General features: G+C 40.1%; 3 protein-coding genes across 8 annotated transcripts; all 3 read right to left on the bottom strand.

Moving 5' to 3' along the window:
- Positions 1-14894: 14894 nt before the first annotated feature.
- tent5c (terminal nucleotidyltransferase 5C) lies at positions 14895-32551 on the bottom strand. 3 transcript variants are annotated; one of them, XM_057852944.1, is made up of 3 exons: positions 32370-32551; positions 22841-22928; positions 14895-18335 (listed from the first exon to the last, which is right to left on the bottom strand). In XM_057852944.1, the coding sequence occupies exon 3, from the start codon at positions 18314-18316 to the stop codon at positions 17165-17167; it is 1152 nt and encodes a 383-aa protein (XP_057708927.1). In that variant the 5' UTR covers positions 18317-18335; positions 22841-22928; positions 32370-32551; the 3' UTR covers positions 14895-17164. The 3 variants fall into 3 exon arrangements, with proteins under 3 accessions (XP_057708927.1, XP_057708926.1, XP_057708928.1); XM_057852943.1 differs by lacking the exon at positions 22841-22928 and having other exon boundaries at positions 32370-32546; XM_057852945.1 differs by lacking the exons at positions 22841-22928; positions 32370-32551 and adding an exon at positions 21255-21709.
- A 13899-nt stretch (positions 32552-46450) lies between these two features.
- Positions 46451-118284, bottom strand: man1a2 (mannosidase, alpha, class 1A, member 2). 4 transcript variants are annotated; one of them, XM_057852262.1, is made up of 14 exons: positions 117989-118284; positions 95074-95601; positions 88169-88430; positions 82208-82304; positions 77597-77715; positions 72363-72443; positions 62385-62479; positions 62147-62270; positions 60190-60283; positions 58658-58773; positions 57016-57235; positions 50792-50964; positions 50424-50539; positions 46451-48246 (listed from the first exon to the last, which is right to left on the bottom strand). In XM_057852262.1, the coding sequence occupies exons 2-14, from the start codon at positions 95385-95387 to the stop codon at positions 48111-48113; spliced, it is 1947 nt and encodes a 648-aa protein (XP_057708245.1). In that variant the 5' UTR covers positions 95388-95601; positions 117989-118284; the 3' UTR covers positions 46451-48110. The 4 variants fall into 4 exon arrangements, with proteins under 4 accessions (XP_057708245.1, XP_057708246.1, XP_057708244.1 ...); XM_057852263.1 differs by having other exon boundaries at positions 95074-95530; XM_057852261.1 differs by lacking the exon at positions 117989-118284 and adding an exon at positions 99776-100151.
- Positions 118285-118980: 696 nt separating this feature from the next.
- Positions 118981-139044, bottom strand: trim45 (tripartite motif containing 45). Its single transcript, XM_057852266.1, has 9 exons — positions 138883-139044; positions 138269-138774; positions 134970-135258; positions 134763-134908; positions 131123-131439; positions 130615-130744; positions 128230-128344; positions 127500-127626; positions 118981-120383 (listed from the first exon to the last, which is right to left on the bottom strand). The coding sequence occupies exons 2-9, from the start codon at positions 138763-138765 to the stop codon at positions 120229-120231; spliced, it is 1776 nt and encodes a 591-aa protein (XP_057708249.1). The 5' UTR covers positions 138766-138774; positions 138883-139044; the 3' UTR covers positions 118981-120228.
- Between the last annotated feature and the right edge of the window lie 3054 nt (positions 139045-142098).

Raw genomic sequence — 142098 nt, 5'->3', positions numbered from 1 at the left:
ACTGAAAAAGTAGCTCTTGCACTCCTCTTTAAAAGAAACGGCTGTATTGTAAGCCAAAAAAATGGTTGTGTTTGATGTTTGATAGAACAATATGTCTATATGCTGCCATAGCAGATTCATGGCGCATTAAGCCCCCAAACTATTTTTAATTTGTCCGTTTTACCCTGGAAACCCCCGTTTACAGACGTCGCGCAACCGCTTTTGTTTCAACCCAGCCATAAAACAAAGGTAATTAATAGGGTTGTTCTGATATGTTTTTTTTTGCTCCCGATCTGATCCCGATCGTTTTAGTTTGAGTATCTGCCAATCCAGATATTTCCCGATCCGATTGCTTTTTTTTGCTCCGGATTCAATTCCAATCATTCCCGAAAATTTTTCCCGATCATATACATTTTGGTAATGCATTAAGAAAAAAATGAATAAAACTCGGACGAATATATACATTCAACATACAGTACATAAGTACTGTATTTGTTTATTATGACAATAAATCCTCAAGATAGCATTTACATTATTAACATTCTTTCTGTGAGAGGGATCCACGGATAGAAAGACTTGTAATTCTTAAAGGAGAAATGTGACTTTGTATATTGTGACTAAATATTGCCATCTAGTGTATTTGTTGAGCTTTCAGTAAATGATACTGTAGCCATGCCCAAATGCATGATGGGAAGTGAAACCATGACTGTGCGTAGTGCTACCAATTGATATATCTTCTCTGCATTGGGAAATAACATAGGGTGTTAAGAAAAAGATAAATTACTACCTTGCTTCCCCACATTGCTTCCCGCGATATTTCTAATGGTAGGGAGAGGGATTGTAAGGCTTTAGCCAATTAACAAAAGGCTCCAAAAGGCTGCCAAAATTCACTCTACTCATTTTACGCTGCCTTTTAGCTCTCTATATAAGTAAAATGGCGCCATAACAGATTGAGCGCGACAATGCGTGAGTGGGTCGTGCAGCGCATGCATTAATTGCATTAAATATTTTAATGTGATACTTTTTTTTTTAATTAATTACCGCCGTTATTGGGATAAACTTTATAACCCTACCTTAAGCCTAAACTAATGACTCTGGATGAGTGTAACATATTATGTCTGTAATGTTAAATACAATTAGAAAACGATTTAATTAAAAAATATATATATTTTAAAAAGGCATGTCCGATATTTTTTTGCCGATTCCGATACTTTGAAAATGACGTGATCGGACCCGATCGTTCGGCATGATCGGGACATCTCTAGTAATTAATTATATTTATTATTTCAAATGTCTGTCATTTTTAGCTTAGAATCATTAATTGATGTCTAATATTTTGTTTCATTAAAAGAAACGACTTAAAAAATTATTCACTCACATATATTTTAAACTTTTAAACAAATTACGTCACAATGAAAAAAATGGTGTCTGTAAAAAAAAGTCATGGATATCTACCTCAACTATTGCTTAATTGTATGTTTTTTTGTTACTGTCGCACTTTCTCCGATATGTTAGATGATAAATAATCGAGCCAAACGAATAAAAAAATGGGGAAAAAAAAAAACATTTAAAAAATGTTTATATGAAAAAGAAAATCTCGACCAAGTCTGCGATTTCTGCATCGCGACCCTTGTTATATTACCGTGTTTCACCCATAAAATCCCCCAAAAAATCCAGCTGTGGCCATTCACAGCTGTGTCTTGACACTCAGTGATGCATGCTACATGGAGTTTTTGGATCGAAACAATGTAAGTACGCGAAAATATCTTGTTAAAGTCATGGGGTCTTTAATTCTGCTCTCGTGTGCTCTCACCTCCAAATAGGGTTTTGCTGTTTAAACATTTTTTTAAATGCCGTCCAGTTCCAAATTTTTCTGGCCCCAGAAAATCGACATTTTAAGCTTTCCAATGATGTATCACACATGCATATCGGACAATTTTGAAAGTTGGCCAAATTGGGAGTCTCAGAACTGAACTTCAAGTCACCTGAGTGTTTTCCGCATTGTCCAATTTGTTTTTACATATAAAATTACATTACTTTAAAATATTTATTTCGTGGGTTTTGCCAACAGTAACAGTGACATAGGGAAACCACTATGACGCAAACAGAAAATATGCCAAAGAATAGACTGTGACATTTGGTTACCGGGGAAGCGGATCCTTCATCGACCGCGTCTTGCAAGCTCCTCCACCAAAGGAGGCTGAGAAAGTTGCAAACCCCGAACTGGGCCACAGCTGGTGTGTGTTTGTTCTACACTGAAACTTCATGGCGCTTCTGCAAGTTTCAGGACTTCTGAAACTCAGGAAATGAAAAACAAGTGTCAGCAAGTTGATATTCTGGTTAGAGAAAAATGTAAATGAGCACAGCGTTTAGTTTATTAACACAGCGAATGACAACATCATGAAAAGAGGATTTTATGAAAGAGCTCGTAAAAATTATAATCGTCAACAAATAGAGAATTTTTTTTTAATTTCAATTTTATAATCAAATTTTAACAATCCAGGTTAAGTATAGCACTTACCCGAAAATGCTCAAGAATGCTATTAAACCAATTTGAAGAGACACATGAATTTGTTTTAAGGAAAAATTGTCCCAATTTTTTTTTTTTTTTTCAATTGATAGTACCCAATGATAGTCGGGGAAACGCCCCATCACTGATGGAACACCTCAAAAAATTAAACAGAAATACAAGGATTGGAGCTTTAATGTATTTAAAACACATAGTACTGTGATTCATTTTCAAAAATGAACACATTTTAATCAAAGTTTGCATTCAAAAGCAAAACTGTTCTGAAAAAAATCTATCCTAATTCCAATATAGCACTTTAGGTTTAGGTCTGTTCAATTTTAGTCTGGAAGATTCTTCTAATTCCTTTCCTCCTGCTTTGTAATGAAATGCGGTTCAATTCAGTTTTCCTAAATCAACAACATTCAAATGAGTGTCTGTGATTGTTAAGTAATAGACAGAAAGCTTTTCTTACTTAGTATATGGTTAGGGTGTACATTCTTCCAAATGACAACTTGAATGTATATGTACCGTATTTTTCGGACTATAAGTCACACCTGAGTATAAGTCGCAATAGACATAAAATGCCCAATGAAGAGGAAAAAAACATATATAAGTCGCACCTGAGTATAAGTCGCATTTTTAGGGGAAATTTACTTGATAAAATCCAGCACATAGAACAGATATTTCTTGAAAGGCAATTTAAAATAAAAATACAATATAGAACGACATGCTGAAGAAGTGTACAGTATGATAATGTTACATGATGCATGAACAACAAAATGCGAACGTGACCGGTATGTTAACGTAACATAGGTATTAAGAGTTATTCAGATAACTATAGAATAAAGAACACGCTAACAAGTTTACCAAACCATCAGTGTCACTCCAAAACACCAAAATAACAAGTGAAATGATGTAATAATGTGTTAATAATTTCACACATAAGTCGCTCCTGAGTGTATGTCGCACCCACAGCCAAACTATGAAAAAAACTGCGACTTAAAGTCCGAAAAATACGGTATAGAGTCATGTGAAAAAATAGGACCCCCAATGGAAGCCTGTTTTCTAACATATTTGGTCATGTGGATTTTTAATACCAATTCTAACAATCTGTGACTTCCGGCAACACTCTCGAGTTGAGAAAGAGGGTGCTGTGACATTTACGGAGGAAGGAGTCCTCTTCACTATACAGCCGTACTGTTGTAAGAGAAGAACTAAGGATTCAGCTGATTTTGCGGATTAATACTTGTATTTTTCGCATCGTGCCAGCCAAACGGCTGCAGAAAAATCTTGCTGTAAGAGGGAGAGGCGTGTTCGCCTTTTTTGGGTTTCAAAGGGTTCCTATTCACCGGTGGATATTGGCCAAAACAAGCCCTACTACTGTGGGACCATCGGACTTACCAGGAAGTGAATGAACATCGTGTTTTGTATTACGTCAAATTCTGGGATCATTTTAAAATGTAGGTGGCTTGCATTTTGTGACATGCTCCTTGTGCTTTTTTCCCCTCTTGATTCAAGTGCCCGGTGTTCTGTCAAATTTTCCGACCGATCAGAAATTGCAACTTTGCGTTAAAAATAGCCGTGATTACAAAGTCAACAGTACAAACTCATTCATTCATTCATTTTCCATGCCGCTTTTTCCTCACGAGGGTCGCGGAAGTGCTGGAGCCTATCCCAGCTAACTACGGGCAGAGGGCAGGGTACACCCTGAACTGGTTGCCAACCCGTCGCAGGGCACAATGAGACAAACAACCATTCACGCACACACTCATACCTATGGAAAATTTAGAGTGTTCAATCAGCCTACCATGCATGTTTTTGGGATGTGGGAGGAAACCGGAGTTCCCGGAGGAAACCCACTCAGGCACGGGGAGAACATGCAAACTGCACACAGGAAGGCCGGAGCCCGGGATTGAACCCTTGATCTCAGAACTGTGAGGCAGATGTGCTAACCAGTCAGTCACCTGGATCATGCATTGGCATGTCATTGTCATTGATTGGCAGCGGCATTGTCCAGCTGCTTCCCCGGCGAGCTCCGCTGTCCATTGTAGCTAGGAACTAGCTGTAAATTACTCTCCGCCGGGCGGTTTGCCAATCGGCAATGACAATCGACAACCCAGTCGTCATGTGAAATTATCCGGGCTAGTTGTGTGTGGTTTTCTGCTTCAAAGACTTTGAAACATCACTCGGTTTAGGTTAGCATGTCAGCTAGCTGTCACGCCTCTTGGTTTGTTTACATTCTCCGAAGCCGGGGAAGGGAAATGACATAAGCCCGATTTGGGTGGCATAAAATATCGTTCAGGAGGTGCGAAAGTAAAGGTGAAGTCGACAGTTTTGACCATTACGGAGTAATTTTGCCATGTCGTCTTGAATAAATGCATTTTTATTATTTCATATTCCATTTAGCACAAGACTGTTATTTGTCATGACCATGCATTTATTTAGCTATTGGGGGAAATTACTTGGATAAAAAGAATATCCTGTAAAAATATTGGAGTAGAGAGACTGAAACAATGACATTTTGCGGCTCTCTTTGTCGTGTTTTCCTCGTTGCGAATTATTCCCCCTCAATGGGCTGCATACTTAATCAGATGAAATCGTGACTCCGCTGACGTCATCCATCTGTTGGGGACGCTAGAGCCCTATAATGGTAGGCGTGGCTAACCAGCAGATTAAAAGACTAATTGTTGTATATAGTCGAATTGTCTCAAAATATGATTCTAATTCACATAATAATTCTATTTAAGACTTTTTTTCTCGTATCGTACGCACTTTAAATAAATGCAATTTCTGTTGACGAATAAATAAGGACAACCCCACATTCAATCCCAAATGGCTAAAATCACACACAAGTGTATCTCATCAGGTGCACATGATTAAAACATCATTACCCAGTGTTTTGAAGGAGGCTTGCTTTATTTAAACCTCACATTTAGTTTGCAGTGCCCCTGACTGTTGAAGTGAGAGAAAACACCATGGTGAGATCAAAGGAACTGTCTGAGGTCTTCAGAAAGAAGATTGCAGACACTTATGAGTCTGGTAAGGGATTTCAAAGGATCTCAAAACGATATAAAATCAGCTGTCCAGAAAATAGTCTACAAGTGGAGGACATTCAAAACAACTGCCAACATGCCCAGGTTTGGCCGTCCAAGCAAATTCACCCCGAGAGCAGACCACAAGATGCTAAAAGAAGTCTCCGAAAACTCGAAAATGTCATCACGGGACCTACAGCAGGCTCTTGCTACTGTTGATGTGAAAGCGCATGCCTCTACAATCAGAAAGAAACTTCACAAGTTTAACCTTCATGGGAGGTGTGCAAGGAGGAAACCTTTGCTCTCCAAGAAGAACATGAAGGCCAGACTCAAGTTTGCCAGAGTGAATGTAGACAAAGACCAGGACTTCTGGAATAATGTTCTTTGGACAGATTAATCTAAAATTAAATTATTTGGACACAAGAACAGATAACATGAGGCATTCCAGGAAAAAAAAACTCATATCAACTTTAAAGCACGGAGGTGGAAGTATCATAGTTTGGGGACGCCTTGTTGCAGCAGGACCTGTCCAGCTCACCATCATAGAATCCACCATGAATTCTATCGTGTATCAGAGGGTGCTTGAGGAACATGTGAGATCATCTGTGGAGTTTTGCCCCATTTAGTAAGCAGTATAAGTGCTGGCTTTTTACACTTTTATTTACAGAACACTCGCATGTCTTGAATTCACCAACTATGTAAATTCACGGTTGCCACTTGAAAGGTGTCCTTACAAGTATTTTTGCCTGTCAACACACAAAACAGTGAGCCTGACTTGATCTACCTACTACAGGGAAGATAATATCTAATATTCATTTAATACAAAACATAGCCGCATCAGAGGGTTCAAAGAGCCTCATGTGGCTCATGAGCCACAGATTGCTGAGCCCTGGCTTAGTAGTAGCAGCCTTTGCTCTACAGCAGTGACGTTGTGGTTGCATTTTCAAACACACCCTGGACAAAACTCCACCAGCTGCCAATGCTGCCGTTTCCAGGGTTTGGGGACTTGAGCACCAGTGCGACCAGTGAAAATATGTAATATTCATAATTGCCCAAAAAATACAAAATAAGTTCTAAAACTAGAAATGTGCAAAATGAACATTTCACAAGTAGAAAATTCCGAAATTCCTATCATATATATATTTTTTAATTCATTCATCTTCTGAATTGCTTATCCTCACGAGTGTCGCAGGTTTTTCTGTAGCCTATCCCAGCTAACAACAGGCAGGAGGCAGGGTTTACCCTGAACTTGTTGCCAACCATTCATGCACACCAAGGGCGTAGGTTTGGTCTCAACATTGGTACGGACGATATAACAGCATAACCTGCATTTACACTTTTTGCTGGGGTCGGGACATTAAAAAGACCAGACAGATTGGGGGTCAGGCCTACATTTCTCACGAATATGAGACTAATCAATTGATAGGCTAAATGATTGAAGGGAAAAGGTACTGTTCTCGCACACACCATATAATTGATTGCATTAGTATAACACATTCATTTAACTATAGTTTAGGCAGACTCCACTCAGTGGCCTTGAACACAGTAGAGTGAATCACCTTATCGGCGCTCATGAGGGGGAAAAGGAAAAATGGTACCGTTTCTCGTAGGCACCGTCTAACTGTTTGCATTACTCGAACGCACGTAATATAATCAATCAGGAAATAGTATCATCTCTCATATTCACTGTAGGACTGCACTACTCTAACACACCTAATGTAAAATAAATAGCACACCATAGTTTAAAGAAACAGAATAGATACACAACGCCATCTTATCACAGAAGCCCAAAACGTGTGGGCCACGAGCAAGATTGACGCACCAACTCTGGCAATCAGTCCTCCCGACAAACGAACACGGACAAAGACCAGCGCACCTGGTGCTGCGTCACCAGTAGGTAGATGGCGAGATAGTGTAAAGCACTTTGAGCGCCTTGAAAGGTGGAAAAGCGCTATATAAGTATAACACCATTTACCATTTGTCCTAAAACAAGTAGTGCCAGCCCGGATAACAAAGTTGATAGCAGGCGCTTGTGACGTCAAGACCAGCATCGGTCGCTGTGGCAACCACATCCCATCCATGCACGAACCTAAACAGCCCGAAACAGGCCAGAGAGGGATGATCCCAAAGCAACGCCTGGACACACCTTCGGCCGGCCCACGGACTTAAAAAACACTGGACACTGATATAAGACAGATTTTGCTGCTCGGAAACATGTAGCCTTGTTTTGGATCCAGAATTGTCCCTCCGTCGTCTGTTTTTGCCTTGTTTTTGACCATTGTCGACGAATAAATTGTCAACCTGCTTTCGGCGAGTCTTTTTCAAACTTTTGGAACATGGAGTCAGTACAAAGGGTTAATATCAGAGATAAACACGCCAAGTTCTGCCTTCCCGGTTGGCGCGCGCGGAGGCAGCATCGGCAGAGCGGCCCTTTGTTCAGCTGTCGCTGTTTCAGTGCGGCTTGTCTGGGGAGGCGAATTTCAACATGATCAATGGAAAATAAATCTCTATTGACTAATACTAAATTTCATGTGTATTGGATTAGGTGATACACAGTTCAATTCAAATCTTTGTTTTCAAAAACTACAAAAACATTTTTGAAAACTGAGAGAGGTGAGGAGCATAATAACAAAATGCTGCCTCACCCTGCTTGGTTCTTGTTCTTGGAATATGCAGAAGACCCGTTCCAGACGACCTTAGGGGTCTAGATGTCTCATAGGAATCTAACAAGTCAAGCATGTATTTTGGTCCAAGGCCATTAAGTGTTTTGTAGACAAGCAGTAGTATTTTATAGTCTATCCTTTTACTCACTGGAAGCCAGTGTAGTGATTTCAAAACCGGTGTAATGTGGTCCAGCTTCCTTGTATTTGTGAGGACTCTGGCTGCAGCATTCTGTACTAGCTGCAGCTTCCTGACTGATTTTTTATCAAGACCTGTAAATATACCGTTGCAATAGTTCAATCTGCTGAAAATGAATGCATGCATAAGTTTTTCCATGTCTTGTTGAGTCAGAAGCCCCCTAATTCTGGTTATATTTTTTAGGTGGTATCAAGCGGATTTAGTGACGGACTTTAGATGGCTATCAAATTTTAGGTCTCAATAATTACGCCAAGGTTTCTGACTTAATTTGTAGCTGTAAGTGACATTGTGCTAAGTTGCCTGCTTATCTTTGACCTTTCCTTTTTTTGGCCCAAAAATGATCACCTCTGTCTTCTCCACATTTAACTGGAGAAAATTCTGGCACATCCATTCATTGATTTGATGAATGCATTTACTCAGGGAGACTAAGGGACTATAATCATGTGGGGACACAGAAATGTACAGTTGTGTGTCATCTGCATAGCCGTGATAGGAGATGTCATACTGTTCCATTATCTGAGCTAACGGAAGCATATAGATGTTAAATAAGAGTGGTCCAAGAATTGACCCTTGAGGGACTCCACACATGAATTTGGTCCGTTCTGATTGATACTTTCCGACTGACACAAAGAAATCCCTATCATGTAAATAAGATGTGAACCACTGAAGAATAGTGTCAGTAAGCCCTACCCACTGTTCCAATCTGCTGAGTAGTATGTTGTGATCAACCGTGTCGAATGCGGCGCTGAGATCCAATAGTAACAGAACAGATGATTTGCCTGCATCGGTATTACGACGAATATCATTTAGGACTTTGATAAGCACGGTCTCGGTGCTGTGTTGTGGCCGAAATCCAGACTGAAATGAGTTAAAAAGATTGTTTTGCATCATAAAAGTCTGGATCTGTTCGAACACAACCCTTTCGATAATTTTCCCCAGGAATGTCAGATTTGATATTGGCCTGTAATTGCTCATGGTTGAGGCATCCAGATTAAGTTTTTTTTAGGAGAGGTTTTATTACTGCAGTTTTTAAAGTCTGTGGAAACTCTCCTGTTTGGAGAGAAGTATTTATAATCGGAAGTATGTCTGGGGCTATGCAATGAAAAAAAGTTTTGAAAAAGTTTGAACGAAGGATGTCAAGGCAGCATGTTGTGGGCTTTAATTTTGACACAATTTCTGTTAAAGTGGCATAGTCCAAGAGGCTAAACCAGGGGTCCCCAAACTACGGCCCGCGGGCCGGATACGGCCCGCAGCCACATTTGGTCCGGCCCCCTGAACAAAAAAAAAAAAAAAATTGTAAAAAAAAAAAAAAAAAAAAAAAAAAATTTTTTTTTTTTTTTCAATAGAGTTATTTATGTCCTGGCTTTTTTCTGTGAAGAACTGAGCAATGGTTATTTGGTTATTATCTATTTAATTAATACAGTATTATTATATTATATTATATTATATTACATGATATTATATTATATTATATTATATTCAGGGGTGCACATAAGTGGTCCGCACATGCGTACTGGACGTAGACAAACGCGCTGGCCCTCAACGGCTTCCATACGCTTTTGCGTACCGATGGCTGACCACTCTATTTGCGGCGGACACGAGAAAATAACTTCTCAAAATGTCGATGAGGCAGGCCACACTGAGTAATTACTTCCGTGTTCCCCCACCCCCGTCAAAAGACAGACAGACGACAGAGACGTCACCGGAGCTACCGAAAAAAAGGACTTTTGCTGAAAAGTGGCTACAGGAGGTACCATGGCTAGAAGCGAATGATGCTCGCACGGAAATGCGGTACAAAATGTGCCGTGAGAATCCCAATGTCGCCGATTAGAGCAACGCATTTTATGGAGGGTCAAAGAATTTCAGCCATCCAAACTTTGAAAAGCACGAAAAAAACAGAGCGCATGTGGCAATTAAGCAAACTATCGATGTCAAACAGGACCCCACTCGCCCTATGGACATGTGGCGGAATAGGGCGGAATAAAGGTAATGAACAGCGACATGCACTGACAAACGTGTTTTTGCTCGCATTTTACAAAGCTAAACATGCACGTTCAATGAGGTCTTATGAGGAGGACATCCCACTTTTAAAAAGGCTTGGAGTTAATGTGGGAGCCGCATAATGCCCTTTATTTTGAATTGGTGCTTTTATGTTTATTTCTTTACATTTCACTTCAAAGTAATGGCAATTTTGTTGTGCCAGTTGATGTTAATCAAGCATTAACTGTTAATATAATTAATCAAAGTTAATTGGCTCTAGGCGGCACGGTGGCTGAGTGGTTAGCACGTCTGCCTCACAGTTCTGAGATCAAGGGTTCAATCCCGGGCTTCGGCCTTCCTGTGTGGAGTTTGCATGTTCTCCCCGTGCCTGCGTGGGTTTCCTCCGGGAACTCCGGTTTCCTCCCACATCCCAAAAACATGCATGGTAGGCTGATTGAACACTCTAAATTGTCCATAGGTGTGAGTGTGTGCGTGAATGGTTGTGTGTCTCCTTGTGCCCTGCGATTGGCTGGCAACCAATTCAGGGTGTCCCCTGCCTACTGCCCGAAGTTAGCTGGGATAGGCTCCAGCACCTTCGCGACCCTCGTGAGGAATAAGCGGCATGGAAAATTGATGAATGAATAATTGGCTCTAAGTAAAGCTTGTCATAAATTTATCGCATCAGGTGGGTCGGCTCTCAAGCTCAATGAGGACCAAGTCACATCTCCAGGTCCTCCTCTGAGAACCTGGGCAAAAAAATTATGTGCACCCCTGATTATATTATATTATATTATATTATATTAAGGGCTGTCAAAGTTATCGCGTTAACGGGCGGTAATTAATTTTTTTCATTAATCACGTTAAAATATTTGACGCAATTAACGCATATGCCCCGCTCAAACAGATTAAAATGACAGCAGTGTCATGTCCACTTGTTACTTGTGTTTTTTGTCTCCCTCTGCTGGCGCTTGGGTGCGACTGATTTTATGCACCATGAGCATTGTGTAATTCTTGACATCAACAATGGTGAGCTACTAGTTAATTTTTTTGATTGAAAATTTTACCAATTTTATTAAAACGAAAACATTAAGAGGGGTTTTAACATAAAATTTCTATAATTTGTACTAAAATCTATCTTTTAAGAACTACAAGTCTTTCTATCCAGGGATTGCTTGACAGAATATTAATGTTAATGCCATCTTGTTGATTTATTGTTATAATAAACAAATACAGTACTTATGTACAGTATGTTGAATGTATATATCCGTCTTGTGTCTTATCTTTCCATTCCAACAATAATTTACAGAAAAATAAGGCATATTTTAGAGATGTTTGAATTGCGATTAAATCGATTAATTTTTAAGCTGTGATTAACTCGCTTAAAAATTTTAATCGTTTGACAGCCCTAATTATATTATATTATATTATATTATACTATATTATATTATATCATTTTTATTTTATTTACTTTGGTTCCGTGAAGAATCCAGAAAGGGTTATTTGATTGTGGCTTTCTGAAAAACAATACATTTTTACATTTAGGCACTCCTGCAATCGTCACACTTTTTCTGTTACAAACTGACCCCGGCCCCTCATCAGAGAAGAGAAGGGTTATGTGGCCCTCACAGGAAAAAGTTTGGGGACCCCTGGGCTAAACTGTCTAAGAATGTATCCAAAATATTTAAAAGCTCTCTAGCACATCCTTCTTCAGGATTATCAACATGAATGTTAAAGTCACCCACTAAAACAACACAATCAAAGTCCATGCAGACAGAAGACAGTATTTTGGTAAACTCATCAAAAAACATTGTGTTATACTTTGGTTGTCTGTAAATTGTTACCATGGCAGCTCTGCAAGGGCTTTTTAGCTGAATGACAATATATTCAAATGAATCAAACTGACCACCTGAAATATTCGTGCATTGAAAACTGTCCCTGATCAGACTGGCAACCCCACCTCCTTTCTTATGGGTTCTTGGCGCACTAAAGAAATTGAAGTTTGTGGGAGTTGCCTCAATCAGAACTGTAGAGCTATTATCTTGATCTAACCAAGTTTCTGTTAGGAGCATCATGTCAAGGTTATGTTTGCTGATAAAATCATTAAGTCAGATTTGCCAGCTAAAGATCTGATATTTAGCAGAGCCAATTGCAGATTCCAGACTGGATTCACTGGTGAGTTTTGGGAATGACATACTATGCTTAACAGGTTGGCAGAGTTGATTGAACGTTTTTTATTTCGCGCCAATCTAGCCCTTTTTTTGTTGTTTATCACCACTGGGATTGTTGAGCATACAGACTGTACTCCATAGGGCCCCGGCTTTTGCTGGGACAGAACAGTCTTTGTAATGTTGTCACAGCCTGGACCTGGTGCGTATCATATTGGTGTCACCAACATGGCTTCCTCGATAGAAGGATAATACCGTGTAGTTCCAGAGTTGTAGTGCTTTGGCTTTGCCCTGAGAGAATTCCAGGGGAGGCTGGTTGGTTTGTTGCCATCTTCCCCTGGCACCTGTCAGGTGAGACAGGTACAGGGTGGAAGCGAAGACATGAACTTGAGGAGATTAAGAGACTGCCCCAGAAACTCCAGTTTACAGACACCGTGCAACCGCTTTTGTTTCAACCCAGCCATAAAAAAAAATTATATTATTCGAAATGTCTATAATTTTTAGCTTTGAATCATTAATTGATGTTTAATATTCAGTTTTAAAAAATGAATGAATAAACGACTTAATAAAATTATTCACTTGCGTGTATTAAACTTTTGAACAAATTACGTCACAATGAAAAAAGTGTTTGTAAATAGGTCACGGATATCTACCTCATAACTATCACTTAATTTTTGTTACTGCCGCATTTTCCCCGATATTTTAGATGATAATCGATCCAAACATAGAAAAATTGGGGGGGGGGGGGGGGGGGGGGATCATTCAATAACATCAAAAAGGGTAAATATTTGAAAAAGAAAATCTCGACCACTCCTTGATGTCTGCTATTTCTGCATTGCGACCCTTGTTATATTACCATGTTTCACCCATAGAATCCCCGAAAAAAAAAAAGTTTTTTGATCGAAACAAGTGAAGTACGCGATAATATCTCATTAAAAGCATGGTTTCCTTATTTGTGCTCTCACCTCGAGTTAGGGTTTAGGGCAGGGGTGTCCAAACTTTTTGCAAAGGGGGCCAGATTTGGTGTGGTAAAAATGTGGGGTGGCACGTCCTTGGCTGACGCCCTTTACGTAAAACAGTATATTTAAGCAAATTATAGCAAGCCATTCTGTGTGTCACATTTGTTTTATTATTTTTTTTAATTAATAATTTCAACAATCTCGAAACTAGCCTTTGTGGCGTTCTCTTTTGACTCTCAGGCTCTTGCGAAATACTGCTGCTGTGAAATTAAACTAGCTTCAAGTTTGCCTCAATTTCTCGCTGCCTATCTTCCCCATCATCTTGTTGTACATGTCAGAGTGTCTTGTTTGGTATCATCGCCTCACATTGAACTTTTTAAAAACAGCTACGGTCTCTTTGCAAATGAGGCAGACCGAGTTGCGTATTTTAGTGAAGAAATAGTCCAATTTCCACCTATCCTTGAAGCGTCGGCCGTCGTAGTCAACTTTTTTTTTCTTGTCGCCATTTTAGAAAATTGGAAGGTTGACATTGGGTAATGTTTAGAGTGCTGCTGCCTTTTAGCGGGTAAATGAGGAGCAGCATTTAGTGTGTAAGTCTGTGCGGGCCAGACGTAATTGATTTTATGACAGAGGCTGGGGGCCGGATGAAATTTGACTGCGGGCCGCAGTTGGGCCCAGGGCCGGACTTTGGACATATCTGGTTTAGGGTTTTTAAAAAAAAAAAAAAAAATTTTAATGCCCTCCTTTTCAAAATTTTTCCTTCCCCAGACAATTGAGATTTTAAGCTTTCCAATGATGTATCACACCTGCATACAGGACAATTTTGAAATTTGGCCAAATGGGGGGTCTCAGAGCAAAACTTCAAGTTCTCCGCCATATATACCTGAATGCATTACATAATGCAAATAACGTTACTTAAAAGTTGGTGGGGACAATTTGAGCATCATGAAAAGTTGGTAGTTATGTCCCTACCATCCCCATGCAAACCTACACCTTTGATGCACACAACCACACTTACAATTTGGCGTGTTCAATCAGCCTACCATGCATGTTTTAGGGATGTGGCAGAAGTGTACCCAGAGAGAACATGCAAACTCCACACAGAAAGGCCGGAGCAGGTATTAAACTAAAAATCTAAAAACTGTCTAGCGGACGTGCCAACTGTTGTCACTGTGCCTGTACTTTTACTGTTAATGATTACCAGTATAATTTGGCACTTCTGAAGAGTTGGCAATGACAAAACGAATGACACTGGCAATGTACAGTACTTGATTGGTTATAAGAGATTCAAACAACCTAAAGATTTTGTCAATTACAGGGCCGGCATTAGTTTTACAATGTCTGTGAACATCCAATTTGTGAACCTTTAGTAAAAGTAAAAATGTAAAAATAATAAAAGCGGAGACAGATGTTGCGTTCAATATCTTTTATTCATCATTTTCTCTTCAAACACATTTTCCTGCTACATGTGAACATTTCCAAAAATGAAAAAGTCAACTGAGGTCTAAGTGCTGACAAATAGGAAAAAAAAACAAAAAAAAGAACTCAGTCATCGTAGTTACCACGGCGACAAAAAGCTTTTTCTCTTTCCAAAAATGTTAAGTGCGACTTTGACATTTCATGTAAATGTCAATCAGCATTCCCTCACTCACACATTTTCTTTCAGGCATCAACCTGATGCTGCAAAAATTACATTTTTTTTTCTTGAGAACGTTCTCATGGCACGAGGCCACTGAGCATCCGCCACCACCACTACTTTGTGAGCTCAACAAGACTTCTTAAGGGCGCCACCTGCGCCAAAACGCACAACGGAAGCGCCAAAAATCTAACACTGACGAGTTAACAGCAGAAAGGAGCCCTGAAAAGCAAACAAACAAAAAGGCACTTCACCCTCATGTGAAGGTTGTTTATCCCTGGTGACGGGCTGACATACAGACACCGTCAGAGGCAACTAGCGCAAATACAAACACAGGCCGCGTGCTTTCTTATCCCCGTCCCCCTCTTCTTGGCATCTTTATAAACAAATAATAATCATTGCCAAAACACTAATGATAAGGCACGACCTATTGATCTGAACTTTGACACAAGCCAAACAAGGCCTTGTTGCTCACAGCTCCCCAAACAACACTCATTTTGAAGACCGTGAAGCATTCTGCCAATAACGGCTACCTGAACGACGCCGCAAACAAGTCTTTCCTAGTTGGGAGGGGGCTTGAAAATTATTCATGCTCCCTCTCCCCCCAAAAAACAAAAACAAAAAGGGGGCGGGGAAGTTCAATCCCTGAGCAAGCGCTTGTTAGCCTATTTACATTCCTAAGCGACAAAATGTGACTGACCCCTCAGGGTGCAAAGGTGCACAGAAAGGGAAGGGGTGACTAAGAACAGAAGAAAATAAAATAAAAATAAACTCCAAAAAGTGACCAGAACTTTCCCCAAACAGGGGGATTAGCTTTTAGGGTCCAAACAGAAATGACAACTTGATTCTTCCGAAAGCATAAATGTGAAATTAAACAGTCAAATTTAAAAGCCCACTCAAAAGAAAACAAAAATTAGGGGTCTGGAGCAGGCGTGGGCGGCATGAGACTGCGCATGTTATGGGGCAGCACACCCGGGCCACCCACGTCCCGGACTCCAGATAAGAGGTGCTGCCGGTTATCTGGTGCAAACACTGCAGAAGCGGCAGCATACAGGAAAAGGCGAGTGATTCCAAGAAAAGGCCGGGGGCCTGTAAGGGGGACAGTTGCGCGTTGGTGCTGGGTGGGTGGGTCATGGCCACTTGCGTAATAAAGCAACAAACACCATGTTTGACACTGCCTCACAATGCTAATAATAGTAATCGCATGATGTCATTAAGCACACCTGGTATCTTTACATCCACTACCGCATATGGGGTTCGTGTGGTGGGCAACCCCTCCCCCTTGGGAAGAATGAATGAGGCTAATTATAGAAGCATGATCTGGTTGCAGGGCGACTGCGAGGGCTCACCACGTGCTTGGACTTCCTAAGGAGGCACAAGCAAAGACCGATGTTGGACAAAAATCAGCCCAGGCACTTTGTGGTCAAAAACCTGCCTGGTAGCCCTGCAGATGCCATTGCCTCGGCACAATTAGCAGTTTTTCCGACATGCCTTAAAAATGTGGCTAAATTGGCTTGCCCCCGCTTTAAAAATTGGCACGTGGTCACGTGAACATGTTCAAGTCCTTCAGGACCGGCCCGGACGAACCCACTCCCACAACTTTCTCTGATTATACTGGAATCAGTTTTTTTACAGGCACTTTTGGCAGTCCTTAAGAGTTAAAGTCCAAACTAAATTAAAAGAAAATTGACTCCTCGAAACATACCAGAACCACTTTCTCTTTTTGGCCACCAGTTTTACTTTCCTATAGATACCTTTTTTTTTTTTTTTTAAATACATTTTCCCCACGTTTTAATTTTTTTTTTTGTAATTCCAGTAAGGAGGGAGAAAAACCAAATTCAAATTTTAAAGCTTATTGTCCAACAGCCCTTAATTGCCCTTTAACTCTTTGATGGTGGGCAGAAAGAAAGCAAGTGGAGATAACACTTAAAAATATCAGATTGTTGCATCGGAAGAAAAGGAACAAGAAAGGTTTCCTCCAAAACTCTTCAAAAGTTGTGACCTTCCGTTTATTGCGTGTGCCCCTCGGACCTCCCTTCACTCAGTCAGTTGCACGGCAGCCACGTGGGAATATTCTGGTTCGCCACGTAGTAGTTGCTGAAGTTGTGATCGCGCACGTAAGGCGCCGGCTGATAATAGCAGGTGACGCAGGAGGCATCAGGTATGGCGTTCTGCTCGGCAAGTACGCGGAAGGCCATGAGCGAGATGAGGTGCAGCGTCTGGCGCCGCTCGTGGCCCATGAGGCAAACTGTGCTCTCGTTGACCACACGGCGCAAGATCATGAGGTAATCGTACTTGCTGGCCTCCTCGCCCACGAAGTGGCTCTGGAGGTACGCCTCTACTTTGCGCTGCTGCTCGCCGATGTCCGGGAAGTCGATGAAGAATCGTGAGCACATGTAGCGCTCCAGTCCCCTGAACTCTTCTTCGCTGGCGGGCCGAAAGTCACGCACCAGAAGGTTGCAGTACTTGAGCAGACCGCCGCCGCGGATCTCCTCCGGCCGCTTGGTGGCGATAAGCTTGTCACGCAGGTGGCCCAGCGCCACGTGGAAGTCTCCATAGACGCTCTCGCCGCTCACTGCCGGGTGGCGCTCGGGTGACATTGACGCAGCAGCGTCCGCTTCATAAAAAGCCAACACGGAGTCCAGGATGATCTGGAAGGAGTCCACGCTGAACTCAAACTGCCGGCGGATGGAGTCGACAAACTTGAGCTCCACGTTGCGGCCGTTGTTATTGGACAGAGAGATGAGGCTCCAGCGGTCCTGCTCCGTATTGACCTTGACCAGCTTCTGCACGTAAGCCTCTTTCAAAGTCACGGGTGTGATTTTCTCTTTATTGACACCCTCAGGCAGGAAGTCCAGCAGGGTACCCAGCACCACGTCGCGGATCAGTCGAAATTCTGACTCGTGTGGAAGGTCCACCCTGAAGATGACGTCAAGGTCCTTGTAGCTCCAGCCCAGGTCCTGCACCAGCACGTGGCTTGCCGTCGAGCCGTTCAGGCGTACGTCTTTTACACGGATGCCACTCAGGGCTAGGCTGGAGCGCACCCGAGCCACAATGTCCTTCAAGCGCACCTCCAACGTAGGGAAGTTGCCACGACCGTGGACGGGCACCACCTCACTTAAGACTTCGTCCAGGCGGCTCACTTGCTCCCATGACAGAAGGCTTACTGCGTCGCTCGTTGCCTCTTTGGTGTCCATCTTCTCTCGCTTATTTTAGCTGAGGACGAAAGAGACAAATGAGTCACATGATACAAACCGAAGTAGAAATATTAAAATTAATTAAAGCAACACTAGGAAACTTCAGTTTTGGGGGATTTTAGTGACGCAGGTGGACAAAAGCAGTGGGGTTTTGCCTTAAGGAAGACCGTTTCCCAAGAGGACCCGCACAGTGTCATAAAATCCTGATCTCCCTGTCAGTAATGAGGTAATGAGTCCGGTCGTGGCTAAACGATGGCATATGACAATGTTCAAAATAAGAAATGTTTGATTTTGTACCCCCCCATACACACACACTGGAATTCGTCAGCGCTGAGTTCGAGGGAGGGAGGGTCACACCAGCGGGTGAAAATCGGTGTTCTGCCAATATGTCTACACCGGCGAGACATCCTACAAGAGAATTTGGCACCCAAAGTATTACCGTGCGCGTTCAACTTGTTTTGTTTCGCTGCATACAATCAGAACGTACTAAAAATTGCCTGAAGAAAATACTTGAACGTAGTACTATCAAATAAGTGGTTTAAATACGCTAGGTGACTAATGTGGTCAATAGAGCAATACTCCGCTTGAAAGCTACCACAAGAAAACACAATGCTTAAAGGTATGACATCGAAATACTACATGCAAAAACTTTTTAGTAGGGCTGTCAAACGATTAAAATTTTTAATCGAGTTAATTACAGCTTAAAAATTAATTAATCGTAATTAATCGCAATTCAAACCATCTCTAAAATATGCCATATTTTTATGTAAATTATTGTTGGAATGGAAAGATAAGACACACGACGGATATATACATACAACATACTGTACATAAGTACTGTATTTGTTTATTGTAACAATAAATCCACAAATGGCATTAACATTCTTTCTGTTAAAGTGATCCACTAATAGAAAGACTTGTAGTTCTTAAACGATAAATGTTATAGTTACAAGTTATAGTAATTTTATATTAAAACCCCTCTTCATGTTTTCGTTTTAATAAAATTTGTAAAATTTTCAATCAAAAGTAGAGTTAATAATAAGAAGAATAAAAATAACAATAATAAAAATAGAGTGACCAAAGTTTTACCTGTATTTTGCATAGCTATTTTGATATGGAATGCCAGTTCATTTTGCATTGTTGAATAGGGCCTCATTACTATAGACTGAAGTGCTTTTCTTTTTGTGAATTTTTTTTTTTTTTTTTTTTTTTTTTTTTTGGAGGGATAGGAATATTATTTTTGTTGTGCTTTCACTAAACGATACTTACATTGGGGAGAGCAAGTATTTGAAACACTGCCAATGGGTTTTCCCATTGGCAGTGTATCAAATACTTGTTCTCCCCACTGTATGTTTGTTGTGAATATGCGAGATGGTCATTCACCCAAGCGCCAGCAGAGGGCGGCAAAACTCCATAACAACAAGTGAGCTTTTCACTGAACAGTCATTTAAATCTGTCTGAGCGGGACATCTGCGTTAATTGCGTCAAATATTTTAACGTGATTAATTTAAAAAATTAATTAACGCCCGTTAACGCGATAATTTTGACAGCCCTACTTTTTAGGCAATGGAAAGGTAATAAAAGACTCAATAAAAACCAAAATGGTAAGTATTCCCCACTTTTAACAGATGTGCGCGTAAGCGCATTGGGCATTGTTTAGATGTCTCGCTGCGTAGCAAGGAATTGCAGAAGACTTGTTTGTGCCAATGTTTATTCTTGAGTATCCTTTTAGCCTGGTAGCCTCCCTTTTTTGTCTCCTCGGACCAGGCCCGGATCTAGGTTTACCCACCAGGGTGGGCACCAAGAAAACTTGAGGGGGCACCCCCAATGCAGGCTTTTTTTACCCTCTCCGGGCTTGGGACCGGCGCAAGTAGGACACAGGCTTGTGTCCCGTTGAGGCTGCATTAATTTTTTGGGGTTCTGTTTTTTGTTTTTTTTCATTCATCTATTTATTCTCGCACTCGGCATGATGTCACAATGACGTCATCTTGCATAGCAACGTGTCGCCATTTTGAGATGGAGGCACGCACAGGTAAACTTCCGTAGACAAACGTTGTCTGAAATTCATATATTTCAGCTGTGTTTTGCATCTTTTTTTCATAAAAACGTCTTAAACATGACTTATTATTATCACGAGTCACTGCCGAAAGACGCGAGGAGGCGATACGACTTAAAATTAGTGTGTATTGGCCTGCAAATCTGCCCATACAAAGTCGCAGCTGATAGCTGGATAAACGATCCAAAGGAATTGCCTGCAGTGGAGTGGACGAACTTTACTCATTGTCTGCGTAGTCCAGCTCTTTTTCTCGCGTTCGGGAACTCATGGGTACTACATTGCGACAAATGGCTATTTGTAAACCACATAGCATGACAGGTTTTAACGATTTTTGCGATTTTTTGATAAAACATGAACGCAACTCTCTCGTCGATAAAAAACGATGGCACCTGCCTCGACCTTTTGTTTCCTTGTTATGACGTCTCCGCCCCATTCGGCTGTTTCCAGAACACTTTCGAAAATGTTGGTCATTTTCGATCTATTTTCGATAATTGCTCATTAATGTGATCGATTTTTTTGTTAACTTTATCAATATGTTATCTTGGCACATAACGGTCCTATTAATGTCTCACACCCCCTTTTCGTTTTCATACCCTTTAAAACTCAAAAGGGTGAAACAAAAGAAAACAGACAAAACAACTCAATCAAAATATGCACAACAAATGAAATCGCATATGTACTGCCCTATCTGTAGCAAACTGCGTATGAAAATATGAATAAACAATTAGCAGAGCGCCCGAGACGCCATTTTGCCGACCTTCTAATTCGTGGGTAATTAGCATATCACAAATTTCATGCTAATTGAATCCGTCTCACTTTTTTGCACTGAAGTACACACAGTTCACATATTTATGGTTTTAAACACATTTAAACAATACATACCGGCGATGACTGACTGCGGCCGTCGTCGTGTGGTTCTCTACCGAACAAGTCACTTCCGTGTTGCAGTTTCTTTCAAATAAAGTGCGCATGAGATGCAGTAAATTATGGCGTCCACTAGATGATGCCAATTAGACGTAAAAGCAATTAAAAATCATGTATTCAATCACAAAACCCATCAATCTTTTATGCATAACAGAACACCGACATTTTGATTGGGTGGGCACGACTCACGTCTGGGTGGGCCGTGCCCACCCCGGCCCTCCCCATACATCCGGCCCCGCCTCGGACAAAACTTCGGCATCGCTTTTGCTGATCTGCCATCTTTGCAGAATTCGTATGAAAGCGTTCGCATCGACTTCCATCTTTATAACGAATGGGGAGAAGGGGAAGTAACGTGTACAGTAAAGCAGTCAGCAAATTTGTAGTTTTTTGGGTGGCAGGAACCTCAAAGTTAATTAAGTGCCGGTGGAAGGGATACAGACCCCCCCCCCCCCCCCCCCTTTAAGATATAAAAGGTGTTATTCTACTTGTTGTCAGTCAACATATCACAAATGTTTCCAAAATTTTTTTTATAAAACGTTGACAAGTTACCTAGTGTTGTTTTAAGATCACAATATTCTGTAATCTCACTTTGTTGTGATTTATTACAATTTATCAAAAAATTAAAGAGATTGACTTTCGTCAGACAAAAGCTCGTTATTTTGTGTAAAATCTTCAGGATTTATGTGGGAGAGATTTCCACAGATTCCGCAAACATGTTCCTCAGCCAAGCCCTATTGTGATTTTACAAAGTGTGTCATCTTGACACCACAGTTCCTCTCAAAGATGAATTATCTCCAGATGATACCCCAATAATCTTTGGTTGACATTTCTTCGCTAACACCGCAACAACTTAATCAGCTACATTCTCAAATCCTGGTTATTTTTCTGACAACGAGCATCACAGTCCAACAGCATCAATTGGCAGGCAATTTGTGAGAAGGTACTCCAATCATGTACTACCACAATGCACAAATTACTTGAATTTCTCCAACAAACGAAAGGTTACCTGCTGCTGGAAGTACATCGAACTTTGCCCTCCTTTTTCTTTTAAAAATCAGGGGACTGTGAAAAAGGGGACAATTGTGGCCATAAAAGAACTAGAAATTGAACTTATTGCATGTATTTTAACCCCTTGTAGGGCAAGTGACTATTTTAGTCATAAAAAAAAAAAACATGACAACCCTATGAAGTAACGATGTCCCGATCGCACATTTTTGCACCAGAGTCAATCATCTGATTAAGAGAATCTGCCGATACAAAGTCCCGATCAGATAAAGTATTTTATTTAAAAAAAAAAAAAAAAAGTCACACCGTGCTGCCTTCTTAATGTGATTTTTAAACAAGAATAGCATATAGTAGTAGAATAGTAGTAGTCGTCCTTATTAAATGCTTCATTGACTGAATCCACTGAAATCCACTCATTGACACAATGAGTTGCCACAGCACACTACCGCTAGTGTTTAACAAGCGAAACGATGATTGAAACATTTGGGACTTTGATCACAAATCTACCAAGCTTCTCTGGCAAGATCAAAGCTACAAACCTGTCAATTATCGTTAACTTTAAGTACCAAACAAGCTGGCCAGTTTGGCTGCACTGCTTAGCAGGAGGGAGGGTGAAAGGCTGTGGAGCTGTATGAAAATAAAGCACAAAAACAATTAATCTTATAAATATATTAAAAACCCGATCCTTTTCACTCCATACCGATCATCTGAAAAACGGCGCGATCGACCCGATTCCTGATCACGTGATCGGATTGGGACATCCCTTCTATAAAGAGCTGGCATCTGCATATGTGGCCAACACATTTTGTGTCATGTAGGCAATAATATTAATAATTTTCTACACAGTATGTGTGTCCTCCATGATCCGAAATGTGATGTCCTCATATGTGGGTGCCAGGTTTCAATCATACGTTATCCATTTTTTGTTAGCAATTTTTGATTTTTATATAATTTAATACAATTTTTATGAAAAATAAAATGAAATTTAAAATGTTACTAAAAACAAATTCCCCAACAATACTCAAGGCTAGGTCCATACCGCAGGTCTTAAAGCATGAATCAGATTTTTTCGCGTTTTTCTGACTCGAGTGAGGCATTACCTTGACGGTCTGAACATAATAAGCTTCATAGAAGTGGATCATTTCAAATCCTATCTGGGTCACTTTCGTATGTGGTTTAGATCTGATCTGGCCCAAATTTTTCAAGAATGTGACGGCGGTCTGAACTGTCAAATGTCCCGAATCGGAAATACGCAAAGAGCGGGAGAAAAAGGCCGCTATGGTAGCAGTGCAATTGTTCATTAGCGTTAGCGCTTGGTTTGAACATTGCTTTTGGGGAAGGGCAGGGCTTGACAACAGCCATAAAAAAATAAAATGGGTTGAGGATAAGCCTGAGAATGCTTGGTTTTCTCTCTGCTCCAAATGAGCAATATTTCAAGATTGCTTACACGGCCACGAGTCGGGCAAACTGTCCGTATGAGTGTGTGCACGTCACGTGTAGTCATTTGTTTTGATGCTCTTGCGCATGCGGGTCAGTTTGCTCAGCGCATCTCAGACTGCAAATTAGTGCGCATGTGCGATACTTGAATGAGCTCAATGGACAAAAGCAGTCTGAACGGGCACGCCAAAAAAAACATTACAATAAATCTGAATTGTGCATTAAGACCTGCAGTTTGAACTTGGCCTAAAATTATTATTTTTTTTTTTTAATTTACCAACCTCCCAGTAAAAATGGAATGTACATCTGGTCAGTTAAATGAGTGCCCTATAAAGGGTTAAGTACAATGTAAGTGACACAATAACATGCATTTTAACTCCAAAAAGCCAAAAGATGAGCCGTTTTCAAGATTGCAGTGCTTTTGTCATGAACTAGAAATTTAGGACTATAAATTAGAAAAAACAAACCAAAAAAAAAAAACCATTAAAACAAAGTGGTGGGACCAGAAGTAGATAAATACAATTCATACATAGTACATATCACCCTAGTGTCAAGATCTTCATTATGAGGAGGACTGACAATTCAGCACTCATTCTTTCTGCATGTTCAAAGAAACTCTTCAGAGCAGGCGCATTCCCCCTCCTCACCACACAAATTCAGTCAGATTGAGCAATTTATTCCTCAAGAAAAGGCTACTTGTAGGCAGAATAGTAGTCATCTTAGAATGTGATCGCCAAAAGGCTCAAGTCTAGGCTTTATCAGGTATTGCAAAAAAATCCTAGGCTAACTGGTGTCAAAGACAGTCGGTCATCAGCTCACGATGTTTTGTGATCGTCACGCCACTTTTATACATTCAAGAAAGATACCTTGATTTATGACGCGCATGGTTAAAACAAACTGGATGCAATTAACTAGTTTGCGCAGCAGCATTAGTATACTGTAAGTTATCATCGAGCTCTTGACCCTACTAATGTGCAAGCCAACCAGAAACTCATAAATTAAATTGTTCTCATTTCTATAAAGAGTTTTTTGGGGATTTGATCATTTCATATGATTCCCTTTAGGGCACATGTGTTAAACCGATTCCAGAAAGTGCCAAGTGGGTGCAGGTTTGCTTTCCAACCAATGAAGAGGACACCTTTTCACCAATTAGATCTTTTACATGTGTAATCAGTTAAACTTTGTCAGGTGCTGCTTGTTTCAGCAGGAAGTTCATTGGTTAAACTCTGTGTTGTATCGGTTGGAACAAAATCCAGCACCCACTTGGCCCTTTCTGGAATCGATTTGACACCTGTGCTTTAGGGCATAACCTTTATTGCTGAAACTGCTAAGACATGTATTTTGCAATTTACGCATAGTGCAAGAACAATCTCATCTAAATTTACTCACAAATTTCCTTGCGTTGATTTCAAGTAATTTAAATAAAGCCAATACACTTGCAGAAAGGTATGTCCTATTCTATTACATTAACACATGGATACTAGGGGTGGGAACCTCTTGTTATCTTACGATAAGATATGCGATACAAAGCTCACGACAACGATGATCTCACGATATGACGATACAACAATTATTGATTCATTGGTCAGAAAAACCTTCTAGGATAGCCTACAAAACTATTAAACAGAAAAACGTGCATTCTTCGTCCTTCTGCTGCAGGTTTATGACTAGTAGATGTCCAATCCATTTGAACTGAGAGGGTGGCAGTGCATAAACCCTTCCAACCTCAAACAGGTCCCCTTCCACTTCTATGGCTGTCAGTGGCAGCCAGTGCCAGGCAACGAGGTAATTCTGGGCCATTCCCTGTTGATCACTTCCTGTTGATTTTGGGGCATTTTGTGGGTCACTTCCTGTTGACTCAGTCACAGAACAGGAAGTGACCCGGCAATGAATAGGCAGTGACTCAAACTCACCAGGAAGTGACCTGTAAATGCCCCGAAAATCGGAAAGAGTGACTGTGAATGCTCTGGTTTCCAAACGTTTGTTTGCCCTTCCCGGTCTTGATGGATTGAGCGTCGTTAATGTCAGCCATAGAGTTAAGTGAGACACTATTATGGTGAAAGACCTGGTAGCAACTTGTTGGTTCCTCATTTTTTCCCAAACATTGACACCTTTTTAAAACACTATCTCGATTCTTGGGATGAGCGTATCGATAACCTTTTGAGTAGGAAAGTATCACGATGTATCACGATTTTGATATTTTGTCACACCCCTAATGGATACACAATGCAGACTTAAAGAGCACTGTATTTTCCCCACTGTAAGGCACATCGGACTAGAAGCCGCACGTTCAATGAATGGCCCATTTTAAAAATTTTCATATATAGGGCGCACCGCATTATAAGGCACAGTAGTAGTGATTGGGGTTGCGTTATACATCTAAATGGTGCTGCGCTAGAGGAAATGATTAACAAATATTGATCCATGTATAAGGCGCATCGGATTATAAACCGCACTGTCTACTTTTGAGAAAATTTAAGGCTTTTCGGTGCGCCTTATATTGCTGAAAATATGGTGCTTACTCATTCTGTCCGCGACTGTCACAGATTGATGAACATTTACCCATTCGCTGCCACACTTTCCAGTTCAAATGGAATCTACTAGTGACAATTTAAATATACACCAGGATCAAAAAAGCCACATGATTATCGTCGTCAATAGCATTTAAATAATTCATGTCAATTAAAAAAAATGAGCAGAAGATCATTATCGTATATTTTCATTACATCATAAAAAGTCACTGTATCATGGCATATTGTTATCGTGATACAAGAAGCAGTGAAAAGATTTTTTACCACTTCGCCCAACAATAATTAGTGGTGGAACAAAACTATTTGAGCCAGGAAATCGGATTCCATGTAAAAGGTGTGAATTAATTTGTACCAAGGCTTATGTAACAGTAAGGCTGAACTGGCGGACTGCCCAATCTGAAAGTTATGAATCGATTATAACTGCTGAGAACTTTATTTCCTCCTTCGTCACCTGCTCTTATAACTAACTCACCCTGCAGTACCGGAGATTGCCACTGGAGGTAGGCTTCAAAACAGCAATCTTCCATAGGATGGCATTTAACCACCCGATTTCACTATCAAAATAAAGCCTGATACAAACTGAATTTGGACCGTAAGGTGACACAGTTGCTTTACGACATTTATAAGTAAGTGGGATTTTTTTCTTTGCTCTACAATCGTTCAAAAAAAAAAAAAAAAAAAAAAAAAAAAAAAAAAAAACGTGGAAGTCACGCAGTCTGCTCGTGAATTTATTTACCAATGTTCACAATTTCTTGAAGCTGACTGAAGTTTCAAACAAGCAATCACCAGGGTTGCCAGATTGGGAAAAGTCTAACCTACTCACACCGTAAAACCTGCCCAATTCAATAAAAAAAACAGCCCAAATTACAACCTTCCATTCAAGATGTTTCCTTTGTATAACTTTTTTTGTATTCTAATCAGAGAAAAATAAAAATAAGTACAGTAGGGGACATATTATAGTGGAATCATTACCGTTTCACCAATCAATATCATGGGAGGTGTATGTATGTTCAAATGATTGTATTACTTTCCTTTCAAAAAAACAATAATTAACCACATATTTATTCATTATTAAAATGGCAAAAACACCTTTAACATAGAAATCAGTGTCGAACTACTACTTTGACAATTCCAAATTACATTCTGGGAAAAAAATTTTTTATCGAGGCGTGTGTTAAAGGGAGGGGAAAAAAATCCACCTGTCAAGACGAAACTATTCGAAACCCCAGAATGAGCAACAAAACAAACTAACAAAAATATACAATGCATCTAATGCAATTTAATGTTATGTCATTTTTGGAATGGCGTACCGCACAAATGCTATTTTTCGACCGTGACGTCGCCATCGTGATGCATTAGTGGGACATTATAGACACACCCTCGCATACAAACCATTTTTTTCTGATTGATTTCTCCGGTAATCTTTCAAAAAAGAACATGCCAATCAAACACTGCTGCTATGGAACTAGTAGAAACTACTCTAGACATCACAACATATGAAGGATGTTTTCCTCATACGTTTCCCGAAACCAAAAACTCTTGAGGAAAAAATGTGAGGAATGGATCATCTTGCGCAGACGTCCGAAAGACCAGTTTAACGCTATCAAGGTGAAGCCATTCACTTTTCATATGCAGTAACCATTTTGTTGGGGGTCATGGTCCTTAAGAAGATTAAGTAGTAAGCCATTTTGATATTTTTACTTATTTTTTAGCGTAGCGTTTTGCCATGCTGCTACTGTCTGACAATGAATGACCTGAAAAAAATTAAAATGGTACCTGACTGCCACCTTTTCTGTTGTAAAAAAATCTACTTTAGTAAGGTTGAAGTGTAAAGAAATTATAGAATTAAGATTTGTTATTAATGAAAAAATTAAAAGTGTTCGTTGGCTGTCACTGAGTAGCATTTGCGATCGCCACGCAAAAATAGCAATGTAAATTGCCCCCAAGAACGGTTAGAGTAGTGCTGCAGCTATCAAATATTTTAGTAATCGAGTAATCGACTGAAAATTCTATCGAATAATCGAGTAATCGGATAAAATATATATATATATATATATATATATATATTTTTTTTAGGTAAAGAGCAATTATAAACATACATGAGAAAAAAAAGACATTTAATCCAATATTTAACCATTTTCAGTCAAACAATGTGTTTATTTTCGATGTACATTGTTGAAAACAGCCAAAAATTGCATCTCAGATGTGACTAGAAAAAAATTCACTGCTTTCACTCAAAAAACTTCTGGATCTTATAAAAAACTAAAAATAAAAAAAAATACAAAAAACATTTCTTACCTAAAAATGTATTTACGCTTGATAACACACATCACTTGAAAGCTACGTGTTTTTCCCACGTGTTTCAATTAAATTTCCATTTGTCTCAAGCTATTTTTAAGTTCTAGTTAAGTTTTAAGTTAGTCTAAACTGTAAGTGCTTATAGGATTTTGAGTTTTTGCAGTGTTCAAAATAAAAATATGATAACCTGCTGTATTGGAGCACATTAGGGACCAGTGCTACTTGGTGTTTTATTCAGCAATGACTACTGAGCTAAAACTGACAGTTAGCTTTATTATGTTTTAATTTTACACCCTCATCACTCTACAGCGCTGTGTTTTTACAGATTAAATAAAGCCTGTATGTAAGCTACGTTAGCCACGCATCGACAGTGGTCATAATCAATAGAAACCTAGCCCTACGAAGGGCTAACATTACGTGACCGAGTGACAATAACGTTATATTTATTAGCGCTGAGAAATCTACTGCTTAAAGATGGCGGCTGTTTACTAACGCTGCCCAGACGCGGCAGAGTCTGTCATTTCGCATCTAGTCCTAAATGCATGCGATATCTATGAGACGCATCAGCCACTACCTGCTATCACACTAGCATCATGCGGGCATAGTTTTTAGCAACGTCGGCGTAGTTTGTAGCGGCTGTAGTAAGTTTTTTTTTTTTTTTTTTTTTTATTGCTTCTTCCTCTAGGCACGTGATGTCAGCGCGTTGTCCCACATTAAAGTGCCTGTGACACGAAAAAGCATGTTTATTTCATAATACACGCGGTATTTTATGCTCCTGAATGATATGGACCGCTTGGATGTGTGTGGAAGCGATCGCTATATTTATTTAGTTTTTTGAATCCCGCGCCAGGAAAATGAGTGACTTCCGGCTTCGGTCTTGCATTGAGGAGGAGGGCGCTGTGACGTGTACGGTAGAAGACGTCCTCTTCACTATACAGCGTACTGTTGTGTATGGGGACGAATGATTCAGCTGATTTTGCGGATTAATACGTTTATTTTTCGCATCACGCCAGCCAAATGGCTGCAGAAAAATCATTCTGTATGAGGGAGAGGCGTATGCGCCTTTTTGGAGTTTCAAAAGGTTCCCATTCACCGTGGATATTTACTGTGGGACCATTGGACTTACGAGGAAGTGAGTAAACATCTTGTTTTGTATTATGTCAAATACGAATACAGCGATTACAAAGTAAACACTACAAACTTCCTTTAAATGAAGGACTACTTACGTTTGATCATTGATAGGCATGTAAAAAGCTGTCCTAATGGTCATTAGCAGCAGCCCGTTAGCTGCACAACAACTCCAGCCACCCTCCTCCGGGGAACAAACTGTAAATTGCTCTTCGCCGGGCGGTTTGCCGATCCGCGACGACAATAGACAACCGGGTCGTCATGTCAAATAATCCAGGATAGTTATGTGTGATTTTCCGCTTTGAAGACTTTGAAACATCACTCGGTTCGGGTTAGCATGTCGGCTAGCTGTCACGCCTTCTGGTTTGTTTACATTCTCCGAAGCCGGGGAAGGGAAATGACATATGTCCGATTTAGGTGTCATAAAATATAGTTCGGGAGGTGCGACAGTAAAGGTGAAGTCGACAGTTTTGACCATTATGGAGTAATTTTGCCATGTCGTCCTGAATAAATGCATTTTTATTATTTCATATTCCATTCAGCACAAGACTGTTATTTGTCATGACCATGCCATTTATTTAGCAATTGGCGAAAATACTTGGATAAAAAGAATATCCTGTAAAAATATTGAAGTAAAGAGACAGAAACAATGACATTTTGCCGCTCTCTTCGTCGCGTTTTCCTCATTGTGAATAGTTCCCCCTCGACGGGCTGACTGGTCCTTCTCAAGCCATTTATATAGCTATTGGGGAAAAATACTTGGATAAAAAGAATATTCTGTAAAAATATTGAAGTAAAGAGACAGAAACAATGACATTTTGCTGCTCTCTTCGTCGCGTTTTCCTTGTTGTGAATAGTTCTCCCTCGACGGGCTGACTGGTCCTTCTCAAGCCATTTATATTGCTATTGGGGAAAAATACTTGGATAAAAAGAATATCCTGTAAAAATATTGGAGTAGAGAGACTGAAACTGACATTTGGCGGCTTTCTTCGTCGCGTTTTCCTCGTTCTGAATAATTCCCCCTCAATGGGCTGAATAGTCAAATCGATTAGCCCAGTCTACCGCTGAAGTCATCCACCTGTTGGGGACGCTAAAGCCCTATAATGGTAGGCGTGGCTAACTGGCAGATTAAAAGGCTAATTTCTCGTCATCTGTGCTTTGCTAAATTGTTGTATATAGTCGAATCGTCTCAAAATATGATTCTAATTCACATAATAATGCCATTTAAGACTTTTTTTCTCGTGTCGTATGCTCTTTAAAAGTAGTCCGGGCAAAACGTGATGCTTAGAACTGGCAAAATTAAACGATTCTTCGAGGTGAACAAAATTACTCGGATAAGTTTTTAAACTCTAGTTACTAGAGTTGCTCGAGTATTCGTTTCAGCTCTAGGTTAGAGACTTAAAAAAAACAGGATATAATATATAAGACAGACGGCATATGGTGGTAAAGGATAGATTGTTGAAACAGGAGAATGTCATTGTCAGTGGTGTAAGGCAATCCACACAAGAAAAAGGTGTTGATTAAAAAAAAAAAAAGCTCTAACTCTGGATCAGGTCGGCTGGTCGGTTTTCCTGTCTTTTTCGGCCCTTGAATCTCAAGCCATCTATTTAACTGAACATTTGTATGTTTGTCCACATCTTTACCCGTGAATTTGACACCAGGGACATCATTTTCAGACAGAATTGGTAGGTTTAGCTCAGTAAACATCTTGCTCGTACACCATTTCCATTCATTTACTATTGGGGACAGACGGGAGGTTGACCCGCCTAGCCACAATTGCTTACGTCATGAAATATTAATGAGCAAAAGTGACGTGTTGCTTGCGGAATACGCCATTACGGTTTTTTTGTTGTTGTTGCCAAACTTGACTGTGTACCTACACATTACATGCAGTTCACATCTCACGCGTTGTGAGGCGCTAAAATGCCGGTTCGGTAGTCTCAATACGTTATAATAAGAGCGAAGATGCTGCTGTTAGCAAGCAAAGTAGTACCAGTGTCAACGAGACAATATAAAATTAATACGCATTGACAGCCAGTATGGTGTGTTGTGCTGTGTACCTAATGAAGTGTTCTCTGAGTGTCAGCAGCCATTTTGCTGGCAAGTCAATTCAACCCAACCAAAATGAATCTGATGCGTTTGAATGGAAGCCAGTGAGAGCAGTGTAAATCCCAAGTGTAAATGGGGTTTGACAAAGTTTGCTTACTAGTACAGCATCACCCGCGTACACACAGAGTGCGTGAGGCTTCCAGAACAGCTCAGGCGCTCCAGCCTTTATGTCACTTTTCCAGAGTCTTCCTTAAAAAACACACATTCACGCGTGCGCGTGCACAACCGCATCCAAATTTATCCGAATGAACAGGAGAATAATAAGGTATAGTCAGGAGCCTAAAAAGCTTAGCCCCACACCGCGCTAAAAAGTGTTTAAAAGTGCGCGACGTCAACAAGCCAGTTAGCTAGTTATCGAGTTAGTTGTCAAGTTAGCTCGCCCATATGGCGACACACCGCTGCGGACATCTGACACAGCTGTTTAGCATCAATCCACTAGACAGCGGAATGAAAAGTTATATTCACGCTAAGCTTTCCAAACGTTTGGTTTTGATGACGAGTCGTGTTGTTTTCATTTAACTAAACTAAAATTAACTTTAAGACAAGAGATAAGAAAAATACGTACGTTTCCAATAGAGTTCCCCGCAGGCATTCAGAGTGTGTGGGGAGGTGTAAAAATGGGCAGAAGATGTTACATGTCCTTCGTGCACACGCAGAAGCCAACATTAGTCCACGCGGGCTGGGACACGGACACGCGCGGAGACTCGAAAAGTTCGCTCTAAAAAGCTTCCTCCCAGCTGCTCTAAGTGCAGCGCTTTTATTGAATCGTAGCACGACAGAAGGGAGCTGTAAGCCTCCGCGTCATGACAGAGTCCCACTCGGGCATCCCCCTTTTTATTATCAAATGACCTTTAACCACACCGTCACTCGATCTGGCTCTTGGATTAAATAATAAATGTGTATAAAATTTATAACAACATTATTTTAGCGACAGATGACAGTGTTGGGTTGATTGTATCAATACGCCGAGCGAGCGTGCTGATTGGTCGCTCGTGTTTTGCGTTGCCAGGTGACCGGAGCAGAATTTCCAACTTCACATAGGAGCTGTGTGCTGGCTTTTCTTGTCCTAATTTAATTAGATTAAAGAGGAAGACGCACATTTATCATGTCCATTTTAAGCGGAAATCATTTTGCTCAATAAAAGGAATAATAATAATAATTTTCAATTGAATGAATGAATGAATGAATTTGATTTTATCGATGTGTAATAGTGGTGAAAAATGTAAATAGAGCCAGTATTTTTAGGAAGTGACCATCTGACATGGGAGCGGACATTTTATCAATGCAGGTGCTATTTCAGCCAATCAAATGAGAGTATCCCAAATGTCACTCCCTTCCTCATTATGTCATTAATACCCATTATTACATGCACCTCAGCAAGTTTATTAGTGAGCAGTGTTGTTAAACTTTAGAGAAGTAATTAGTTACAGTTAGAAATTACTTCTCCCAAAATGTAATTGAGTTAGTAACTCAGTTACCACATTGTAAGATTAGTTACTCAGCAAAGTAACTGACGTTACTTTTCATGTTCAAAACGCTATTGTATTATACATTCTATAACATTGACATTTACATTACAGTTTGAATTAAACTGATTTTTTTCATTAAAAAAAAACATAGGTCACAATTTTTACATGAAAAAAAAAATCACCTATCTAAGAGAGTAATGGTATACAAACTTTCAACTTTTAACCTTTTGTTTTTCCTGTTGTGCTGAACCCGCACTGATCTGTGACCCCCGGACCAAGGTACATAGTGAACCGTGATTTGTGTGTATCGTGACACCCTCAACACACACACATATATTATATATATATATATATAATCACCGGCCACTTTATTAGGTACACCTGTCCAACTGCTTGTTAACACTTAATTTCTAATCAGCCAATCACATGGCGGCAACTCAGTGCATTTAGGCATGTAGACATGGTTTAAGACAATCTCCTGCAGTTCAAACCGAGCATCAGTATTGGGAAGAAAGGTGATTTGAGTGACTTTGAACGTGGCATGGTTGTTGGTGCCAGAAGGGCTGGTCTGAGTATTTCAGAAACTGCTGATCTCCTGGGATTTTACCACCTATGAAGAATGGAGGTGGAAGTGTCATGGTTTGGGGATGCTTTGCTATAGCAGGACCTGGCCAACTCACCATCATAGAATCCACCATGAATTCTAACGCGTATCAGAGAGAACTTGAGGAACATATAAAATCATCTGTGAAAAAAATTAAAGCTGAAGCGTAACAGCGTTGCAAAGATGGGAAAAGTAATTAATTAGATTACTCATTACAAAAACAAATAATAATAACGCCGTCAGAAACGCTGTTATACTCTAACGCCGTTATTAACAACACTGTTAGTGATTATGTGCCTTTGGTATCACTTACATTTCAAAATGGCTGTGTCATTTTTTTGTTTTAAAACATAATTTTCTCCAATATTAGATGCCTAAGAAATTTGCAGTTTGCATATTTTAATATGTTGAGCAACTGTCTTTGATGTGTTTTTTTTTTTCATTTATACTAAGGGTTGTCTTGGACTTTAACTACATTGTGATATTTTTGTTGAGATTTTCTACAAAAGGGAGAAGTTAACCTTAGAGCATGTTTGTTTGGGAAGGCTTGATTAAAGCTTTATCTGGTACTTCTGCCAATCATAGTAACCTCAAAAGAGCTACATTAATCAGATTGTAACAAGGGTTGGCATAAAACATTGCATTAAGTAACTAAAAAATGATTCTGTGCTAAAACAACAAGAATGTTATCAGGAATTGTTTTGCTCAGGAAAATGAAATGGTGATTCATTTTCAATAATATTGATCAACTTCGGAACAATCTGTATATAACTGCCTCTGGAACGCTTCTTTTTCATACTGTGTTGCACAACTTTTCAAGGCAGTCGCTGCAATGAAACAATTTTTGTAACCAATTGAAACTCTCTTTTGTTATTTTGGCTCACTTCATGATCAAACTGCTCCAGGTGTGTCAGCTTGAAGGGTGCACACTCGCAGTCAATTCTCTTACGTTTGGCTATTCTTTGTTTTTTTTTTAGCTGTGTGTTGCGGGTTATTTTTGGTATTTTGCGACAAGGCCAATGAATTGTGACTGTGACCAATCTTTCTGACTATGGGCAGTCCACATCTCACTAGAATACCTTGATGGTCTAAATTCTGTATTTTACTCCGCACAGATTCAAGACACCGTTTGCTAGATGTAGCAATGCAACCCGAGAACATTACAGAAGTCCTCTATGTTTCACTGTAGGAACATACATTTCTGTGACCACTCTTGGTTGAACAAAGGAGTGTTTAAACCTTTGAAAATTGTTTTAAGCAAGTGGCAAGGTCTTAAGCTAGGGTTAGGTGATCAAATTAAGGCTTCCAAGCAGCGTCAGACTTTCAGATAAGTGTTCCAAAACAGGCTTTGGGTTTAAGATTAAGGTTTTAAATCAGGGTTAAGGCTTGTAACAAACCTCCGTAAGTTGACCCCCATCAGGCACAAATTTATAGAAATATTCTGTCATTCATTTGTGCTAGGTTTGTGCTGACAAAATTTGTTTGTGATGTTATCAATTTGGAGGTATTAACGATTCTTTTATAGGTCAATCTCAGGTCAACCAGGCCACCATTCTGAATATAAATAGCTAAATTTGGTGTCAATCGTTTGTGCTACGTTTGTGCTGGTATCGTTTTTGAGATATTGAGATAATAATTTCGAGTGATGACGTCAATCGCAGCACCTCCATCGCGGCTGACTGATGCGGGGGGGGGGTGCAACGTCACGGAGGTTTCAAACTAGGGTTTTCAGACATGATAAAGAGTTCAGTAAGGGTTTTAAGTTCATGTTTCAAGCCATATTTCGTTTTTTTTTCATCAGATAAAATGGAAAGATGATAAAACAAGTACAAATACAAAAGGACATTTCAACTGCTGGATGTGGCTGAAAATGCAACTTTCTTTTTCTTTTGATGCTAAATTGAATGTTCCTGTAAAGTTCCTGTCATTCGTCATTGATGTTGTCATTGCGACCTAAGCATGAGGTAACAATACACATATGCAAGTCAGGTACGTGTTGTAGAATGTGGGTGTCAATATGAGTCACAATGAAAGAACACCCTCCTCTTCTTGGTCCAGTGACATGAAACTAGAACTCAAAGTATGAATATGTGTGGGTTGGAGAAGATGGTACTACCTGAGGGGTTCAACAAAACTAGTGAGTCAACAAAGGAGGAAGCTAACGAGCAGAAAGGGAATTCCCTATACTGTATGTAGTGAAGGCGATTGTTTCTGTCATCTTTGCTAGTGGAGTAATAACACTCACTGATCATTTTACCACATACACTGCTGGCCAAAAGTATTGGCACCCCTGCAACTCTGTCAGATACTGCTCAATTTCTCCCAGAAAATGATTGCAATTACAAATGCTTTGGTGGTAATATCCTCATTTATTTTGCTTGCAATGAAAAAACACAAAAGAGAACGATAAAAAAAAAAATCAAATCATTATCACTTTACACAAAATTCCAAAGATGGGCCGGACAAAAGTATTGGCACCCTCAGCCTAATATTTTTTAGCAGAACCTTTAGACAAAATAACTGCGAACAACCGCTTCCGGTATCCCTCTTATTATTAGTATTATTATTCTTTCAACGCTCTGCTGGAATTTTAGACCATTCTTTGGCCAACTGCTCCAGGTCTCTGAGATTTAATGGCTGCCTTCTCCAAATTGCTATTTTCAGATCTCTTCACAGGTGTTCTATGGGATTCAGGTCTGGACTCATTGCTGGCTACTTTAGAAGTCTCCAGTGCTTCCTCTCCAACCATTTTCTAGATCTTTTTGAAGAGTGCTTTGGGTCATTGCCCTGCTGGAAGACCCAATACTTCTTAGTGAGACCCAGCTTTCTCACATCGGGCCCTACATTTTAATGCAAAATTTGTTGGTAGTCTTCAGACTTCATAATGCCATGCACACGGTCAAGCAGTCCAATGCCAGAGGTTTGCAAAGCAACCCGAAAACATCAGGGAAACCCCGCCATGTTTGACTGTGGGGACGGTGTTCTTTTCTTCTAAGGCCTCATTTTTTCCCCTTAAACTCTATGTTGATGGATTTTCCCAAAAAGCCCTACTTTTGTCTCATCTGACCAGAGAATATTCTTCCAAAACGTTTTTAGCTTTCCCAGGTAAGTTTTGGCAAACTCCGGCCTGGCTTTTTTATGCCTACCTGGGTATCCTACCATAGAGTCCCTTTTCAGTCAGACGCCGACGGATAGTACGGGTTGACCCAGCTTGAACTTGTTTGGATTATAGTCAAGGTTTTTGATCCACCATCCGCACATCTTTTGTTGAAATCTCTCGTCCACTTTTCTTTTCCGTCCACAACTAGGGAGGTAGCCACAGTGCCATAGGCTTTACACTTATTGATGACACAGCGCACGGTAGACACAGGAACATTCAGGTCTTTGGATATGGACTTGTAGTCTTGAGATGCTTCCTCATAATTTTGCTTCTCAAGTCATTAAGATAGTTCTTTGGTCATCTTTATTTTCTCCATGCTCAATGTGGTACACACAAGGACACAGGACGGAGGTTGAGTCAACTTTAATCCATTTTAACTGGCTGCAAGGGTGATTTAGTTGTTGCCACCACCTGTTATCTGCCACAGGTAAGTGACAGGTGCAGTTAATTACACAAATTAGATAAGCATCACATGATTTATCAAAGGGTGCCAATACTTTTGTCTGGCCCATTTTTGGAGTTTTGTGTAAAATGATAATGATTTCCCCCCCCCATTCTCTTTTGTTTTTTCATCACAAGCAAAATAAATGAAGATATTACTACTAAATCATTTGTAATTGCAATCGTTTTCTGGTAGAAAAGGATTATTATCTGACAGAATTGCAGGGTTGCTAAAACTTATGGCCAGCAGTGTAGTTGTCAATTACAGCAAAACACAAATAGCATGACATAGGGTGGCCACACACTGCAAGATTAACTGCACATTGAATTCGGTAGAAATAATACATAATAATTATCATATTAGATTCTCTTACCAGATAATACTGTATAAATATGCACACGTGAAAGGATTACAAAAAAACACTAAATTATATCCAGACTGAGTGAGGCCAAACATGATAAAGAATTTACATTTTTTTTGTTGTTTTAGGTCCCACAGCTGTTTTTAACATTCTTCTGTGCAGAATCCAAAACGCATCAAAATGTTAACTTAACACATGTGCTTGCTGTTTAAAAAAAAAAAAAAAAAAAAAAAAAAAAAAGAAAAGAAAAATATATTAAAAAACATTTTTAAAAATGTCATACAAAAATAAATCTAAATTCTAAAAAACCTATGCTGTGTCCTGCCATGTGTGTTACTCTGGCCACCTCATCCACATTACAAGCAATGTTTCCTGTCCTTGTACTCCCTGTCCCACCTCTTCTGCCTCTGACGCTGTTTAAAACGTTGGCATTCATTGTTCCCAAATAGAAGCGCTCACCTGTTGCCCTCTTATGCTAAAGCTCTGACTGGTAATTGCAAAACTGTGTGACTGGTGTTTGCTCATGCGATGAGTCAGTGTGCTGTAATAGAGCAAGTCAGTTTAGAATTTTGAAAGAGCGAGGTCAATGTAAAAACATGAAAACTGGACCATAAACACAAATGGTGTAGTGTTTTGGGAAAAAAAAAAAAAAAAAAGTGTTTTAAATCTGCTATTTGACTGTAAAACAGAAATTGTGTCTGTCGCTTAGCAGAATTGATTCAAAAGCTTGATGCATGAGTTGCATATGGTCATTGTGTCTTAAGTACCACCAATAGTGAAAGTGGTTTGGATTTCTTGCTGGAACTCCCTGACTTAAAGGTCACCACGGACTTAGAATTGTATTTATTTATTTATTTATTTATTTGGGGGGGGGGGGGGGGGTGAAACCTCCTCAAACCACAGATATGCATTAACACATGCACATGAATTAAGCTATTGCATTACACTACTGTAACAAGGCATACATGGAAACCTAAATTTAATTCAAAATCGTATTTTTTTCAATGACGTGCAAAATAACAGTAAACAAAAACACCACACAGTAAACCCAACCTCCATCCCTTAAGTTTTATTTTCCCTCATTTCCTCAGATCTAAATGCAAAACCTCAATTTTTCAATTTTAACTACTTAAGTACATACTGTAGGATGTACAGTATATTAAGATTGAAGAGAATGTATTTGTTGACTTATATATTACTATTAAAAAAAAGGAACATACATTAACAAAAATAAGTACAAATAACTTATTTTTCACAGTCAAATGGCATCTATTTTGAAGATAACACAAACATTGACTTTTTCTTTTATATTATAAGGAAATGAATAATCGTCTAACATGGGTAAATGAACAAAAATAAGTCCAAAGTGCACATTAACTATATTGCCAAATGCATAACATCCGAGACAAGCATTTCTGGACCGAATTGCAGTTTAAAAAAATGGTTTAAAACTCTATTGTGTTCAATCTCACTTTCTTTATATGTATTTTTCCAAGAGTACTGCATATGATGCTTTATGTATTTTTTATGGTACAAATTAGAGAACACACATACAAATTAATTTTAAAATGTTTAAAAAAAAAAATGTTAAAAATGTATTATGTTTAAGGACCACATAAAGCTTTCAAATTTAAAAAATCATATCAAATCACAACATGAAAGATGTTCTTACAGTATACCCCCATCAGAGCAAATAAAACAAGTCTCTTCAACTTTTTCCTTTCTATCAAAGATCTGATCAGTTTTCTGTTGCATTGCCCTTTTCTTTTATTTCATTAATTCAACAAGCTTATTATTTTTGTTTTGTTGTTGTGCCAGAAACATGTGAATTTGAACCAATCAGAGCTAACTATCCATGCTGATCACATGTCAGTATGTCAGCCACTTGAACGGACAACTGGAGTCCAAGCAGGGTGGTTTGCTTTGCTCACATCGGCGCGAGTCAACCGTCTTGTCGGACTCAGATAAACACACTGGGAGAACTCCGTAGAATAAATAAATGATAAATATCGGTGGAAACTGATGACGCTACACAAGCACTTTATTAGTCTTGCACTTGTGCATGTAAATCTCACGTTATTAGATTGTTTTCTTCTTGGAGATGCGTGTTTGACAGCCCTGCAGTGTTTTGTTTTGTTTTTATAACATGGAGGTTTGACAGTTGCCATGATATTTTCGGAATCAAAGATCCGTTCCGCCCCAGAATTTCATTCCGGAACGGTGTTCCAAACCTACTGGACGACCCATGACCTCTGAGGGAGACCCAGCTTTCTCATACTGGGGCCTAAATTATGCTGCAAAATTTGTTCGTAGTCTTCAGACTTCATAATGCCATGCACACTCTCAAGCATTCCAGTGCCAGAGGCAGTAAAGCAACCCCAAAACATCAGGAACCCTCCGCCATGTTTGACTGCGGGGACAGTGTTCTTTTCTTTGAAGGCCTTGTTTCTTTTCCGCTGTAAAATCTATGTTAATTCCTTCTGACCAGAGAACATTCTTCCACAACGTGTTTGGCTTTCTCAGGTAAGTTTCGGTAAACTCCAGGCAAGCTTTTTTTATGTCTCTTGGTCAGAAGTAAGCTCTTCTTGGGTATCCTACAATTCATTCACACGCCATTGTAACATCGGACTGCGGGACAGCTTGAACTAGGTTTGGTTGTTAGTTGAGGTTTTTTATCCACCATCCGCACAACCTTTCGTTGAAATCTCTCATCAATTTTTCCTTACCGTCCACATCTAGGGAGGTGAGCCACAGTGTCATGGGCTTTACACTTATTGATGACACTGCACACAGTAGAGATAGACTTGTAGCCTTGACATTGCCCATGCTTCCTCACAATTTTGCTTCTGAAGTCCTTAGACAGTTCTTTGGTCCTCTTTATTTTCGCCATGCCAAATGTGGTTCACACAAGGACACAGGACAGAGGTTGAGTCATCTTTAATCCATTTTAACTGGCTGCAAATGTGATTTAGTTATTGCCACCACCTGTTATGTGCCACAGGTAAGTACCGAATGCTGTTAATTACACAAATTACAGAAGCATCACATGATTTTTCAAAGGGTGCCAATACTTTTGTCCAACCCATTTTTTTTGTTTTCTGTAAAATGATAATGATTTAATTTTTTTCCCCTATTCTCTTTTGTGTTTTCAGTGCAAGCTAAAACAACGAAGATATTACTACCGAAGCATTTGTAATTGCAATCATTTTCTGGAAGAAATTGAGCATTATCTGACAGAACCGCGGGGGTGCCAATACTTTTGGCCAGCACTGTATGAACATATTTAAAAGAAACGTTAAAAAAATACAAAGCAATTTTTTGACAATATTGTTGCTGAAACATTTCAGACATTCTAATGAAAATCAACAACTGCCCAAGAGCTGAGGGCAGAGCCCCTGATTCTAAGGAGCGACATCAAATAACTAAATTCTTTGTGTACAGTCATAATTTTTTTTTTAGTTTTTAAAGCCTTTTTTTCACTATAGTGTATTGTAAAACAGTGGTGACCCCCCCCACACACACCCATTTGTATAAGTGTAGGCTGCCCCCTAATTCGTATAACAGTGTAGGCTGCTGTTGCTTCTGAAATACATGCAGTCGGAACAAAAAAGTATGTGAACCCTTTTTAGAATGTCTTAAATTTCTGCATAAATTGTGGTCCGATCTTCATTTAAATCTCAAGAATGTATAAAGTTCACTTTAGATGACTACCACACACCAAAATGTACCATATTTTTCCAGACTATTTTTCCCCTCTGTGGTTTACAGTCTAGTAGTTTACTGTATATGTGTATTTTTGTAGGCTAACTAACTGTATATGTTTTACCGTGAATATCCCTGCAGTTTATAATGCAGTTTTACATATGAACAAATACGGTTTTCGGTATGAGAGGCCATTGTTACAAAATTACAGTACATTTTCATATATCTTGATAAAAACAATATGATAGGAAAGAGAGAAAACTAAGTAAACCCTTGCATTTCATAACTGGTTGACCCTCCTTTAGCTGGGAGTTGCAGATCAGACTTCAAAAGAGCTATTCACACCACACGTTCTAGGAATTTTGCTGAACTGCATCATTGACTGATTTGCAACCACAGGAAAAATTTGGTTGAGCTTATTGCCACTAAAGGAGAATCGAGACAAGGATTCATGTTTCTCCTTCCAACCTGGTGAATGTTTACTTACAATTATAAAAAAACAATCTTTTTATGATCTTACGTGGACTGTTTATTTTCTCAAATGGGATGGCCTGACCACATATACGAACATTTTATGCAAGCAATTAAAACATTATCCAAATCGTAATTCTTTCAACAGAGTTTGATAACTTTGCTAAAAATTTTTTTTTGATTATTTGCATTTTTTTTTATACAGGTGCTATAAAGTTTGGGTAGACTGAGGCATATGTTTCCCAAATTATTAGGATTGTTGATAGTATATGAACAGTGTTTACACATATTGAAAGTACATGAATGTATTTTAATAGTTTGACTGAATTTGTTGTATTTCCATTACTCATGGAAATAATTTAAAATGCAATATCAAAGGTCACATCTGATGTTTGTTCCAGGGTAGCAGAACCCGGCTCCATTAACACATTAAACACACACGTACGCGTGCAAACATAAAGTAATCCATTAATGGTCTCGCTGTGATCTTATCTGTTCTCGATGACTCAGTCAGGCCACCAAGAGCTCACAACTTTCTATGACATCACATCCTTTGTGTTTATCCATTTTTGGGTCGGGGCAGCTTCCTGGTGGCCTGCTAGTGGGTTTATAATGCGGGTTCACATATGGGGTGCCGACAGTTGTATCCAAGCCTGGATACTTACCGTCCATGAGTTTTGTAGGAGAAATGATCCTCTGGTGCACGGATATAGCAATTGTGGGAAAATCCGCCTAGTAACACACCTGTTGGCTGGCTTCCGACATCACAGGAGTGCATTTTCCCGGTTGATTGATTGGTGTATTGGCAGGTGTCCGGAAGCCTCTGCATTCTCTATTAAAGTTACAATTAACTCGGAAAACACATGCATTAAAATTGATGTTGAAACCAATTTCTCAAGACTTTTGTGCCAATTTTTCTGTACTTTTCAAAATTTGCATTGTAATCATAAGGGTCATATTTGGAGATAAACAGATATGGGTTTTTCAGGACCGATAGAGATTATTTGTAGTTACAGGGGCCACTACCAGATTTTTGGAGCAGATATTTAATTGCAGTAAAAGTTTCAAAATTTGAGTAAAAAATTGAACAATGCAAACACTGAACTTCATTGAAATGCCTAAAGCATGTTTATTAATCACACAAACAGAAAATAATAGCTACTAATAGGGGCTGGCGTGGCTCAGTGGTAGTCGGTCCCCAACCCAGAGGTTGTGGGTTCGATTCTTCGCCGACGACCTCTTCTAAGTATCCTTGAGCAAGATACGAAACCCCACGTTGGCCCTGTGTCACCGGTAGCTACAGTGCCTTGCAAAAGTATTCGGCCCCCTTGAATCTTGCAACCTTTCGCCACATTTCAGGCTTCAAACATAAAGATATGAAATTTAATTTTTTTGTCAAGAATCAACAACAAGTGGGACACAGTCGTGAAGTGGAACAATATTTATTGGATAATTTAAACTTTTTTAACAAATAAAAAACTGAAAAGTGAGGCGTGCAATATTATTCGGCCCCTTTAGTGCAGTGCAGCAAACTCACTCCAGAAGTTCAGTGAGGATCTCTGAATGATCCAATGTTGTCCTAAATGACCGATGATAAATAGAATCCACCTGTGTGTAATCAAGTCTCCGTATAAATGCACCTGCTCTGTGATAGTCTCAGGGTTCTGTTTAAAGTGCAGAGAGCATTATGAAAGCCAAGGAACACACCAGGCAGGTCCGAGATACTGTTGTGGAGAAGTTTAAAGCCGGATTTGGATACAAAAAGATTTCCCAAGCTTTAAACATCTCAAGGAGCACTGTGCAAGCCATCATATTGAAATGGAAGGAGCGTCAGACCACTGCAAATCTACCAAGACCCGGCCGTCCTTCCAAACTTTCTTCTCAAACAAGGAGAAAACTGATCAGAGATGCAGCCAAGAGGCCCATGATCACTCTGGATGAACTGCAGAGATCTACAGCTGAGGTGGGAGAGTCTGTCCATAGGACAACAATCAGTCGTACACTGCACAAATCTGGCCTTTATGGAAGAGTGGCAAGAAGAAAGCCATTTCTCAAAGATATCCATAAAAAGTCTCGTTTAAAGTTTGCCACAAGCCACCTGGGAGACACACCAAACATGTGGAAGAAGGTGCTCTGGTCAGATGAAACCAAAATTGAACTTTCTGGCCACAATGCAAAACGATATGTTTGGCGTAAAAGCAACACAGCTCATCACCCTGAACACACCATCCCCACTGTCAAACATGGTGGTGGCAGCATCATGGTTTGGGCCTGCTTTTCTTCAGCAGGGACAGGGAAGATGGTTAAAATTGACGGGAAGATGGATGCAGCCAAATACAGGAACATTCTGGAAGAAAACCTGTTGGTATCTGCACAAGACCTGAGACTGGGACGGAGATTTATCTTCCAACAGGACAATGATCCAAAACATAAAGCCAAATCTACAATGGAATGGTTCAAAAATAAACGTATCCAGGTGTTAGAATGGCCAAGTCAAAGTCCAGACCTGAATCCAATCGAGAATCTGTGGAAAGAGCTGAAGACTGCTGTTCACAAACACTCTCCATCCAACCTCACTGAGCTCGAGCTGTTTTGCAAGGAAGAATGGGCAAGAATGTCAGTCTCTCGATGTGCAAAACTGATAGAAACATACCCCAAGCGACTTGCAGCTGTAATTGGAGCAAAAGGTGGCGCTACAAAGTATTAACGCAAGGGGGCCGAATAATATTGCACGCCCCACTTTTCAGTTTTTTATTTGTTAAAAAAGTTTAAATTATCCAATAAATGTTGTTCCACTTCACGATTGTGTCCCACTTGTTGTTGATTCTTGACAAAAAATTAAAATTTTTTATCTTTATGTTTGAAGCCTGAAATGTGGCGAAAGGTTGCAAGGTTCAAGGGGGCCGAATACTTTTGCAGGGCACTGTAGACAAGGATATCGTGTGAAGCGCATTGAGGGCCTTAAAAAAGGTGGAAAGACACAATAGAAGTGTAACTTTTTACCATTACCGAACCAATCAGAGGACAGGGTGAATACTACTGCAAGAGAGAGAGGAGCGGCTGCATCTGAGCCGAAATAACCCAGTTTTAGATGGATTTTTTCATATCGGCCACTCGGATTTAAAAAAAAAAAAAAAAAAGCCAATACCGATATGTGTCAAATGTCCAAATATCGGCGACCATAATCGTTCTCTAGTCATAATTTTTCAAAGAAGCATATGTATTTCATTAGTTTTTGCAGTGCAATGCAGAAAAGTTTCCCTTTCGAGTTATTGCTCGTTAATGTTGATTTTTAAATGTGTAAGGATAAAAGTATTGTACAGTATTGTGGTGGGGGCTTCATTTGAACATATTTACTTTTTTGTTACTTATAGGGCAGAAACTGCAAATGAAACCATTTTAGCTTTGTGTGGCATGCTACTTATATTGCATGACAACCTACTAACAGTTTATTTGACATACTATTTTATTACCTCAAGCATAGGCGGTGATTTAGAGGGGCATAAATCCCCCCCCCCCCCCCCCCAATCCGGTGGCCGAAAATGTCATTGCATGTAATTGACTTTCCAATACTGTATATGAATTTAAAATTAAGACTTTGCCGGTAAAATGTTGTCAATAAAAGTTGTACAGCAATAAAACAAAAATGAACCAAAAATACATATAATGGGTGAAAATTATTTTTCAAACAGATCATCTGACTAGCACCTTACAGACTGTCATTTGCTTTGCTAAGCCCCACCCCAAACCCCCCCCCCCCAAAAAAAACACCGAAGGACAGAAGAGGCAAGATGGATATATGTAATTTTTTCAAACCTAAGCTTTCAAAAGCGACAACAACTACTGAGAGAACCAAGAATTGGACATGTGGACCATGAAACGCCGGAGAGCACCGCCAAAATAATGAGCGGAGTTTCAGTTTGCCCCACTAAAGACGCTTATTGTACAACAGAACCACCACCGGGCGTACCATATTCAATGGACGACGAGCTTGGCCAAAACCATAGCTGCCCTATGCAGCCCGATTTATAATTCCCCCTCAAAAATGATGGGAAACAAAAAAATGCTAATTTTCAACCTATTATAAATTTTCCTGGCTGCAATATTCAGTCAAAAAGGATGCAGCGTCTACTTCTCCACTAGGTAAGATAGAAAAACACACACACAGAGCTGGGATATCTGTATGTCCGAGCATGGGCTAAGCTAACATCCAAGCATATATCTTGGTAAATTAATATGGCTGACCCTGCTGACAAATAGAGTTTCACATTGTTTTTTGTACAGAAATCAAATCCTATTAGCTTAAGATAAAAATGTGACGTACACCATAAAAGGCAAATTTCACTTTAATTTACAGTAAAAGCATTTAACTTTGTAAGGCAAGATTAAATGCAAACCAATTTACCAAAACTTATGTTCATATCATGAAAACAAATGAAGTCGCTTGTCACTTTTAGCAACAACTTTATTGAATTTTGTGTCAGAATTTTACATATTTACAGATAGCTTTTCTTTGAAGTAAAAATACACAAGAGAATACAGTCGCTCAATGGATGACTCGCTGCACCCATGGTTGATGGCATTCGATGAACAAAGCGGGACAACAGTGACATAATCAAAATACTGTCGGAATACGTATACGTCCTCTGCCCCAAACTGATGCACTTATCCAAATTAACTCAGTGTAAAATAGTTTACCTTAAATAAGAATAATTTAACAACCGTACTTTGTTCACGATCCCAATTAAATAAATCATAGCGCCACTGTCTAACGGAGAAACCTTTCTCCAAATGCTTTTTTTCCCCCCATCCTAAATGCAAAGAAACAAATTTTCAGATAAAACTAAAACCTCAGAACATCTGGGGTTATATGCTTTTCATTGAAAAGCGATGATGTTTTGCAATTTTTTCTTTTTTTCTTCTCCATAAAGAGTCAATACGGCTCAATTTTTCGGCATTGAAAAGTCACATTCGGAAAACTCCATTACAACTGTGACAACTTCATCATTTCAATCCTGTGATAATCCGTTTCACATCAGTTTGAGACATTTTAGCAGGAAAAAAATATGTCAATATAAAAGAAAATGATAACGGCACAACTGTGTCACTTAAGGCTTAATAGAGAACTCAAAATAAAAGAAAAAGTAATGGTTAAGTGCAAGTCAAGGCTCATCTGCACAACAAGAACTGAGTTTCATTGAAACTCAGTTATGACTGATTTTGAAACTTGTCTTTTCATTTTGCCAAAGGAACTTATCTGCCAACTAAGAATGAACGATATCATTTGTCGGCAAATCAAGACAAATGAAAAAAAAAAAAAAATTATATTGTGATCGTTGTTGTCAGTCAATTAGGTTACTAAGAAGATTAGACAAGTGCGAAGTCTTGATTAGGTAAAGTTGTCAACTTTTGCAGCAGTGTTTTTGGCTTATTGTAATTGGACTGTGGGAGATATACTAAAATTAATTTAATTTCAAAAGAAATGGAAGCTGCGAGAAGGAGTCGGGAAGATGGCGGTACAGCAAAGCTGTGAACAAGTCAACTCAAACAACTTCATACAAGATTCGGGAAAAGACGAGGAAATCAGACCACAGCACAAAAATAGATTTACTTCATTTCAGAACGCCAATGATAGTGTGAAAAAAAAAAACGAAGGCAACGGCCAATGAGTCAGATGATGATTCTGCTCATCCTCTTCCTCAAAAAAGGTTTTGCGATGAAGCACACAAAGGACGGAGAAGCGGACATGAAATTGAAAAAATGGGGGTGGTGGGACTAAAAGCAGCATCCAATCATAGTGTAGCAGCAGTGTTTTGTTGGGGGGGCTGGGGGGGGGCAGTCCACTCTGAAGGATCCATACCTACCCTGCCAAAAAAAAAAACAAAAAAAAAACGATGGCCACCAAGATCGTGGCGCGAAAAGAAGTTTCCGTTCAACTGGTGCGTCCCCATTAAAGATAAAGATTTGAACAAAAACTAAATGGTCCACTCCAGAGCACCAGAGTTTTCAGGGAGTCCTCAACTCCGATATGGTCCACGCCTGAAGAACCTTATAAAAGTCAGTCCAGTGTTTGTTGCTGGGGTCCATTGTAGCTCATTCACTGCTTTGCTGGCTCACTGCCCGGCAGGGTGATGTTGCCCAAGTGGAGCACAGGAAGCGGGTGGGCTTCTGTGTTGAAAACCCAATTTTCTAATGGCATCAAGTCGTCGCTGGAGAACAGCAAGTACAAATACCTGATCGAGATGAGGAGGGGGAAAAAAAACAAACACCACAAGCGTGGATTTATAAGAGTGAGTCAATATACAATAAACATCAGTGACAATTAACCTTGTCACCATTGCCGCATTCATGAACAATGACGACAGGGAAAATATTTTGTCGATGAACCATTTTTTTCATGACAATGACGAACTAAAAACATGGCTTGGGAGACCTAGAAATAACGAGACGAATGCCAGTTTTCGTCTGACGAGACGACAACGACACGAAAATGAGTTTATGTCACATATTTGCATTGTAGCAATGTTTGGGTCATGTCACTCATGTGAGATGTGCTGCGCCTCTCCCTCACTGTCCTCGCCGGAGTTTAGGATGTGTTTTAAGCTAGGCTATGTTTCATCTTGCTTGTTTGGAAACACAAGTTAAAATTTGTTTTCTTATCTTGGCAAGACAGAATATGCAATGTCACTTTAACCTGTAAAGGTCTGCTGAGTGATGATCACACACTAAATGTAACTTGTCATGTTAGCATAGCATTCACGTTAGCATTGGCATCAACTTTAACGCTAGGTCAAGTTTATTTATTTTTTTCTTTCCATAGCGTTCATAACTACTATGTGGGTTTAATTGAAAATAATGTAGTGTTACCTCTACTTACAACCATCTCTACATAAAAAATTTTCATAAGACACGCCTCAACGGGAAAATATTGTCTTGTTACAAAAGAAATTTGAGGATATGAAAGGAAAACAGTATGGCTGGTACTCGCAGCTCCCAGAGTTTATTGAACATAACATACTTATAGCTGCTCTGCCATTGGCTATTGTCTAGCTTTCCTGGCATCCAATTGGCTAAGAGGGGCCTCTACTGTATGTATCACATTCTTGGTTTTTTTACATTATGCACAACTGTTTTTATGTTTATTGTGCTATAATCTAATTGCAACATGTATTTGTTACATGTTTTGATGCATTTTTATGCATTATAAAAGATTTATGTCTGAATTTGGTGGTGGGGGAGGGGGGGCTTCGAACAGATTAGGACATTTACATCGAAAACGCATCTCTACTTACAGAATTTTCCCGTTACGAAACTACTACCAGAACCAACTAATTACGTAAGTAGAGGTACAACTGTACTGTTTTCCTGTTTAGTGTGTATTATCATCACGAAGTTGGCGTTGTCCTTGTAGATGCTACAACATGTGCGTGTCTGTTTAGGTTTAATCAAAATTATTGGAAAGCTTTATTTTTAAACTAAAACTTTTGATTTTTACAGACAAAAATATTTTGAGTAACGAAATTTGTATGAGATTTTGTCGACTAAAGCTAGACGAAGACGAACATAAAATATGATTCATTATTTACTAATTATTTTCATCCAAATTTTTTCCCAGAGGTGCAATGGACAGAATATTTAATGAGGCAAGAAGTGAAATGACCCATTCAATGAAGCTCCGCCTTATTTAGCTAGCATATATACAGTAGATGCTAGTGCTCGGCGCACGGTCCGACAATATTGCTGCACAAGAAACAACAAGAAACAACTTTTCTCATTTTAAGGAGGAAGGCCAGATTAAAGAAGGTGCGAAAAGGGCTTTACTTGCTTCGGAGAAAGTGTGGCGAGTTTAATGTCATTGCTCCTAATAGCATACCCAATGGAAGAACATATCAAATGTACATTGGCAAGAGTGGACATATGAACGTAGCATCACACACCTCTGTGCAGTGGAGCAAAAAATATCGATCCAAAATCCAAATTGCACGATTGAGAAAATATTTGGACAATGGGCCAAATAACTAATAGCAAACAACCAATCAAATGATGACAATTTACTTAGGTGTCATATCATGCCCAACTATTAACACCTTTGGACAATTTAAGGGTTACGATTAGGAAATTACTAAGAAATATTTATTTCATATCATTAAGGATATATTTGCATGCACACTGCTATTTTTGAGAACAAAGGTATTTACATTTTGCCAGTTTGTCCAACTTCAAACTCTTGTTTGAATACAGACTGAAAAAAAATCCAGTTAATTACTTGGCTGTCTACATGTTCTAATTTGTTTTCTACTACTTGGTTTAGGTTTTCTTTTGTTGTTTATGTGTCCCAAACATTAAATAAAAAAAAGGCATGATGTTCGACGATACAGTTGGCGGGCCCTCAACAATTCTATGAGCTTACTTGAGCGTTTCTGCCAGAAAGAAGCTCTGCTGCACGTCGTCATAGGTCGGGTTAGATGAGTACACGTCCTTTATGCCTGAGAAGCCGCCACTCACCCTGCAGTACTTGTCAATTGCCTGTAAGGGGCAGCAAAGGACGACTTTCCTCCATTAGAAACAATTTCCATACGTTTATTTCCTTATTTTTTCAGCTGAAAAATCTAAATGTATTTAAAGTTACGTACATTCCCCGTGGCATAGTGCAAAAATGGATCAATTATGAAATTAATTACTGTGTAACTACTTTCTTATTACATAATCATTATAATAGTATAGTAGCATGTGGAGAGAGCTATAGTTATTATGATTATTATTTTTATTGCATGATACCTGTGCTGCTTCCCAGCCCCACTGACGGTACTTGGGGTCATGGGTGAACCGCCACATGTACCAGTAGGTCTCGATGACCTCGGGCCGCAGGATGTAGTACTTTTCATTCTGCCGCACGGCCACCGCCTCCAGGCCGCTATCGAACTTGAATGCTTCAGGGCCCAGCTTCACCACTGGATGGGAAAACATGTTACATGTGAAGGTCTAAATTCAACAAACATAGACTAAGGAATTACAAGGAAGAGTGATTAAAGGTTTGATGTATCGATTTTTTTATCAATTTCCTACTGCACAAACCACGGCTAATGGCAAGTTGTTTTAACAAGAATTAAAACAAAACCAAAAAATACTATGCTTTGTAAACCTAAGACTCTTCCAGTCTTAAAATTTGTTCATTACTATACTAGTACTATACTTGCTTAAATTACCTCAATAACTGTACCGCGGCAAAAATGTTAATTGAAAAAAAACAATAAACAAACAAAAAAAAACTATAACTAAAATGAAATACATCCACAACTTCTACTTTTTATTTACATTACAGGAATTAAAAATATTAGCATGCTTCTGGAAAGTAAAAAAAAAAAAAAACAACTTGGGAATTTTTTTAAAGCTTAAAATATGCACACAAGATTAAAGTGCCTGTGACACAAAAAGGCATGTTTATTTCATATAACACACGGTATTTTATGCTCCTGAATGAAATGGACAGCTTGGATGTGTGTGGAAGCGATGGATATATTTATTCCGTTTTTTGAATCCCGAGCTAGGGATATGAGAGACACCGTTTCAGCCACGGTCTGGATTGAGGAAGAAGGCGAATGTCAGCAGACTAATCATTTTCACAATATAGCCATTACTAACATATGCAGAAGGATTGCGGATTTATTTGATTTTGTGGATTAATTTGTTTATTTTTTGCGTCATGCCACACCAATGTGCTGCAGGCTTTTGTTGCTATACCAGAGAGAGTGGTGTGAGGCTTTTTAGATTTCCAAAAGATCCTGTTCACCGCGAATTATGGGCAAAACAAATCTGACAATCAAGAGACCAATGGACGGATGACTAAGTGATTAAACTACCTGTTTTTTGTTATGTCAAATACTGGGATCATGGCAAATGTTTTAATAAGGAGGTGCATTTTGTGGGTGACAACGCTCCCTGTGCACTGAGAAGGCCACTCTGCAGACGACCGAGGGCTTGTCGCAGACCAATGTCGCCGGCCAATAAAGACGTCCCCGCCTATAGAGCGCTATCCTCGGCTTGGGCCCGGGGAGCCCCCCGCTCTCGTCTTCGGTTCTCGATTGTGTCGAGACTTTGACCGCCCTCGGCCCTCTTCACGTGCCCGCCTAAAGAGAGCTATACTCGGCTTGGGCTAGGGCAGCCACGCGCTCCGACATCGGCCGGATTGTCCACCGAGAATGCGCCATTTTCAGTGTTCATTCTCCTCTGTGTCCCCAATGACGAGCACTGTCTGCCTGCCGAGGCCGCAGCAGAAAGACAAGCTCAGACTTGATCGCCGCCGAGGGCTGGCCGATCGGTGAAGACAATCAACCCCGCCGCCGTGTGTGGCATGAGTTGGGGTAGTTTTGTGTGATTTTTTTTGTTTTTGAAAGGCAAGGAAAAGACTTGGAAAAGCCACTTTTTTTGGTTAGCATGTCGCCTTGCCCTCACGCCTCCTGTTTTGTTTACGCTCTTTCACTCCAGTGGCATAAAATACCGTTCGGGAGGTTTAAGAAGTCGGCAGTTTTGACCATTATGCAGTAATGTAGCCCTGTCGTACTGAATAAATGCATTTTTAATATTTCATATTCCATTTAGCACAAGACTGTGACTTTGTCAGGTAGGCTGTATTGGCTGAGCGAAATTGTGTTGGTTCGTTCCACTCAAATGGATCTATATGAACTCTGCTATATAATATACATACGTTGCTAATTAGTACCCCAAAAAAGTTCTACTCACGGTTTCCAGTCAGTTTTTAGTAATTAGCGTTTTCGTGTCGATCTTTTTTTTTGCCCGTGGCGCAGTGATATTAATACGGCGGAGTCGGATCTTCAGTGTGTGAAGCTATTTTAGGTCACGTGCACCAATAGGAGACGCGTAATGTTGCTATGGGTTTCTAAAATAAACAACATGGCGGGGACCGTGTCAAGCTACGACACGAGCGAAGATGAACAAAAGATAAGAAAACCGCATTCGAAATTTAGTCAAAAGGCATCGAAACGATGCTATATGCATCTCTCATCTGTCCAAGGGTGAAAAAAGGCAGGAATTGGGCCAAAACTTGCAGAGCCTGCGTGGTTGTGTCAGACAATGGCTTTCTCTCCAGGCTCTGTCGAAGGATCTAGCTGAAAATGCGTCGACTGGGATTTTTAATGACATTGACTACAGGTAAGCCACACGCACGCATTTACTACAAGGTTAATTGTTATTAACTTAAGCTCACAAAATTCTTATTTAAACTAGTGTTGTACCGATACCATTTTTTGGCCCAGATATCAATACCACTTTGTTTTAAAATTTATATAGTTTATAGAAAGCGAATCCAGTAGAACGTTTTATTGCATACCTGTTATGGGTGACAAGAACATCAAGCTGTAGTCATAAAAAGCCCTGATACTGATGTGGTAGTGATTGCTGTAAGTCTACAGAAAGATTTACAGTGCAGGTTGCATTTTTTTCACAGGAGGAGGCAACAGAACGAGGACTGACGTCTCTGTCTCCGCAGCTCTTGGCAATAGAGTGTGTTCAGCACTCATTGGCATCCATACATTCAGAGGTTGTGACTCTGCTTGTGCCTTTCATGGCAAAGGCAAAAAAATGGTTTTCTGTATCATATCATAAAAAAAGAATACCTGACTGGGCTTGCAAAGCTGGGCAGCAGTTATAAACTTGACCTACAAACATTTAACACGTTGTGTAAATACGTGTGCCACCTGTATGGCCAGTCATCTGCCCAAAATGATGCCAGATGCCGATCTTTCTGTATGGCCGCGTCAGTCTTGCCAGAACATTCTATTCCCCCAACAAATGATGCTCTGTACCAACATTGCTGGACAGCAAACTATCAAGCAGCAATTATGAAACATTGTCTGACAGGTAAAATGTATACCCCTTCACCCATTGGGAATGGGTGGGACATTGAGGATGGGCAGTTGGCAGTGACATGGATGACAAAAATCCTGCCCCTGATTCTGTTTTGCAAGTAGTCAACTGTAACCAATTGTGACACGGGAAGATGTTCTTGTATGTCTGCAAAACTACTGATTTATGTAGGTGCCAAGCGTGCGAGAATGTTTCCAAAGAAACAGAAGACACTCGGGTGGGATGATGACTTTGATGAAAGCGATTTTGAGGAGTAATATTGTCAAGTATAGTTTTAGTATTTTTTATTTCTCTTTTTATTTTTATTTACTGTTTTGTAATATCTGTATGTTTAATAATGTGTATTTTCATAACATGAGACACTACCATGTTTAAAAAAAAAAAAATTGTACCATACTTGTGAATGATTCAAACCTTTTGTGTATATACAGTGTGATTCAAAAAGACTGTGCCAAAATCACGTTCCACTGCGTTAATTGCATGTTTTATTTGATCTTTCATGTCATCAATATTTGCTAGAAGTGGTGGAACATACACTTAGTGTATAACAAACGTTATGTGCCATAAAGATGGATAATGAACTTTGTCTTTAACATACCAACACGTCCAGCAAGTACTGAGGATGTGAAATATCGAACAACAGTTGCAATCAAGACAATGGACTGAGACATGCATACGTTTGAGGGGAATTCTCATCGTGGCTTGATTTTGTCCGTGCTGCTGGCGGTGCTCACATTTGAGCACTTGTGAAACATGAAATAAAACTTTGAAGTTAATCTTCAACACATATATGTCCATCACATCTTTTGCAATGTTTTTCATTTTTAAGTATCACCTGATGATTTTGGCACATTATTCTTTAATCATCTTGTAATTTTTTATTTTTTGTCTTATTCCAATTTTGCCATGATTCAGATTTAGGAGGGTGTGGTAGCAATTTGGCTGATTTTCAGCCATTTATGATCATGGTGTGCATTTTTTTATTTTATATATTTCATTGCACAGTAGGTTGTGATATTTTTAATTTATGACACATAAGCTAAATTCAATATATATTTCATTGTGCTGGGTGCAAATCATTAACGTTGAAGTGTTTTCTTCAAGAAATTAGCTACATTTCTCATTCTGAATTCACTTATGTGTAGACTAAGGCACCAATACTTGTTTCAAATGTTTGGTAGATGTGTTTATGACATTTGATAAAAAATTTGTGTTGCCAGAATTAATATACCACTTAAAACAAGCAAAAACAACAACAATTAATCTGTATTTTTGTGTATTCACATCAAGATACATTTCTGACTGGTGACCAAGTTAGGAGGGTATTGGCTTAAAAAAAATGCATTGAACGCATAGATCCAGCGTAGTGGAGTGAAATCCATTTCCTAAGCACTTTTTCCATGGTCCCAATAAAGCCATATGTCCACAAGCTTGTCCATTTGCAGCACTTCCTGGTCAACTCTAATCTTTTGACAGACGACGGTCTCACAGAAGAAGTTGTAGCTGTCAGTGAAGGGTGTTTCAGTTCTGAAAAACACGCATACACACATAAACCATGTGTGAATTGTTTCATCCATATCATAGTTACATAATCTTCCAATCAAAATTATCTAGGCTTGTCTATTCTGCCATTTTCTTCCTGAATAAAATTATCAAATAGGTTTTTGGAACTACAGTTAAACAAAATAAATACTATGTTGTTTGGCAATCTAAACTTTTTGCTCAAAGTTAACAATCTAACATCACAATGACCGCTACAGCCTAGAATTCACATTGCAAGTCTTAACTTCATATGTGATCTGACCAGAAGCCCCCCAACTTCCATGATTATTCACAACAAAAGGCGTGTGTGTGGCTTACCTGTAGTCAATGTCATTAAAAATCCATGTCGAGGCAATGTTTAAACATTTTCAGCATGATCCTTCGACGGACCCTGGAGAGAAAGCCATTGTCTGACGTAGCCACGAAGGCCTAGCAGGTTTTTGCCACCGTTTTGGCCAAATTCCTGCCTTTTTCGCCCTTGGACAGATGAAAGATGCATATAGCATCGTTTCGATGCCTTTTGACTAAATTTCGAATGCGGTTTTCATATTTTTTGTTCATCTTCGCTCGTGTCGTAGCTTGACACGGTCGCTGCCATGTTGTTTGTTTTAGAAACGCATAGCAACATTACGCGTCTCCTATTGGTGCACGTGACCTAAAATAGCTTCACACACTGAAGACACGACTCCGCCGTATTAATATCACGGCGCCACGGGGGGAAAAAAGACCGACACGAAAGCACTAATTACTAAAAAATGACTGGAAACCGTGAGTAGAACTTTTTTGGGGTACTAATTAGCAACGCATGTATATTATAGAGTTCATGTAGATCCACTTCAGTGGAACGAAATCCATTTTCTAAGCACTTTTTCCATGGTGCCAATACAGCTTAAGGGCCATACAATTTATTTAGCAATTAGGGAAAAATACTTGGATAAAAAGAATATCCTGTAAAACTATTGGAGTAGAGAGATCAAAACAATTATGACATTTTGCTGCTCTCTGTCGCATTTTCCTCGTTCTGAATCCTCCCCATTGGGCTGATTTCCAAATCAGCTGAAATCGTTACTCTGCCGATGTCATTATCCAGATGGAGGCGCTACAGCACTATAATGACAGGCGGGGCTAAACGGCAGATTGAAAGACTCATTTCTCGTCATCTGCGCTTTGCCAAATTGTTGTATACCATCCAATCATGTCAAAATATGATTTTTTAATTGCATAATAATGCTATTTAAGATGTATTTATCGTGTCACAGGCACTTGAAACCCAACTCAACTCACACCAATATCTCAATACATTAGCATTAGCCTAGCATAAAAGCACAATGGTGTATTCTTTTATTTTACTGTTTAATTTCTCCCATTGCAAACAACACATTTGAAATGTTAAGACAAGCAAAGGTCTTCTGTTATTTGCTAATGATTCAATGTTGCATAGCTGGGGGGGGGGGGGGGGGGGAGTGTGTTGAACTCTAACTTCTCTGAAAACAGAAAAGTAATTGAGGATTTATATACACGCTATAAACCATCATACTGTCGCAGTAGTGCATTCACACCCTCTGGGCATCACTCACCTGTCCTATCGTAAGACTCGTGGCAGGTGTGCGCAATCTCAGCGCCCAGCTGCAGCCAGTGTCCCGCTTTGTCATCGGGCGAGCCATCTGCACCCAGTGCGAACATGCCGCCGGCAAAGCACGCCAGATGGCCCATCTTTCTCTCTAGGTGGCCGTTTTTCCATTCACCAATAAAAGTCAGACCACCGTTGGACTTGCGTATCAGGTGACGCTCGATGGCCTGCAGGAGGCAGGCATTTGGAATTTATCCTTGCAATTCCAAACTGAGAACTATCTCTAATATTTTGATTTTCTCATGTAGATAAATCAGGCACTAAACAGGAGTAAACAGATCTAAGAACGATGAAGTCCAGTTTACACCTCGGTATATTGTTTAATCAATTAAATGGATTAAAACCGATTAATAAATTAGTTGTTAACCAATTTGATAATCAATTTTTGCCTGTAGCTGTTAGCAGTCCCTTTTGGGTCCTTGTTTGTGTGTAATGTTAGGCTACGCACATACGTCAGTGATTAGAGCAATAATGAGAGGTCACTGCTATTCTCAGGTTGGGTTGCTGAATCAACAACATTACAAAGTGTCGAGAATTACAGATTGCTGTTCGTGTTGTCCAGTGTGCCTATGTCAGAAGTGAGTAAATGAAGCCAATGGTATTGTTTGTATTCTTTGTTGATGAGACGTTACTACTTAGCATGTAGCACTAAGGTAGTTAGCGATTATGCTAAGCGGTGTCTTAAGTGTCCATTTGTAGTGTGTTTTGGAGAAGCAAATTAGCACTTGAGTTATTGTTGGATATGTGGTAGTAAAGTTGTCTAATTTCTATTTATAAAGAAACTACGCACATAAACCCATTCATATAACAACTTAAGAGTCTCCTTTCAATACAAACTCCCATTCAAACTGTAAATTGTCATACAAGAGATTGTGCTTTGGAATTGGATTTGGATTGTATTTATGAACAACTGTTTGATAAAGAAAACTGATTCATTACAGTCAGCCTCTATTATCTTCCAAACAATATTCAAAAAGCAAATGTCAATATCAAACATTTTTATAGTGTGGAAAATTGTAACTGTGTAAGGGTTTATTATTAGAAATAGCAATTAAACTTCACACTGTGTACTTAACTGCCAGCATTTTTTTTAAGACAACCCCCGTTGGGTTGGTGCACAATTGACTGATCTTTCAAAGCTCATAGAATATTGTGTATTTTGTTTGACTGTTCGGTAGAAAAATCGAAGCTGCCAAATTAAAGAATAGATTTTTATTTCACAAGGAAAATAATTCTACCATTTTCTACTCTTTAGTAATCGTCAGTTAAATAAAAAAAAAAAGGTGCATTTTATGAATTTTAGGTTCTCTTAAATAGATTAAAAAAAAGCTTCTTGTGAAATAGTACATCAATCTGAATAGTGACCGATATATTTTTTTCCCCCATTTAATAAGTACACATTTATGACATAATTCACTATGCAAACTACCACAAAAAATTTGGAATCTAAAAGGTATATGTTTTGGTTACTGACTAATTAATGATGTGGCATTAGACTACATAGATACTCTGTGATAGCAGACGCTACAGTAATGAACCAAAGGTGAGAGTCCATTTGAGGGAATGTGAACGTGGTATGCGAATTGTACCTCAATGGCATCATCGTATGTCTTGCGAGCTTCCATGTCAGTTCTGTCTGACATTAGCCATGCCTTCAACAAGTACTCATAAAAGCTGTCCCCAAGCCCGCCAACCGAAGTGTGATCTGTAAACAGCAAAAAAATACTCTGAAGGATTGGATTTGTATATGGCTTTCAAATAGGGATGCCAAGATTAGTTCACTCTTCACAACGTTGACGATCAGAATTTTCAACAATCAATTCAATTGGTGGGCGGCATGGCACCTTAGTGGTTGGCACGTCTGCCTCACAGTTCTGAGGTCAATGGCCCATTGCCCAACTTAGTGTGTGGAGGTCGCATTTTTTCCCCGTGCCGGCGTGGGGTTTCTCCGGGTACTCTGGTTTCCTCCCACATGCTAAAAACATGCATGATAGGCTGATTGGATACTCCAAATTCTCTTCTTAATGTGAAAGGTTGTTTTTCGAGATGTGCCTTGCGATTGGCTGAAAACAAGTTCTGGGTGTACCCCGCTTCCTGCCCATAGTTAGCTGGGATAGGCTCCAGATGAACACTCGTGAGAATAAGTGCTACGGAATATGAATTCATTAATTTAATATGTGACATCTATTTATTCAGTGTTGTTTTTGGGAGCCCTTTAAAATTTCATCTTTAGTCTTTTGGACGGTAGCACTTATTAGTTTAAGTCATATTTTAGTCATCTCAAAATGTCTCTGTCTAGTTTTTGTTGACAAAAACGCAAGTCTAATTTCGTCTAGTTTTAGTCTACGTTTAATAAAAATGTTTTTGTCTCTAAAATTGAAAAATTTTAATCCAAAAATAAACGTTTCCAACAACTACTATTGACAGACGAGCACATATTGTAGCGTCTACAAAGACAACACCAACTTGGTGATAATACACACTCAGCAGGAAAACAGGAGATTAATTTCAATCAATTATACCTACTTAGACACCACGAACTGTATGTAAAAAACAGTTCCAAGAGTTTAGGAGGACGCTCGCCATTAGCATGAACGGGAATGCTATGCTAATGCCACGAGTTACATTTAATGTGTGATGGTCACTCAGCACAGACCTTAAAGCCTAAAGCAACATTGCTTATTCTCCCTGGCTAGGATAAGAAAACAAGATGACACACTGGTGAGTCGGGGGCGCAGCACATCACATGAGTGACACAAACAGACGCTGCCTTGATGCAGGTTAACTACACATGACATGACACATTGTGAATGTGACGGAAACTATTGTGCATTTTTGTTGCATTCTCGTCTCGTCAGACCAAAACTAGCATTCATCTCGTTATGTTTTAGTCTCCCAAACCACGTTTTTTACTCGTTATCGTCTTGTCATCATGAGAACCACTGATTTCTATGCTTGTCTTTTCTCTCATAACTAACTCCTCTTCAAGTCAATTGCCAGACAACTTTGTGAATTTTTCTGACAACAGATTTTACTACTGTATATCCATTTTTGCACTTCCCCCGATTACACACCCACAAACAAAAGCAGAACATGTTAATACATGTAAAGTGGTACTCACGTTGGCCCCAGCGACCTGTACGAGGGTTCAGGTAGTTTGGATAAAGCCCGTTCGGTCGATCCATTTTGGCTAGGAGCTTTCTGATGTGCATTACCTGCAAATACGTAAATTAAGATACCGTATATAATATTACACATTTATTTCATGGCAGTTCTTAACTTATTTAGCTTTATTTATTTACTGAAAACTCATCTGGAATATTTAAATTGCATTCATCTTCACATATGACACGCATGACAACTTAATTGGATTTTTTTTTTTTTTTTTTACATTATCCCAAAAATATTCTTGAAAATGAAAGTAGGTGTCTTTGAAATCCTGATGCATTATCACAAACATGATAAATCGAATTTCCACATACAGTGCCCTCCATAATTATTGGATTTATAATAATTGTGTTTTTTAGCTTCTAATACTTTTTTTTCTAAATAATATGGAACCTTAATAGGGAAAAATCCAACCTTCAATACAAGTGCATTTATTTAGTGGGGTAAAAATCCAACATAAAGAAATAATTATTTGACATCAAATAATGTTTGTCACAATGATTAGCACCCCTGGTGTTAATACTTTGTACAACCCCCTTTTGCCAACAAAACAGCACCTAATCTTCTCCTATAATGTTTCACAAGATGGGAAAAGACAGAAAGAGGGATCTTCAGCCATTCCTCTTTGCAGAATCTCTCTAAATCATCCAGAGACCTGGACCTCCTCTGTACTCTCCTCTTCAGCTCACGCCACAGGTTTTCAATGGGGTTGAGGTCTTGCTGAAAGACCCAGTGACGACCCATCTTCAGCTTTCGGGCAGAGGGCAACAGATTTTGATTTAAAATGTCCTGGTATTTCAAAGCATTCATGATGCCATGCACCCTAACAAGGTTCCCAGGGCCTTTGGAAGCGAAACAGCCCCACAGCATCATTGACCCACCCCCATACTTCACAGCGGGTATGAGGTGCTGTCTACACACCAACAAGCCGTTTGGGAGGCATGCACGGAGAAAACCTTTCCTCACTCACAATCATAAACGCAAACGTCTGGAGTTCGCCGAGCGGTATTGGGGCTTCAACTGAGACCGTGTGCTTTGGTCAGATGAGACCAAGATTGAGCTTTTTGGCAACAAACACTAAGTGGGTGTGGCGTGCCACGAAAGATGCACACGCTGAAAAGCACCTCATACCCACTGTGAAGTATGGGGGTGGGTCAGTGATGCTGTGGGGCTGTTTCGCTTCCAAAGGCCCAAGACATTTTAAATCAAAATCTGTTGCCCTCTGCCCGAAAGCTGAAGATGGGTCGTCACTGGGTCTTTCAGCAAGACAATGACCCTAAACATATGGCCAAATCTACACAGAAATGATTCACCAGACACAAAATCAAGCTCCTCCCATGGCCATCTCAGTCCCCACACCTCAACCCCATTGAAAATCTGTGGGGTGAGCTGAAGAGGAGAGTACAAAGGAGAGGACCCAGGTCTCTTGATGATTTAGTGAGATTCTGCAAAGAGGAATGGCTGAAGATCCCTCTTTCTGTCTTTTCCCATCCTGTGAAACATTATAGGAGAAGATCAGGTGCTGTTTTGTTGACAAAAGGGGGTTGTACAAAGTATTAACACCAGGGGTGCTAATAATTGTGACACACATTATTTGATGTCAAATAATTATTTCTTTATGTGAGATTTTTTCCCCACTGAATAAATGCACTTGTATTGAAGGTTGGATTTTTCTCTTTTTTTCCATTAAGGTCCCACATTATTTAGGAAAAAAAAATATTAGAAGCTAAAAAACACATAATTATTATAAATCCAATAATTATGGAGTGCACTGTACACTGTACTCATAAGGGAAAAAAAAAAGGACAATAGACAAAATCCATTCCAATAAACTGGCCTGTCAGTGGGAAAAAAAAAAAAACTTCTTTACGGGCATATTGCTTTAATAATCTTACACAGCAAAGCGTTACCTTGTGATAGTAGACAGGATTTCCTGTCAGGTAAGTTAGGTGAACAAACTCCATGTGCAGGGTTCCGAACTCCGCCAGGATGCTGCTGCCTGCCGATGCCCAACCCCAATTACGACCAACACCACTGAGGGGGAAAATGCGGACAGATTAAACCTATTCCCAAGACTTCACCTGCCACACTGCTTTGTGAAGGAAATGTTAGCGGCACCTTTGAAATGACCAAACAATTATTACTCACCTCTTAAGATTGACCATTGCCCACGGGATGCCTGTGGGTGTGTTGAAGGCCGGGAGCAGCTTTTCTGCAAGCTGCACTGCCTTTAACTTGAACATCTAAAGGAGCCAAAAATGGATTAACATCATCAAATGAATTTTAACCATTCCGCTCAGATTTTACTTAGTTTTACAAGGTCAGGTTTGAGGATATATTTAAAGCTCTTTAAAGGTCAGATTTATTCAATTTTCAAATAATAGTACAATGGTACCTCGACATACGATCGTATCGACATATGATCCTATCGACATCCAACGTAAAATTTGATTCGTCATTTGTCTCAACATATGGCGACATGCTCCATAATAGGATGATTTATGACAGCGTCGCAGGTTCATTGTTTTCCTGCAACACGGATACATGGCTAGACAACATGGCTCACCAGTCCCCCCCACCAACCTACACACCAACTGTCTCCTCCCTCCGTTCGCCAATAAGTTAAAGTCACAATAAAAACGCCTTTGTTATTTTTTTTTTCATTATTTGTTTTACCTGTCTTATTGAGAGCATTTGTTAAATTAGACAGAAAACGGCTCACCGTATCCACATATACCTGCTGTCTCCTCCCACCTCTGTTCGCCAGTTTCTATGAGGTGACAATGAAAACGATTTTCTTTTTATTATTATTATTATTATTCCAATTTGCATTTATAATTCATTTGTTTTGCAATGTGTAATTGCTATTAGAAATTGTACCTGCAGTATTTACATATTAAGGATTTAACGTAGATTTGGGGCTGTGGAACGAATTAATCAAATTATAATGTATGTGAAAATCCTGCTCGACATACAACATACGACATCCACCTATTTCGATTTTCCGAACCAGGTCCTGGAACAAATTAAATTTGTATGTAGAGGTACCACTGTACCGCATAATTTGGTAAATTACTTACTCTAGTTGTTTTTTTTTTTAAATGAAATTAATTAAAAAAATTTTTTTTTCTTTTTTTTAAATGGTGGGGGAAGGGAGAAATACAAACTTCAGAACCATGCTAATAATTAAACAAAATATGATTTGTGTTTGTCAGAGCAAATTATCCAAAATCATCCCAGAGTAAATAAAAGTAATATAATTCATCTGCTCCAGATTTAAATCACAGTACTGTAATTAGAAAACGTAACATATTCAAAACTGGTTAGCATGAACTTAGATGCATATTTTACCCAGTTCAAAAATACAAAAGGAGGTCAATTCAGGGTGTTTATTAACATGTTATTTTTAAATAATGTAAAATAACAATGAACCTATTAACAATAACAACAATTAACCATATTACCTGCGATTGGCTGTGGACCAGTTCAGAGTGGACACACAGTACAGTACATGGCCTGGGAACTGCCAGGTCGCTCTCACCTAAACCTAAAACCCCATTTTGATGTTAAAGCCCATGTGATACAACATGGGATTTTTTTACGTTCCATCTGTGATGCCCCGACTGTGTTCAATTGTGAATGGCTGCAGGTAGGAGGCTAACCAAGTTCACTAGTTACAAGACCCTGCGAACACTGACTGTCAGTTCAGTCATGTACAGTACATCATCACTTATTGTGTGGCTGACCTGATGGAGACAGCCTAAACCAAAGGAAAACATCCCTTAGAAAAAAGAGAAACTATTGCAAAGACAAGGCCAAACTGCACCAAAGAAGGTGAACCTTCTTGGCAGATGAGATGACCACAATACGCAGCACACAAGCATTTAGGTATTATACCAAAAGGATTAAGAGTAGACCATGCAAAAGTTCTTTGGTGAAGGAGGCCCTCCGAGAGCTATCAGGAGAATTGGGATTAAAATGCTCGTTGTATTGGTGTTGTAAATGTGTGTTATCTTCATGCCACTTCTAATGCATTTATTGCTTGCCATTTAATGACTGTGTCCTGAGTGGGGGGACGTTCCAAATAATATTCCAATAATAACAATATTTGGAGTTGAAAGAGAAAATGTTTGAATTTGAGTTACAACTGTCTGATCTTGTCAATGTGGAACAAATTAGTACATGAAGACTTGACTGCATGCGCCTTTGCTCCTCCAGACAATCATTACTACTTGTTAGCAAAGCATATCACGCCCCCCCACCCCCCAAGAGGAAGACCGAAAATAGAGCAGAGCTGAATTTCTTCTTTTTTGATAGCAGGCTGATCCAAATGTAGGGCAGCTCTCCGAGAGCATAATGTGCCAGCCGTTCCTGAATGTGTTGACTTATTCATGGTGAGACCATGTATCCACAATCCCTTATCCCACTTGGATGTATTCTCCTATAAGCGGTTGATAAAAGAATTCGGGGGAATTGGGGGGGCCTTAAAACGTTTGTTTTTATTCAGTCTGGTTAACACCAGTTACATTGTAAATACCAATTGGCACCATGTGTCAGGACCCTACCCTAATGCCAGCTACTTCCTTTCATGTTCAGTCAACACACAATGCATTGAGTGCACCCTCATGAACAAGTACCTAATTTTCCAAGTTTTCACAATACAAGCATCGTCACCGTAGAAAATTAATCATTATGCGAGAAAATTTTCACTACACTAGCGAAATACACAAAAGCTGCTCTCTCACTTGGCGTGTCAAACTACCCCGACTTCCCGCCAGGTGGCATGCGATGTCTCTCTCTCGCATCGACTCCCCAAGTGTTTCGGCGTACCTGTAGTCGACATGTGAGCCTCTCACATCAAAAGAATATTCCAACTGTCTACCTGTCGCTCATCCTCGTTGGATCCGAATTATCTGTGCTTACAAGTGATTACAATACAAATGTTGAGGCGCAGGCGACGCAGAAGACGGTTGCGGTAGAAGCCAGCAAGCTGCGTTGTCCAGCGTTTTGTCAGATTTCTTTGCCATGTCCTACTTCCCAAACTGCGTTAGCAGCCTCGGTAAACACGTTATCATAAAAGCACCAAGGCACTCTCAATCAGTGATGATGTATCAAGTGTGTTAACTGTCTTGTTGAAAATTAAACATCAAAACAACTCTTTTGACACCAAACCTGTGCTTTATTCTTCATGTACTTCAAGTGTGACATGTAAATAAGGGACAGACTCACAGCAAACATATGTACACAATAAATAATGAAGTGCACCAACCAAGAATAAGACAAAGTGATGAAAAGCTGGCAGTTTTTGGCCGACTGGGCCCCCGCTTCGGGTGGCCATTCGCTTCCGAACACACACATACTTGTCTCTGTGGTTCTTCCATTTTTTCATGCAATCGCTGACCTTGCCATTTGGCAATCTTTATTATGTCTTGATGAGACTTAGTCTTCGATGATACTCCCGTCAGCTTAGTCCATTTTTGTGTGTAGCAAAGCAATGTTTGAAAATGGCGGTCATTTTGCGCTGAACTGGAAACAAGAGTTTAAGCGGACCAATCACAGTCCATTTGCGCCACGTCGCCATGAGATGACGCCGCACAAGTCAAGATTTTCTTGAAGTGCACGAAAGACTACGGCGGAGGGTCGTAAATCGAGCCTGCCTTGACGGCGCAGGTCTGCCTCAGAAGCAAAGCTGGGCCTTAACAGTAGCTCATTAATTTGACACCAGATGGCAGCACTTTCACATCATATTGAAAACGACCTTTCCCGAAGTTTGCGTCAGTGGCCACAATTTTGCATCCGCAATGTCTCTGCTGGGATAATCAATTTTCCTCACAATTACATCGACAAAATGGCATCACAACAACTAGGCAGGGGTACAAGAGGGTGTAGAACACCAGTACAAGACCGTCCAGTCCTTAGGAGGCAAGTAGAAGCAGTGAATTAAGCAGTCTGAGAAAGAGGATATGATCAACAATGACATCCTCTCCAAGAAGGAAATAAAATGAAAAAATAAAAGCCACTTATCATGAACATATCAAAGAGCCAGTCAAATTAGAAAATATTTGAGCTCTCCAGACCTACCTTGAGTGACTCTCACTGCTGAATCAATAACATCTTGTATTGTTACCTACGTAAACAATGGCAAAAAATGTGTTTTGCCTGTTTGTAAGCTGCGAAAATCCATGAGAAACCTAAAACACATATTACATTATTATATTTACTTTTATATGATACTCATGTGTAAATTTGAAAATACAGTGTGAGAATGGCTATTCGTAAACAATAGAATTTATAGTATTTCACCCCCCCCTTTTCAGATTAATCCTTTGCCAGAGCTCAAAGGGTTGAAAGGGCAAGAAGTAGAGCCAGAGGCATGAACAAACCCCTGCCAGATGTAAAAGATGAAGTTTCATTTCATTGAAATGAAAAGAAAATGTTATTTTTCAAGTTTCATGACAATAATGTTTATTGTTTACAAACTATTGTCAAAAAGTGCCATTTTGGAATATAAATTACTCCATGCTCATTTGCTCAACCTAGATGTTGTGCAATATGTCAAATTAAAGCTAAGACGTTCAATATTTATGATCAGTTGTCAAAACCTTACTGAGATTTATAGTTTATCAGTTATCAAGCAATATGTGTGATTTTCCATATTTGGCATTTGAAATTATTCAACTTTAGCTGGTTACACACTTTCAAAAATGTAAAAAGTTTGGGGGGAAAAAAACACATAATCCTTTGATGATTTGGGGGGAAAAAAGAGGTGCAACAACGCATGTTTGAACTATTATTTAGTTTCTAAATAATCATAGAAAAATCAACCCCTAATTTCACCCAAAAAATGCTCAGAGTATATAGGGTTAAACCAAAGATGTATTTTTCTTCTGGTTAAGCTATTGTTTCCCTTAATTTTACGGTGTAACAGGCATGAAAATGGGTCAGGGGTTAAAAAGGTGAGAAAGGTGTGGAGGAAATATGTTCCGGCATTCTGCCAAAATGTCCGCCGTCGGCAAAACGTCCTACATGTGGCGAATTTGACCATTTTAATTTTTCACATAAGGCTTAATATTCGAGTTAACGGTGGTTTAATTAGTTGAAGGAGTTGATTTCAACCACCATTGACTCGTGCTAGCTTAGCCACTCCGGAGCCCTGAAACAAACAAATAACTGTCAAACTGCACAGAATTTGTTCAAATCATTTCCAACGACTAATTAAACCCCGGCTAACTCAAAGATTAAGCCTAATGTAAAAAATTCTGAACTTCCCCTTTAATATGGCCCTTAAAATGTTGTCTATAAAAGTTTTAGAGCAGTAAAACAAACAACACAAATGAATAAAATGAACAGGAATCCTTCAAAGTATTTCATAATGGGTCCAAATTATTTTTCGAACAGATCATGTGACTATAGAACCTTAGGGACAGCCGTTTGCATTGCTTAGCCAAAACTACAGCTGAGGAGGCAAGATGGATATTTAGAATTTCTTTAAACCTAAGCTTTCAAAACCCTCAACAACAACTGAGCTTGAACCGAGGATTGAGCACGAGCAGTATCAAAAAGTCCTGGCTGTCGTGTTACCTGTTGTGCTGTAATTCCAAGTGGTGCTTGAATTGGATGCTTATAGCGGTGGACAGTCTTTTTGAGCCAGCGCAAAGTTTGCAGCGCACGGAGATATTTTTGTTATCTTTACTGGACAAAAATGTGAAGTAATGGCTGTGTTTCCAGTGTGCAAATGCAGCTGTTTGTAGTATATCTCCTGCCTATTTCATTGCATCCTGGCGAGGTAGCAAGGCTATGTTGTTTTGGCCGCAAACTCCCAGCGCTCACGCATCATGGTAATACACGTGACCCTTTTTGTTCCATCCCCGATTAAAAAATGTGACATGTGATGTCACTCCCATGACTACAGTATTCTTCATTCTACACACATTATGGGGCAATAACAAAATAGTAACGCACAGGCATAAAAAAAAAGTAAAAGTAATTTTACTCAGATTACTGATTTAGATAAATGAACGCATTAGATTGTTCTTTACTGAAAGAAAGTAATCAGATTAGTTACGCATTACGATACCGCGTTATTGACAACACTGCTTTTATATTACCGTTAAATACACAAGCTTGACGCTACCTTAACGGGAGCTATTTTTTCACCGGACGCTCCGGCAGTGTTCAACGCAAGCTGCAACGAACGGCAGTAACTTTGTCATACCACAAAATATGAAAACGAAAACCATTACTCACTAAATTCAATATGCTGGCAAATGCATTCATCTAAAAACAATTGGGAGTGATACTTTACCTCCTCCAGCGAATGTGAATTTGTGCTTAGTATAAGATCATCTGTCGCAATTAGCGATCTTTGACGCTCTTTTTTTTTTTTTTTTTTTTTCCTCCCCGCATACAAACTTGTTTCTCTCTCAGCGGCTGTGATTAACCTCAATGAAGTTGCTGTCCTAGCTAAGCCTTGCCTATCATTCGTCTTTGTAAGTTTTTAGTAACTTTGTGTATTGAATTTGAAAGGAAAATGTGTGTTTCGTTTTTGACGAACTTTTGCATGAAGCTAAACTGTTGAAGCTACTCACATGTGGAAAAATACGAGTGTACAACGTTTTAAATGTATTCATTTGGTATATTTCAGTTACCACGATTTGTGAGATCAATAAATTGAAGAATTTACGCCTTGCGTTTGGAGTGCTTGTTTTTGGGTTTGCTGGAATAGCGTCACTGACACACGCAACATCAAACAGGGGAAGGGGTAAGCGCTGCCGCGCCAAGCTAATTCTGGCTGCATTTTCGACACATGAAAAATAACGAATACGTACTACTGTATGACGGAAAATTTTAGTGGTTTTGTAACCGCGACGTTTTCATAGCATGGTAATCCGTGAAGGTAACTGGCACATGCCTACAAACGACCCCCCCCCCCCTAAAAAATTTTCTCCTCGGATCTACACGATTAACGTAGGTCATCCTTTTTTACTTCAAAACGGCGAATTTCGCCGAAAGGTGAGAGATTTTCATGCCTGTGTAAGTATGGCTGCCTGTTCTCTCACTCTCTCCTGCTGCTCACCTGGCTTGCACTTTCATGTGAAGTGTTATCAATGTTGTTTTCGTCAACAATAATGATAAAAATATTTCGTCGACGAACAAGTTTTTCATTATGATGACTAGCTAAAAACGTGGCTTGTGAGAGAACATAACGGGAAGAGTGCCAGTTTTCGTCTGACGAGACGACCAGATGAAAATGTAACATCGTTTCTGTCATATGTTCATAATGCGTGACATTTTGCACGTGGAGTACATCAGCTTGCATCGTTGCAGTGTTTGAATCGTGTCACTCATGCGAAATGTGCCGCATTGAGTTTAGAATGTGTTTCAAGCTACGCATAGCTCTATCTTGCTTGTTTGGAATCACGGTAGATTTGTTTTCCATCTTGGCTAGAGAGAATATGCAGTGCTGCTGTAGCCTTTAAAGATCTGTGCTGAGTGATCATCAGACGCTAAATGTAACTCCTACTGTTAGCGTCACATTCTGTCAAAAACAACACTGGCTTGTGTATAAAGAAGATTGTTTTTATACTTTTCTTTTACAGATAGTTTAAATATTAAATGCCTTAAATGATTTGATGATTTATGGATAACGTGTGTTATTATGTGCTATTTCCTATTATGTTATTATGGAGAAAATCCATTCATGATACAAGTACATTCATTTTAAGAGCTTAGTCGTGGAATGGATTGTGCTTGTATGATGAGGGCCCACTATATTTTTACATTCTTTCGATGTCTTTAGCAATATATTTTGCATATCAGCCCCTTCCTCTAGTTCAGTGCTTGCCAACCATTTTCCCACATTGTGTGATTCATTCATCCCCCGAGGTGTGCAGACATCAATGGCGGATATAGATCATAAAAATGTCCTCTTCCCAGCTCAAACTATTGAACAAACCGTTTTTTGCCGAGAGACAACTCACGGAGACACATTGATTGTAGTGACCGATGTCTCCAGGTCAAAAGTGCCAATAGCCTCAAGTAGTGTGACTATTCACCGACTGCCGATCTGGACTGACTTCGTGACCAGGGTTTCTACATGTATCAGCAAATCTCATTTAATGCCACTTTAAACAATTTTAATGCAATGCCCAACTGCCAGATAGTTTCACACACACACAAATTGTAAGCGTTAAACAATGAATAATTTTAATCTTTGAAAATACAAATGAAACTTAAATGTAACAACAGTTTGATGCAACTTCAGTGAGAACACAAGGCTCAGGAAGGCAATGCATGCATTTTGGGGAGCACTATCTATAGGTATTACAGTCAGCCCTAAAAATTAGCAACCAGAGTAGCTACCGGTACATTCGAGCGATTCCTGGGTTTACGATAATGTAATTCTTTTGGAAGCAAAACTGAGGGCGCTTTCACACTACCAATATTTGGTCCATTTTAAACGGGCCAGAGTTCTTTTTCTCAGATAGTCCTCTTCGTTCTGTAAATGTGAACACAAATCCAATCTTTAGTTCGGACCAAACAAACGAACTCTGGTCAGCTCAAATATCGTGAGTCTCGGTCCGCCTTAAGCGAACACTGCTTTGCTTGTGAATGCAAATGGAGCAGGGTTTTGCTTTTGCTACTTTATGTGCAGCGTTACAGTGTGGAGCTGTGATGCTAAACGCAGTGCATCTTTGGAAGCAGAAATACATGGTATTCAAAATCAACAATGACAAGAGGGCAGACGATTTACTATTGCGAAATGTTGTTGTGCTGCGCTAAGCAGTTGCATTTGATACAAAGAATTGGGTTCTAATGTGGCGGTTGTGTTTTGCATGCTGTTCCTGAGGCACCGTTTGAAAGTGCGGAAGTGTGGGGCGGGATACTTTTACTTTCTATGTTCTGTTCTTGTTGACGTTGCCAACGGCAGACAGTAGCCGTGTTGTGTAGCACCAGTTCTAATATAAAGGATTAAAAACCTGACGACTTCCTTGTCTTTGTTACAGTATTAAGGAAACAAACACCTTCACCAGAGACTCCATTTTTCGGTTGTTCCCCCCGCTCCTCACTTTTTTTTTTGGACAGGGATTGGGGGTTGTTTGGTTGGCACAGTGTGAATGCTGAACCTTTTCAACAACAAATATTCATACTCTCACGCAAACTCACCCAGAAATTTGAGAGGGCTATCTAAATAAATTTGATTGATTGACCGAGTGATTACAATGAGTGTGTTGAAAAATTGCATTTCTTTATCTTATTGCGCCGGCCATTAGAAGCAGTCAATGGCGAAACACACTCCGTTTATTTCTTCTTTTTGTCCCCCTTACCGCGGCCTCAAAAAAACGAAGTCGTGACTGTCTGATGTTATCTCTGTGCCCACACGCATAATCAGAATTAGATTTAGATAAATAAACTATGTAAAAAAAAAAAAGTTGTAACTTTCAAGTTCTCATAATTTTTAGTGCCTTGAACATTTAGTTTAATGCTTTTTAATGCCTGAATTTGGACAAAATCCCTTTAATGACTTGACCATTGGGAATGACCCCCCAAAAAACTGTAGTGTGAACTCAGCACTCGACATCCAGCTTTGTTTGGTGGTTTTGCATCCTACTTGGTCAAACATCAAGATTCACAATGTATGTGTCAATCAATGCAAGGGTTCAGGGATTAAATGCTCGCACCACTACCTTCTACTTATCAGATCAACCATCACTTCCAAACAAATCGATTCCATCCATTTCCATTCACTCCCCTTTGTGTTCTCCATGCTGTCCCTTTGTACACTGCTATTTTTATTCATGTGGTCTCTGGGGGTGGAATGAGGTAACATGAGAGACGGCTGAAGAAAAGTGTCGCTAGATATAGTTTTGATTGTCACTTTTCCTATATGACTTCACAAAAATCCCTGACTACGCTCACATGCAGCCAATGTTCCTTTCGTAATCAGGTTATGGCAGTAATCTGGTTATGCAAGGCGATGTAAACACGTTTAAAAACCCAAATATGCTCACATTCTGGCTTTTAAAAAACTGAAAATGCTCATCATATTAATAAACTCATTCATCAACTGTCATTGTCTAAATATTCCTGTACCTAAATATACACATCATCCACACAAGTACTAACCTCTTGACCCGAGAGGTAGTATGCTGCTAGGAGGCCTCCAATAAAACGGATGTTGACCTCAAACACAGACACCTCGGCGTTCTGAAAAAACAGTTAACAACACAGAGAATAGGGGTGTGACAAAATATCGAAATGGTGATATATCGTGATGCATTGTATCCCAAAAGGTTATTGATATGCTCCTGCCAAGAATCAAGACATCGTTTTTAAGAAGTGTCAATGTCTAAAAAATAAATAAATAAAAATGAACCCACAAGTTGCTACCAAAATATTTCACCATAATAGTGTCTCAGTTAACTCTCAGGCTGCATTGACAGTGCTTGATGCCCAATCCATTTAGACTGGGAACGTTCGTTCATTCGAAATCAGAGCATTCACAGTCATTCGGTCCGATTTTCAGGGCGTATACAGGTCACATGCTGTTCATTTTAGGGCATTTACAGGTCATTTTCTGTTGAGTTTGAGTCACTTCCTATTCATTTGGGTGATTTCCAGGTCACTTCCTGTTCTGTAACTCAAAATAAACAGGAAGAGACCCATAAAATAGCCCAAAATCAACAGGAAGTAACTATAAATGAACAAGTAAATTACCTTAAATGGCCCAAAATTATTTCCTTGCCTGGCATTGGCTGCCATAGACGTTCAATTCGTTTGAAGTGGCAGGGATGGCAGCGAATTAGTTCATTCGCTGCCACCCTCCCAGTTCAAATGGATTGGACGTCCACTAATGATAAACTCAATCCAATTCACAGCAGAAGCTTGTTTTTCTGTTTATTAGTGGTTTGTAGAATATCCTAGAATGATTTCCTGACCAATGTATCGATAATCGTTGTATCGCCATTTTGTAAGATCATCGTTATCGTGAGCTTTGCATCGCAAATCGTATTTTATCGTGAGGTACCAAGAGGTTGCAACTCCTAACAGAGAAATTCAAGAATTTATGAATACATACTGTAAATCAGTTGTTTACCTTTTTGGTTGATCATGTGGAGTTGTTAAATATTTCATAGGTAGAACTTAACATAAGTAGTATGTTATTAAACTGGAAGGATAAGGAAGTGCCAACAAATAGCAAAATATAGTCATACAGGACCTAAGACAAGAAAATAATGTCTGCAAAATGTAAAAAACTGGATAAAAGTGGGGAAAAATTGTCAGCTTTAACTAAAATGGTGAACTTAGAACATTGTTTCTTCTCTGCCTGTGAAAGAATGTCATTCATAAATCAAACGTGTTCAACATATGGTTTAGCGTTAGACTCCAGTGCATGCCAAAGGGACATGCATGCACTCTTTCACTTATCACCCTAACTTTGGATCTGACATGGGGGCTCCCCGGGTGGCCGGGCTTGCTCTCCTGTCTCCTCATGGCTGAAGTGGAGCGGTGCCTGTGTCGCCCACCCAGTGTGGTCCTAAGCCATTCACGGACCCTTTTTGCCAAAGAAGTACCGGTTCCTGCTAGCTGGGGCGGAGGGTTTGCTGGCACTCTCTCTCACCTTGGCATCGGTGCCTAGGGTGAGGATCAATACCTCCTGCTGGGGCGGCATGCTTGTCCCTTATGATCAGGGCTGTGATTCCCCAAATGGGCTAACATCACCTGACCCTGTCACTGTGCCAAAGCTTATGTAAATGCAACAGTCGCTGCACTGCTGAATCAGCCTATTTTCTTGCTACCCTCAGACAACTTGGAAGAAATTGCCTGAACACATTTACAAAATACAAAAGATTCACGTTCTCCTGCAATTTGCTTTAATGTGCCTTTTTCTGACTTAAGCGTGCAATGAGGTATAAGAACTACAGATGGAGGATTACAGTTCCGTAACTAATGATACAATTTTTTTTTTAAAAAAGGAAAACAGACCCATGAATCAGATGAAGTTGAGTAATTTTTCAATTATGTTTTGGCTGGAAGCACATTTTCCCCCCATTCCTCATGATATGTTTATCAAAAATGTGTATTATAGTAAAGAAAAAAAAAAGTACATTATTTGTGATTTTAATGTATGAATTCTGGTTGTGCTTAATGACCTTGAACTTTTTTATTAGGGTATACAGTGGTACCTCTACATACGATCGCTTCGACACACGAACTTTTCGACATCCGACGTAAAATTTGACTCGCCATTTGTTTCTACATCCGACGACATGCTCGAAATACGACGACAATGGCAGCACCGCAGACGAATGCACGGCGGATTTTCTTGTGTGACAAATCAACACAGGTTTCAGAAAAGGTTGGTACAGGTGGTGAAACAAGGAAAAAGTTGACGCTTACCTTCTAAATAAAGATGCAAATGACAGAAAAATATGAGCGTAGGGTGGGCATCCGTGAAATGGCTCAACAATACATCTCCACGGTCCTCCTCCGACCATCGTTCGCCAGTCTTTATAAGTTAAGCTGACAATTCTTATTGTGGTAACATCTCCAGAGAAATCGCCAGCTTCGCCACGTTTTCAGCATTTCTTTCACAAATTATTCAACACAAAACGCCTGCTGTCTGCCGCAATTGACGATGTTCTCAAGAAAGCATTGAAAGCGAAAGTAAACTTTCACCCGCTCCCCTCCCTCTTTGTCACGTCAGCGCCGCGGTGCCTTCAGGTACAGAAAAAAACGTCCGCCTTATTAGAACCCGTTTCGTTACACTATTAAAGGAATTATTATTATTATTATATTATTAATCCGATTTTTATTTATTATTTATTTGTTTTGCTATATGTAATTGCCATTTGTAATAGTACCAGCAGTATTTTTTAAGGATTTAGTGCAGGTTTTTGGGCTGTGGAACGAATTAATGGAATTATAATGTATTCCTATGGGAAAATCCTGCTCGACATATGACCATTTCGACTTACAAACAAGCTCCTGGAACGGATTAACTTCGTATGTAGAGGTACCACTGTACATCTATTATATTGCTCCAGTAAACTGCTCAAGACACACATTCATCATTTATCCAAAATATAAATGAAACAAACTTTTAATAAATAATATTAAATGATAATAAATACGTAAATAACAATCAACAAATGACAAATGCAGAACATTGACGCACAAATGCACCGTATAGTCAGGTGCACCTTATGTATGAAAATAGGGATGCCACGATCCGATCACGTGATCGGGCCAGTTGCGCCATTTTTCAGAGAATTGGGTGAAAAGGATCGGGTTTTTAATTTAAAAAATATATTTATGTTTTACTGCTTCACGCTCAGCCTGTCACACTCCCTCCTGCTAGCTAAGCAGTGCGCCAAACTTCGTCTTTTTTTTCTTGGTCACCATTGCAGCTGTTTGGTAGTTAAAGTTTACGATGATTTGTAGGTTTGATCTAGCGAGAAAAGGCTTGGTAGCTCTACCATAAAAGGCACAAATGAGCGTCAAAGCGTGAGTGAATTTGAATGGACTCGACGAAGCATTTAATAAAAGAAGCATTTTTTATGTTATCCTTGTTTAAAAATAATTCACGTTACGAAAGCGGCACGGTGGGACAGTGGTTAGCACGTCCACCTCACAGTTGTGGGATCGTGTTTTCAATTAGTCTTCCTGTGTGGAGTTTGCATGTTCATCCCGTGCCTGTGTGTATTTTCCTGCCACATCAAAAAAAAAAAAAAAAAAAAAAACATGCACGGTATGCTAATTGAACACTTCAAATTGTCCATATTTGTGAGTGTGTGCGTGAATGGTTGTGTGTCTATATGTGCCCAGTGACTGGCTGGCTGCGTATCCCGCCTTTAGCCTGGAGTTAGCTGTGATCGGCTCCAGCACCGCCTGCGACCCTCGTGAGGATAAGCAGAATGAATTATATGAATGTTTTGGAGAGTGATTAAAAGTATGGCATTAAAGGTGATACGATGAAAAATGTGGATGCGCAAACATTTTGTGCTGGTCCACCTTAAGAAAAAATTTGGGTGCAACCAATGCAAAAAGTAAGTGTGGAGCCTTGGCAATGTAGATCGCAATGTTCCAACATCGTTCAGACCTAATTTTTATAGTTATATATATATATATATATATTAGGGCTGTCAAAATTATCGCGTTAACGCGCGGTTATTAATTTTTCAAATTAATCACGTTAAAATATTTGACGCAATTAATGCACATGTCACGCTCAGACAGTATTCTGCCTTTTGGTAAGTTTTACAGCAAGGCTTTTTGTGCTGTCCAACAGCGAACTCTTGTGGTCGCTTTGCGACATGGTTTATTGTTTTCTTGCCAGTTCAATATGGCTGCACGATGTCTCGGGCTTACGCCTACGTTGTAATGTTGTGCTTAAATGATCCTTGGACAAGATTTGTCCGTAAGTATGGTTGTTGTAAAGAATGTACATATTATGTCAGTAAGCGAAATGTTAAATTTTTGTATGAGACGCTTTTTGTTTATGTTTAGTGAACCTGTATAGCGTGCTAAGCTAACGTTGTTGCCAATGCAATGCTTGTGTACTATTTTTTTGTAGTTTTACGACGGTCTAAAGAGGACAATGGTTTGAGGCCATTTTATTAATAAATCAGATGAAAAAGGAAGAAGTCTGATAATGAAGGCGTCGTTCACTAGCTGTCTAGCTTTGGAAAAAGTAGACGCTTCGGAGTGAGGACAGCATAGACAGATTTAAATTACAGTAGAGTGAAATGCCCACTAGTCTTTATGTACTGTATGTTGAATGTATATATCCATCTTGTGTCTTATCTTTCCATTCCATTTATTTTACAGGATATATATATAATTTACAGAAAAATATGGCATATTTTATAGATGGTTTGAATTGCGATTAATTACGATTAATTAATTTTTAAGCTGTAATTAACTCGATTAAAAATTTTAATCGTTTGACAGCCCTAATATATATATATATATATATATATATATATATATATATATATATATATATATTTTTAAGGGCTTAAAAGTAACAAAAATAATCCAGATACACGAATATATACGTTTTATAAAATTATAGTCCACACCACTCCCGGAAGAGGAAGTACTGTCAAAATTACAGAACTGTACCATGTTTGGAACGTCTGTTCAAATTTTTAAAAAAATCATAAATTAAAAAAAAAAAAAAAAATTCGGTATCAGATGGGACACTGTATCGGCAGATTCTCAAAATCAGGTGACTCGGACTCTGTTGCAAAAACATGTGATCGGGACATCCCTATATGAAAATAAGCTCATTTATTGATGGTCCACTTTATAAGCGAGTTCCCCTTTGTAGTCCGAAAAATACAGGATATACTCACCACACTGAAATCTAGATTCTGCTCAATCCACTCCTGCCCATCTTTAAACTCCTCATGAAGGCCCATAATGTACAGTGTATCCAAGGCATCCACAATGGATGCTCCAAGCTGAGAATTTCCTGCAAAAAAAATTTAAAAATATGCTGAATGAAGGTTGTAAAGTTACTAAGTCTTCCTTTAAAGAGCTATAGACAAAGACGATTTCGGTTACCTTTATGTTTAAAAAAATGAAAACCTCACAATTATCAGTGAAAGAATGTTACAAAAAAAGACATGTTATCTCATCAGCTGCAATGAATTCCTCACCCTCGCCGCTCAGTTATTGATATTTGTTTATTGGGCTCCACTCAAAATGAGACAAGAACATCAAAATTAATCCAAGAATTAATAGCAGTCTGCTAGGGAGGGGAGAGAATAGCCACCTGCCGCCTCTTGATAGCTCGGCTCAACAGTTGGACTGAACAATGCTTCAACCAGCTCCCATCTCCAATCTCTATTTCCGACCTGCAGTTACAATCTGATAACCATTGATGTTAACACCAAAGAGAGGCTGATGGAGACAGAAATAATTTGCCTTGAAAGGACGTAATGAGAATACATTCCTTTAACTACACTACAGGGCTGTAAATTTTACATTTCACAGATATTTGCGGTTGCTTTTTCCTATCCATTTCTGTAATCCAATCTGCAATTAGAACACACATTTAGTTTTTTGTCTGACTGTCAAATCAGACTAAACCTCTCCGGGTTCAGATCAATCACGATTACAGAAAAAATTTTAGGTTGAATGCCAAAATAATGAGAGATAGAATTTCTTATTTACAATATATTCTTTCCTTCAAGGTTTTCTTCGTTTCCCTCCCAAGAGTTTAAATGATTTCACTAGAGAACCAGAAGAAGGATATGAGGTAAACATTAGCATTTAGTTAAAATTACATGTAGGTCTCCTTAAAAGACACTTTTTATTCTCCCCCTCCGCTCCCAGTCCCACTGCAGTGAGAAAAGCAAGATGATGATGACCAAAGCTTTTCTGTTGACGGTGCAGCTGGCCAAACATCTTGGGGCAGTGAAGGAGAAGATGCTTTCCTGAGGGTCCCATCCTGCGCTGCCTCATCTTTTTCATCCTTTTTGATGGACTGTTGTATTAGTGTCTTCATTTAGTGACTTGGCTTTTTTGGAAGGGCTGTTGTGTTAGTTAGATCAGTAATGTGATTGGCATCCATAACAACCTTATCATCCTGAAAAGGGTATCCCTCCCAGATCTGTGGTCCCTTATCAAGGTTTCGTTTTTTTTCCCCTCAGGTTGTTGTTCATTCATCGTTGGGAGAGTTTTGATAAAGGGGTTTGGAGAGACTGAGTGACTGATTGACTTAAAGTGCCTATGACAGCAAAAAGCATGTTAAGTTCATATTCCACGCGGTATTTTATGCTCCGGAATGAAATGGACCGCTTAGATGTGTGTGGAAGTGATCGATTTATAAATTCAATTTTTTGAATCCCGAGGCAATAGAAATGAGTGACTTCCTGGATTGAGGATGAATGCGAATGTTACATCACCCGGGTCAGCATCTCACAATACAGCGTTTCTTTATAGCATGCAGATGGACTGCGGATTCAGCTGATTTGGAGGATTAATTTGTTTATTCTTCTCATTACGCCAGCCAAATGTGCTGCAGGGTTTTGTTGCTGCACCAGGCAGAGGCGTGTGAGCCTTTTTGGGTTTCAAAAGTTCCTGTTCATTCCGGAGAATGGCCAAAACAAGTCCGACAACTGTGGGACCATTGGACTTAGGAGGAAGGTGAGTAAATATCGTGTTTTGTATTATGTCAAATACTGGGATCATGACACACTTTTGCATTTTGTGACAATGCTCCTTGTCCCCGAGAAGGCCACTTGGCTGACAACCGGCGGCTTGTCGCACACCCCCCTCGGTCCTCTTCGCATACTCTGCATGTGCTCTTGCGGTTCTCCATATCGTCCAGACTTACAGCCCCCTGTGCCCTCTTTGTGTGCCCGGCAATAGACAGCTATCCTCGGGCTGGGATCAGGCAGCAACGCGCTTCTCTGACGCCAGCTGGTTTGTCTGGCGGTCATTCTCCAGCTGTTTCCCCAGCAAACGAGCTCTCCTGCCTGCAGCAGGGGAACGACGAGCTGTAACTTTCTCGGTGCCGTGGGGGTTGCCGATCGGTGAAGACAATCAACAACCCCGCCACTGTGTGAAATGATCCGGTGTAGTTTTGTGTATTTAGATGACCCTGCCGACGTCATCCTCCAGCTGGGGACGCTAGAGTGCTATAATGACATGCGGGGCCAAACGGCAGATTAAAAGACTAATTTCTCGTCATCTGCGCTTAGCCAAATTGTTGTATACAGTCGAATCGTCTCAAAATATGATTCTAATTCATATAATAATGCTATTTAAGATTTTTTTTATGCATTCACAGGCACTTTAAAGGCCCAAGTGCAGTACTTGTCCCCCAGATTCCAAAGCATACTATATGCAGGTGGATTCAACAGCCCATACTTATGGTGTATCTTGTATACAGTGCTGCTCAAAAGTTTGTGAACCCCCTCAACATTTTGGAATTTTCTATTATTTCAACCTGATTTCCTAATCAATCAATTCAGTAGTTTTTTTTTGTTTTTTTAACAGTTGTGTTGTCGAGACTAAATTAAAAAGAGTTTTCATCAACTGATGTAGGTGCAAAATTGAACTGTTTGGTCACAACCAAAACCGCCATGTCTGGCGAAAAGTCAACACTGCATACCACCAAAAGAACCTTCTCCCAACAGTGAAGCATGGAGGTGGGAATGTCAAGATCTGGGCTTGCTTTTCATCCTCAGGACCTGGACAACTCCACATAGTCCAGGGAATCATGAATTCTGAGGAATATTGTCAAATCCTAGAACATAACCTGACGCCATCTGTTTTGAAGTTAAAGCTTGGCAGAAGGTGGATCATGCAACATGATAATGATCCAAAGCATTCCAGCAATACAACCAAGGAATGGCTGAAAAAGAAGAAGATTCGTGTTCTGGACTGGCCCAGTCAAAGTCCTGACCTAAATCCCATTGAAATGCTGTGGCGGGACCTGAAGCGAGCAGTTCATGCCAGACGCCCATCAAACCTCTCTCAACTGACTGCGTTCTGCAAGGAAGAATGGGCAAAAATCCCCCAAAGTAGATGTGAGAGGCTGATTAGTCACTACAGAAACCGTTTGGTTGAGGTAATCTCTGCAAAAGGAGGCGCAATATCCAATTAACTGAAGGGGTTCACATACTTTTGCACACATGATATCTGAGTTTTTCTTAAATCAACCACTTTTGTTAAATAAAGAATGACAATATAACTATTTCTTTTGTTTCAGTCCATTATTTGGAATGTCAGTATTGTGGATTTGGGTATAACTTAACATTTAATAAGGTTATTTTAGTTTTTTTTACAAAAAATCTGACCATCGCTGTGGGGTTCACAAACTTTCGAGCAGCACTGTATATATCATACAGTATGCATTTTAAAAAAAACCAAAAATCTGACTGTAATATCTGTGTGCCGAGATCACAGGATTGTTCTTCAAAACAGCAAGCAAACAAGTACAACAGGGGTTGTGTGCAAAAAAAAAACCACGAATATTACTGTCACACCCATAAAGACGTCTATTGGGGACTGCAAATGGACCAAATCAATTTGACATGATAATATGGGTCTTGTTTTGACATTTAACACATTTACACTCAATAAACGAAAATATGGTCATATGAAAATAGTTTAATAATTTCATAATTGATTATACAATGTTATCATTGTCATGCTAGAGTAGTGCTACATAACACTAGTTCAGTAAGGCTGTACAGTACTTCGTTGCTCTACAAGCACTGTATATGTAAATACTGTCAATACCTGGGTACTGTTATCAAGAGTGTAGTTTTAGTGGGACTCCTACAGCAGATCCACGTTAAAACTGAGATATCACTTTACCAACTTTACATAACTAAAACTGGGTGATTAACTGATACAAATTGATGTAGTAGGGTTTTTTTCTGGGGTGGGGTTACTATAGCCCCACATTAGCAGCTTTCGATGCCTGCTGAGGCACTAGGCATAATCTATAACTTGGTACAAGGCAAGCCCTACATTGAAAATCCTCTTTGTTTGGGAACTTAGGGATAAAGTAGTATTTTTAGCCTATTTCATTCTGCCACAGAAAGATTATTTCATACTGCTATAATGTTAAGTGAACTTCTTTCACTCTTGAATGACAAGCGATACACTGTGACTTGCCAGGAATAAAGCCAGGTAAAGTGACTAATGTGTGTGGATGAGCTAGAGAACAGAATTTTGTTTAAAACTAAAATTACCAGAATTGAAGTGGATCAGTATGTGGATAAAGGATCACTTTTGCAATGGACAACGTTCAGTGCGATCAACTGTGTGACTGCCTTAACCTAGATTTTGTCACAAATAGAACGATGTGAAATAATTAATGATCTGTTTCTTAGTGCCTTCCTTTTCCAATGATACTTGTTTTGGTTTTAGAACTGTTAATCATACTATGCACTGGAGTGTTTGTTGCACTCACTTTTTTAATGCTGCTTTCTCAGAAATCTTACCAAAGATATTTGTAGAATGTCCTTTCTTGGCGAGGGGCTTGAGCTCATTGTGACCCCAGCCATATTGTCGGTAGCTGTCCCATGCATGCTTCATCATCTGAAACATCACAACGACACAGCACATCAGGAGTGATCATGAATTAAGCCATGTGTCATTATTGCAGAAGATTTTTACCATACGAAATTTGTTCTGCAGCAATCGTCTTTTGCAAAGCAAAAATATTGAGGTCTGATCATGATCATGACAGGAATGTATCCGTAGTGTTATATATTTTTGCCCCGAATATTGTTGCATTTCCTTGTGACAATTTTTGTTGAGGTACACAGCTGGCCAAAAGTATTGGCACCCCTACAATTCTTTCAGATGGTGCTGAATTTCTCCCAGAAAATGATTGCATTTTACAAATGCTTTGGTAGTAATATCTTCATTTATTTTGCATGAAATGAAAAAACAAAAAAGAGAATGGAAAAAAAAATAATAAATCATGATCATTTTACAGAAAACTCCAAAAATGGGCCAGACAAAAGTATTGGCACCCTTTGAAACATCATGTGATGCTTCTCTAATTTGTATAATTAACAGCACCTGTTACTTACCTGTGGCACATAACAGGCGGTGGCAATAACTAAATCACACTTGCAGCCACTTAAAATGGATTAAAGTTAACTCAACCCATTTCCTGTTTCCTTGTGTGGACCACATTGAGCATGGAGAAAAGAAAGAAGACCAAAGAACTGTCTGAGAACTTGAGAAGCAAAATTGTGAGGAAGCATGGGCAATCTCAAGGCTACAAGTCCATCTCCAAAGACCAGAATGTTCCTGTGTCTACCGTGCGCAATGTCATCAATGAGTGTAAAGCCCATGGCACTGCGGCTAACCTCCCTAGATGTGGACAGAAAAGAAAAAATGACGAGAGATTTCAAGGACAGATTGTGTGGATGGTGGATAAAAAGCCTCGACTAACATGCAAACATGTTCAAGGTGTCCCGCAGTCCGACGGTACAACGGCATCTGAATGAAAAGGGACTCTACGGTAGGTACCTGAGAAAGCCAAAAACGTTTTGGAAGAATGTTCTCTGGTCAGATGAGACAAAAGTAGAGCTTTTTGGGAAAAGGCATCAACATAGAGTTTACAGGGAAAAAAACAAGGCTTTCAAATAAAAGAACACGGTCCCCACAGTCAAACATGGCGGAGGTTGCCTGATGTTTTGGGGTTGCTTGGTTCCTCTAGCACTGGAATGCTTGACCATGTGCATGGCATTATGAAGTCTGAAGACTACCAACAAATTTTGCATCAAAATGTAGGGCCCACTGTGAGAAAGCTGGGTCTCACTAAGAAGTATTGGGTCTTACAGCAGGACAATGACCCAAAACAAACTTCAAAAAGCACTAGAAAATGGTTTGAGAGAAAGCACTGCAGACTTCCTGAATCTTATAGAACACCTGTGGAGAGATCTGAAAATGGCAGTTTGGAGAAGGAACCCTTCAAGTCGCAGAGACCTGGAGCAGTTGGCCAAAGAAGAATGGTCTAAAATTCCAGCAGAGCATTGTAAGAAACTCATTGATGGATACCGGAAGCGGTTGTTCGCAGTTATTTTGTCTAAAAGTTGTGCTACCAAGTATTAGGCTGAGGGTGCTATTTTGACTGGTACACCAGACTCATTGCTGTTCCAGCTATTCAGTCTGGCCACCATTCACGCGGATACAATTTCCAGGGCGGAGCAAGCCACAGCAAACAGACAGCGGAGTGGACCAATCAGCGACGGGCAGACGTGACATTAGTAAAATGACGAGGGCAGGACGAGGGACTTGCGTGCGGAAGTAAACATACGAAGAGAGCGGAGTTTATTCAACATGGCTAGCGCGAGACAGACTGTTGTCAATGACTCGTGTCGATGTGTTTTTGGTAATTTAAAACTGATTTTACCGACGCGCAAGAGTGACGTTGCTCGTTAAGAACACGTCATGCAAATAAACTAATCTGATTTGTCGATTGATTTTGTACCTGCTCGAGAGGCCGTTAATGGGCTGGTTCCCAGACTATACTCTCAGTGTTTGAAAAATACAGGGAGAACAGTCTGGCAGAGCCAGGCAAGGTGCTATTGTCCGGCCCATTGTTGGAATTTTGTGTAAAATGATGATTAAAAAAAAAAAAAAAATCATTCTCTTTTGTGTTTTTCATTGCAAGCAAAATAAATGAAGATACTACTACCAAAGCATTTGTAATTGCAATAATTTTCTGGGAGAAAGTGAGCATTATCTGACAGAACTGCAGGGGCGCTAATACTTTTGGCCAGAAGTGTTGGTCCGACACCTGTTTTTAACTATTTTTTTGGGTGCGGAATCCGAAGCCGGTCTCATTTTTTTCCCCTCTGTAACATCAAGTTTTTCATTATTTTTTTTTTAATATGAGAAATACTGTCTAGACATGTGCCGGTTACCTGTTTCACGGTTTACCGTGGTGTGAAAAGTTACGTCGCGGTTTCAAAACCACTAAAATTTTCCGTCATACCTTAGTATGGTATTCGCTATTTTTCATGTGCCAAAATGCAGCCGAAGTGGCTTGGTGCGGCACCGCTCACCCCTTCCCGTTTGTTGCCGTGAGTGTCACTAAACAGCCAGCAAACCCAAAAACAAATCCTCCAAACACAAGGCGTACTTTTCTTCAATTTATTGAGCTCTCAAATCGTGGTGAAATATACAAATACATTTAAAACGCTGTACAATTGTATTTTTCCACGTGTGATTAGGTTCAACAGGATAGCGGTAGCTCCATTAAAAAGTTCGCCAAAAACAAAACACACATTTCCCTTTCAAATTCAATATACAAACTAACTAAAACTTACAAAGACGAATGTTAGCCTAGGCTAAACTGGGAGAGCAGCTTCTTTTATGTCTCACAGCCGCTGAGTGAGAGAAAAATTGAATGCACTTTTTTTTTTTTTTTTTTTTCTTTTTTTTTAGATGAAACCTTTCCTCAACAATTTACATTTTAACTAATTTATAAAACTAACTTATACATTTTTAACTAACTTATTAACTTATGAATTCTTTGTTCTTTTTAACACAAAGGCATGGCATCATGTAGACTAGAGTTGACATAGTGGCTGAAAATGGCGAAACTTCACTTGAGCTTCCCCCCTCAAAATAAAGTCATACAGTATATATTTTTAATTTTATTTAGAAGTGTTTTTACTTTTTATAGCAATTATTTTGTTCTTACTCTAATATTGAGCAACTTGAGCTGTGGCTGTGGGTATAGTCTAGTTTCTATTTATTTAATTTTATATAATATTTGTTATTTTTTGTTTATTTATTTTCACATTATATTCATGTTCCAATTTGCAAATATGTTTTGAAAAAATCCTTTTTTTTTTTTTTTTAAACCCATACATCTCAAAATTTTGGAGCTATAATTGCAATACCGTGATACCGTGAAACCGCGGTATTTTTGCTCACGGTTATCGTACCGTGAAAATCTCATACCGGCACATGCCTAATACAGGCATGAAAATGGATCAGGGGTTAAAAAGGTGAGAAGGGTATGGAGGAAATATGTTCCGGCGTTCTGCCAAAAATGTCCTCCGTCGGCGAAACGTCCTACATGAGGCGAATTTGACAATTTTAATGTTTCACATAAGGCTTAATATTCGAGTTAGCGGGGGTTTAATTAGTTGAAGGAGTTGATTTCAACCACCATTGACTCGCGCTAGCTTAGCCACTCCGGAGCCCTGAAACGAACAAATAACTGGCAAACTGCACAGAATTTATTCAAATCAACTCCAACGACTAATTAAACCCCTAACTCAAAGATTAAGCCTAATGTACAAAATTCTGAACTTCCCCTTTAAAATAAAGACCATTGAATATGGCCATTAAAATAAAGCAATTAAATTAGAGCAATAAAACAAACAAAAATGAATGAAATGAACAAGAATCCTTCAAAGTATTTCATAATGGGTCCAAATTATTTTTCGAACAGATCATGTGACTATAGCACCTTAGAGACAGCCGTTTGCTTTGCTTAGCCAAAACTACAGCTGAGGAGGCAAGATGGATATTTAGAATTTCTTTAAACCTAAGCTTTCAAAACCTTCAACAACAACTGAGCTTAAACCGAGGATTGAGCACGAGCAGTATCAAAAAGTCCTGCCTGTCGTGTTACCTGTTGTGTTGTAATTCCAAGTGGTGCTTGAATTAAATGCTTATAGCGGTCGACAGTCTTTTTGAGCCAGCGCAAAGTTCGCAGCGCATGGAGATATTTTTCTCATTTTTACTGGACAAAAATGTGAAGTAATGGCAGTGTTTCCAGTGTGCAAATGCAGCAGTTTGTAGCATATCTCCTGCCTATTTCATTGCATCCTGGCGAGGTAGCAAGGCTATGTTGTTTTGGCCGCAAACCCCCAGCGCTCACGGCTCACGCATCATGGTAATACACATGACCCGTGTTTTTTCCATCTCCGATTAGAATATGTGACATGTGATGTTACTCCCATGACTATAGTATTCTTCAGTCTACATACATTATGGGGCAATAACAAAATAGTAACGCACAGGCATCAAGGAAAGTAACTTTAATCAGATTACTGATTTAGAAAAATGAATGCATTAGATTGCTCTTTACGGAAAGTAATCAGATTAGTTACGCATCACTCACATAACGCGTTACTGACAACACTGCTTTTATATTACCGTTAAATACACAAGCTTGATGCTAGTTTTTCACCGGAGATTTGGCTAGCTCTGGCAGTGTTCAACGCAAGCTGCAACGAATGGCAGTAACTTTGTCATACCGCAAAATATGAAAACGATTGAAACCATTACTCACCAAATTCACTATGCTGGCAAATGCATTCATCTAAAAAGAATTGGGAGTGAGACCTCTCCTCGACCAGAGAACATGAATTTGTGCTTAGGACAAGATCATCTGTCGCAATTAGCGATCTTTGACGCTCTCTTTTTTCTCCATCTGCATACAAACTTCTCTCTCTCTCATCGGCTGTGATTAACCTCATATCAATGAAGTTACTCTCCTGGCTAAGCGTTGCTTATCATTCGTCTTTTTAAGTTTTTAGTAACTCTGTGTAAAGAATTTGAAAGGAAAATGTGTGTTTTGTTTTTGGCGAACTTTTTCATTAAGCTAAACTGTTGAAGCTACTCAGACGTGGAAAAATACGATTGTACAATGTTTTAAATGTATTCATTTGGTATATTTCAGTTAACACGATTTGAGAGATCAATAAATTGAAGAATTTATGCCTTGTGTTTGGACTGTTTGTTTTTGGGTTTGCTGGTATAGCGTCACTGACACACGCAGCATCAAACAGGCGAAGGGTAAGCGCTGCCGCGCCAAGCCACTTCTGGCTGCATTTTTGACACATGAAAAATAACGAATACGTACTACTGTATGACGGAAAATGTTAGTGGTTTTGTAACCGCGACGTTTTCATACGTTTTCATAGCATGGTAAACCGTGAAGGTAACCGGCACATGCCTACACCCGGACCCCCCTCCCCTCTAAAAATTTTCTCCTCGGATCTTCACGATTCACGTAGGTCATCCTTTTTGACTTCAAACGGCGAATTTCGCCGAAAGGTGAGAGATTTTCATGCCTGCTAATACTGTCATTATCTTGATTTTTTTTTTTTTTTTTTTTTTTTAAAGCAAAATGAACATACAGTGAAATATGAAAGAAAAAGACATGACTACAATGTTTATTTAAAACTATTGCTTGTATGAATGATATTTATTTAACTTGTAGCTGCTGCGTACTGACAGTGCGGCGTAGGTTAGCCCTGAACTATACCCGCAATTTGCGATTAGCAAGGGAAAAGAGGAGCAGCGTTCTACCCCCTCCCATTTTTTAACCAGCCAGAGTTTCACAAGACACTCAGATAGCTCATTTAGAAATTAAAATTGGAGTGCTTTTGCCTACGGAAAGAATAACACAATCTTCCTACCTCTCGAATCTTGTTTCGTTGGTCTTTGACATCAGGCTCAATAGGTTCACCGTCCCCAACACCCACAACCTTAGGCATGGGCACAGGTGGCAAGGGCTTTGGTCCAGCATCCTTTTTCTTTAGGTCCTCCACAATCTTGCTCTTCTCCGTCTGGATCTCGGCCTGCAGCTCCTCACGTGACTTTCGCAGCTTTTCCTTGGCCTCCTGCAGGGCCCGCTCGTGGTCGGCACGAATCTTGTTGCGGAGGCTTTCCTCGTCCTCCCTGCGAAAAAAATAAATAAATAAATAAATATTCCCTTTATTCTGGCAGCTAATTAGCCTGCACAAACAGAGCAGCAAGCAAGCCTGACTCTAAATAAACAGTGTAATTGGACAGAAAAGGCATTTTTTAAAATGAAAACTAATTATATGAGCCAAAGAGCAAGGTCAAAGCTTTTTAGAGAAATCAGCACTCCACTGCATTAGAGATGAGAAGCTGTAAAAACAAACACAATCTGTGATCCTGTTCTCTGAAAATTATATCACACATACAGCAGTATATTTACAAACATCAAAACACACATTCGGACATACTATTTGCATGTAAAGAAAATGTGTTTTCTTCTTATGGTGATGAATAATTATGCTGGCTAGGGATGTCCCGATCCAGGTTTTTGTACTTCCGATCCAATACTGATATTGTTTTGCACTTTCGATCCGATACCGATACTGGCAGATACCGATACCGGCCTTTTTGAGCATGTGTTAAAGGGATCCTCGATTTTTAAGCCAAATAATTCTTAAAACATAAATGTTAGTATGAGTTATAATAATTTGATATTAAAACCCCTCTTAATGTTTTTGTTTTAATAAAGTTTGTAAAATTATTTTAAGTGATAGGTCGCCATTCTTGTTACGTCGCAGTGCATGACGTCACTGGCCCCGCGTGCGAAATTCCAGCACGTCACTCGTTAGCTTTCCCAACATGTCGTTAGTTCTACCCTTCCTATTTGAACCAGATCTGAAAAGTGAAGAGCAGGACAGCACTGTTGGTCGTTCACAAGACGAGCTTCAGGGGAAAATGCGTGCAGCAAATACCTGATAAGACAAAAGTTGGGCAAAACTGGTGATGCGAGAGAGTCCTGTTGGGAACTCCCTGTTGGGAGCGAGAGTGCATGCTGTTGGAATGCGGGAACTCCGGTTTTATTTGCAGATATTCACTGTAAGCATATTGCATTTTCAAACGTTTTCCCAATATAATTACGTAGATTGTTAGCATCCAGAGCTGTCGTGTGCTTTACATACAGTACAGGCCAAAGAGCACACCTTGTGTAATCCAGGTCTTGTACATTGTAACGCGTGGTAGCTAGGACACGTGTATAAAAGTACCAGAAAGGGGAGAAGCTTCCACTTATGCACATTTATTCACAAAAAACAATATTTCCACCTTGACCACTTCACTCGGGAGCTCAGCAGTACGCAAACACGCATTCCCTGACAAACTCCAACATTGTTGTAAGGTCCACGTCAGAGTCACTGTCGTCACTGTAGCGTGCCATAGTGCTTTAATTATTTAGTATGATTTGGGGAAAACTCCCACTAAGAATAGTCAACAAAAAACATAGCAATACTAATCCAAATCTGAGTTTTTTACTCACTTGAAGATCCAGGAATTAGACCGATCCCATGGCAATATCGCAGCCGTGATCAGGCCGTCGATTCCACAAAATAGACTGATCCAAAAAGCCGCTGTGGGACCGACGAATAAAAATAAATGGACAGATCCAAAACCATTAGTGCAGACGCGATGGGACCCTTACTTGACTGAGGATCCAGGAAAAATGTTCGGGCGCCAGTTGTAACACATGGTTGGTAGGATACATGCATACAGGGACCAAAAAGGGGGAGAAGCTTCCACTTATGCACATTTATTCACTAAAAATAATAATTCCACCTTGACCACTCACTTCACACCCCTTTTTTTCCCCTTCGACTGGAAATTGCGTCCAAAAGCAGCACATCGTGGCATTTTACTTCGCGAGTTTAGGCAGCAATAAGCAAATGTTGAACACGCTACACATTTGGAAAGATACCAATTAAGTCATCACTGCGAGCCCGCAAACCATGGCACCAACTAACGGTCAAAATATGGACTAAATATTATAAAATATTGCCATTGATTTAACATTTTATGTGTTTCTAACAACATATTTTAGTACAAGAGAACAATTGTGGTTTATTAGAGCCTACATGTATTTAAATCAGAGGATCACTTTAAAGTTTAAAGTTATTTAGCCTCCTAACTTAGTTGTCAGACTCATGTTGAAAAGAGTTTTAGTAACAACTAGCCAGCTGAATTAGGTGAGTTTGAATAACACACAACGGTTGGTAACAAGAAACTGACCTGTTTATTCAGTGACAAACACAAAACATTATAAATAAAAAAACAGAAATGGCATAGTCAGTAAAACGTGCAAATAATATTGTAAACTGTCTGAAACAAACAAAACCCACAAACAACCTAAGTGGAAAATCCCATAACCACCCCTCCCCCCCAAGCTGTTAGATGCTTTTAATGTTTCGTGCATTAGTTACAATAATTGTATAAAAAGCCTCTCAGGTTTAAATAAACGACTATTTCAGTATCAAGTTAACATTTTAAAACAGAAAATAAAATACTCAAGTCCCGATTCTGTATCAGCAGCTTTAAACTACATTCAATTCATTTAATTTTGCGAATCAACTGTTAAAGTTGTAAAAATTGCTCCCGTTATTCCATAATTTCCCTTCTACTTTCGACATGAGAAAGTTTTAAAGCTGTTTTGAAGATAGATTCAAGTCAAGATTTTGCCGATTTAGAAAGTTAATTAGTTTCGCTTGGAAGGTTCACAACAGCCTACTAGGGAAGTCTCCTACTTTAAGATGGCGGCCGTTTACTAACGCATCTAGTTTTCCATACTTCAATGTTGCTAACGCCGTCGAGTCTGTCATTTTGCATCTAGTTCTGTATACATATGAGATTATTATCTACAGTTAAACAATGTTGACGTAGTTTGTAGTGGCTTTCAGCAGCAGTCAGGTATTCTTGTGTTTTTTATCCAGCAGCATGAGTTGAGCTAAAGCCGTGAGTTTGAGCATTGGAATTACCCAGGTCTGTGACAAGCATGATGTTTACTCTCGGGACGCAATGCGGTCCGTTTCTCATTGCGTCCCAAAGACCGCGCTGTGTATTAGTTCCGCTTTACTCGACATATTTCAATAATCAGAATTTGGATGTTTGTGAATCGTTCTCGAATCTTCCACGGCCGAATCGCTCAAGGATGTAATGACGGCTGGGCATGTTGCACTGTGGTTCCAAGTGTTGGATGGTGCGTCTTTACTCACGAGAGAAAATGGCTCGTCATCCAGAATGAATTCTTCGACTCTTGTTATTCCCTGGGCTTTGGGACTGTCGAGTGCCAGTTTGTCACGCATAGCAAAAGTTTCTGCCAGTGTTAGTTGCGTAGGACCTTTCTTTTTGTCTTCGGTTTTCTTAACAAACTCCTTATATTGTTTGTGGTGGTATTTCACTAAATGCTTGATTAGGTTGGTTGAATTAAAACTTCTTACAGCTTTACCACCACGTTTGACGTTATTGTGGCATATGTTGCGCTCTGCCTCTTCGTCTTTGTCGTCCTTTAAGGTGAAATAATCCTACACAGCTGACATTTTTACCGATAGTCTCTCGGTAAATTAGGAGACGGTAATGTAGTGTGTTGAAGGTGTACCGTAAAATGCGTACCGGATTTTAGGGAAACCGAAGCAAAAACTGGACTGGATTATGTAAATCGGTGCGCTGAAAAACCTGTACCGGACTTCAAAAAAAAAAAAAAACTGGATCGGAATTTTTCCGTGTCTGCCGATCCGATGTGCATTTTTTTGCCCATATCGGCATCCGATCCGATCCAAATATCGGATCGGGACATCTCTAATACTGACAATTCAATTGTTATACTTCTAGCAATTTAAGTACTGTACAGATGTAAATACAGAATGGGAACTGCAGGAACTACTAACTATTAGGGGTATATCGGTACATTGGATTGGTTTTACAAAATGGAATCCAGATTTATCAAAATGCAAAACATCAATCAACATCGTCATTGTATATTCATTTTTTTAAAATAATGTTTTTAATGTCTGAAATCAAATGTCTGAAATGTTTCAGTGACATAATTGTCATTAACAGCACAATTGCTTTTTATAGTTTTAGGGGAAATGTAACTGATACTGTTAAAGGTATCCACGGATAGAAAGATTTGAAGTTCTTAAAAGATAAACGTTATTATGACTTAAAATAATTTGATAGTGAAGCCCAGTTTGATGTTTTAATTTTATACAATTTGTTCGCCATTGTGGTTGACGTCGCAGGGCGGTAACGTCACATGTTTACGCTGCTGGGCTTCCAGAGTATGACTCTAGCAACGTAAACATGTTCAACCCTTTCAATTGGAACCCGAGAAGAACATTAATGAGCCTGAGAGCACTGTCGATAATTCACAAAACGTGCAGCAAAAGCTAAATGAACAGGAAAGACTGGATGAGACGCCAAAATGTGCTACACCGGCGAAACGTACACCAAGAGGTGAATTTGACACCCAAAGTACGACCGTGTGCTTCCAGCTTGTTTTGTTTAGATACATACAGACAGAACATACTAAAGATGCCTTAAGAAAACCCGGAGGGTGTGTTCCAATTATAGAGGGATCACACTCCTCAGCCTCCCCGGTAAAGTCTACTCAGGGGTGCTGGAGTGAAGATTCCGTTGGGAAGTCGAATCTTGGATTCATGAGGAGTAGTATGGTTTTTGTCCCAGCCGTGGAACAGTGGACCAGCTCTATACTCTCCTCGAGGGTTCATGGAAGTTCGCCCAACCTGTCTACATGTGTTTTGTAGATATGGAGAAGGCTTTCAACCGTGTGCCTCAGGGAGTCCTGCGGGGGGGTGCTCCGTGAGTACGGGGTACCGAGCCCCTTAGTAAGGACTGTTCGGTCCCTGTACGACCGGTGTCAGAGTTTGGTCCACATTGCCGGGAGTAAGTCGAATTCATTCCCAGTGAGGGTTGGACTCCGCCAAGGCTGCCCTTTGTCACAGATTCTGTTCATAACTTTTATGGACAGAATTTCTTGGCGCAGCCGAAGCATTGAGGGGGTCCGGTTTGGTGGCATCAGCATAACATCTTTGCTTTTTGCAGATGATGTGGTGCTGTTGGCTTCATCAAGCTGTGACCTCCAACTCTCACGGGAGCGGTTCGCAGCCAAGTGTGAAGCGATTGGGATGAAGATCAGCACCTCCAAATCCGAAACCATGCTACTCAGTCGGAAAAGGGTGGTGTGCCCTCTCCGGGTCGGAGATGTCATCCTGCCCCAAATGGAGGGGTTCCAATATCTTGGAGTCTTGATCACGAGTGAGGGTAGGAGGGAGTGGGAGATCGACAGGCGGATCGGTGCAGCGTCTGCAGTGATACGAACTCTTCACTGGTCCGTAGTGGTGAAGAAGCATCTTAGCCGAAAGGCGCAGCTCTCGATTTACCAGGTGTTAGGTGTTATCGATTTACCTACTCTCACCTTTGGTCACGAGCTGATACAAGCGGACAAAATGAGTTTCCTTCGCAGGGTTTCATCCGGGTCATCCGGGAGGGTGTCGAGTCGCTACTCCTCTCTCTGCTTTGAGAGGAGCCAGTTGAGGTGGCTCGGGCATCTGGTTCGGATGCCTCCTGGACGCCTCCCTGGAGAGGGGTTCCAGGCATGTCCCACCGGCGGGGTGCCCCGGGGATGACCCAGGACACGCTGGAGAGACTGTCTCTCAGCTGGCCTAAGAACGCCTTGAGGTCCCGCCGGAGGAGATGGTTTAAGTGGCTGGGGAGAGGAAAGTCTGGGCTTCCCCGCTAAAGCTGCTGCCCCCGCGACCTGACCCTGGAGCAAGCAGATGATGATGGATGAATGGATGGAAGTTGTATTCATTAACATTTTTATCAAATTATTTCAAGTTTTATTTTAATATCTAGTTACATTTGTTATTATCTCCCCATTATATTAATTTCAACATTTATTTATTTAGCTTTTTATTTGATTCATTTTGGCTCTCTAGTATTCCACTAGGGCAGTAGATGGGGATAGTGGCTACCAATTCACAGATAAAAAAACATTTATTTCTTTTGCGCTCCTAATTACTAAGAAGCGCTAGATAAGGTCAATCGTACGGTGGGTTGTGGGCATTTTTGCAAGCACTTCCGTCTCTATGTGCGTTTATTTTGAAGGACACACCGCGTACAACCTTGTGCTTCCGGTTTTATCTTAATGAGGAAACTTCCCACTCGTGTGTGAACTTTTCTGCACACTACACTTGTCGAGAAGCAGTGCAGGGTTGGGTACACAATCCGCTCGGGTTGAACAAATTACCCGGGGGCCTGCGCCTGCTGATGACGTCACAACATCGCTCGTGTTGCACAAACTGTTCGGGTCGGGGACTCATTTGTTTTATGGTTGCCCTATTTACATTTTCGGATTTTTTTCTAGTTATCACAGTGTCGACCAAAATTGAAAAGCGTGATGGAAAAATTAAAGAATGCCTGCCAAAATTCTCTGCATGTCGCATGATTCCAAGCTGTCTGCTACAGATAATGTCCTCTAAATTTTCCAACACTTTTTGTTCAATATCATCATCAGACATAGCTGAAATGAGTGAGGCCAAGGTGTTTATTGACAATATCCATGACCTCAACTGCAGAAATAGCCCCCACTCCAAGTGCCCCAGACACTGCCATCTCATGTTGGGAAGCGGTCGGGAGTAAAATTGAGGTCTTTTAAGTGTTCTCACTCACTGTTACCAAACATATTGAGAAAAAGCAATAATAAAAGTTTTCAAAAATAAAAATAGAATTTTACCTGTGTCTGTGTTCATCATGTCCCCCTTGACCATGTATGATCACTTGTCCCAAAGCGTGCTTGCCCTCTTTGGGTGAGTCAATGTGGGGGATGAGCACGTCCTCCAAGCCCAGGTCAAAGCGCTTGTGCTTGGAGTTGTCAGGCAAGAAGAAGAAGGCGCCGAAGCACAGGGTGATGAAGGCACTGAGAATAAGCAGCAGAATGAACTTCTCAGACAGCCTCAAGGTGGCACGATGGTGCGGGAAGGAGGCAGCGCCCGGTGATAGTGTGGGTATACGGCGTCCAGAGAGCGGTAAAAGTGCCGGGGTGGTCATGTCGAGGGCTGCCGAAGCGTTGATGTGGAGCAGGACAGGAGGGAATGAGGCAGGAAGAAAGTTGGCAGCGGCCTCACGAGCGCTGCGGGTGTCGCTTGTTGCAGCTGCTTGACTTTATTATCTCATGCCTGTGCTGCCAAACCCTAACACCAAAAGAGTAAGAGGTCCCTCAGTGAAGGAGTGACCAGTGAACAGGTAAAGAATCATCACCATTCTGTCAGGAAAAAAACAACAACAAAAAACATTAACCAATAAATTGGAATTGAAAATTCTTCAAAATGTGTTCCTTTACTACATTTATATTAGGGTTAGGAATCTTTGGCATTAGGCCGATTCTATGTTTATCTAGTTACACGCCATTTGATGCAAAGAAAAAATCTTCTAGGACAAATGGTTCAATTACGATTCTACAGGATCTATAAAATATTACAGATTACCAAAATCCCTAACCAAAAAGAACTGTTATTTGAAATGCTTACAGTGATTTCAACAGATAAAACGCTATTTAGGGACATCTATGGTTTGATATACAATATGTGATGTGACATATACAAGATATATGCTATATGACATGATATGATATATATGATAAACATGCAGCATTTCGGTCTAGTATTGAAAACATACATTAAAAAGTGAAATTTTTGCTTGAGTATATTATTCAGGTTGAAAAATAAATTGCCCTGACTGTCAAAGTTTGGACCAGGGAATCAGCTAATCTCAAGGTTGTCACTGGCAACGGTCAACAATCATTTTTGCATCACGGACCACCTTTATATAAAAGGTAATATTTTGAAAGACCACCAAAGCCGCTGCATTGCGATACCTAAATACCCGCAAGGAGATGGGACCTGTGTCCCAAAGAGGAACGCGTTTTGGCACAAAATGTGTGAATGAAACCCAGAACAAAAGCGAAAAATCTTGAGAAGATGCTGGAAGAAGCTGGTAAGAAAATGTCACACCGTTGAACTAAAGTTCAGACATGGGCTGAAAGGCCACCCACCAAGAAGGATGCCATTTCTTTTAAAGAAACATAAAAAAGCCAGATTACATTTTGCAAAAAGACACCAAGAGAAAGATCTTAACTTCTGAAGACATCCTGTGGTCAGATTAAACTAAAGAGGAGCATTTTAGTCATAACGTTACATCTGGCGGAAAAAGACGGGACGCTGGTAGATCTGGGAACACATCCGAAGTCCGAACATGCTCTTAATAAAATAGACGGCATCATGAAGAACATTACATGGAGAAAGCAACATCTTAAAACATCAGTCAGTAAGTTCAAACTTTGGTTCAAATGAGACTTCCAAATGGACAATCATTCTCAGCAGACTGCAAAAAATGTTGCAAATTGGCTTAAGGATAACAAAAGTACAGTAACTGTCTTGGAGTAGCAATCACAAAGCCCCGATCTGAATCACATCGAAAATTTGTGGACAGATCTAAAAAGACGTGCACGAGCAAGGCGACAGACAAACCTGACTCAGTCACACCAATTCTGTCAGGAGGAATGGGCCAGGATTCCAGCAGAGTACTGCCTAGTGCTGCAACGATTAACTTGACAAATTCGATTAGAAAAAAGATTTGAATTAAAGTTTGCTACTTCGAGTATTCATTTAATAAAAGTGGGGCTGAAATGATTTGTTTTGAAAGTGTTTGCATTTAGTTTGATTGATTTGGATGGATACACTACCCTCTAGTGGCAACAGTGAGTACGACATAACTCATTTCAGATGGCTGTATCCAGCTGCTCCCCGTTAAGACTAACATTAGCTATGTTTTTGTTGGAGCTAATGTTTTTAATGCATTGGTAATTTAGTTTATAGGGATATTTAGCCGTTTTTGTGGGAATACGTGTTTGAACCATTTGTTAAGAGCATTGTAAAAAAAATAAAATAAAAAAAGCAAGCAGTCTTTTGTTATGTAAGTTATCCAATTGTTCTTTTGTTGTAGTTGGATCCTCATTTATTTCTTTTTTATACCATTTGAGGCTCAGCTCAGGTATTTTAATGTTTTATGTTCCTTATTCGATTATTCGAACAAATTAGTTCATCGATTAATCGACTACTAAAATAATCGATAGCTGCAACCCTAGAACTGTCAGATGTAGGCATGCGCTGGTATGATATTCTGACGGTATGATAACCACAAGCAAAAATATCACTGTTTCACAGTATCACAGTGTTGAAATTACAGCTCTAAAATGTGTTATTTTGAGATGTCTGGGTTAAGAAAAAACAAAAAAACAAAACTTTTTTCTATTGAACAGGATTTTTATTTTTTAGAAAGGCATATTAGCAAATTGGTACATATATACAATGAAATATTCTAAATATATATATATATATATATATATGTATATATATATATATATATATATATATTTTTTTTTAAATGCAGTCTTTCATGCGAGCCTAAACCGTCAGCCACAGCTCTACATTACTATCATCAGAACAAAATAATTGAATTATTGTCCAATTTCCGTATTCGTTTTACCACCGCTAGACAAACTAAACAAACCGGAGTTAACTCTCGTAGCTGGTGAGAAACGTTCATAACAGCGTTTACCAGAGGTGGGAACCTTGGGGCACCAAACGATTCGCTTACAATTACGATTCAGAGGCTACAATTCGATTATACATCGATTATTGATGCACCCCCCCACCCCCCGCTTTTTAATGTTTCGTACATTGGTTCCAAAATTGTTCAAAAATATCCTCTCAGGCTAAACCAAACTACTACTTTAGTATCAAGTTAACAGTTCAAAAAAGTTAATAAAATAATCAAGTCCCCATTCTGTATCAGCAGATTTAAAATACATTCAATTCATTTAATGTTGTGAATCAACGGTTAAAGTTGTTAAAATTGCTCCCGTTATTCAATAATTTCTCTTCTGTCTACTTTCCAAATGTGAAGTTTTAAAACTGTTTCATCATTTAAAGATAGATTCAAGTCCAGATTTTGCTGATTTAGGAGTATTTTAGATAAAAAGTTAACTAGGTTTGCTACAACAGAGCCTTCCAGAGAAGTCTACTGCTTTAAGATGGCGGGTGTTTACTAACGCCGCCAAGTCTGTCATTTCGCATCTAGTTCTATACACGTTCTAACGCCGCCATCGTCTTTCATTTCGCATCTAGTTCTATATATATGTGATATCTACCGTAGCATGATGTGGCCGTATATTTGTAGCAACTAGCAACTGGGCGTTGTTTGTAGCGGCTGTCGGCCGCAGTCAGGTATTAATGTTTTTTTATATAGCGGCATGAGTTAAACATGATATTTACTCTCGGTCCGTTTCATTTTGTATAAAGCGACAGGTGGTTATGTAAATGCAAAATTATATTGGAGGTATTGCCTCCTCTGGCAGCCACCCTCTTTTGCATATCTGTTGGCCTTCTTCCTCTCAGCCTCGGCAGTCTAACTTTTCTGTAGCCGAAGTATTCCCAGACCCATACCAACAACTTTGTTTTTGTTGATGGGGGAAAAGTTCAGGTGTTTCACCTCCTCCAGCCATAGTGTAGCACAGCTGATTCTGTGACTGACTGAGCAACAACCGGAAGGGGAGGGTATATAAATCGCTTATACCGTAGGAATGGTATGACGGAAAATTTTAGTGGTATTGAAATGTGACAATTTCATACCATGGTATACCTCGCAACCGGTAACCGGCACATGTCTAATCAGAAGCTTGTGAACGGTTACTCAAAACGTTTGACCCAAATCATGCAGTTCAGAGGAAATGCTACTTGATATTAAGGAATGGGTGTAAACTTTTGAATAAAATAAAAATAATACAGTGGGGAGAACAAGTATTTGATACACTGCCAATGATTTGCTGTTGCAGGGGGAAAAAAAAAAGAAAGAAAAAAAAAAAAACTTCAAATCTACACTTAGTTTTGCATCACCTCTGGAATTCCCGTACCTTTTTTTTCCTGCATTGTAACCACAGACACGGCATTCCAACCGCTAAACAAACACGTTGAGAGAAGATGTTTGCGGCGAAGTAGCAATTGGATTCTGACATGAGGCTGTCCATGGCTGGTCGAATTTTAAACAAGCATCGTGACCGTGCATGCAAAGTAGACATGGGCTACGGATTCCAGGCGTTCAGTGAATGGATGGATGGGTTGATAATAATGACGCGAGTGGCTGGCTTATAAACAGCATCATACACGGCGATAACCAGCAGAATCACATAGTATCACACATAACGTTTGGTGAAATAATGCTTTTCATGGTAGAGTGGAGGCAGTACAAGCTGGTGTTCTGTAATATGACGTTTCCTCGCGAGTAGGACCTTTCATTCTGAGGTTATTAGCGGACTGTTAGCTCCCATGCTACTTGTCAATGGCTGGCTAAAGCTCGTCCATTCAAAATGTCTCACTTACCGGCTAATATTCATCGACAGACGAACAGCCGAGGAAAAATAGTAATTCCACACGCACGTTTAGCGTGCTGACATGATTGCTCGGAGAGATGAGGGCGGTGACACAGACAGATGGGCTGGTTCCGTTAGCTACGATTACCAGGCTGCTAATGCTAGTCTGCCTTGTAAGCTGCCGACAGAGGCGAAGGCGGTCTTGTCTTTAGTCGCTGTCGTGCCGCATCACCGTTGCCTTAATTTTCTCTGGGAACATTTGACATGCAGTCCGAGTCCTAGGCCGTCCGCGTAACCCAGGTAATGTTTCGAGGGCGCTCATGGTATCTAGAAAAGATTCTGCGTTTGCTGAGGAGAGAAAAAAAAAGGAGGAGGGGGGGGGGGGTTCCGGTTACGATGCGTCGCGCTTCAGAAAGAGGGAGGAAGCCTCTGACTAGCCGCTCTCATGGGCCAGAGCAGCGGACAGATAGTATGACTGCCTGCTGCGACTGTTGCATCCTCGATGAAGTAGGCGAGAGGATCAACTGAACGCCTTGAGCCTCGTTGAAACAGTGAGACAATTCCCTTCAGTGCAACTTAGACAAATACAAAAACGTGAAATTAAAGATCATTTCGTCTAAACGTCTTTAAACAAAGTATATATATATATATATATATATATATATATATATATATATATAATTTTTTTTTTTTTTTTTTTTTTAAATTTAAAAATTTTCTATGAATGTGCTCGCATAACTACACCCCATTCACCACTTTTTTAAATACCGCATCAACTATGACCATACGCGAAGTTCAAGGGGGGCATGGCACCCCCGGTGGCCGAAAATTGTCATTGCATGTAATTTACTTTCCCATATAGACCCTACTCACATGACGTCACAACCACGCCTCCGCGCCATATTGTCCGTCTACTCGTCGTTTTGACGCATTCCCGCTACGTAAATTCCTCCTATTATGGCGTGTTTTTCTGCTCGTTAATGTAAGCAGGAATTGTGCATTATTACTATAATTTCATTATTGGTGTTTTGGCTCATTTCCAATTTATTTTATTTATGTAGGCTGTCATTTATTTTATTATGCATTAATATTTTCGAATGTGATGCTTTGTTAATTTATATTTAATATTTTATGTTGTATAATTTTTGTTCCTAGTTGAATATTAATTCCTCTTAGGTTGTGTTGTTAGAGGACGTGTTTAAGTGTAACACGAGAGTTCCTGGCGCCGCGCTGCAAGAATAAAGACGCAGAGTTAAGACTGTCCTGCCGTGTTGGTCATTATTTTAGTAGAGGAGACGGAGTAAAGGCACCACAACGATTAAACTGTAACCCGATTGACCCACAGCCTCACAGCAACGGAAAGTAAGGGTTACAGACTGGTGGCAGCGGTGTTTTACGCGTTCGTCTTCGTTTCTGCTATTGTGGCCGTGGCAGTCAGCTAGCTTCAGCGGTGGCTAACTTGTCCGGGAAAGACAACTACGGCTTTTGTCGGACGTTTTGTGCGTGCCCTGAGTTTCCACCCGCTCGTTTTAGCTGGTCAGTATCTTTGCCATGTCGATGCAACAACTGCAGCCAGATGACGGCGTTGGGGACAACGGCGTTTTTGCGGGCGGCGACACAGTTTTGGCGGGAGCGGCTCCGCAGGATACTTCAAAGACTGTTCTTCACTATCGTGTGGAATTGCCGCCATGTTTCCACGGCGACGGGAAAGACAAGGAAAGTTTTGCTTTGTGGAAAACCAGATTGGAGTTAATGCTTGTTAATGTTAATGCAGTTAATGCTTGGGCAGATGGACAGAAGCTAGACATTGCTACAATACTTCCCACTCACCTTAGTGGAGATGCATTAGCATACTGGCTGTCTCTGGCACCTGCTGTGAAACAGGACTATAAACAATGTGTGGCTAAGCTAAATGATGTTTTTGGCAGGAAGCAATGTTTGCTCCATTTTCAAACTTTTGTTAATGCAAGACAGCGTCTGCCTAAAGAACCGTTGGAAGTTTATGCTGCTGAAATTACAAGGTTGGTGCTGGAAGCTTTTCCAAATTATGGCGAGCCAGCCATTGCTATGGAGCGCTTCAGGAGATTTGTTGCTGGATTGGACCCCATTCTACAATAAAAATGTCATGAACATGGCGTAGCAACTTTAGAAGATGCACTAACAGTCGCATGCAAATGGGAGCATGCTCAAGAGGCGTTGAGACTTCTTCCGCCTCCACTTCCATTGACAGAGACATCATATACAACAACGTCAACATCAAGGGAGGAACCACTATCTGCCATGGTTTCAACCCAGCGTGACAAGAATCGGGCAGATTGCTCGGGTGATCTATTTGATGCAATAAAACAACTCTCCAGAGATGTTCAGAAGCTAACGCTACAGGTTGCTGCACAAGGGCCTCACGCGAGTCATCCCAGACCTCCAAAAGAGGGTTACTATGACCATCCTGACTTCTCCAGAGGTGACCGTGATAGAGAGAATTATCGACGCACCCCATCTGTCTCTCCTGTCCGAGATGCCCACTCCACTTCACCTGCTTATCATCGGGCCAGTAGTAGATCCTACAACAACTACTACTCTTCAAAGCGTTCAGCAGAGCACTCCAGCCATCGGCGCTCTCCAGACTTCCACGACCGTCGGCGCTCTCCAGACTTCCACGACCATCGGCGCTCTCCAGACTTCCACGACCGTCGGCGCTCTCCAGACTTCCACGACCGTCGGCACTCTTCAGGATCTTCACCTTCTCCTCACCATCGGGATCATCATTACAGTCACGAGAGGCATGCCAGACCTTCCTGTCCAGAGAAACGTCATTTTTCTCCTCGGCGTGATGACAGCTCCACCTCCTGCCGTGATTCCACATCACGTGCACGTGGACAGCGATCATCTCCGGTACCTTCAGGAAGGGGTGGCTATAAACAACATGACCGAGAACACCACGTGACCTTTAGTGAAGACCATTCCGGTCAGGGAGAAGAGTGGCAGTAGACACTTAGGGCCAAGTGTCTACTTTTATAGAAGAGGCCCACATTTCAGTTGTACAACAAACAACACGTAAGTCATTCACGCGCAATGTAATGGCTGTTATTGACAATGTTGCTACTAAAGTGTACATTGACTCTGGCTCAGACATTTCACTTATTAGTGAAGCTTTCAGAATGTCCATTCCATCTTTAAGGACGAAAATGTTACAGCGACCACAGGTTGTTCCACGAGCTGTGACTGATGACTACTTGGACAATACAGGTACCATCTCTGTGAACATGATGCTAGGAAGTGAAATGTTCACACACACTGTTCAGGTAGTAAGGAATGTTGCACAGACTGTCATATTAGGATGGGACTTTCTTTTTGCACACTTTGCTGTTTTAGACTTGAAAGAAGGTGTCCTCCAAGTTGGTAGTTGTGCCAGAGTTCCCCTTTTGCCTGCTACAGAGGGGGCTCCTTTAAGCTGCCATACCATTACTGTGGCACCACTCCTTGTTCCAGCCATGTCACAAATGACTGTTCTCGCAAAGGTACAGCCCACTATTGGTATAACTGACTTTGACACTAACTACACAGGCATCATGGAACCAGGACCACCTAGTTCCCATGGCTTACTTGCTGCTCGCACTGCTGCTTCAGTTCAGGCTGGTTTGACTTATGTGCGCGTCATGAATCCAACAACGTCAGATATACAGATGCCCAGCAACACTAAATTAGGTGATTTTTATCCTTTGGGCCATGACAGCGAAAATGACTATTGCATAGTTCCAACAAATGTAGATGCTGTCACTACACAAGTTGCCTCCACTGAGCAGTTGCTGCCAGATGTCAACATTAATGATTCTGCTCTCACTTCTGATCAAAAACAGAGTCTTCAGGCCTTACTCTCAGACTATTGTGATGTGTTTAGTGCCCACGACCAAGATTATGGATGAACTGGCCCAGTTAAACACCACATCAGAACAGGTGACACCCTTCCTATTAAACAACGGGCATACCGAGCTTCCCCAAATGTCCGAGCGGAGATCGACAGACAAGTCCAGCAGCTCCTCGATCAGGATGTCATTGAGGAAAGCTACAGTCCGTGGTCTTCAACAGTTGTTTTGGTAAGGAAAAAGGATGGCACCTTCAGATTCTGTATTGATTACAGGAAGCTCAATGTAGCCACGATCAAAGATTTTTATCCTTTGCCACGCCCAGCAGAAGCACTCGACAGCTTGTCCGGCTCCTGTTGGTTCAGCACCATGGAGCTATCCAGTGGATATTGGCAGGTAGAACTTGAACCACACGACAGAGAAAAAACGGCATTCAACAGTGGGAGTGGTCTTTATCAGTTTAAAGTCATGCCCATGGGTCTGACAAATGCTCCTCCAACATTTCAACGACTGATGGAACTTGTCCTACATGGCTTGCATTGGAAGGAATGCTTAATTTACTTGGACGATGTGCTCGTCTTCAGTCGGACTTTTGATGACCACATGAGAAGTCTCGGTGAAGTTTTCGAACGTTTCCGAGCAGCTGGTCTAAAGCTAAAAGCAAGAAAATGTCATTTGGCGCAGACGGAAGTTACATTTCTGGGACATGTTGTCTCCAGCCAAGGACTTCTGCCAGATGAGAAAAATCTGGAAAAGGTTCGCAAGTGGCCAACGCCCAGGACGGCCACGGAAGTGAGATCTTTTGTTGGGTTATGCTCCTACTATAGGAGGTTTGTCAAGAACTTTTCCATCATTTCTGCCCATTTACACGCACTCACTCACAAAGGTGCTGTTTTCAAATGGACAGTTGAGTGTGAAGATGCATTTCAGTCTCTAAAATATTGTCTTGCAAACCCACCAGTTGTGGCACATCCTGTCTTTTCTCAACCTTTCCTGCTATACACTGATGCGTCACTAGAGGGCATCGGGTCAGTGTTATCTCAAAAACTGGACAGAAAAGAACATGTTATTGCATATGCAAGCCACAGTTTGAGTGCTACAGAGAAAAAATGGTCGACTTTTGATCGTGAATTGTATGCTGTTGTTTGGTCTGTCAGGCATTTTAAACATTTTCTTTCTGGGAGTTCTTTTGTTGTGATCACTGACCATAAGCCACTTTTGAGTCTAAAGAAACATGCAGTTGACAATGATCCAATAGGCAGAAGAAGTAGATGGATTCTGGAATTGGACATATATGATTTCACCCATGCATCGGGAAGGTATACAGCATGCCAATGCTGATGCCTTGTCCAGACGTCCAAACACAGAAAAACTTGACCAAGCTACGCAGTGCGTTTCAGTTGTTGTCACTGACGTTGAGTCTGTTGTAGACGCCATCACTCAGGAAAATTCAAACCAAGACATTGTCAACTCACTATCTTTTGACTCAGAAGAGTTAAAACGACAGCAACAAAATGATGAATGTCTTTGTACAGTTATTTCATGGGTTAGAGACAGTGCCTCTAGGCCCCCTATGGGTCAGCTGAGAAACTCCTCCCCTTCATTGCGTAAGCTATGGCATGAGTTTCCTAACCTTACTATTAGACATGGGATTCTGTGTAGGAAGACAAAAACGAGTCCACACTCACCTACGACTTTTCAAGATGTTTTGCCAAATGCACTTCTCCCCACAGCCTTAGCTGCATTACATGGTAATCGGTTAAGTGGACATTTGAACACAGAGCGTACACTACAAAGAGCTAGACGCATCTGTTATTGGCCATACATGTCTCGTGATGTGCACACATTTTGTTCGGAATGTCTCCCGTGTCAAAAACGAGGTTCTCCCGTTCCACAGGAACGTGCACCACTTCAGTCAATTCATGCAGATAGGCCTTTCCAAAAAGTAGCAGCTGACATAAATGAGCTGCCTATTACTTCCGAGGGTAATAGGTATGTGTTAGTTATAGCAGACTATTTCACCCGCTATGCCAATTTCTTCCCATTGAAAGACCAACGTGCAATAACAGTTGCCAAATGTATTTTTGAGGACTATGTTAGGCAACACGGGTTACCTGAGTCAATTCACACTGACCAGGGTAGGCAGTTTGAATCTGACCTTGTGAAGCATTTGTGCAAGATGTTAGGAATCACAAAAACCCGTACAACTCCATATCATGCACAGTCCGATGGCATGGTTGAACAACTGAATAGAACTTTGAAAGACCAACTTGCTAAATATATAGCGCAGTCTGGTGGTGAATGGGACAAGTTCCTCCCCCAAGTTGAGCTTGCGTACAATTCGAGTGTACATTCTAGTACAGGGTTTTCCCCATTCTTTCTTGTGCACGGCAGAGAACCAAACTTGCCACTTGACATTGTGTTGAATTGTAGTCCTGCAGTGACCTCACCTACACCGGGTACCCCTGCAGCTTATGCATCCTATTTGACATCACGCTTGTCACATGCTTTCAATGATGCAGCTTTTAACTCCACTCTGAGTAAATTGCGTCAGAAATCACAATTTGATAAGAAAGTTGTTTTTCACCCACACAATCAAGGGGACTTAGTTCTTCTTGACGATCCAGCTAACAAAATGAACAAATTGGCTCCCAGATGGAAGGGACCGTTTGTTATTTTGAAAAGATTGGCACAAGATGGACACCCAGGTGTTACTTATGAGATTTCATATCCGGGTAACAAAAATTCAAAGACATGGACTGTACACCACAATCGGCTCAAAAGTTTCAAAGGTGTTTTGCATGATCAGGGAGAGATGAATTCACAGGGAATGGATGCTGCTGCTACGGCGCCTCCTCCCATTTCTGCCTTGTCAGGGGCCTTACCTTTCAGTCCACCTACTCCACCACGTGTCTCCTCAAAAATGGCCAGTAAATTCAACACCTGCAGTGGAGATTACTCCTTCGAGTTCTCCTTCTCCCCATTCTCCTTCAGGTTCCCCTGTTTCTGGGCATAGTGTTTCCCTTCCATCTTCCCCTGTGGCTCAACCTGTTGTGTCTCGGGCAGGCCGCAGGATTTGTCAGCCACAATGGTTGAGGGATTTTGTTTCTTGATGCAATTTTTGGGAGTAGTTTGGTTATACGGTGTGTTTATTGTTCTTGTTGTAATGTTACTAAAAGTTTACACTGTTTCAAAAAAAAAAAAATGTGTACACACATATGCTGCATATTTTATTTTATTGCTGTATAATGTATGTGAAATGAGGGCATTTCTTTTGTAGCAGCGGAAGAGTGTAAGCAGGAATTGTGCATTATTATTATAATTTCATTATTGGTGTTTTGGCTCATTTCCAATTTATTTTATTTATATAGGCTATCATTTATTTTATTATGCATTAATATTTTCGAATGTGATGCTTTGTTAATTTATATTTAGTATTTTATGTTGTATAATTTTTGTTCCTAGTTGAATATTAATTCCTCTTAGGTTGTGTTGTTAGAGGACGTGTTTAAGTGTAACACGAGAGTTCCTGGCGCCGCGCTGCGAGAATAAAGACGCAGAGTTAAGACTGTCCTGCCGTGTCGGTCATTATTTTAGTAGAGGAGACGGAGTAAAGGCACCACAACAATTAAACTGTAACCCGATTGACCCACAGCCTCACAGCAACGGAAAGTAAGGGTTACATTAACATTAATAATCAAAATGGTGAAGCCGTGTGGGGCGGTTGGTTGCAATAACAGAGAAGATAGACGGAGAGACTTGAAGTTCTACCGTATTCCGAGAGACCCGGAGAGGAGAGCGAGATGGACTGCTGCAATTCGACGAGAAAACTGGGCTCCAAACGATTACCACGGATTATGTAGTAGTCATTTTATATCTGGTAAGATGCAGTTAATATATATTTAGAGGGTTTGGGGCTGATAACCACAATTAAGATCATTGCGAGGCTAATCGCCCACAGCATACAGTTTCAAATTCAAGATGCTTATTTCTTCCACCATCATTACATTTTGAATAATATTTAGCTGGTACCAAGTGAAAGAAGCTGGCCTCGTCTACGGATCATCAGTTAAACAGGTGTGTCCAAACCTTTTGCAAAGGGGGCCAGATTTGGTGTGGTAAAAATGCGGGGGGCTACCTTGGCTGATTTACATAGAACAATATATTTAAACAAATGTTAGCAAGCCCTTCTGTGTGTCACATTTGCTTTTTTTTTTTTTTTAATTCATAATTTCAACAGTCTCGTCTTTGTGGCGTTCTCTTTCGACACTCGGGAACTTGCGAAATACTGCTGCTGTGAAATTAAACTAGCTTCAAGTCGCTATAATTTCTCGCTGCGTAGCTTCCCTGTAATGTCGTATATGTCAGCGTGTCTTGTTACCATCGCGTCACATCGAACTCTTTGAAAACAGCGACTGTCTCTTTGCAAATGAGGCAGACACAGTTGTTGCGTGTTTTATTGAAGAAATAGTCCAATATCCACCTATCCTTGAAGCGTCGGCCACCGCAGTCAACCTTTTTTTTTTTATTGTCGCCATTTTAGAAATCACACAGGGTAATGTTGCTTAGAGTGCTGCTCTTAATGTTTTTCAAAGTTTTGTGTGAATAGGCCGAGTTTCTGTGGAAAAGACAGTTGTAGATATCAGGGTAGCAGATGTCAGGCAGAGACGGCGAAGACAGTGGGTCGAAAAATATCGATTTAGGTATCAAATATGGATCTGGCGAATGGATAGACTGAAGCTTTTCCGCATAAGGCCTTTTATGCAATGCATCCAATGAGTTTACAGCGTCTGAAAGCACTGGGGCTTCCATGAATTGCTCTATAAATTGAACGACTAATTGAAACCATTGAGAATAGGGCTAAACAGAGACGGACAATATGGCGGCTGGATACAGCGACACGTCATTCTGTGACGTCGGTGAGTAGGGTCTATAGAGCCCACTCACATGACGTCACAACCACGCCTCCACCCCATATTGTCCATCAGGTCGTCGTGTTTACGCATTACCGCTACGTAAATTCCTCCTATTATGCCGTGTTTTTCTGCTCGTTAACATTAATAATCATAATGGTGAAGGTGTGTGTGGCGGTTGGTTGCAGTAACAGAGAAGATAGACTGAGAGACTTGAAATTTTACCGTATTCCGAGAGACCCAGAGAGGAGAGCAAGATGGACTGCTGCAATTCGACGAGAAAACTGGGCACCAAACGATCACCACAGATTATGTAGTAGTCATTTCATATCTGGTAAGATGCATTTAATATATATTTAGAGGGTTTTGGGCTGACAACCACAATTAAGATCATTGCGAGGCTTATCGCCGACAACATACAGTTTCAAATTCATGATGCTTATTTCTTCCACCCTCATTATATTTTGAATAATATTTAGCTGGTACCAAGTGAAAGAAGCTGGCCTCGTCTACGGATCATCAGTTAAACAGGTGTGTCCAAACCTTTTGCAAAGGGGGCCAGATTTGGTGTGGTAAAAATGCGGGGGGCTACCTTGGCTGATTTACATAGAACAATAAATTTAAACACATTTTAGCAAGCCCTTCTGTGTGTCACATTTGCTTTATTATTTTTTTAAATTCATAATTTCAACAATCTCGTCTTTGTGGCGTTCTCTTTCGACACTCGGGCTCTTGTGAAATACTGCTGCTGTGAAATTAAACTAGCTTCAAGTTGCTATAATTTCTCGCTGCGTAGCTTCCCTGTAATGTTGTCGTACATGTCAGCGTGTCTTGTTCGGTAATATCATTATCGCGTCACATCGAAGTATTTGAAAACAACGACTGTCTCTTCGCAAATGAGGCAGACACAGTTGTTGCGTGTTTTATTGAAGAAACAGTCCAATATCCACCTATCCTTGAAGCGTCGGCCATCGCAGTCAACTTTTTTTTTCAGTGATTGTCGCCATTTTAGAGGAAGTAAAGGGTCACACGGGGTTATGTTGCTTAGAGTGCTGCTCATAAAGTTTTTCAAACTTTCGTGAGAATAGGCTGATTTTGTGTGGACAAGATAGTTGCAGATATCAGGGTAGCAGATGTCAGGCAGAGAGGGCGAAGGCAGGGTGTCGAAAAATATCGATTTAGGCATCAAATATGGATCTGACAAATGGATAGACTGAAGCCTTTCCACATAACGCCTTTTATGCAATGCATCCAATGAGTTTACAGCGTCTGAAAGCACCGGGGCTTCCATGAATTGCACTATAAATTGCACGACGAAACCATTGAGAATACGGATAAACAATGACGGACAATATGGTGGCCGGATACAGCGACACGTCATTGTGTGACGTTGGTGAGTGGGGTCTATATGATTTTGTTTCCATATGTGAGTTTTCCGGTAAAATATTCTCTATAAAAGTTGCAAAGCAATAAAACAAACAACAAAAACGAATGAAATGAACAAAAAGAATTATAATGGGACAAAATTATTTTTCGAACAGATCATGTGACTAGCACCTTAGACGGTCATTTGCTTTGCTTAGTCAAAACCACCTGAGGACCGAAGCATTCTAGCATTCGGACATCCGGGCATGAATGACGTCACCAGCCACAACAAAGCGTCGCCATATTGAAATGGGGGCATAACACGAGTCACAAGCGGTTGCTCTATCGTGCATCGTAGTACAAACGCGTTGAACTTTTGTTTGTTTTTTTCCGTCGGAATGACTAAAAGTTGCCGTGTTGCGGGTTGTAACACAGTGAAGAGTTTGGAGTCGCATTTGAAGTTCTTCATTCTTCCTCGTGAGAAGAAAAGGACAAGCAAATGGCTGAAAGCAATCAATCGAGGAATGGTAAAAGAAGACGGTTCCATGGACCATTCTCGCCAGTGGGAACCTAAATCTAGGCACAATTATGTTTGCAGCAGACATTTTATTACTGGTGAGTAAACTTTAATCGATTTTTTTTGTTGTTGTTGTTGCCCCAATTAGCTGCTAGGATTTAATAGACTAGGCAGTGGTTATTATTACCGTAACAGACAACTCACAAAGCATTATTTTTCTTTTGCTGTGAACTGCTCTGATCGGTCAATCGGTATATTATTGACCTGGTGGGATTTGGCTATTTTGCCGTGACGTGTTCACGGCTAAATAACGCTTGGAGGCGAATTACTGGTTACGGCAGAAATAATCACTCCGTATATACTACCAGTTTTCTTAGTTCCACACAGTACATATTCCACGTAATTGATAAAGGTCAACTTGCTGGGTGACTTTATGAGGTAGTTGTAGAATGTTTCCGAACTCCACTGCAGGCAATTCCTTTGGATTGTTTATCCAGCTATCAGCTGCGACCTTGTACGGGCAGATTTGCAGGCCAATACACACAAATTTTAAGTTGTATCGCCTCCTCGCGTCTGTCGGCAGTGACTCGTGATAATAATAAGTCATGCTTAAGACGTTTTTATGAAAAAAAGACGCAAAACACAGCTGAAATATCTGAATTTCAGACAACGTTTGTCTACGGATGTTTACCTGGGTGTGCCCCCATCTCAAAATGGCGACACGTTGCTATGCGAGATTATGTCATCGTGACATCACGCCAACTGCGAGAATAAGTAGATAGATGAATGAAAAAAAAACACACAAAAAAATAACCCCCCCCAAAAAATAAATGCAGCCTCAACGGAACACAAGCCAGTGTCCTACTTGCGCTGGTCCCAAGCCCGGAGAAATGCAGAGGGTAAAAAAAAGCCTGCATTGGGGGTGCCCCCTCAAGATTTCTTAGTACCCACTCTGGTGGAAAAACCTAGATCCGGGCCTGGTTTAATTTGAGGTGGCATCGTACAACAGAGTCGTCACATTGTGCATCATTTTCTATAGGATGCACTGCAGGGAAAATAATCATTTATTATTAAGGCTCATTATGTATTTGTAGCCAACTTAGTCATTTTGATAGTAGGCTAATATAGCTAATATAGATACATATAGCATGTGTTGCCTTCATTATAAGGCTTATACAAGGCTTTTATTTTTTTTGCGGCTCCAGATATATTTGTTTTGTTCCAATATGGTTCATTCAACATTTTAGGCTGCCGACCCCTGTCATAAGGGGACATGGAAGAAAAAAAAAAAAAAAAAAAAAGTTGACATTGACAAAACAAAAAAAGGGCCCTGAAAGGGACACACGTTTTTTTCTGTCAAAGCAAAGCCCTTAGGGGCTCAGTATGTTTGTAAAATTAAACAACAAACAAAACAAAAAAAACCTATTAATAATAATAAATAAATAAAAGGGTCGGGTTTGTTTTTATCAATACAAGCTGTATTGTTTGCTCTTTGTCCTTATAGCCTTGGGGTTCAAAGAAAAACTTAAATCTTCCAGTATAGAGAAATATTTTTCCAAAAACATTTAATTTTATTCTTCGATTTACATATTTTACACAATAAACGTGGAATTTTGCCAAACGTAAGATAACATTTCTAAGATATCTTTTATCTATTTCTAGTTCATCAAGGTTGGCCAGGCCAAACAAAATACAGGTACAGTGGTACCTCGACATATGATCGCTTCGACACACGATCTTTTCGACATCCGACGTAAAATTTGACTCGCCATTTGTTTCTACATCCAACGACATGCTTGAAATACGACATGACAGCACCGCAAACGAACACATGGTGAATTTTCTTGTGAGAGAAATCAACACAGGTTTCAAAAAAGGGGGTACAGTTGGTGAAACAAGGAAAAAAGTTATGCTTGTAATATTCTGGTACAGAACTATCCGAGGCACCTTGAAGTGCAGGTGGTGCCAATATTGTTTTGCTCACATGACACGGAAGTGAGTTAGAGACACGGCTTGCCGAGAGTCGCAAGTTTTGTTAATGTTTATGTGCTATTAAAGAAACCATGTGCCAGCACGTCCTGTGAGGTATATCTTTGCTAAGAAAAAGCACAAAACAAGACATGGTGTCAGAGTGAAACAGAATTAAATGAGCAAAATGATGGAGGCAGCTGGAGTGCCATCACCTCGCATGGATTGGGACTCGAGCAACCTGTCCGAAGCATGGCGGCAGTTCAAGCTCCACGTTGATATAATGTTTTCTGTTCCTTTGAAAAGGAAATCTGAAGACGAGAAATGCAGTTATCTTCTTCTTTGGGTGGGCGAAAGAGCCCGCGACATTTAAAACACATGGATTCTAGCAGACGACGAGCGAAAGGTACTGAGAACGTACTTTGAGCAGTATGAGGCCTACGTTGTCCCCAAGGCAAACGTAATTTTTGCGCAATATAAATTTCACGAAAAAATCCAAGGTGCAAATGAACCGTTCGAACAATTTTTGATTGATTCAAGACTGCTTGTGAAGGACTGCAATTATACAAACAGTGAAGAAATGGTGAAGGATCGCATTGTATATAGGATTTATTCACCTGAAATGAGAGAGAAGCTACTGAATGTCGGCTCAGAATTGACATTGGATAAAGCCATAGACATTGTAAGGTCCCATGACATGGCAAAAGCACAGCTTAAAACGATACATGGCAGCAGTTGTGGCCCACAACATCAGTCTGTTCAAGCTATCAGCCGCCATTTTCCAAAAAAGGCAGTATGGAAGACACGCCATGAGAAAGCATCGGCAAATGCTGAAAGCAAGCCTGGATGGGATAAAGACCGGCAAAAAGCCTGTGGATACTGTGGAAACAGGCCTCACGGAGAAAAAGACAGTTGTCCAGCGAAAGGCAAACAGTGCAAAATATGTAACAAATGGAATCATTTTGGAAAGGCATGTCGCTCGAAGCAAAGCAAAGCAATACATGCAATCGAAGACGTCGAATCATGCAGCAATGAAGAATTGTTTAATGATGTTGTAACACATAACAACAGTTATGAAAAAGAGACTGAACAGGCATTTGCAAATGTGTTGGTTGGACCTAGCAAAAAGTTAGTCACCTTCAAGCTCGACACTGGAGCGTCAGCTAATGTCATTCCCACTAACGTCTACAAAAGTCTGGGAATACAGTCATCACTACAGCCAACAACACACCCTCTTTTTGGATATAGAGGTGAGAAATTGCTTGTCACGACTCCCCTGAGAAGTCTGTGATGGACGAGTTTGCAGATGTTTTCTCGGGGATAGGATTATTTCCTGGAGAATGCACAATCCACATTGACCCTGGTGCAACACCTGTTGTACATCCACCTAGGCGAGTCCCCTTGGCTCTCCGTGACCGCCTCAATAATGAACTGGATAACATGGAAAAACAGGACGTCATTGTCAGAGTCACAGAACCAAGAGAATGGGTTAATTCCATGGTTGCAGCAGAAAAGCCACGCACCGGGAATTTAAGAGTCTGTTTAGACCCACGGGATTTGAACAAAGTCATCAAACGGCCACATTATCCCTTACCAACTCCTGAGGACAAAACATCCAAGTTGGTGTGAGCTACGTAGCTTCTTCAGTGTAATGGACGTCAAGTCTGGCTATTGGGCCATCAAGCTCTCCGAAGAATCCTTAAAATTAACAACTTTCAACATTGTATTTGGACGATACAGATTCCTTCGCTTGCCTTTTGGACTTATCTCTGCTCAAGATGAGTTCCAGCGAAAAGTTAACGAAACTTATGAAGGCTTGCAAGGAGTCACCGCCATAGTTGATGGTATTCTCATCTATGGAAAAACAAAAGATGAGCATGATGCCAACCTTTGTGCCATGTTACAGCGCTCGAGAGAACGCGGTGTGAAATTAAATCCAGAAAAGAGTACAGTTTGTGCTACTGAGGTCAGTTATTTTGGACATAAAATCACCAAAGATGGAATTATGCCTGATCCAGCTAAAATTGCAGCAGTGAGGGACATGGAGCCACCAAGACACAAAGGTGAGCTACAAACACTGCTTGGCATGATCAATTACTTGTCCAAATTTGCTCCAAGTTTGTCAGAAATAAATGCACCAATGCGTCATCTGCTAAAAGAATCAAGCAAATTCAGATGAGATGCACAGCGTGAGGAAGCATTCAACAAAATCAAAAACCTGCTCACTCAGGAACCAGGCCCAGCGCTAAGTTATTTTGATCCAAGAAAAGAACTTAGACTTCAAGTCGACGCTTCAAAATATGGACTGGGTGCAGTACTGTTACAAGATGGAAAGCCGATAAGCTACGCATCAAAGTCATTAACTGAGAGTGAAGTCAACTACGCTCAAATTGAAAAAGAGCTGTATGCCATTCATTTTGGATGTAAGCGTTTCCACCAGTACATCTATGGACGTCGTATAACAGTGGAGAGTGACCACAAGCCGCTTGAATCCATTCTGAGAAAGCCACTTGCAGCAGCGCCTCCAAGGTTACAACGAATGATGCTACATCTACAGAGGTATTACTTCCACATTACACACAGACCAGGCAAGGAGATTCCTGTCGCGGACACCCTGTCGAGCAAATCACTGCCTGATGATGACACAAACCTCAGTGAAGGTATGGACATGCAGGTACACACTTTGTATAGCAATTTACCAGTCAGTGTAACCAAACTTGAAAACATAAAACCAGAAACTGAGAAAGATGCTCAGCTCAGCTGTTTGAAAACAATGATTCATTCTGGCTGGCCTGAGGAAAGGCAACAGTGTCCTAAAAGCTTAGCTGAATACTGGAATTATCGTGATGAGCTCTCACAGATGAATGACATTTTATTCAAAGGAAAGAAAATCATCATACCAGAATCATTGCGAACAGAGATGTTACACCGTATTCATGCAGGTCACATGGGCATGGAAAAATGCAAGCAGCGAGCACGTGACATCATTTTCTGGCTGGGGATGAACAAGCAAATTGAAGAAATGATTGGAAAATGCCACATCTGTATTGAACGTAAACCATCTAACACTAAAGAACCACTGATAAGTCACAAAATTCCCGAAAGGCCATGGCAAACAGTCGCTACTCATTTGTTCACTTGGAATAAAGAGGACTACTTAGTCACAGTTGACTATTACAGCAGATACTTCGAACTTGACAGATTACGCAGCACCACTACTGCCACTGTGATACACAAACTAAAAGCTTCTTTTGCACAACATGGCATCCCTGAAACTGTCATATCCGACAATGGTCCACAGAACAAGTGCAAGGAACTTGAGGACTTTTCCACCACATTGGGGTTCACACACGTTACCTCCAGCCCGCACTATCCTCAAAGTAATGGCTTAACGGAGAAGTATGTTCAAATTTCAAAGTCCATCATGGAAAAAGCCAAAGCTGACAAGAGAGACCCTTATCTGAGTCTACTTGAATATCGGAACACACCAGTTGACAATTTCATTTCACCAGTTCAGCTACTCATGAGTGGTCGCACACGCTCAATTCTGCCAAACACTCACCAGCAGCTGAAGCCAAGAATTGTCAAGCACCAAGATGTTCACCTGAAAAGAACACAGAAACAACAACAACAGAAAAAGTACTACGACAAATCAGCAAAAGCGATGGTAGCTCTGCAGGAAGGACAACACATACGCTTCCAGGCAAGGGCGTAGGTTTGGTCTCAACATTGGTAGGGACGAAATGGCAAAACCTGCATGTACACTTTTTGCTGGGGATGGGACATTCATAATGATCAATGCAAAATAAATCTGTATTGACTTATACTAACTTTTATGTGTATTGATTCAGCCTACACCGTTCAATTCAAACCTTTGCTTTCAAAAACTACTAAAGAAACACTTAAAAACTTCCAGAAAAAATGTCTGGATTTTATTAACAAATTTAAATTGCATTATTTGAACATAACTTAAATTATACTAACATACACAATGAATACAATCTTATTAATCTCTTGACTATCCAGGAATTAAAAAAAAAATAAACATTTGTTTTAAAATCATTCAACAGTGTCTATATAAAGAAATTAAATATAACAAAAAACTTCTTTGTCAGGGAACACTACTCCTTTTGTCCATAAGCACACCCAAATTTAACAACAACAAAAAATGAAAGTTTGATTGTAAGCTGCTTTAAGACCACATAAATTAAAACAAAAAAAAAAAAAGTCAAATTGGGGACATGGGGGAAAACCTCGGTTCACTACATTTCTAACAGTTAATTTAACGTTAACAGTAGAAAACATATACAGGTGGACACTTCTCTCAAAGCAGCTTCCTACTCGAGTTTTGCAGGTTAGCTAGTTCACACAGTTTAATGTTATGCTAACTCTGATGCAGGTCAGACTCTCAGTAGCAACATTTGTGTTCCCCACTTCCACAACACTGACGTGTTTTTACATTTCTCAAAGTGGCTGCTGCTGACTGAAAACAAAACTTTTAATATCCCTGATATCTCAAATATATACTGTGTGGGTGGGGGGGGTCAAATCATCAGCCAATCAAATGTGTGTTTCAGAGGGGGGGGAAATGGACTGGCACGTTCAGCAAGTGAAAAGAGGTACATATAAGTCTGAACATAATGAAAATAATTCACTTAATAATGGTTGGGTAAATTACAATATTTAAAACATATTGGAAGACAGTGTAAATGGCCTATATAACTGAAGTCATTATATAATGCAAATAAGGTTGCTTAAAAGTTAGAAATGTGTGCATCCTGAAAAGTTCGTAGTGTTTTTTCCCTATGCAAACTTACGCCCTTGCTTCCAGGAGAAAGGCTTCTGGAGACCAGCAGTCATCATCCGACCAGATGCTGCTGAAAGATCGTATCACACCAGAAGGATAAGAATATAGGTGAAACAGGCGTCACCTTATGGACACTAAAAAGACATTCAACACACCACCTGAAGAAAATATGGCCAAAAGACCCACTTCAGAATCCACAAGTGATACAGAAAAAATATGTGTGCACTACTGATAAAGGCATATATTGATATTCTGATTTCCAAGTTCTACTGTTGATGTTTTTGATATGCTAAAACTTATATGACGAAGTGAATTGTTATGACCAGTACACATTTTGAATATATATATATATATTATATATATATAATATATAACATTGTCTTAAGTTCCAATTGTTCTCAGCACAAATACTGCAATATATATATATATATATATATATATATATATATATATATATGTGTGTGTGTGTGTGTGTGTGTGTGTGTGTGTGTGTGTGTGTGTGTGTGTGTGTGTGTGTGTGTGTGTGTGTGTGAATGACAGATTCTACTTATTATTTTTTTCCCCAAAAGAAGGGGGATGTAATACTCTGATACAGAATCATCCGGGGCACCTTGAAGTCCACGCGGCGTTTTGCTCAATGCTCACATGACACGGGAGTGAGTTAGAGACACGGCCTGCCGAGAGACTTAAGTTGTGTTAATGTTTATGTACTATTAAAGAAACCAAGTGCCAGCACGTCCTGTGTGGTACATCGTTGCTAAGAAAAAGCACAAAACAAGACGATGCTTACCTTTGAAATGAAGAATCAAATTATAGAAAAATATGAGCGTGGGGTGCGCATCCTTGAACTGGCTCAACAACACTGCTCCACGGTCCTCTTCCAACCACCGTTCGCCGGTCTTTATAAGTTAAGGTGACAATTACTATTGTGGTAACATCGCCAAAGAAATCGGCAGCTTCGTCACGTTTTTATCCTTTATTTAAGAACTTATCCAAAACTAAACCCCAGAGTCCGCGGCAGTTGAACGTGCTCTCCAGAAAACGAAAGTATTATCTCTACCGTACTGACCTATCTCACCGTGACGTCAGCCCCGCGGTGCATTCAGGTACAGCAAAAAGTGTCCGCCACATTAGAATCCGTTTCGTTACATTATTTACAGGAATAAATTATTATATTACTGTGATTTTTATTCAAAACTTATTTGTTTTGCTATGTTTAATTGCCATTTGTATTAGTGCCAGAAGTATTTATTAAGGATTTAGTGTAGGTTTTTGGGCTGTGGAACGAATTAATGGAATTATAATGTATTCCTATGGGAAAATCCCGCTCGACATACAACCATTTCGACTTACAAACAGGGTCCTGGAACGAATTAACTTTGTATGTAGAGGTACCACTGTATGTCTAAAAACTATTTTCAATGATTTCAACCCAAAAGATGTGATAATAAGTACAGTACCATAACAGATGGGCAACAGTTTCCTCTGCATTTGCACAAAAAGAACAACGTATCAGTATTAAAAAAACAAAAAACAAACAAACAAACAAAATAACCCTTACCATTGTTGTCTATTAATATGAAAGAACAGCATTAGAACTGAAAGTGCGAAGAGAATAACCTATTCTGCCATCTTGTGGTATAATAACGAAATATGATTAATTTAGGAGCATTTTTTCACTTTTTTGCAAAAATTGTTAAGAGTTGGGGTAAAAATGATCAAAACAAAAAAGCAATAATTACAGTATAACATCTTCATCAACTTGTTTATTACAGTGTACATATTACAGTGTATCATTTCAATTGTAAAAATGCTGTCGTAATATCAGGAATCCAGGATCGACATGTAATAGCATTTCGCATCAGCTGCATTTTTTTTTTTTTTTTTAGGAAAAATGCCTTAGAAACAATAAAATTGTCATCAAGATACATATGAAACTGCAGTTTTGTGGAAGAAGGGTTTGCACGTCCGCCTCACAGTTCTGAAACCAAGAAGTCAATGCTGGGCTCTGGCCTTCCTGTGGGGAGTTTTTAATGTTCTCCCTAGTCGTAGTGTCTTGTGTTTTTTTTTTTTTTTTAGGTACCCTGATTTCCTCCCATGTCCCAAAAACAAGCATGGTAGGGTGATTGATCACTCCAAATCATCCCTACGTGTACGTGTGTGTCCCCTTGTCCCTGGCAACCGATTAAGGGTGTACCCTACCTACAGCCCACAGTTAGCAGAGATAGGCTCCAGCACCCCCATAGCCTTGCTGGAGCCTATCTCAGCTAACTATAGCCTTTCATGGAGGATTGGCGGCTCGGAAAATGAATGAATCTTGTTAAGGCAAGGAACTGCAAGTATGGCAACAACTTTACAATGGAATAAATTGTGTAAGCATTTGTGCAATTAAATTATCGAGTAAATCCCCAAGTATTATGTTATTAATAGGAAATATATTTTACCATAACAAGACTGAGCAATGACAATAGTTTTTTTAGTATAGACAGCCAATACCCATAATCAAGTATTTTCTCTATGTAATTATCCATTTTTGAGATGTACAGATTATTTACTCCTAATACAGAAGAAAATGGTCCTACGTGTGCAATTATCTCTGATAGTACGTTATCATTCAACATTAATGTTATGTACATTTGAAGTCAGTTGCTCAATTAGAAAGCATTATAGAATCTTAGATGACAGTCTAAAATAAGGATTAAAATATATTAGCCTGACTTAAGGCTTTTCTTCTAATAGATTGCTCAGCACGTCTGCAGTTGAGTAAATTTATGAGAATTGTTTTAAGAATTTATACTAAAAGATACATATTTACCTACTTATAAAAGTAATTTGTAATGTTTTATTGAAATTAGCACATTAATTTGACAGTTTATTGCAATATTTTAAGCACAAAGTAGTATAATAAAGGCACTTAAAGTAAAAGCCAGAGAATGTTTCACATCACACTGAGATGGCTTACTGGCAACTCAGTCAAGCAGACAGCTTTTCTGTCTTGGGCCTGCCAGTCATCGACCACATTATCCAACCTCAGAGCTCAACGGTGCGTAGGTGTTTACCCACGGAGATGGCTTTGATCACACTGGCAGGTAAACACTCTGACTTCTCCGTGGTGCTGCCACAACACGACCAGTGCGGCTTTCCGGGATGACCCTTGTGGCTGTGCCCACACCCTTGAAATCCTCCTGGACACACAAATAAAGTCATCAGGTCTATGAGACCTATGCTGAGGCTGAAACCTTTTTTTGCCAATAGAGCTACAGTGGTAACCAATATTGATGATGAAGCTTTTTATTTCGAGCATGCACAAAGAAACAGAAATACAGTATAAGTTAAATAAATATTTGCACTCGAAAGGGAGTGGGAAGAAGAAGAATTTAAGTAATCCCATCCCTGCAAAATTTTTGCACAATAGACAACTGCAATAGATCGGTTATTTTTACACAAGCTTCTGTGGCCGTTAAAGAGGTTTGAAAAAAAATATTTTGTAGTGTCTTTTATTTTTTAGTATTCCCAGAGGTTGGAGAAAGTGATTGTTTTGCAAGTCACAATTAAAGTGCCTGTGACGCAAAAGTAGCATGTTAATTCATATTACATACGGAATTTTATGCTCTTGAATGAAATTGACCTCTTGGATGTGTGTGGAAGTGATCCATATATTTATTTATTTATTTTTTAATCCCGCGCCATGAAAATGAGTGACTTCCAGCCCGAGTCTGGATTGAGAAAGAATGCGAATGTGACGTCAGCAGACTAATCATCTTCACAATACAGCCATTACTATAGAATGCAGAAGGACGGAGGATTCATCTAATTTTGCGGACTAATTCGTTTATTTATTTTGGTGTCACGCCAGCCCACTGTGCTGCAGGCTTTGGTTGCTACACCAGGGAGAGTGGTGTGAGGCTTTTTGGATTTCCAAAAGATCCTGTTCACCACGACGAATGAGCAAAACAAGTCAGACTATCTAGAGAACATTGGACGGATGATGAAGTGAGTAAACTACGTGTTTTATGTTATGCCAAATACTGGGACAAACGTTTTAATAAGGAGGTTGCTTGCATTTTGTGGGTGACAATGCTTCCTGTCCACCGAGAAGGCTACTCGGCCGACCAATGGCGGCTTGTCGCACACCATGGTCGCCGGCCGATAAAGGCGTACCTGCTTATAGAGCGGTATCCTTGGCTTGTGCCCAGGGAGAGGCCCCCCACTCTCGTCTCCGGTTCTCGATTGTGTCAAAATATACTTAGATAAAAAATAATATCCTGTAAAAATATTGGAGTAGAGAGATAAAAACAATGATGACATTTTGCTACTCTCTTGTCGCATTTTCCTTGTTCTGAATATTCCTCCTCCATTGGGCTGGATTCTAAATTAGCTGAAATCATTACTCTGCCGACATCATCAACCAGATGGTGAGCGCAATAATGACAGGAGTAGCTAAACGGCAGATTTAAAGACTCATTTCTCGTCATCTGCGCTTTGCCAAATTATTGTATATAGTCGAATTGTCTCATAATTTGATTTTGATTCACATAGTAATGCTATTTAAGATTTTTTTTATGGTGTCACAGGCCCTTTAAGTGTCAAGTTCCGAGTCAAGAGTGACAGATCGATTCACAAGTCCTACACTTTGACTTTCAAGTCCTTTCAAGTCGTTTTAACAACACGGTAGATACATATTGCCGTATTTTTAGCACTATAAGTCACTTGCCTGATATACCAGACTCACCGCTGTTCCAGCGATTGAGTCTGGCGACCCTCCGGCGGATCAAATTCCGAGGGCGGAGCAAGCCACAGCAAACAGCGGAGTGGACCAATCAGCGACGGGCAGACGTGACGTTGTTAAAGCGACAAGTAATTAGTGTGAGCGGAGAATGGAGACCTTTATTCAACATGGCTAGCGCGAGCCATGTTGACTGTTGTCAATGACTTGTGTCGATGCGTTTTTGGTAATTTTTTAAAACTGGTTTTACCGCGGATTGGAACATATTCTCGGGTCTCCTGTTCGCCATCTGTGTTGTTGTAGAGACTACTTTCGGCGCGCAAGAGTGACGTTACTCGTTAAGAACACGTCATGCAAATAAACGAATCTGATTGGACGGCTGATTTTGTACTTGTTCGAGAGGCCGTTAATGGGCTGGGTCCCAGACTATTTCTCACAGTGTTTGAAAAATACAGGGAGAATAGTCTGGCGGTACCAGGCAAATAAGTCACAGTTTTTTTCATAATTTGGCAGAGGGTGTGTTGTACTCTGGAGCGACTTATGTGTGATTATTTACGGTCGGGTCGGGCCGACTTCTGTCTCGCCAACTTTTTTGAAAATAAATATATAATCATATATTTATACTAAAACGATGTATGGATGTTAAATAAAATAAATAATTTGGATAAAGCAGAGAAGGGGCTGTGCATGCCTGTGCATGTGAACGCAGTGGCTCTCTTTTCAATCCTCCCCTCCTGCGCCCTGGCGCCTTCCGCGAGCATCCTGGTATTTCCTTTTCAATATGGAGCAGCTATTGGTGTGAAAAACAAACTAAAGACAAGGGTGGGACCTGCGCTAGGAAGGGGATATGGAAAGGATTCAAATTGATTGTTGAAGATGCTATAAGGAAACCTGTGTTGACTTCACTGAATGTAAACGAATGTGGCGCTTTGGTCTCATACGAGAAATATATTTAACAAACTTTTCCAGCGTTATTTCGTTGTGTAAATGCATTTATAATCATAAAAATATGTAGACTATTTAAACATTGAGAAAACTTGCGTTTTTTTTCTGCCAACTCGAGATTAAAATCAATGTCAAATCCACAATCCGCCTGTTAGGACACTCAAATATAAAAGATATAAATGTTTATTGGATATCCATTTTACAGTCTTGGTTAACTGGGAGAATTAGTTACAAAAGACAGGCTTTAATTTGTTATCATTATCCATATATGCACCAGCATCGTCACAAACTTGATCACACATAACGCAACCACGCATCGCATCCCCGCATTTCCTTCTTCTGCTGAGTCCCTACAAATAAAACATAAAATTTCGTTTTTTTTCGGGCTCATGCCCACAAATGTTTTTTTTTTTTCGGGCTCGGGCAAGCAAATCAAGTTAATTGATCGGGCTCGGGCCGCGTCGGGCTTAATACCCGCAGGCCTGTCGGGTCGGGCTGGATTTTTTTAGGCCCAATCTAACTTCTAGCGTCATGTAATGTTAGCATAATTTACACCTATTCGGCCTGTTGTTTTCTATTGTATTTTAAATTGTCTTTCAAGATGACATGTCCGTTTTTGGTGCTGGATTCTATCAAATAAATTTCCCCCCAAAAATGTGGCTTATAATCCGGTGCAACTTATATATGTTTTTTTCCTTTTCGTTGCGCATTTTTTGGCTGGTGCGACTTATACTCAGGTGCGACGTAGCCTGTAGTCCGAAAAATACGGTGTATATATATATATATATATATATATATATATATATATATACAGTGCCTTGCAAAACTATTCGGCCCCCTTGAATCTTGCAACCTTTCGCCACATTTCAGGCTTCAAGCATAAAGATATGAAATTTAATTTTTTTGTCAAGAATCAACAACAAGTGGGACACAATCGTGAAGTGGAACAACATTTATTGGATAATTTAAACTTTTTTAACAAATAAAAAACTGAAAAGTGGGGCGTGCAATATTATTCGGCCGCTTTACTTTCAGTGCAGCAAACTCACTCCAGAAGTTCAGTGAGGATCTCTGAATGATCCAATGTTGTCCTAAATGACCGATGATGATAAATAGAATCCAAATGTGTGTAATCAAGTCTCCGAATAAATGCACCTGCTCTGTGATAGTCTCAGGGTTCTGTTTAAAGTGCAGAGAGCATTATGAAAACCAAGGAACACACCAGGCAGGTCCGAGATACTGTTGTGGAGAAGTTTAAAGCCGGATTTGGATACAAAAAGATTTCTCAAGCTTTAAACATCTCAAGGAGCACTGTGCAAGCCATCATATTGAAATGGAAGGAGCATCAGACCACTGCAAATCTACCAAGACCCGGCCGTCCTTCCAAACTTTCTTCTCAAACAAGGAGAAAACTGATCAGAGATGCAGCCAAGAGGCCCATGATCACTCTGGATGAACTGCAGAGATCTACTGCTGAGGTGGGAGAGTCTGTCCATAGGACAACAATCAGTCGTACACTGCACAAATCTGGCCTTTATGGAAGAGTGGCAAGAAGAAAGCCATTTCTCAAAGATATCCATAAAAAGTCTCGTTTAAAGTTTGCCACAAGCCACCTGGGAGACACACCAAACATGTGGAAGAAGGTGCCCTGGTCAGATGAAACCAAAATTGAACTTTTTGGCCACAATGCAAAACGATATGTTTGGCGTAAAAGCAACACAGCTCATCACCCTGAACACACCATCCCCACTGTCAAACATGGTGGTGGCAGCATCATGGTTTGGGCCTGCTTTTCTTCAGCAGGGACAGGGAAGATGGTTAAAATTGACGGGAAGATGGATGCAGCCAAATACAGGAACATTCTGGAAGAAAACCTGTTGGTATCTGCACAAGACCTGAGACTGGGACGGAGATTTATCTTCCAACAGGACAATGATCCAAAACATAAAGCCCAATCTACAATGGAATGGTTCCAAAATAAACGTATCCAGGTGTTAGAATGGCCAAGTCAAAGTCTAGACCTGAATCCAATCGAGAATCTGTGGAAAGAGCTGAAGACTGCTGTTCACAAACACTCTTCATCCAACCTCACTGAGCTCGAGCTGTTTTGCAAGGAAGAATGGGCAAGAATGTCAGTCTCCCGATGTGCAAAACTGATAGAAACATACCCCAAGCGACTTGCAGCTGTAATTGGAGCAAAAGGTGGCGCTACAAAGTATTAACGCAAGGGGGCCGAATTAGTGTTGTATCGGTCGTGAACGATTCGTTCTTTTTGAACGAATTGTTTGGGTGAACGAGACCGAACTAATCATCTTCTGCACTGATTCGTTCTATGAAGTTGGGTCCCTTGTTATCTGCGTGGGAGGGCGTTGAGCAAGCGGCAGCGTCTACTGACATAGCACACGACCAATCAGACGCCAGCCTCATCGCGGGCAGGGGAGGGAGCGGAAACAGAATCAGGGGGTCTGTCACTCACTTCCACGTGTGGCCAATAAGCAGCCAGCATGCAGGCAGGGGCCAAGACTAAGTTATGTCACTTCCCGTTCACTGACTCTCCGTCCTACCGAGAATGCTTAGATGATTCGTTCTGCTAGACTGCTACGCTAATTTATAGTCAGCCTACACCGGCAGTCACGCAGCAGCGCTGCGGCAGTGAACGAGCCAAGGACTGAAAGGAAAGGGCTTTATCACATATTCTTTCATGTTGAGCCTATCATATGCTACTCAAATGCACAAAAATCCCCACATAAACACAGTGAGCAAAGTTTACTGTGCTTTTCTCGACAGACTCGAGACTACATATGACGACATTGTATCCACTTTACAGTACGTTAAAACTTTCGCCAGTAGCTACAAGGCGATAAGGCTGAGCTATGGATACGTCGCGGGGGCGGGCGAGAAAGCTGTCAAGAGACTAGCTGGACTTCATGGCAGCTAAATTTATCTAATCTGTGCCCATGGAAAATGACTATTTAGTATGATCACCATAATACTGATTTGCTATGAAACGGTAGTTTCATGACATTTTTCCGAGTTTCTTTTTTTTTTCTCCCCGTGTCACAGCTTGTCGGGTTGGGGCGCAAATTAATTAACGTTGAGTCCATCAGTCCATCCTGTGCGACTAAAGCGTCCAAAAATTAAACGCGGGGACGTAGGATGTATATATACATGTATGTCTCCACTTTCTTAACATACCAATGAGAGTGGAATGGTTACATTGTAAAGAGCAAACGATTCTCTTTTCTTCAGCATTTGGTGATCTGAGATCGGGAGGGGATGACTGCGTGGAGTTGATGGGATTATTTATATATTAATACCAGTGCAAAAATGACATTTCAACACGATTTTTAGGTAATATTTTTTCGGGTGTTGTTTTATTTATTTATTTTCGTGTCAGAGAAGCCAAATAATAATAATAATAATACATTTTATTTATAACGCTGATTTAATATTTATTAATATACATAATAAATTGATTATTTATTAATATTTTTTATATTTTCTTATTTGTGTGCAATAAATCCCACTCAACCGGAAAAAATAGCCGAAGACAGTTTATTTAAATTCCACATTTATTTGTTCTTCAGCCGAAATGATTTGGTGGTATATCAAATGGCTTTCACGAGCAGCCAGCTCACGTAAACACGCATTTAAACTACGAATACGGAAGGGAGCGTACACGTAATTTAGCGTGATTGAAAAAGTTTGTGCTTAAAAAAATGGGGAAATGTTTAACCGTTTCCTATATCAAAGTGAAGCAAGCACAAGCCATGGCTTTGATCCCATAGAAATATGATAGACGCGGAAATTCTCATTGCTGAAGCGGCTGGGCTGCAAAGACGAGGCAGTGAAAAAAAAAAGAAAGAAAAACACAGTCTGTCACTCACTTCTGAATCTACGAAGAGAGCGGCCAATGAAAAGCCTGTGTACTGTGCAAGAGGGGGAGGAACCAAGCTTTCCTGTTCAGTTATAAGCAGTCTTTTGGTGATTCGTTTGGCAACGTCACTTCCCGTTCACTGACCGAACGATTCATTTGGGCGGTTGTGGGTGGGGGGGATGAGGAGGGCGAACGATTCGTTGAACGATTCGTTGAACGATTTGTTTGAACGAATCGGAATTGATTCGTTTCCTCAGGTGAACGACTTTTCCCGTCACTAGGCCGAATAATATTGCACGCCCCACTTTTCAGTTTTTTATTTGTTAAAAAAGTTTAAATTATCCAATAAATTTTGTTCCACTTCACGATTGTGTCCCACTTGTTGTTGATTCTTGACAAAAAATTAAAATTTCATATCTTTATGTTTGAAGCCTGAAATGTGGCGAAAGGTTGCAAGGTTCAAGGGGGCCGAATACTTTTAAAATATACACGTGTGCTTTTAAATTTGTTTGGAAGCTGTCGGATCAGTACAAGGTGAATGTCATCAATGAAGGTCATCAAATTCATGACTCAAGTCCAAGTCATAAGTGACATGCACATATCATACTTATTGTACACTTTATTTATATTGAAACTTCTTGGATCATTTCCAACTACACCAGGATCCAAACACCGTTTTTTGTGAGTGTTTGTTGTTGTTGTCATATTGTTGAGTAACATAAGATGAGGAGTAATGTGAGGGTCTCATCATACCGGGCATTGTTCCTGGACAGCCACAACGAGCCTCCTTTGCTCCTCCACTGGAGCAGAAGGAGCAGCAGTGGAACATTCCAGTGTGAGTCCTCAGCTTTTTCTTCACATTCAAAACAAATGGAGAACCCTACAGAACAGGACATAAGTCGCTTTACGAACTGAAATTCCATCGATACTTAGAATTGGTTTGGTTCTGAAATTCTACAAGAATTATAATTTTTTCTATTCTGTTGCTCAATAAATTGTATAGCATGTACTGTATGTCATACCTAATGATACATCAACTTCCATTCCAAGAAAAATAAATAGTATTCTTTCTGGAGTTCCTCAGGGAAGCATTCGAGGTCAATTTTTTAGTCTCCAAAAAAAAAAAAAAAAAAAAAAATATCACACTCTCAGTCATGACATAATTTCTCGTTCGTCATCATTCATACCACGTATGAATGATGACATCGTATGAATAATAGAAGGTGATGGTGGGGCTGGAGCCCATTGACGTCAGTAACGCGTTACTCTAATAATTCAGTAACAAGTAATCTAATGCATTGCTATTTTCAAACCAGTATTAAAATTGAAGTTTCATATCCAAGTCACTCGGTGCATTACTTTACCTCATTCACAGGTAATACATATAAACCACCAACCATAAAAAAGAACAATCGTAAAGCTTTTCTACATTGAATACATACTGTATAGTAGCCACATGTAGTTACGTGGCATTACGCTGTACCTTCACATGTTGAGCTTTGACACAAACCCACACGGAATACATTCCTGCCTCGTCCGGTGTGTATGATATTTTGTAAGAGCCGTCATTGTTGTCCACCACTGTGCTTTCCAACATGCTGAAGGAAAACAAAACGGTTCAAAGATTACTCAGGATATCAACGCAATTGCGCATTGGAGTGACTGACATATTAAGTTACAAATTGAACAGTAAAATGGTAAAAGAGGACTTCTACTTTAGATTGCTTTTATCTACAGTACACAATTTGTGTCATTAAGTGTAATTCTGTAAATTATATCACTTCTGATGCAAAGTTGAACATGTCTTTGGGTTTGTGTTAGGACACCTAATTACATCTGCCATAAGCATTCATTCATGTTCATGACAAATGTCATACCATGATTAATACATTAGTATGATTTATTAGTAAGTATTCAAATAAAGTATTACCTTTTTCTGTGTTTTTTTAAGACTGTGGTCTTTTTACAAAGAAACCACTCTAGTACAGTATTTGAATGATTGCTTAGTGATGTGATTGCTCTTTGAGTTGGGAGTTCAAATTTTTGGACGTTTTTTATGATCGCAATCAAAAATCAATCTTTCATATAAGTGTTTGTCCTCATTGGTTGTTCCTTGTTGGAAAACTGGAGTCTGTCCTGTCTGATTTTGAGAGTGATACATCTTATTTAACCTGGTAGACATGCTTTTGAAATGCTTACAATTTTTTTGCAAACGCAGGTTTTAGTTCATTTCTTCAGTTCAGGTCAGTGGTTGTCACATGTTTTCTGCCACCGGGAAATATACTGGCCCACTTTTTTTAAGAATGCCCCAAGGGAGGTGTCAAGTTTTCGCACACTTTGTTGTTCTATTTCCCGTTTTTGTTCTTTATGGTGATGACACTAAAGTTGCTGCTCCTCGATTATTTGTGGACGGATCACAATGAAATTTGGTAGGTATGTTCTAGAGATGTGTACGGATCGATCTTTGGGCCCGATTTTCCTATTTTTTCAGGGCCGATTAATTACAATACAGTGATCCCTCCTTTTTGGCGGTTAATGGGGACCGGCCCGACTCCTGTGAAAATCCGTGAAGTAGAGGTGGAGCTTATTTACATAATTTTGTGTGTTCAATGTATTTATTCAGATTTAACAGCATTGGAAGGAGATACATATAAGACATGTTTTTTCCCTGTTTTCTCCCCAAGTATAATTTAACAATATGTATGTATATACTTTTTATTTTTGAAGCACTGCAAATGTAATACTTGTGATAAAAATGAGATACAGTGGTAACTCTACATACGAAGTTAATTCGTTCCAGCACCTTGTTTCCAAGTCTAAATGGTCGTATGTCGAGTAGAATTTTCCCATAAGAATACGCCCACAGGCCGAAAACCTATACTAAATCCTTAATAAATACTGCTGGTACTTTTGCAAATAGCAATTACAGAGAGAAAACAAAATAAGTTATGAATAAAAATCTGAATATTAACATAATAATAGTAATAGTAATAATAATACCTATAACCCTTAATTGCCAAATGTATCAAATGTTGTAATGTGGGGGATATGTTTTGCGCGGTGTACCTGAACGCACTGCGAGGCTCACGTACCAGAGTGAGAGAGGACCTTTTACTTCCACTTTTCATGTTCAGTTGCGGCGGACAGTAGGCATGTTGTGTTGCACAAGTTCTGAAATAAATGATTAAAAACCTGACGATGCTGGCGATTTTTGGGCGATGGAACAATAAAAATAATTGTCACCTTAACTTTGAAGACCGGCAAAAGAAGGTCAGAGGAGGACTATCGAGATTGTAGACATTCTATGGCCGTATTGTCAAGCCAGTTCATGGACGCGCCCACCATGCTCATATGTTTAGATCATTTCCATCTTCATTTTAATGGTATGCCTCACCTTTTTCCTTTTTTCACTACCTGTACTAACATTCTTGGAACCCCATGTTGATTTCTCTCACAAGAAAATCCGCCATGATGTCGAAAAGATCGTGTATCGTAGCGATCGTATGTGTATGCATATAAGAAAATGATTTGTACATGTATACAATCATATATCTTTACATTTTTAAAAAAACTTTTTTTTTTTTTTTTTTTGGATTGATTGAAAAAATCCGCGATGGACTGAGGGCGCGAAGTTTGAAGCGTGAAGTAGCGAGGGATCACTGTAATTTAACTACAGACTCATTGTTGACTGTAGGTTCCGAGTTAGCCAGTAAAGGGCATGTGTGGGAGTAAGCCGGGCAGTCATAGTGCTTTTGTGTTCCTTTTCCTTTTTTACATTTATTGGGTTATTTTTATGACAAACTTTCTAATTTACTTTGCTGTACAGACAATATATGACTGGCTGAATAGATAATTAACATGACCGCACCAATTTTTCTTCTCCCTGTGAACAATGCTGACCAGGACATGATCGCCCCCATGTGCCATTTGGTCCCCTGTGGAGTCTCGGCAGACCAGGGTAAAATGAGCCTGCTGGCCCTCATTAGCCAGCTCCAGACCTGTGGAAATGATAATAGGTGAGGCTAGATACATATTTATGAATTCATTTTTCCATTTACTATTCTGATTAAAATCACACAAACAACTACATCACACAAATACAAGGCATCCATAGATACTACTAGTATGTTAGAAGTAAAGGGAAACACAAACAGTGCGGTGGCTCTTGAACTGTCGGGCGTTGCCTTGCTCAACATTAGCCAAGACTTGCTTCCTCCAATTAGCTTTAATTTTACATTTTGTTCACAGACTCCTCAGCCTAAATCCTTATAACATAGATAAGATTGTTTCCTCATAAAGCATGAAATAAAATGTGTGTAATAGCATACACATGGAATAGCAGAAAGAGCCACCAGTCTAGACCTAAGAGTTCTCACCTTCTCCATCTAGTGTGCATTTGTTTGGGTCCAGGGCCTTAAAATGAATCACGCCCACCACTGGATAACCGCTCACTTCCCCCGCTACTCCCTGGGGATCAAAGCGGATACCGCTGCCATCATCAGGGACTAGCGCTGCCAGCTGATCTTCACAGCTGCTCTCCACTAGGCTGCTCAGTCTTCTCAGTGTCACGCCCTTAGCGCTGAGTATCTTGGCATCCGAGCCACAGCTCAGGAGCCTATCAGCAAAGTCCACACCGCCCTGGACGTCCGACAGCGCCTGTTGCAGCTGTGCCCTCTGCAAATGCAGCTGGTTCCTGCAACACAAAGTAAATGAGTCCTAAATAACAACATTCACTCAAAACATTTTTCATTGTGTATTAATGGCTAAAATGTTATTAAGCAAATCGAATTCCAACATCATTCGAAATGCTATTGCCTGAAAATATATCTAGCAAGTCATTTTTAGCATGTTGTCTAGCAGTCCAGAATCCATCATCGGATCTAGCATGTTAAAGTGTATCCCAAATTCTAAAACGGATTTGAAGGAAATCGTACAATCTTTAAAAAATATATACATATACACACACACATATATATATATATATATATATATATATATATATATATATACACACTGTATCTTTAGACAAAATCCATTGAGTTTGTAAATGTATTCATCATATATTTTGTAAAATACAGTGGTACCTCATTACATGATCGCATCGACATACGATCCTTTTGACAGTCAACGTACAATTTGTCTCATCCTTTGTCTCTGAATATGATAACATGCTTGAAATACGATGATTTATGACAGCGTCGCAATTTGTTTTCCCGCAAGACAGATGCACAGTGGATTTTCATGTGAGAGAAATCAACATGGGTCCAAAGAAGGTTAGTGCAGGTGGTGAAAAAAGGTGACGCTTACCATTGAAATTTAGATTGAAATTATAGAAAAACATGAGTGTGGTGTGCACGTCAGTAAACAATATGTCCGGAATATGTCAACGATGTCGACGGTCCTCCTCAGACCTCCGTTCACCAGTCTTTATAATTTAAGGTGACAATTATTTTTATTGTAACATTGGCAAGGAAGTCGCCAGCTACGTCAGTTTTTAAATCCTTTACTTCAGAACTTGAACAACACAACACGGCCACTGTCTGCTGTCGCCGACGCCAAAAACAACATGAAAAAAAGTAAAAACTTCCCACTCACTGCACCTCACGCTGTTGTCAGTCACACTGTTGTCCAGGAACAGCATTTAAAACACAACCGTAGCAATAGAACCTGATTCGTTACATTGTATTATTGTTCTGGATGGTACTTTTGATTTATGTGTTTTGCTGTGTGAAATTGTATCAGTACTATTTTAAGGATTTAGCATTGGTTTTTGTGCTGTTGAACGAATTAATCGAAATATAATGTACTATTTTGGAAAAATGCCGCTTGACATACGACCTTACAAAAGAAATTCATGACGTTGTTTAAAAAAAAAAAAAAAAAAAGCTGTATTGGATAATTTCTCACGGCACACCAGTTGAAAAACACTGACTTATACAAACCGGGTCCTGGACGGAATGAAATTCATATGTAGAGGTACCACTGTATTGTTTTTTTTTTTGTTTTTTTTAACCCTTTATACAGCTCTCATTTAAATACTATTTATTTATACATTTTGGGAGATATCTGCGCAATTCTGAAAAGTACCAGTGTTTCCCACCAATGAAAGAGACTGTGGCGGCCCGCCACAGTCTCGTTTGGGCCCGCCACAGTCTCGTTTGCGCCCCCCCCCCCACCGAAAAAAAAAAAAAAAAAAGATACTAATCAGATGCGTCAGTCAGCCGATTACACAGCTGTAGCCCACTCCACTCTACTACCCGCGCGAGTGAGAGCAGCATTTTAGAGTAGTATTTTATTTATTTATTTATTTATTTATTCATTTAAGAGACGCAAGGGGAACGAGTAGGAAGAATGGGAGAACGAGCGAGATAGCGAGAGATAGCGGTCGCATGTCGTAGCAGCCCGCTGTTATTTTGTTATTGTTTTTCTTTATTATTGTTACCACAATCAAGTGGGTCAGCAAATACAGACTTCTCTCCTTCTTGCCCATATCCGGGGCATTACAATAGTTTGGATCGGACTTTTCGGCGAAAGTGAGCGGTGGATGGCCGTCTTGGACGGAAAGCAAACTTTGATTGAACTTGCGCAGAGAGGCGGGGCCCAAAATAAAGCCTTGCTCTATTTTCAGAGCGTTGGTCACAGTAAAGTATTTATTAGTTCAAGCAGAGTAAAATGATCCATATTCACGGTACAAGAACGTCGTTTCCGTGTCCATCGATTGGTAAGAAAAGGCTGTTTGTACGAGTGACGTGTGGGCGCTCCCGTCGGGGGGACATTTCGCGTGGAGTGGCTATTTTTCGGCACAACACCGACGCGCCAACTTCAGACAATTACGGCTGACGAAAGTTGGATAAATGCGCCCCCCCGCACCCCCAATTTCGCGAGCTCTGGGACACTCGAAAAATGACTCTCATACCTCTCCTTGCTAAGTTAATGGTACCTCGATGTGCGTTTGTGTGGAAATTTAGTTCACGAACAACGGGGGAAAAACTATTCACCTTCTCACCGAATCAAGAAAAACTTTACACGGCCATTAGAATTCCCCCAGTCCTGTAAATGGGTCAGTTGACAGAAGGACTGTTATTGTTGTGGTAATGTAGTACTTATGAGGGTCAAATAAAAAGGAAAAAGGAGGGCTACGGCGGCGGTCTGAAACCCGCGGCTCTTGGGCCGCATGCGGCTCTTTAGTGCTGCTTCGGAGCTTTTTTTTTTTTTTTTTTTTTTTTTTAATGGAAAAAGATGGGGGAGGGAAATATATTTTTTGTTTTAATAGGATTTCTAGGAGGACAAACATGATACAAACATTCTTTCAATTCATTAATATTGTAATGAAGTTAAACTTGTGGTGTCATCGTACAACAGAGTAGTCACGTGGTGCGCTATAGGATCCACAGCAGGGAAAATAAATATTTAATCATGAAGGCTAATTATGTATTTCTAGCCAACTTATTCATTTTTATAGTAGGCTAATATAGCTAGTATTGATAATTATAAGGCTTGTACAAGGCTTTTAATTTTTTGCTGCTCCAGACATACTGTATCAGTTTTTTTTTTTTTTGTGGGGGGGGGGGTCAAACATGGCTCTTTCAACAGTTTGGGTTGCCAACCCTGAGTCACTACGAGATGTAAGTCGTACTATTGCTACGAGAAAAAAAGTCGCATTATTACATAGGGTAACGTAGCTGTAATCAGCAACGCATTTTACATACATGTACCGTAGCTGAGAGCTATAACATTAGCCTAGCTAATGAAATATTTCAAATATATCTTTGTTATGGTTCTTCTTGGGGGAAAAAAATAATGAAAAAAAAAAAAAAATTCGCCGTGGCACGACATGGTGTGGCTGTCCGACTCCGATGCAGCCCACCACCACAGTTTCGAAAAATCCTATGGTCAGAGAGCCTCCCACCACAGTCTCCTAAAATCCTGTGGGAAACACTGAAGTACCATTGTAGAGTTCTGTTCTAATGTTTACATCCAACATGTCATGGATGGCTCATTGCTTTGGTATCATACCGGCGATGAAGGTGAAGTTCCTCCAGTCGATGCAATAAGTCCAAGCAGTGAGTTTCCACCGCACTGGCATAGCCTCGGGCAAATGTCCGCACCTCATCGGCTGCGGCCTCCACTCTAGTCAGCAAAGCTTCCTGGGAAACCTCTACCTACAAAAGATTGGAAACACTTACAAATGAAATAGGACATGCAAAAACCAACTTGCCACACCTTCTGCAGTGTCTGCGCTAGTCTTTGCAGGTGAGGTCGCAGGCGGACAGTTATCAGCGTCCTGATGCGGTCTCCGTGGCAGCCTACAACTTCGTGGGCGGGGCAACAGCGGTGCTCCGAGTGGTGCGTTGAGGCGCACTCCATGCACACTGGCAGATCGCAAAGCTGGCAAAAGAGCAACAGCTCCTGGCCGGGATGGAGAGTGCACAGGACAGGACGGCAGAGGCGACCCCGAGATTTCAGATCCTGTAATTTCTGAATGGAATGAGATGATGTCCGTGTCTGACGCCTGTGTAGAAGAGAAGGACAATCTCTAAAGCATAAGAGAATGAGAATTTATTGGATGGCTTTTGCTCAGTATCATAATTTTCCTAAACTAACTACATTCAAGAAAGCATAGGCATTAAAATATCCCGACGGAAGAGTTTTAAATTGTCAGTAATTATTTTGCAGCAATGTACTTAATCCTTTTATAGGACAGGTGACTTTTTTTTTTTATTGTGTTTCAGGTCCTTCAGGCAACAATAATAATCTTTCTTTGCTATTGCCAAAATTAGAGAAATGGGAGTGGCTGGTATCGATCATTCGCTCCCAGTCAAAATGGATTAGTAATGGAGAATATTTATACAGCGCATTATCTACATGTTTTTACCATGCCCAAAATGCTTTACATTAGCACACATTTACCCTTTCACGTACACATTCACACAGCAATGGTGCTGCTGCCATGCAAGGCGCTGCCAACCCATTGGGGGCAAATTAGGGCTCAATGCCTAGCCCGAAGGCACTTCGACAGTGTGCAGTCGTAGCCTTTGGTCCCACGACAACTCGAGCTACCAACTGCGCCATGGCCGCCCTGGACTGGATGTTTACACCATCAATGGCAGCGAATGAGGTCATTGAGTGACCTAAAAAGGGTTAAGGCTCCCAATTGGGTATTTTTTTTCCAATTAAATATTATGATATATTAAATACCAATTGTGTTGTGTGGGTATTTGTTGGGCACGTGTTATTCTGTAATCCCACGTAGTGAAAAATGTTAACTTTTTTGTCCCAAAAAGGCAGGCAAGAACAATTTAAAAACCCTTACTTATCACTAGGGCTGTCAAAATTATCGCGTTAATGGACGGTAATTCATTTTTTTAACCAATCGCGTTAAAATATGTGACGCATTTAACGCACATGCCCCGCATAAACAGATTAAAATGACAGCACAGTGTAATGTCCATTTGTCACTTGTTTTTGTCGCCCTCTGCTATCGCTTGGGTGCGACTGATTTTATGGGTTTCAGCACCACATGAGTATTGTGTAATTATTGACATCAATAATGGCAAGCTACTAGTTTATTTTTTGATTGAACATTTTACAAACTTTATTAAAACGAAAACATTAAGAGGGGTTTTAATACAAAATTTCTATAAATTGTACTAACATTTATCTTTGAAGAAGTACAAATCTTTCTATGCATGGATCGCTTTAACAGAATGTTAATAATATTAATGCCATCGTGTTGATTTATTGTAATAATAAACAAATACAGTACTTATGTACCGTATGTTGAATGTATATATCAGTCTTGTGTCTTATCTTTCCATTCCAACAATAATTTACAGAAAAATATGGCATATTTTATAGATGGTTTGAATTGCGATTAATTACAATTAATTAATTTTTAAGCTGTAATTAACTCGATTAAAAATTTTAATCGCTTGACAGCCCTATTTATCACATATGTAGGTGGTGTAAGTGATTGGCGGCCATCTTGCTTCGGGAGACTTCTCTGGCGGGCTCTACTGCAGAGGACCAAAGGTGAGTGATTTACTCTTTTTATAGCACTCTAAACTTGAATTTTTGACGGATTGACAAATATTTTGGTTTATAACTAACCATATTAATGTTACCATGATTCAAGATTTTTTTTTTTTTAAGTAAGCTGATCATTCAATGTATCTCTGACTTTTATGAAAAACCGTGCTATTCGGCTCGAGCGTATGACGTGGCACTCGCGAGGTTTCCGCCGCTATCGCCATTTTGGAAGCGGGAAACATAAACAGTGAGGCATTTCAACACAGGTCGCTCTTTAAAAATGGTTGGAAATTATTGTGCGGTAAAGAATTGCAACAACCGATCGAATAGAAAAGAGAATGTACAGCTCGACGGAACACCACTGAGTTTCTTCCGGATCCCTACATGGAGAAAAGGCGAGGGAAAGGTCATATCTGAACTTAACAAACGTCGAAGAATTGCATGGGTGGCTTCGATCAGAAGGAAGGGCATAACGTTTGATTCTCCGGTTTCACACAGAGTTTGCTCTATGCACTTCCACTCGGGTAAGTTAATTTCGTTTGTTTACGCAAATTTCGGTAACTTTGTGCCCTAAGTCGGCCTGTTGTTAGCTATAGCTACAGCTAAACAACTAGCATGCATACATGTGCATTGTCTTCATAAGACATAATTCCTGTCGTTGCTAAATGAAAAAGCTGTAATATTTTGACGTGAGAGAGTGGCAAAGAATTTGTACACAGGCTACATTTTCTGCAACAAAAAAATTGTACATCCGTGGTCACAGACTAATGTATACACACGTTGCCTACCTTTGCTAGAAAGATGGTGTTGCCGTTTTCTATGGTCATAATGTGCAGATCCTGCACCCATCCGCAGCAAAACTGTTCGTAGCTTTGTAGCGATTTGTAGTTTCGGAATTGCTGATGAGTGTAGTAACTTACACCAAACACTAAATACAGCACGATGTCCATTTCGCGTAGTGGTGGAAGCTTGTCGACATCTTTATTCCATTTGTGTTCGGCTTGCTCGTAAGGGTCAACATTGTTCACATCCTTAAAATTGCTCACATATCTGTCCTTCGCCGTGGTAACAAGTTTGTCTCTGTATCGAACTGCCAAGTTTTCCCTACTTTTTTCCATCTTTGGCACTCGTAGTTGAATTGTATTTGCCGTTAAGTTTAAATGTCCCGTGATGCAGACGTGCTTCCGAAATGGCTGCGTTGTCGCAAATCTCGCATGATCCCGTGCTGCTGTGACGTAAACGCTCGAGCCTAATTTTAAAATCAGTTGGAAATTAAACAGTACAAGCGTCATTTACTGTAATGTCATTATTGAGCAGCCCCGACGCAAAATGGCCGACAAATGCTGATGCTCAACCTTATTGGCTCACAGCGGATATCACACATCTATCATTATACAGCTAAACTACTACTATATGTAAAAACTTTTAAGCAAGTTGATGCGGAAGTAAACAATATAAGAAAGTAAAGCAGAAGTATATAGTCCTCAAAATACCTGTGCGCTTGTAAACAGAACTCGCACAGGTTGACACAGCAGACCTCACAGCGGTTCTCGGCGCCTCCTTCTCCACAGAGGTCACACCCCAGCGGGCCGTCGCTTACCAAAGTCTCGAGGAACACTTCGTCTAGCGCCAGGTGGTCGGTGCTGAGCCCGGCGGGCCCCGAAGGTGGAAGGTCCACTTCGGAGTAACATTGGGGGCAGAGCACCTTGACACAGACCCGTGTGGATTTCTCTGCCACCCCCTTTTTCGGGGCTCCTCCGTGCCCACCCTCTTGTTCAGGACTGTTCCGGTGGCGACCAGCGGCGACCGAAAAGGGTTCCAGACGGCTGATACACTCCAGGCAGAATGTGTGTAGGCACGGCAGGATTTTAGGTTCCCGGTACAAATGTTTACAAACGGTACAAACTGCTCTGGGGTTAGCCAACACTCCGTCTTCTTCGACTGCCGGAGTTGTCGTCTGCTGTTCCGAATGATCTTTTTCTTCGGACATTGTTGGTGCCTAATAAACAAAACCCCGGTTAGGCCCCCGCTTGTTTTAAAAGCCGTCAATGCTGAAGGATTTCCACAATCAACTCCTATACGTTAAAAATAAATAAAACTTTCTAACTTCTCCTCATCAGTTGAAATCCCAGCGGAATGCAGTCTTTGGTGTGTTCATGGTCCCAATGGGACACTCGACACCTCCCGTCGCCGGTGGGCCAATGGAAGGGGGCCAGTGTTCAGCAGGGGCGGTCCAAACACTTTTAGGGACCCTCATATTTATGCCATACATGCCCAGACCAGTCCCTTCGACGGGCAAAATGGAACCAATAAATATTCCAGACAGAAGTATACACTGAACATAGGCGGAGTTTGGCTTTTGGGGCAGGGGAGGCACAATATGTTGATGACCCCAAAACGCAGTGTCAGCAATAAAAATAACTTACGAGAATATTTAAAATAATAGGTTGACAATGAGCGTTTTTTGTTTCCCATCATTCTTGAGGGGAATTCTAAATCAGGCTGCTTAGGCAATACTTTTTGCCAAGATCGTCATCCATTGAATTTGGTAAGCCCGCCGGTGTCGTACCAATGTGGTTACCCCAGTCAAAAATTGTATCCCTGGGCGGAGCCATATGGACGTAGATTTGGGTCTTTATTATTCAATCAAAAAAAGTTGCTTCAATCAAAATATACATTTCAACCCAAAAAAGTCGCTTCAATAAAAAAAAATGTGTTTGAATGCAAAAATAAATTTGAAACTCAAAAAAATGCATGTGAAAGTTTTTTTTTTTTTTTTTTTTTTAATTGAAGTCAAGTTTTTTTTTTGATTGAAGCAACTTTTTGACTGAAGTAATATTGATTTGTGTTTGGGCCACATTTTGGCTAGGACATTTTTCTCTTTATTATTCAATCAAAAAATAAGTTCCTTGAAAAAATATAGATTTTCAAAAAGAATTCACTTTTATTTGTATAGTCCTATATCACAACGAGGTTGTCTCAAAGGGCTTTGCAGAGGCATTATGATACACAGTCAGAAACAGATGAAATAAATAGAGAAATGAAAAATCACTTCAATCAAATAAAGAAAATTTTCAATCATAGAAAAACGTTTTTGAATGCGAAAAAATATTTCATATTGAAAAATTTGCATTTGAAGACTTAATTTTTCTTTTAAAAGGTGTTCTTTGATTGAAGCAATCCTTTTTGTGTTTGGGCCATATTTCGATTAGGACATTTGTGTCTAAATCATTGAATCCCCCAAAAAGTTGCTTCAATCAAAAATATATATTTTTAAGCAAAGAAAAATATCATTTTAAAAAATATCTTTCTCTAATATATCTATACACAGTACATTTAAATTATATGCAAAGCAAATGACTGTCTAAGGTGCTCGATAAAATAATTGACCCATTATAAAAAATGTTTTTTTGTTCATTTCATTCATTTTTGTTGCAGTTTTATTGCTTTACAACTTTTATATGTATATAGTAAAGTCAATTTCATGCAATTACACTCTTCGGCCACCAGGGGGGGCCTGCCCCCCTTAAAATCCGCTTATGACACTGATGTATCCAATTTTTACGAATTTACTTACTAATTTTTTTATTTTATTGCTTTTGCAACATTTTAATATCACGCAACCACATACCTTCTTTTTTTCCCAAGTTGAGCTGTCGAGTTTCTTTTACATACTGACTTTGTCTTATTTTACATTGTAAATGCATAAAGCGCTAATTTAAACGCTGATCTGAAATCAACAAGAGGAGCTGAACATACAGTGGGGCAAATAAGTATTTAGTCAACCACTAATTAGTGCAAGTTCTTCCACTTGAAAATATTAGAGGACTGTAATTGTCAACATGGGTAAACCTCAACCATGAGAGACAGAATGTGGAACAAAAAAACAGAGAACCACATTGTTTGATTTTTTAAAGAATTTATTTGCAAATCATGGTGTAAAATAAGCATTTGGTCAATACCAAAAGTTCATATCAATACTTTGTTATGTACCCTTTGTTGGCAATAATGGAGGCCAATCGTTTTCTGTAACTCTTCACAAGTTTTTCCACAAACTGTTACTGGTATTTTGGCCCATTACTCCATGCAGATCTCCTCTAGAGCAGTGATGTTTTGAGGGTTGTCGTTGGGCAACATAGACTTTCAACTCCCTCCACAGTTTTTCTATGGGGTTGAGATCTGGAGACTGGCTAGGCCACTCAAGGACCTTGAAATGCTTCTTACGAAGCCACTCCTTTGTTGCCCTGGCTGTGTGTTTGGGATCATTGTCATGCTGAAAGACCCAGCCACGTCTCATCTTCAATGCCCTAGCTGATGCAAGGAGATTTTCACCCAAAATATCTCGATACATGGCCCCATTCATTCTTTCCTTTACACAAATCAGTCGTCCTGGTCCCTTTGCAGAAAAACAGCCCCAAAGCATGGTGTTTCCACCCCCATGCTTCACAGTTTGTATGGTGTTCTTCGGATGCAATTCAGTATTCTTTCTCCTCCAAACACGAGAACCTCTGTTTCTACCAAAAAGTTCTATTTTAGTTTCATCCGACCATAACACATTCTCCCAGTCCTATTCTGGATCATCCAAATGCTCTCTAGCGAACTGCAGACGGGCCTGGTCGTGTACTTTCTTCAGCAGGGGGACACGTCTGGCAGTGCAGGATTTGAGTCCCTGTCGGCGCATTGTGTTACTGATAGTAGCCTTTGTTACTGTGTTCCCAGCTCTCTTTAGGTCATTCACTTGGTCCCCCCGCGTGGTTCTGGGATTTTTGCTCACCGTTCTTGTTATCATTTTGATGACACGGGGTGAGATCTTGCATGAAGCCCCAGATCGAGGGAGATTATCAGTGGTCTTGTATGTCTTCCATTTTCTAATAATTGCTCCCACAGTTGATTTCTTTACACCAAGCGTTTTACCTATTGCAGATTCAGTCTTCCCAGCCTGGTGCAGGTCTACAATTTTGTCTCTGGTGTCCTTCGATAGCTCTTTGGTCTTGGCCCAAGTGGAGTTGGGAGTGTGTGACTGAGGTTGTGGACAGGTGTCTTTTATACCGATAGTGAGTTAAAACAGGTGCCATTAATACAGGTAACGAGTGGAGCCTCGTTAAACCTCGTTAGACCTCGTTAGAAGAAGTAATTGGCTTTCCTATATGTATAAAAGTTGTAAAGCAATAAAACTGTTACAAAAATGAACGAAATGAACAAAAAAATATATTTCTATAAAGGGTCAAAGTTGTTTTTCAAACAGATCATGTGACCTAGCACCTTAGACGGTCATTTGCTTTGCATATAATTAAAATATAATATAATATATATTATTATTATA

The sequence above is a fragment of the Corythoichthys intestinalis genome, chromosome 12 (assembly GCF_030265065.1).
Source record: "Corythoichthys intestinalis isolate RoL2023-P3 chromosome 12, ASM3026506v1, whole genome shotgun sequence".
In the NCBI taxonomy this organism is placed as follows: domain Eukaryota; kingdom Metazoa; phylum Chordata; class Actinopteri; order Syngnathiformes; family Syngnathidae; genus Corythoichthys; species Corythoichthys intestinalis.
Note: the sequence above shows the minus strand (reverse complement) of the source record. Positions and strands in the feature narration are given on the sequence as shown.

Bases quoted from the DNA above. Each gene is read 5' to 3' on its own strand.
- tent5c (XM_057852944.1), bottom strand. From the start codon at position 18,316: ATGGACACCAAAGAGGCAACGAGCGACGCAGTAAGCCTTCTGTCATGG.
- man1a2 (XM_057852262.1), bottom strand. From the start codon at position 95,387: ATGACCACCCCGGCACTTTTACCGCTCTCTGGACGCCGTATACCCACA. The intron at 88,431-95,073 runs GTAAAATTCTAT...TTTTTTTCGCAG, and splicing joins CATGATGAACACAGACACAG to GGAGGACGAGGAAAGCCTCC. The intron at 82,305-88,168 runs GTAGGAAGATTG...GTGATGTTTCAG, and splicing joins AACGAAACAAGATTCGAGAG to ATGATGAAGCATGCATGGGA.
- trim45 (XM_057852266.1), bottom strand. From the start codon at position 138,765: ATGTCCGAAGAAAAAGATCATTCGGAACAGCAGACGACAACTCCGGCA. The intron at 135,259-138,268 runs GTATTTTGAGGA...TCTTCTACACAG, and splicing joins TTCTGTTTACAAGCGCACAG to GCGTCAGACACGGACATCAT. The intron at 134,909-134,969 runs GTGTGGCAAGTT...AATCTTTTGTAG, and splicing joins TAGCGCAGACACTGCAGAAG to GTAGAGGTTTCCCAGGAAGC.